The sequence below is a fragment of the Ostrinia furnacalis genome, unplaced genomic scaffold, assembly GCF_004193835.3.
Source record: "Ostrinia furnacalis isolate ACB-3 unplaced genomic scaffold, ASM419383v2 OfSCF7464, whole genome shotgun sequence".
NCBI classification, from domain to species: Eukaryota; Metazoa; Arthropoda; class Insecta; order Lepidoptera; family Crambidae; genus Ostrinia; species Ostrinia furnacalis.
The window spans coordinates 473,258-617,436 of NW_021137703.1; the positions used below are offsets into that span (position 1 = coordinate 473,258).

Here is a 144,179-nt window from a genome sequence, read left to right on the forward strand (position 1 = left end):
AGTTTGTTGAACCTCTTGAATCTTTTTCGAGTAGATTAACTTTAGCTCTAAGAATTTTCCAAGAAAATTTTTCGGGAACGACGAAAACAAGACAATGGCAAATTAATTTGCTGTGAAAATGAAATTGCGTTCTAATAAACAAATAAAAACAATCTTGTGAAAGATAATATGATGTCAAATTAAAACGAAACCTAATACACGAACGAAATTGGAGTTATCGTATAACAGCGAAATGTCACGAATGCTCCAGGCGTTGCTTAGTAAAGTAGGTTGTACTCGTATATTCTTCTCTCTTACTTTCTTTATCATCCTGTTTCTATGATGTTGGTTTTTTTCGGGAAAACATAAATAGTTATTTAATTTTTTAGCGTTAAGAGTCGCATCTCAAACTAATTTGAAAATTATAAATAACTTGAAAAAATCTAACTGCCTAAGGCAAGTAAGAGCTCAGTTGAAAGAGCAGTCGCCCGGCAAGCGGAAGGTCGTGGATTCAATTCCCGCCTTAGGCAGTTACATTTTTTCAAGTTATTTATAATTTTCAAACCATAAATTTACGCATTATAACTTTCAGCAAATTCAGAAAGTCCAATCAATACGAGTAACATCCAATAACCCCATTGTAAAATACAATAGTCCGCCAATATCAGACAGTTTAAAATTAATCTCTCAACAATTTCAAATCTAGATAGGTAACCGGTATTACGAGTCAAACCAACGACAAACAGTAGCGACAGTGATATCGTCAAAAGCTTCACACAAATTCTACGAAAAATAAATACGTTTTATTTCGAACCCTATCACTAAAGTAATACCGCATACTGGCTTAAACCCTGGCCATAAACGCTGTAAACAACCTATTTGCGGATACAAATTGTTTAAATGAAGCAGGGCTATCGCGTTACGATTAAATCTAGTGAACAAATGTTATTTATCCTTTTAGGCAGGGTTACAAAGCAATCTACGTAAAGCTTTTATTTAGCTTAATTAAGCTTATTCGTTAACGTAAATAGGAAGCACTTTAGTGTGGGAAAGCTTATTTATACATTTGCTTCCTCAACTATGATTGTGATCAAAAGATCGTCAAACTTTGGTCGTATTGCTTGTCTGTCAGCATATAACTAAGACTTTTTTTTAGTATTTAATGTTACATTCCATGCCATTGTTGAAGAGATTGTGAGATTACTAAGCTTCTGACAGGGTTTAAAAAAGACGTTTTAAGTTATTGCCCCAAAATGGATACATACTTAGTTATCTTACACTTCTATACTAATATTGTAAAGAAGAAAGATTTGACTGTGTTGAATAGTATCCGAAACAGCTAGACCAATTTGAAAAACTAATTCCCCATTAGAATTCTACATTATTTCTGATGAACATAGGCGGCATAGTGCGCCCGGTTAACTATACTAGAGCTATAAAGCAGTTACCTCCTTTGGGCAACCCTAGTTCAAACATAAACAAAAGCAACGATCCACGTGCTGTTAATTGTTTGTTATCTTTCAGACGCGGTGGTTTCGTTTATGGGCAAGGTTCCGCTTCCTTTGAAATAGGTTTAATACAAACTTTACCTTTCGCCTTTCATGGAAGTGGATAATTTTATCGTTTACCTTTAGGCTTTGATCAAGATTGTGCAAAGATTAAGCGCAAGTTACTCGAAAGCTGGCAACTTCTGGATTTACCAGCTTATTAATTGTCATTTACGCTTTCACATGCATCCATCGCGGTAGACATACGCTGAAAACTGTTTTGTGGCCGAAATTACGTTCACCTACTAGATGTAGTTCGGATTCATCATCATCATTTCAGCCATAGGACGTCCACTGCTGAACATAGGCCTCCGCCAATGCTTTCCATGTTGATCGATTGGTAGCGGTCTGCGTCCAGCGCTTCCCTGCTTGGTAGTTCGGATTGGCTTGCACAAAATATTTTATCTACATTACGAATATGCTTGTCCACCGAGCCCAATTCTTTTGGCATAATCGGTCACAGTTTGCTAATATGTTTCAAAAGCTCACTTTCACACACTAATACATACTGGTATCTTACATTACGCTATTAATAGCATATGCTGTTAAAACCCTTCAGTGACTATTAATGAATGGGCCATTCATAACACAAAGCCGTTAGTACGACAACTTCAATAGATCAATTGTAGCACTGGGATAAGGGTCACGACGAATAAACAACACAATTATGACGGAGATAACCCAATTGGTGTTATCAATGAAGAACTACTTACACCGTTGAAGCATTAATTTATTAAGGTTAACGTTTTGTTTATTGAAATGAATATAAGATTATATCTTCAAACATTCGAGAAGTTGTACTATTTGTAGCTTAGAGCTTACATTCAATCCTAAGAGCTTTTTCATCGTAATGCCGTTTTCAATGTTTTAGCTATTAAAAATGTTTATGGCGAGATTTTCCGACAGGTTTAAAGCCTCTGGTTCAGACATTATTCCCACAGACAGATAAGTTGAAACATAGCGCCCTCAGGGCATCCCTTTGATCGGGAATATTCGTTCCCGTATTCCCGTTGAATGGAAATGACAAATATCTGTTAACATGGTACGTGTCAAACTCAAACTACATCAAGCACAAGATTATTTGATTTGTTGTTCAATACAAAAGCAATAAAATTTAAGAAAACTAACATATTATTTATTATACCTGCAGTGTGCCAGAGTCATAAACGTTTCCTTTAGTAAAAGCAAATCTGATTAATAAAAACATTAAGAAATTGTATGTTATGATCATAATTTGTAATTAACGGAAAGTTAATACAAGAAACAACGCAGTTAACATCAAGTGTAAGTGTTCAATGTTTTATGAAGTAAATTAAGTGCTCTTTTAATTCCTAGAAAGCGAGCTTAAAAGCTAAATGAGAAGCTTATTTAATATTAAAGGTCTAATTAGGAGCGCAGTTTGCGACACGAATGATAAAATTTTAAAGAGCTTTAAGTTTTAACGTTTATTCACGAAAGCTGTCTCATTTTGTGCAAAGTCCGCTTCTAATGAAGCAGTTTCTTAATTACTTTCTATACAATGTATGTAATTATACATTTTCTTTTGATTTTACAGATTTCATGGTACGTTTAGAATGCTAATTGCATTTAAATGTTACACTTAAAGCTTTACATAATTATGCTGGGAATTAAATTATGATCCATGGAAACTTAGCTACATAAAAACAATTAAATATCTTTTATATCGTAAATAATCAACCACAAGGTGAACCGACGACATCATAAAGGTAGCAGGTAATTTGTCAATGAAAACCAATTTCCAACATTATCGCGTATATTCGTGACTCGATCGGTCTAGACTCGTCTGGGCCGATGTAAACTTCCTGAAATCAATCCTATCGACCAACTTTCACTCTGTAAAGCGCGACGTCCGTGACACAGCGTTTTTTGCCTTTTTGTTACAGAAGAAAATGTATAGAAGCAACTGATTTTATTGATTCAAATCAATCAAAAATATAAGTATGCCATGAAAAAATGTGGTTATTTAAATAACTAAATCTTTAACACCACGCTGTAAAAAATGCTTAACTGTAGCAAATGTTTGCACTAATAAGAATATAAGATCAAACGACTCTCTCAACCTTTAAAAAATACAAGAGCAGAATAAAAAGACTTTGTTGCACTGAAAACAATTCCTAATCATAATGTTTTGTAATCGCTTTATTGTGAAAGAGAAATAAATAAACATTATTATGATTGTATTTATCCTTTTTCTTATCGTTTATTGTACTTAGTTATTTCTCCATTATTATTCTAGCCCCTTCTATGCTTCTTCGTTCACAACAATCACAACACAAATATTTCACCGTTCCATTTGAAATGACTATTTTTAGTTTCATTTATATCGTTCATCGATTCAGCCCGACAGAATTGAATCGAAGCAAATTGCAGTTTAATTAAGTTACTGCAAATATTCAGGCCGACAATAACTGGAAATGGGATTAATGAATGAGCGATTCTCCATTTCATATGTGTGTTATTTTTGGAATCTGTGGTTACCGTGGATTACGTTTCATTTCCGTATATCAGTCAAAAGCCACGTGTAATGGATTGAGGAATAAAACCGATTGTTTTATCAACGTATTTAGAACCATTTTGGCGACTTTTAGCTAAGTAAAAAGTGATTTGATAGTCACCATCGGTTATTTTTGGATTCGAGCCACAGGTCATGGTCATGGTCCCCCTCCTGTAGTCTTAATCGTATCAAATCTAAAGTAAAAATATCGCGTTTAAAATCCTATATTCTGACAGACCATTTCAGGTCTAGTCTAGTCTAGTCTAAAATTTATAACTTAAGTGCTTAAATCCAAATAAGTAAATACCGCAACGTTGCGCGTGATGTACGGATTATTGTCACGGACATTTCACTAATATTCCAGAGCTAAACGTTATTCTAGTTCAAGGAATAATTTCGACATGTATAAGGTCCTACTCTGCCCAATATTCTCGACTATTTCGAATCTATCTGTTTTCCTCGCACATACTGAGATGCTGCTATGAGTTACAGCGACAGACAAAGCTAGAATAGAATCCTTGTTCTTTAACACACTTGGATAGTCCACCAGTTGGCTCAGTGCCGAGGTGACACGCGCCGTATAATGCAACTGCATTTTCTCTGCAATTGTCAGGGTCATCCCACTACATAGCTGAATCTTCAGTTCAAGGGGAAAATATCTGCAATGTCAATTAGAAACGGTTCCAATTCATTTTTTACCTTTAATTGGATTAGCGAAAACGAAACGGCTTCGTTTCTGCTACACTGCGTCACTATTCAGCTTTTTAGATCGAATAGAATAAACTACCGATATTTTCTCCCTAAGGGTGGATTCGACTAAACAAGATTAAATATTAATCTCAGATTAAATCGTTAGTTTTGACATATTTCCCATACTAAAACTGTCAATGTGCCAGTTATAACAGGAGTTATTCTCTGATAAAAGTTTGGTCGAATCGGGCCTAAATATTTTAATACTATTCAGTCGACTAAGATTTTGTTTTCTAAATTGTGTTTACAGTTTTACTTCTTTTTCCAGCTATTTTTCTTGGCACTGTTTATGGTGGTGCTAATAAAGTATTCATCCTTTATTCATTCTAACTGGTTTTAGTCATACGATGACACGAATGTCGAGTTGTACATTTTTAAATAGTTACAAATAACACATCCTATACTAATATATTGACGGTTGTGGCGTGTCATTAAAAGTAGCGGAGGTTATAATTTAAAGGGACATAATTATACACTTTCCATGTTGAAATAGAGTGCACCACGTGTAACAATGACACCCATACATTATACCCCACACCACAGCATTCACTGTACAGTCAGCGTCAAGTTCGTAACATCCAAAGTGGCCAAAAAAACACAACCTTATTCAAATTGTAACAAAGACATGTTGCGAACTTTTTGGCAACTTTGGGTGTCAGGAACTACTTGACGCCAACTGTACATGAGTATATTATCTAGTAGGTAGGTATATTACATTTCCCGTACCTAACAGAATGTGAAGCTCTCGCATACTTTGGTGAAACTAAGAGTACAAGTTAGTCCGCGGCAATCGACTTGAGCACTCTTGCGAACCAATAGGCTGAACATTAGCACTAAATTTCTAGAACCCTAAACTTTAACCTTTTTGAGAGCAAAATCTTCAGACACTGTTTATAAACAAATTCCTTAAGTGTAATTGACTCGGATTTTGCACATTATCAGCGCATTTTTTCATTTTTTTTTCTGCGCTGGTTTGTATAGGATTAAAAGTATACTTTATAAAATATCTAAATTTTTCGTACCATAGGCGTCTCTAGCAAAAGACATTTTCGCAAAAAAAGCTTTCATATAACGAAAATTAAACAACAAACTACCTCCTGATAGTTCTCTAACACAAAAGTGCGCTACCAGATTAATATAAGTAAATATTTAGCTGAAACGTGTAAACATACTTGGGTAAAACAGTTTTTATGCCAAGAAGTCCTTCGGGCGGGTCTGAGCCAAAGTACTCTAGTCTAGAACTTTAAAAGTAGCACATTCACTACAAAAGTTTTTCTCGCAACTGCGCCTTTAAAAACACCATCCATTACTTGCACTGAATACAAATGGTCTAAAGGTAGAGCTGAGAAAAACTTGCAGCCTTTCCCACAAAAAAAAAGTTCGTTTAATTCATAAAACTTTCCACTTAAAAGCTTCGGAAACATTTTAATGTTCTTCGAACGAGTGTTTCAATTCATTTAAAGTTAACTCGTTTTATGTGTTTGTTTGAAAATTGTGAAAATGAAAGCTGCTTTAGCTTTGAGTGTACGTTTTTCTGATTTGAAAAAGATTAATACATCTGTATTAATCTTTTTACTTACTTTTTAATTAAAATCTTTTAAAGGATAATTGCTTCAAAACTATGACCTTTTAACAAAAACACTCGTTAATACACTTCAGTAGTTAGTACACTTTTAGAACGTTTTAGGAAAATAAACAGTTTAAACAGCTTTTAGAATTATACATTTAATTAACTTCCATAACATGATTTTCATTAATTATGAAACAAAACACTCATTTCTCATGGAAATGAAAAAGCAGTTGAGCCTTCTTTTAGATTCTTGAGGAAAAATATTCGTTGCTTCAAATGTTACCAAAAACATTTTGCTGATAAGTAGAGTAACACTCCAACCAACAATAAAAATAAATCTAACGAAGAATAAACTGCAATATTCATTAGCCTGATCTCTACCTGTGGTGGTAACTCTATATTAGGTACGTAAGACTGACATCAAGGATTCCGAAGTCAAGATATCACGTTCCGCCACATTCATAAACTGCATTAGTGTTGCTAGGACTTCGATAGATTAATTAACTATCGTTACAAAATCATAAAGTATTAAATAAAGTAAAGCAAAGCAAAGGTAAGGGTCTTTCTGAAATTCGTGGTTCGAACAAATTATTTTCTGACAATAAAGTAACACATTTAAGTAAACTATGAGAGAGGAGACTGCATAGAATGTATGCTGAACATCGACTATTCACAGCACAGTAGACTCCGAGACACATCACTATTGCATATCAAGTTATATTGTACTCTGAGGTTCTAACAGTGTTAATTGATTTTATAATCAGCCATTGTCCCATATTCGCCGTGACATAATGAATACATCTGTATTGTTATGCGTTGCGGTGTGCTTTTGCCAGCGACTAAGTAATATTCAGTACAATTGTCTTGTCTTATGATGATAATGTAAGTAGCATAAAATCACGACCGCTATACGTTCCTATTTCCAAATCCTATGTTTTCCATTAAATTTCCCAAGTCCCTGCGTCAAGCGTAACTTTTTCTAATTGTATTTTTCCATGTTTTCCAAATACCATATTTCCACAAATACGTAAACATTGTACCGACGACAAGTCTCTACTTAAGGTCCTATTTCTAAATTTTGAAGGTTAATATCACGAGTCATTTTCATATCATGGTAAAAATAGCTCAACAAAACACATGACACTTGTCTCTTCCACAAATAGACTACGTTTTTCTGACACATCACAAGTGGGAATACCCATTAGTATGTGTTCGATTCGCGCCTTTCAGTTCGTTCTGCGAGTGACACCCAATATCACCGCTGAATGCTCTGCATATATTGCTCTTTATGCAATTCAAAGTTCTGCAGTGGAAGACTACGTTAAAAATAAAACTAGTTTTGTTATGCAGAATAACGCAGAATATGACCGCAATTGCACATGATGTTCAGTGAGATGCAGTCTAGGATGGTACATACCTGCACAGTAGATGTCTTTTTTTTTTCATCCACAACGAGGAAGCTCTTGGCCAGTATCTCATCTGATGGTAAGTGATGATCAGGCCGAAGATGGAAGCTCGCTTCAGCCGGAATCCTCAACCACGGAGAAACTGGCTATCTTACCTCTAACTGCCGGAACACAACAATGCTGTTAACATTGTTGTTATTTACTCATCTCGATGAGATCTGGTGGATTATAGTGTTCGGAAAAGAATTACAGTCCTTAGTTGTTCGCATTAAAAAAGAGGCGAGTTTACGTAAGCTCTTTTATCTATTATTACTTTCGCTTTAAGTTAATTAGCTATTAGTCATTCCGCAAAGCCGAATAACTTTAATCGTAAAAAGCGATTCACCGAGTTTTTAGGTTAATAAATGTTCCGCCTAATTCAGTTGCTTTGACTTTTCCGTACCAGGGTAGCGGAGGGACAGCGAATTATAACCGGGTTACCGTAATGAATAGGTAAGGAAAACGATAACTCTTGAACTTGAATCAGGGTAACGGGTAGACTTCGTTAACTGGGGGATATCACGCCAATGCGGCAACGGTTGAAAAAAACCGACAAAGTGCGATTCTGACTAGCTCAGACACAATAAAGTGTGCTGCCCCCTAGATAAGTGGTACTCTTGGATCGCTCCGAAAAGCGAATCCCTTCAAGAAGCAAAGTAACTCAACACAAAAAATAACCGCCGGAGCGAAGGCCTTTCAAAATTACATGTCTAGGGGAGCAGGTACCATCGCATCGTACAGTACATTTTAATAATTCTTTTTTTTTAACTAAAGCATAAAACCTGATTCTTTTATGTCCAATCCTTTCCACTAACTCTAAAGCTAAGACGCCAAGAACATTTCACATTCTGTTTACCAGCACAATAACTATGTAAGTTCACCAGACAAGGATCTAGGGAGGAATTAATAACGTCTAAACTGTCCGTTAGAGACAGCATGCAAACTACCGTTTATCCCATTCTGAGTGTAACAACTACCCACACCCTTATTTCTATGAGACTAAGGTTCATATGAATTGTACTGCTGTATACTCGCCCTACTTCGAAAGCAATAGAAATGAAGAGGCTGCGCATTCCCGCTCTATTATTTTTCAAACACCAATATTTACCGAGTCAAGTGTACACGCTCCAGTTCCACTGGATTTGATGAAAATCCAATGTTATCCAACGGAAATTAACTTTGTTTTTCAGTTAAACAACTAGGCAAATAAGATGTTGGTATACAAATTACGTAGCAACAGAGATCTTTAACCAGAGTTTATTTTAATGGACAAATCTAGTTGGCGCATATAGAAGTCTTTTCTTTGGAAATGACTGAAACCTTTGTTTTGTACAATGAAGTCGTGTTAGCAAACCTACGAGTAGCAAGAATACATTTATCTTTGGCCTGGGAACCGACAATAGTTTCAAACACTTCAAATACAGGGTTAATGAAGACATTGGCATTCAATAACCAGTTACAATAAACAGAAAAACATTGTGCACGACAAAAACAGAACTTCAAGGAGTCGGGAACAATTAGGAAACATCACAAATGCAAAGTAAGTCAGGAAAATCGAGCAAAGTAAAAATAAGTAAGGAAAATGAAAACCACTCTTCAACGCCACAGAGCATCGCATTTCTGTAATTAAAGTTAAATTAAAATTAGAATTCTCACAGGTACTGAAAGTTAATATAATTTTCCCACTGGCTTGACGTCCCATCTAAATTTAGAAAATGTCATTAGCGTTGTACATTTAGATTAATGGGTAGAGCAAGCACTTCAGAATACAACAATATTTTCGTTAGCTTGTTAGAATTGGAATTTGAAATAGAAATATTTTGGGAAACTGAAATTAACTCAGATATAGGATTTTGTCGTCAATCTATTTGTCTTTACATAAAAATTCGAGTAGCTGTATTAAGTTAAGATTGGCTTCAGCAGCTTCATGTTATTTTTGCGATACATACACACACAGGTTACGGATTATATTGCATCATTTCTCACTCAGTTACTCCATCTCAAAGATATCCAAGCTATTCTAATTTCTAACTACTACTACAAAGACTAACACAACCTCGGATAGCAGAAAGCTTCGCTTAACAGTCCCCGAAGTAAACTAACTACCAGTACAACAGTGTACAGGAGTAGTTGGTTAGCATAACTCCATATCAATTCCCTAGCCGACCTCACAAACTCGCGTTTACAGCCTTAACTATACGCCACTATTACGTTCTACAACCCCAAATTATGGCTCTATTAAATGCAGTACAAATTAAGTGGTAGTAAAGGTAAAACTAATTCAATGTCACTTTCATGGTCAACATTCCCTGGTACTTAACTACGAGTAATATTATACTGTAGCATACATTCCGTGCAAGAATGCATTACTCATAGAAATACTTAACCAAATTACGTACAAAACTTTTACAAATATAGCTGAAAGTTTTATAGACAAAAACACAAGTGGATTCCGATCGGCTGGCCTTCTTTGGGGGCGCAACCTTGCCGTGGCTGCATTACAGCACGCAAGCAGTCCCTCGCTATGACTTGATAATTACCATAATCCATAATTATAATAATTTCATAGCTTAACCGGAAAGAAACGTGTCAAAGTGTGGCCAGTTCCATCGAGGATCAAGGCTTGGAAAAGAAAAGAAGACACTGTTCACGTCAAATCTACCTTTTCACCGGTGAGCCTCAAGTAATAAAATTACTTTTGTGTCTAGTGTCTCGGCAGTCAACGACTTAAAAGAACCAATATTAGTGAGCATCCCCTTAAAGCTCGATTCACACATATCAGTGAAGTCACAGTTCCGTCACAGTACCGGCACAGTGCGAAATATTCTTTCATACAGTTTCTATCGTCACTGACACTGACACTTGTCAGATGTATGGGATGCGTGCCGGTACTGTGACGGAACTGTAGCTTCACTGATGTGTGTGAATCGAGCTTTATCGATGCCTCTACTACAGTTATTCGAAAGCTTTACTGCGGGCACAAAGCAGCATTATTCAACACCCAAGGTAACATAGAAGCGTGCAACAATCCGTCCAGTGTCAATTCCATGGCCTCCTCAGGGCTGTGCCCTTGCAACACGCTGCATTCCACGCCAGGAAACATGGAACACTACGGCTGGGTTGCACCAACTTACGTCAAAAATCTGTCAAAATCCATACAAAAAGCACCGGTTATCGTCAAAGTTACGGTCAACTTTAACAATAACTATAACAATAACCGGTATTTTTTGTATGGAATTTGATATGTATTGTAAATGATTGCAATGTTAACAGCATTAATGTGTTCCGGCAGTTAGAGGTAAGATAGCCAGTTCCTCCGTGGTTGAGGATTCCGGGTGAAGCTCGCTTCCACCTTCGGCCTGATCGTCACTTACCATCAGGTGAGATACAGGCCAAGAGCTTCCTCGTTGTGGATAAAAAAAAAGATAGATTTTTGACGTTTGTTAAAGTCAAAGTAAGATGGTGCAACTCAGCCTTATTTAGTTGATCCGAGCGTAAAATATACTGCAACCTGCATTGTGCATTCCGAACAAAGGTTACGTGAGCAACGCCAACTAGACTAAATGCAAGTCAGGGTCATGGCCATGGTGAAATATAACGGATCCACTTTCATTTCCATTAAGTTCATCCGGTTACTTTAAAATAGAGCTTTTACTGAAGAATGGGTTAACTTTTATTTAGATACAGTCAACGTCATATAGTTGACAACACAATCTTGGACGTACGTCACGAATTATTTGAAGCTAACTGTACAACATACATACCTATAACACAATAGGTACCTAACTAAGATTAACTACATAAGCATTGTTTTTAAATAACAAAAATAGTTCATATATCAAATTTTACAGTGTATTCTGAGAAAAATCATGCTCTTAAAGATTTCAGAATGTGACTAAGAACAAGCCCACACTAATAAATATTTAAAGAATGCAGCCAAACGAACACCACAGCTCTATTTTAAAACGCATTAGGGCGTGCTTAATTAAATCCACACAATGGATTATTGAATGTTAACGACCTCTAGTCCATTTATAATGTCAATTTCATACATATTTTAGTGGGAAGTTAATCCGTCCTAAAAATAAGCGCTTGCTTTTTCACCTGAACAAACTTTTTAAAGTCATCCTTGTCGATTGAAGGGCATATTCGTGCTCTTAGATTACATCAAAAATCGAGAGATTTATTCGCAAGAATGTCATTCATCATTTATTCGCCACAGACTAAACAAAGTAGACGGGTCGCATACTGTATATTTAAAAAATAAAAAATAATTGAATAAAATTCCTACAATTTGTCGGAAGTCGGCGTTTACTTCGTGCTCGATGCTCATTTGTCACCAGTTCATTTGGCTAATGCAACCATTCCCATCATTGTAAATTCCACTGCTGTAAGTTTTCCTTACTGCATTCTTGGCCTTTCTTTGCATTTGGTTTTTCTTTTCATTTTTTCGAACCCGATTGTTTGGCACGCAAACCTGGGAATCACAATAATGCTATGTCATAGTTAGAGTCAACTTCGACCTGAATGGGCGGGGGAACGCCAAATGCCGACAATTGTACTATGATCTCTGATTAATGACGTAGTAATAAATGTACAGGGTGTTAATTTATTATCTATAGACATAAAACATTAAAACGTGTTATAAACTTCACCCGCTGGACATAAGTGTACTTATATCTGTCATGTTATAATAACTTCAAGTCAGTATGAGACTGAAATATAGAGCAGAGACGGTAAAGCACAATCGTTTAATTTTATTCATTTTGTTCTTCATATAGAACAAGTTAGGAAAAGTTTCATATTTCCACCGAACAGACTTACCTGATACATTTTGAACTTGTAAGATCATAAAAAGTCTCAAAAAAAGATTTGATTTTAAATTCCTGAATCTTTTTCAAATATTCAAATGAATGTGCAATGACTCATCCTGTATAAGTGACTCGTGCACGTTGAATGCCGGCGTACGACACTGAGCGTGCATCTGACATGATATACGGCCTGATACTTCGACATACGTTACAGTCAGCGTCTGTTGGTGATTTATATTGACATTCCCAATTGAAGATCGTGAAGTAACGTAAGTGAATAGTAGGCATGTTTTTTATGTTCGCAATTTGACTATCATCGTTACAATGATTACAAATTACAAAGTTACGGTTAAAGGACTTTTCATTTGCCGATTTATTTTAAAGTTTTTGTAAAAGACTTACATAGTTCAATCAAATCAGAATAGACATTTTAAGTTAAAAAAACATTATCAGAATTAATATTGCCATTAAAACAAAGAGAGACATAAAATTTCCCGAAAATTACAGACTTTTCATACCTAGGTATATTTTTGAGCTCTTATAAAAATATTAACTTGTTCCCATTTTGAGCGAAAAGCGAAAGATTCCCTCGAGCAACAATTTCTTGTCACGTATTCTGACGGGCGCTGCCATAATTCAGAATATTTCAGACATTATAGAAAAATAAATGTATATTTATTTAGGAAAGGCCGGTAAATTCAGTTAGCCCTCTTTTTAAGGGAAAAAAATGTGTACCTATTCAATTTATTTTTATAAGGAGATATTGATTTTCTTAGGAATTTCTAAATTCAATAAACAATTTCAATCTCAATCTTCAATGAACGTGAACATAGTACATAAGTAAACGCCATGGGATCTTATATGTATGAGTATGTATAGTTGTGATAGGTACTATTTTGCAAGAAAAATCTGATGTGCTGTTGAATGGTACATTATGTAAACTATCCCACTATTTACATGGCAAAAGATCACAAACGCAGATTCTTATTTGATTTGCGTAATTACAAGTCTGAATCCACTGGTTTCTAATCTTTGGAGCAAAACCCTAGACTAGATAAAAAATTTGTGATTGATTTGGATGAGCTTTATCAACAACTCGGGCAAGGTGAAGTGATAGGAACAGTCTGTTTTTAATTGGATAGGCTTGCTTTTGATCATAATCACTCTAAAAAGGTATAGATAATGGTATAAGATAGAACGAGCTGGCCGTGAAGCTTCCCGTGCCTTGAAGGCCTTCCGGGGGAACCAATTTATAGCTACTAAAATATTAGAGGTGAATTTTGCAAGATGTAAGGGCATTTTTTAAACTATACATTTTTGTTTGTCAGCGCACGCGTTAAGGTAAACACTTGTCGCCTTTACTTAAAAATCGTGAAATATTTAGGTTGAGTTGCACCAACTTACTTTAACAATAACTGTTACAATAACCAGTGCTATTTATATGGAGTTTGACAAATGTTTGACGTTTGTAAAGTTAAAGTAAGATGGTGCAACCCAGCCTTAAAGAGGGTGAAGTATCCGTTATGAATGAGTCCATTTAAATGAAACGGGTGCTATTGTCGAACAAACTTTGAGAAACAGTGCTCAACTCTAATGTGTTTTCAATGTGCAGACGATCCATTAGCAGATCGTCGAGCCATTCATCGTGCTTCATATCAATGCGTCAATAATTTCATTCATGAACGAATACCGCCGACGTAGAGTGAGATTTGCATATTCATCGATAGTTAACGTTGTTTATTTTATGGCTTACATAATTTTATTGATATTAAAATGTTGCAATCTACATTGTTTATTACTGTAAACATCGTTTAAAAACCGTTTCCAAAAATCCGATCGACAGACTGTGAAATGCCCTCCAATTAAATACAAAGTCAAGAGCGCTTAGCGGTCACCCACTACATGCTAACCACATTTTGAGGATACTTACCTAGTTTACCAAACCATTTTCGCTCTGCTTAAGCTTTGGCATGGCTTATAATACTTATGTTACCATGAATATAACTAACATTATGTGACACATGTAGCTCTACAACTGATATTATAAAGTAGTTAAGCCTGTGAGGTGCTGTGAGTTTGTAGGAAGTAATCTCTAGTACTACTGGACTTATTTTGTGAATTCTTTCGTAGAAAGTCCTGAGTGACATAGGATATAATTATCTTTCTGTAACAGACCGAAATTCACAGTGAAGCAGGAAAACGCTAATTACTTATGTAGGTATAAACACTTCGTCGAATTCGTCTTCACTCCACTACATCACTGGCCATGCCTGGCACATACACACTTCAAATACACTACCTGTATGATTTACCGCACATATCTTAATGGTTTTGGGACATGTTGTACTAACGTGTCACGGTTGGTTCCATAATGTACCGAGATAATGATGCCTATCGGGCATGTCAGATAACACACGATCGACATTAACATTATAGACGGCGAACTGCTTCCAACCTGTTACAAGCACCTACTAATCCATGGTCATTAATTCTTATACGACATAAAAGAATCCTTTTATAATATTTTTAGCAATAAATAAATCTATAAGCAAGAATGGAATTAATGCAGGCCGATACAAAGCGGATTATATGGAAATCATTGGAGGAGACCTTGTTCAGCAGTGGACGTCCTGTGGCTGAAATGATGATGATGAAACCTATAGCTATGTCCTGTACAGCTAAGTGCTACATTGAAACACTTAAAAACTTAATGTCCTTTAAGAAGGAACAGGATACAGCAATGACTCTCATTGACAGAATACAAAACACAGTCTATCCATGATAAGGTTATGAATAGGCCCTTATGATAGGTACTACCAGAAGGAATGTCTAACAATTCACAGATACAGACGTTGTCTGTTCCTTAAGTGACTGATGTCATTATTAGGTATTCATTGAGCATGAATCATTTTCCATTTAAAAACTAGATGGGTCAGAGTTTAAGTGCTCTGATCGCAAGTGTCCGAGGTTAGTTCACAAACATAAAATATTTAATTGATTTACACGATCATGAAAACTCTAAAAAGTACTCGCTTACGATGTTAAGCTGCCTATAGTACACAGTAACTGTTAGACGAGTCCTTCACAAAGGATGCACGAAGATCCTAGGAGAAGGACACACAGAGGATTGCACAATTTTGGCACAGATCAATAAACATAATGCAATAGGTCACAATGAAAATAGAATAGTCTATCTCTTTCTGAATAGGTAGATTCATTAGCCAAATGAAATAATTACAAATAATATTAGTAATGTTCCGGCCACTCAAATTAGTAGTACTTAAATTACCAACGAGTTAATAAGTGGGACAAGGATTTGTAGCTTTACGGTAGGCAACACAAATGTTAATCAATATTGGCAAGTACTCGCTATATTTTAGCATTACAGCCAATCTAAGTAAGTGATTATTAAGACAGAAGCATAAGTTACGAAATTAATCATAAATAGGCCGGTAGATATTGTTGCACAAAACTATAACATAAATAACAAAGAGAGCGGTACATTGTATAATCAATTCAACATTTTCAACTTAGATCGTTGTCTTCGTTTGAGATTCCCTTCCCTTATCGAAGATCCAACTAATCCGTAACGACATATTATTTTACCTTTCCAACAATAATACGACACCAATCCTACGTCCTTTTATTATCCCAAGCTCTTTTTACTATTACAACAGTCAAATAGGTCCCGTCCAGTAACCGGCCTCGTTCCCACGGGCACATAAATTGGCCTATGTAGGGCACGGAGGGCTGCCCGTTGTACTGCACAAAGGAACTGTGTCGTGAGCGGTCTGATACTGTAGCGTTAGTTAAATTAAATCTTATTTGGAGTTATATTTTTAAAATGGGATGTTTCAAACTTCCAACTGTACTTGGGAGTTTGGGTGTACTACATAAAGTACATCTTATAAGGGATGTTTAATGTATAAAGTGCCGTTGTCTATACATCACTTTAATACTTAATATCTAGATCTAGACGCCATCTAGCTCTACACTTATTTGAGGCTATGTAATGGGTGTGTGGTAGAGGTATTGATTTGTTTATTTTCTGCCCCGGGGTTAATACTTGACCATAAACTAAATAAACGATATGAATACAATTTGTCTGCCAACACATGTAGCTTACTCTACCTCCGATTTTTATCAAACATCTTATTTTCCGAATCATAAAAGTCCTTTCACAGAAGGCTAAGTACCTACTTACCTTTACCCTTACAATAGATTCGATTAGAATAAACCTTCTGCCTAAATGCTGAGTATCGCAACAAAGAGTAAGAAAGCACTTGACCATAATAGCAGAATACTGAACAATATTGGACAATATTGGATCCCGATAACCCTGATAGGTATTCAAATTTGCGTAACAGGTTTGCAGAGGTCCACAGATTAAGAAAATATATTGCCAAAAGTTAACCGTGTAGATAGAAATATATTTTTATGGAATCCACACAAAAAGATAAACTCTATAGTCAACGCAATCTTAAACAGCGCTTTCGTTATACCAGTCACAGAAGATATTTGTAAAGATGAACTAACATTGTTTGTGACACATATTTTTGCAAATATTCAACTGTGAGAAAAGTTGTTCAAGCGTTTTATTGCGATACATAGTTTATAAAATTATAATATTACTATGAGGATAATGAAGCTGGTTGCGTAATAGTTTAAGTTTAATTATGTATGCAGCAGTTGTATTTGCAATATTGCGCAATTATTTGTTATCCCAATCGAAAATAAAATAAATAGGTAAAGATGCATAGATGGTACAAATCAACAAAACTGTCGTCCATTTTTTCGCTATCTTTGCAAAAACTTTTCAGAAAATCCCAACTTCCCAATCCCAACTTCCCAACTATATTATAAATGCGAAAGTAACTCTGTCTGTCTGTCTGTCTGTCTGTCTGTCTGTTACGCTTTCCCGCTTAAACCTCGCAACCGATTTTGATGAAATTTGGCATAGAGATAGTTTGAGTCCCGGGAAAGAACATAGGATAGTTTTTATCCCGGTTTTTGAAACAGGGACACGCGCGATAAAGTTTTTCTGTGACAGACAAAATTCCACGCGGGCGAAGCCGCGGGCGGAAAGCTAGTATTTTATAAACGCGTAAGTATGGTATGGAAGTCGTATTTCCAAAAACATTTGTAAAAATGTCTTGGCAAACACCTTGCCTCTGACCAGCAGCATTAGAAAAAAAACATATATGAAACACAGTAACTCATAGCTCTGTTTTCTCGATCCATTTTAATTAACGCACAGGACGAGGCGAGTTTGCGCTAAGCGGATTTATTCCTCGAGCCTGAACTAAGCTCCACTTTAATTTTAAAAGCAGGAAAGGGAAAACGCTGAGACTCTTTTGTGAGAGTACTCTATTTAATAACAACTAGCGATTACATAGCTCCAACGTTAGTAATTAAAATCCAGTATATTGTGGTTTGCTTTGTGACCTAGGCAGAAATTGTCCATATATAGACTTTTTTCACTAAACTACTGCTTTGGTATTCGAACTACCTGAAAATTTCGACAAGGTACTACTGTTAGAACATTGGCACCGAAAAAGGTCTCAAAAACCGGTCCAAGGCTCCTTTGATTTAGCTAGGATTTGCTAGGTTTCCTTTAAAGTCAGTTATCAAATATTGCGCAAATTGTCCTCATTAGAGGAATCACCATATTTTGATTTTGAATTTTACATCAACCAATTCGTCGTCATAACATTCTGCAGGCTTCATATAATCAACTCTACCAAGTGTTTTTAGAATAAAACAGTTACTAAGTTTTTCATCAAATCAAAGTATGCAAATGCCAAATATACAATCAACGTTAGTACGTAACTTTACGTTCAGCATATTACGTACTCACGCGCACAATTGCGGTGCTATTTTAGATGCGCGGGAGGTGAGTCATCCGCTCAATGGCCAGTTTAGGGTCATAGTTGTAGTACATTGACTGGCCATCACACGCATGACTAAGGTATCAGAATTGGACGATCCGTTGGACTGAAATAGTTCCTCAGTTGGGTGGAAAACAATTATTTTGTATATTAGAAATAAATGCCGGTAAGAGCTAAATGTCTAGCTATCCACTCTATGTATTCTACAGTATGATTACCTTAGAGAGGGTCAAATAAGGACTTCATATTAGAATACATAAAGAAATAAATACTAGTACTTACATAATACGGATGCGGTAGCATTAAATTCTCACATCGAGATATCAACATTAGGATTGCAAAAAATACGTAATTAGTTTTAGAGCAAACGAGAACACGCACTTCCCGGATTAATTAACAATCGGATGTAATATATGTAATCAATTGTTTAATAAAATATGATATTAAACTAAATTTTAAACAGAGGCCAAGATTTCCCGATTTAAACCTCTATAAATTCACTACAAAACGTAGTAGGAACACGCAAAGTTCATTAGTAGTTCAATGTTTTCATTAGTATTAAAACTAAAACAAGAATATTTATTAAAGTTAATACTTTACAAGTAATCAATTATTCATAGCAAATATGTGCCTTGTTTGCTTGATGTAAAAAGTAACTTATTACCCAAGGCAATTAAAATTCGGCTTTCGCTTGTGTACATTCGGATTGGTGTACCTACAATCGCAAACTTGGTTTCACCGGAATGCAAATGATGTGATCCCTGCTAATTGGAATTAGCAATCAAAACAAAACACGGGTGGAATGAAAACACAGCAGAGAAAATACACGTAACTGTTCGGCAGAAATAGAAGAAAATGTAAACTTTGAAATGGTACAAAACGGCTAAATTAAGCTACGAAAACCCAGTATGTTATCGCTTACTGTCATAATATTATTATTTCATGAGTGTGTAAGTTTCCGGATAGAAAATCCTGGTTTGCCCCGCCCCGGTGCGGTGCCTTGTCATAATTTTAGTTTTAGGTATGTCAAGGAATTTAGCAAAAAGTTACGACTTACACAGGCCGAAGGTGTTGGAGAAAATTGGAGGTCTTGTTTTCTTTGGAAATGCCTATCCAAATCTGCCAAACACTGGCAATACAAAACTGTATGAGAGAGAATTTTACATTAGGTAGATTTTATGATCTTTGCCCATTATCAAGTTTTCAAGGCACCGGAAAATTAAAAACTTAACATTATTTTTTAACTATTCATAGAGCCAAATGCGTATTTAAAATGTATTTCGTAAACGCGTAGTTAGTAGTCGTGTTCAAATACATACGCCCTTTATGTGCCCTTACGAATTAGCATGAAAATAATATTTTCCACACGAAAAGTATTAGCATAACCTGACAATAGTGTGCCCCGACTCGCTCTAGTAAATTTAAAGGTAATGTCACACTTGTATGCTAAATTATGCGACCCATCAGACCAGGTATTTGGCAATGCTCATGACGCGATGACGTGTCAAAGTGTAAAATGATTTTGTGTATTTATTTCTTGTATATTTAAGACATATTTCAGGTTTGTATTAACGTAATTGTGGGACATATGGCGACTCATTACGCCTGACACTACGATTGTGACCACAAATGTTACAGCCCACATTGTAAAAGAAGACAAGAGAGCCTCATAGTGTAGCTTAACCCTAACTAAACGTTCGACAGATGAAGGTCACTGCACAAAAGATAATACAGCACAGCACTACTACTAAAGTAAATCCATTATAATATCCTCACGTGTTCGCTAGTGCTAAATGGTACTTATTTATCACCATTTTGTAGGTCATTGGTACAAATCATTAACGCTAATTGACCAGTCTTTGTTATTCAACTCTATTATTGATTGTAGTTAGTTTGAGACACGCCTCAAATGCTTTAAACGGACAAATTACTCATTGTCTGGATAATCATTAATAATTTATGCTTCTGTAACTTCATAGAGCAAGTATTACAACATTCATGTTATTGAAAGTTATTTTAATTTAGTAAAAAGGCGTCTGAAAGAACATTTATCACAATCAATCATTGTCAAAACCACGACGCCGTTATTTTTCTAGTCCTTGTTCTAAATAATTCAGCTTTGCAGATCCGAACGATGACAGTTAATTAATTACAACAAGTATGAAAGCTGATTAGAATTTTTCGGCATTTTATTTGACATTTAATTAGCCACAGCCTCCTTTTTCTTTTTTGACTTTTCCATTATCCGATGACTCTCGACTCTCCACGTTTCGTAGGAAAGGACTTGGTTTTTACGGTCGTTAAAGCCCACGCATACCGAGGGTAATGTTTTTCTTATACGAGTACGAGCTTACGAGTATTTGAGTAGCAGTTATACAGGGTGTTAGGTAAATGGGTATATGAGCCGACACTAGCCCATGTTAACATGGTCATATAAATGGTATGGTGAAGTCAGAAATTTGATATCATCATTTTAATTTTATTAATTTTCATACAAAATAATAATGTTCAGCAGTGGACGTCCTGTGGCTGAAATGATGATGATGATGATGATACAAAATAAATTTTATAAAATCCGATTTGTATGAAAATTAAAATAATTAAAATGAAGATATCAATTTTCTGACTTCACCATACCATTTATATGCCCATGTTAACATGGGCTAGTGTCGGCTCATATACCCATTTACCTAACACCCTGTATATAATACGAATAGGTATTTTGTTTTATTGGTTTCTCAGTCTGACTCACAAAGGCAAAAATGATTCGACTTTTCATTTCAGTTTTCCAGAGCTGAATCACCAGTAGTGTTCGTAACTCGTGTCACCGTAACATCAGAAAATGTAAACATGTTGACTAATGACTAATTTCCTTATGTCGTGATCGTGATATCTGCTTCTGTTACCGTGTCATTGGCGGAACAGTGTGTCCACAGTCCACAGTGGTGAAAAAAAAACACAAGTTCATGGCCATCTACAAAAAGAATAAGAAAAAGCACGATTTCCAAGTTTCACACACACCAACCACCAACACCTTATGTTGTTGGAAAAGTGACATAAAAATTACCGAACAAACCCTGTGTGCCTCCAGTGACATGCTTCGTTCCTATAAACACATCCTAAGGCCTCAGCCTCGAACTTAGCGGGCAGCGGGGCGGCGGCGGCGGCGGCGCGGGAGCGGCAGGATCTTATGCATAAAATCAAATAGACCGGTTCTCGAAAACAGCGGCGCGGCAGCGGGCAACGAGCGGGCAGCGGCGAGGGAGCGGGCAACGAGCGGGCAGAGCGCACTCTTTCTTTTGCCCACAATAAATCGAGCGTTAGGAATAAATTTGAATCGAAATAAAATTGTTTTGCGAATTCGTTTGCGAATAAAAACAAATATCTCGACAACACAACCCCGAACACAACACTTCGCCGCTAAAGCGCCGCGCGAGCTGCCCGCTTGTTTCGAGAACGGGTCTGCGTTGCCCGCCCCGCTCCAGCGCCGCCGCCGCTCCCGCCCCGCTGCCCGCTAAGTTCGAGGCTGAGGCCTACATTTCGTTTGCGAATAAAAACAAATATCTCGACAACACAACCCCGAACACAACACTTCGCCGCTAAAGCGCCGCGCGAGCTGCCCGCTTGTTTCGAAAACGGGTCTGCGTTGCCCGCCCCGCTCCAGCACCGCCGCCGCTCCCGCCCCGCTGCCCGCTAAGTTCGAGGCTGAGGCCTAACTCTATTACCACTAACATGCCTTGGCCTCCAGCTATATCTCGAGTTAGTGCCCGTGTTGATGTCTTTGTAACACAATTTCTAGTTGATAATTGAGTTGGAGAGTACTAGGGCTTGCATACCGGAATTCCGGAATTTCGTAACTCCGGAATTTCGGATAGATTTTTTCCGATATTTCAATTCCGGAACTGAAGCCAATATCGTATTCCGATATTAAACATTTTCAAAATATATTATTTTAAGTTTTCATAACGTCTAAGTATCAAAATAGTTCCTTAGGTAAAGAAGTCCTTGAGACATGCATTCGCAACTTTATTACTAATAGTATTAAAGAGGCAATAGAGCGGAATCAAAGCTCCAAAATGTTTGCAAGAGATATTTCTATTGAGCAAAGCCAGCTGAATAAGCTGAAGACGGCGGACGGTAGTGTAACTTCAACATAAGTGGAGGGTTCTGGGTGAGACCGAAAGTTTTTATGGACAGCTAGTCAGTTCTACCTTGGTCACTAAAACCTGCTAAAAGTTCCGCCACAGAACAGATCCAAGAGCTAACTCGACACTATACCGAAAATATCCCAGACATCAGCCTGTACGAGATTAGGATGGTTCTCAAACAGCTAAAAAACAACATTGTTGTGTTCCGACAGTTAGAGGTAAGATAGCCAGTTCCTCCGTGGTTGAGGATTCCGGGTGAAGCTCGCTTCCACCTTCGGCCTGATCGTCACTTACCATCAGGTGAGATACAGGCCAAGAGCTTCCTCGTAGTGAATAAAAAAAAGGACTGGGTGATGATGGAATAACGTAGGAGCTTCTGAACGCGGCGGGTGTAAAACCGATACTAAGTCCTTCAGACATTGTAACTCCGTCTTACTCCAGGGAACAATGCCAGAAAAGGGGATAAAGCCTATTAAGAAATTACAGAGCCATCTGGATTGAATCATGTCTACAAGCCGTTTTCAACAGTCATCACGAATAGTCTCGCGCGTAGGTTGGATGACTTATGATGCCTCTCGAACAAGCCTGTTCTCGGAAAGGTTATAGTCCCATATTATCACACCACATCTATACGCTACGGCAGGTTAGACAGACCGACAGAAGACCGAGGATTATAACTTGCCAATATGCCTGGCATTTTTCGACTATGAGAAGGACTTTGATTCAATCGAGACTTGGGCAGCAGCACTATTATCTCTCCAGCGGTGCCGTATTGACTACCGGTATATTGTGGTGTTAAGTGCTTATACAGAAACCCCATCATGACGGTCCGAGTACAGGAGCAGAGCACGAGGATATTCCTCTGCAGTGAGGTGTAAGGCAGGGAGATGTTATAATACGTCGAATCTAATTAGGCTGGGCAGCGATCGGGAAACTATATAACCTCTTTTTCAACCAAAACACCTCAGTGCCTAAAAAGACGAAAGTCTACAATCAATGTGCCACAAGTGGTGTGGTTACACCAGTAGTCAAGACATACGGTTCGGAAATGTGGCCTGTCACTATTATAGGTCTTATAATAAGCTCAAAGTTGCACAACATGCTATGGAGAGGACTATTTTCGGTTTTCCTTTACGACTTCGAACCAGAAATGATGAAATTCTTTTTTTAACCAATTCCGGAACTAGTTCCGGAATTCCGGAGTTGTGTGCCCAATATCGGAAATCAGTTCCGGAATTGAAAACTATCCGATATTGCAAGCCCTAGAGAGTACCCGGGCGAGCTACTACGCCAATCTATTTACATTAAGTCGAACTAATGTGATTACTGTACAGTCGGCCGTGAGATTATGGTCGTAAGAAGTAAAAGAAGAAAAATACGTGGTTAAGTTCAGTTCAAAAACATAACCCATGTTCTGGCGCAGTCGAGTAAAAACACACAATTCAAAAATATGACTGATTTATTTCAATGAAACTTAAAATCGGTTAATTTCAAATCCTATCGGAATCCGAAATATTTTACAATTACAAACATACGAATGGCTTGTTCTTTTTACATGACTGTATCTTTCCTATCGTATTAATGATACTGATTCATTGTAAAGAAAGAACACCGAACTCTAACATAGCATCTAAGTATGAAGAAAGCCACAGAACTCTCATAATAATAGAATTTAACAAAAAAGCGATAGAATATCTTTTGTAATAAGGATAGAACTCTCTCGATAATCTCAATATTATTCCAGCTAATAAATCAAACTAAGTTATTCCCATCGCGGCGTTGTTTGCCAGATTGCTAATTTCAATCAGGGCCGACTGTACCTACGTTCATTTTGATCCGTTTACATTGGAAGGTAATTTAATATCGCCAAAATTATTTGTTTACGAAATTACGAGTTGTTTGCAACCTCTAGACGATTTGATTTGGACGGGACCTTTCGAAATCTGATTTGTGAGAGATAAAAGGGGAGGATATTGATTTAGAGAGAAAATTCTACTTTATTGGTTTACTTAATTAGCTTTGCCAATGGTTTTGCTGTTTATTTAACAATTTACGAGAAACTTAATGACATATTGCTTTAACTTCCATTCAACCTTTAATGTTAATGGATAACACCAAAGGCACCAAAAAATTTAAACCAGTCTCAGACTTGAACCTACTCTTGAGTTCAGACTTGTATATGAACGTTATTTCATAATACCTATGGGCCTATCTAGATTAAGAAAGTTTTCAAAAAGTGCAGTGATATCAGGTTTTATCTTTCCTATCTACGGATAAGATAAATATCAAAACTTTATCTACGGTTCTACACAGACCTACTTTTCTGTAAACCGAAATAATATTACAGCTCGGTTTTCTTTTCCAAACGTTTTAACGAGGTCGTTTCAGAAAAACAAGAGTGAACAAGCACTTTCTGTTATTTTCGATTTTACAGTTATTTGCGATAAGTTAAATGGACTTGAAACTGTGTCAGACGAGCATCCGTAGGTACTGACGCTACACAGTTACTAAGCGAGCTGAAATACTGAAAATATGATTACAAGGTCTGTTATTCTTGTGAAATAGCGATACAATATTAGAACTACGTTTAGCAGCCAATATATTTTTCAAATAATCTACACAATCTGCTGAGAAGCATAAAGAGTAATCTTTAAAGCCTAAACAATTTTACACAATAACGATAGAAGCGTTAATAAAATACATTTTAGCGTGAGACTGAAAACAATTATGAAGTAGGTATATCGGACACAATAACATGATTTTGCTACTGGCACGGCACTTATTGTCTTAACGATCATCTATATCCGTTAACACACATACTTGTACATAAATAACCACAGAGTAGGACCTCGTCACTTTAAAAGAACAAAAAAAAACTAAACGTTCATTCGATGTGTGTCACAAGTTCAAGGATTCGAATGATTTCCTCGGTGACTGCGGTAAATGACCGGTAAGGAGGTAATATTGTAGGATTTACGTCGGTAAACCGGTAATTTAGATAAGCAGCAAGCTAATAGACCTTTGGTTTTGTAAATGAGAACGCTTTAGATTGGTGGTAAGGAAACCAAAAAGGTTATTTGGGAAGCGTCGAGTCGAGGGTCAATGCCCTAAAGACAGCAAAGCACCAAGCCTAAAATCTGATATCGAAAAACGCTCACGAAAGCACCGTACTTAGGATGCTTCTTGATACTTGACCAAAATATATGGAGACAAGTCAACAATGGNGACGCAATTAAAATTCGGCTTTCGCTTGTGTACATTCGGATCGGTGTACCTACACTCTAACAGTTTCAAACTTGGTTTCACCGGAATGCAAATGATGTGATCCCTGCTAATTGGAATTAGCAATCAAAACAAAACACGGGTGGAATGAAAACACAGCAGAGAAAATACACGTAACTGTTCGGCAGAAATAGAAGAAAATGTAAACTTTGAAATGGTACAAAACGGCTAAATTAAGCTACGAAAACCCAGTATGTTATCGCTTACTGTCATAATATTATTATTTCATGAGTGTGTAAGTTTCCGGATAGAAAATCCAGGTTTGCCCCGGTGCCTTGCCATGATTTTAGTTTTAGGTATGTCAAGGAATTTAGCTAAAAGCTACGACTTATACAGGCCGAAAGTGTTGGAGAAAATTGGAGAGCGGAGTGTTTCATTATTTTACTAATTAGTAGGATAATATTAGTCTTGTTTTCTTTGGAAATGCCTATGCAAATCTGCCAAATACTGGCAATACAAGACTGTATGAGAGATAATTTTACATTAGGTAGATTTTATGATCTTTGCCCCTTATCAAGTTTTCAAGGCACCGGAAAATTAAAAACTTAACATTATTTTTAACTATTGTTAGAGCCAAATGCGTATTTAAAATGTATTTCGTAAACGCGTAGTTGGTAGTCGTGTTCAAATACATACGCCCTTTATGTGCCCTTACGAATTAGCATGAAAATAATATTTTTCCACACGAAAAGTATTAGCATAACCTGACAATAGTGCGCCCCGACTCGCTCTAGTAAATTTAAAGGTAATGTCACACTGTATGCGCAGGTGTATGCTAAATTATGCGACCCATCAGACCAGGTATTTGGCAATGCTGGTGACATAGACATGACTTATTCAGTGTTTTTTGCCTGGGAGATAGACTTTCTGGAATCACAGATTCTTAGTTCGATTCCGAAGTAGAACGCACATAGTGTAAAATTACTGTGTATTTTAATTAACGTAATTGTGCCATTAGTCGTCTTTTCGATTGAGACGTACCCGACGCCTATACAGTGACGACGTATGTTACAGCTTACAGCCCACACTGTAAACGAATTATAAAAAAAAATAAAACCGACTCCAAAAAACCTACACTAAAACGTAGAAAAATAATTACTAATTACCTACTTATTTATTAGGACGAATTATTAATATTTATGTAGGTATACCATGATTGATACTTAATAATTACTAATTACCTACTTATTTATTAAGACGAATTATTCATATTTATGTAGGTATACCATGATTGATACTTCTGGAGTCGGTGCCAAGATTATGAAACATGTAAAGTTTGCCTGCACCGACTCCAAAAGTATCAATCATGGTATACCTACATAAATATTAATAATTCGTCCTAATAAATAAGTAGGTAATTAGTAATTATTTTTCTACGTTTTAGTGTAGGTTTTTTGGAGTCGGTTTTATTTTTTTTTATAAAATTTTACTTATTTCTTGCTTTTTAGTTAACTAATTATTACCTTGATGTTACCACTGAAGGTAGGCAGTACACTAAGACCAAAAAAAATTGGTTCATAATCGGCGGGAGATATTGCGTATAAAAAAGTTCATCCCCAATTTTCTACCCTTTGGGGTGAAATATTTTCTTCAAATTCGCATGAAACGACTCTTTTGATAATACCTATTCAACAAAAAAATAATCGTTCAAATTGGTTTATAATCGGCGGAGATATTGCGTATAAAAAAGTTCATCCCCAATTTTCCACCCTTGGGGGTTGTTTTTTTTATTATTAAATTTAAATGGGACCACCCTTGAGGTATTACCTATACGCTGAAATAAGATTTGTTCAAATCGGTTCATAATTGGCGGAGTTATCGCGTAACAAACATAGAAAAAAAAAAAACATACGGGAAGAATTGAGAACCTCCTCCTTTTTTGAAGTCGGTTGAGAAGAAAAGGAACGAGATGATTTCAGAAATAGATTTCTGTATTGTTCTTGGTTGAGGGCCTCACAATGTAGCTTAACCCTTACTAAACGTTCGACAGATGAAGGCCACTGCACAAAAGATAATACAGCACTACTACTATAAAGTAAATCCATTATAATATCCTCACGTGTTCGCTAGTGCTAAATGGTACTTATTTATCACCAGTTTGTAGGTCATTGGTACAAATCATTAACGCTAATTGACCAGCCTTTGTTATTCAACTCTATTATTGATTGTAGTTAGTTTGTGACACGCCTCAAATGCTTTAAACGAACAAATTACTCATTGTCTGGATAATCATTAATAATTTATGCTTCTGTAACTTCATAGAGCAAGTATTACAACATTCATGTTATTGAAAGTTCTTTTAATTTTGTAAAAAGGCGTCTGAAAGAAAATTTATCACAATCAATCATTGTCAAAACCACGACGCCGTTATTTTTCTAGTCCTTGTTCTAAATAATTCAGCTTTGCAGATCCGAATGATGACAGTTAATTAATTACAACAAGTATGAAAGCTGATTAGAATTTTTCGGCATTTTATTTGACATTTAATTAGGCACAACCTCCTTTTTCTTCTTTGACTTTTCCATTATCCGATGACTTTCGACTCTCCACGTTTCGTAGGAAAGGACTTGGTTTTTACGATCGTTAAAGCCCACGCATACCGAGGGTCATGTTTTTCTTATACGAGTACGAGCTGTATATCTACGAGTATTGAGTAGCAGTTCTATATACAATACGAATAGGTATTTTGTGTTATTAGTTTCTCAGCCTGACTCACAAAGGCAATAATAGTTAGATTTTTCATTTCAGTTTTCCAGTGCTGAATCACCAGCAATGTTCGTAACTCGTGTCACCGTAGCAAATGTAAACATGTTGACTAATTTCCTTGAGTCGTGATATCTGCTTCTGTTACCGTGTCATTGGCGGAACAGTGTGTCCACAGTGGCGAAAAAAAAAACAAAAGTTCATCGCCATCTACAAAAATAATAAGTAAGGTCACGATTTTCAAGTTTGACACACACGAACCACAAAGTTGTTGGAAAAGTGATATAAAAATTACCATACAAAATGCTGTGTCTAGGGTTGCAAGGTCCAAAACCACAAAAGCCGGACTCTGTGCTTCATTTGGCCGGACATTTAACCCTTAAAGCCGGACATGTGTGCAATTAGTGTCACAGCTCACGAAGTGAGTACTATCATCCGGTTGCCCAACATCTTCATATGATGCGTGTGCTTCATATTATTCTGTGGCTTGATTTTCGCCTGGCACGGCAGCCAAATAAAAAAGCCTAACAAAAGCCGGACAAGCCAATATTTGGCCGGACAAGCCAATATTTGGCCGGACAACACCGTAAAAAGCCGGACACCTGGCAACCCTATGTGTGCCTCCAGTGACATGCTTCGTTCCTATAAACACATCCTAACTCTATTACCACTTACATGCCTTGGCCTCCAGCTATATCTCGAGTTAGTGCCCGTGTTGATGTCTTTGTAACACAATTTCTAGTTGATAATTGAGTTGGAGAGTACCCGGGCGAGCTACTGCGCCAATCTATTTACATTAAGTCGAACTAATGTGATTACTGTACAGTCGGCCGTGAGAATATGGTCGTAAGAAGTAAAAGAAGAAAAATACGTGGTTGCTATACAGTTCAAAAACATAACCCATGTTCCGGCGCAGAATCAAAAATATGACTGATTTATTGAAACTTAAAATCGGTTAATTTCAAATCCTCTTGGAATCCGAAGTACCTATTTTACAATTACAAACATACGATTGGCTTGTTCTTTTTACATGACTGTATCTTTCCTATCGTATTGATGATACTGATTCATTGTAAAGAAAGAACACCGAACTCTAACATAGCATCTAAGTATGAAGAAAGCCACAGAACTCTCATAATAATAGAATTTAACAAAAAAGCGATAGAATATCTTTTGTAATAAGGATAGAACTCTCGATAATCTCAATATTATTCCAGCTAATAAATCAAACTAAGTTATTCCCATCGCGGCGTTGTTTGCCAGATTGCTAATTTCTATCAGGGCCGACTGTACCTACGTTCATTTTGATCCGTTTACATTGGAAAGTAATTTAATATCGCCAAAATTATTTGTTTACGAAATTACGAGTTGTTTGCAACCTCTAGACGATTTGATTTGGACGGGACCTTTCGAAATCTGATTTGTGAGAGATAAAAGGGGAGGATATTGATTTAGAGAGAAAATTCTACTTTATTGGTTTACTTAATTAGCTTTGCCAATGGTTTTGCTGTTTATTTAACAATTTACGAGAAACTTAATGACATATTGCTTTAACTTCCATTCAACCTTTAATGTTAATGGATAACACCAAAGGCACCAAAAAATTTGAACCAATCTCTTGAGTTCAGACTTGTACATGAACGTTATTTCATAATACCTATGGGCCTATCTAGATTAAGAAAGTTTTCAAAAAGTGCAGTGATATTACTTTTTATCTTTCCTATCGGATAAGATAAATATCAAAACTTTATCTACAGTTCTACACAGACCTACTTTTCTGTAAACCGAAATAATATTACAGCTCGGTTTTCTTTTCCAAACGTTTTAACGAGGTCGTTTCAGAAAAACAAGAGTGAACAAGCACTTTCTGTTATTTTCGATTTTACAGTTATTTGCGATAAGTTAAATGGACTTGAAACTGTGTCAGACGAGCATCCGTAGGTACTGACGATGCTTACAGTTACTAAGCGAGCTGAAATACTGAAAATATTATTACAAGGTCTGTTATTCTTGTGAAATAGCGATACAATATTAGAACTACGTTTAGCAACCAATATATTTTTCAAAGTCTACACAATTTGCTGAGAAGCATAAGCAATCATTTTTATTTGAAGCCTATAACAATTTTACACAATAACGATAGAAGCGTTAATAAAATACATTTTAGCGTGAGACTGAAAACAATTATGAAGTAGGTATATCGGACACAATAACATGATTTTGCTACTGGCACGGCACTTATTGTCTTAACGATCATCTATATCCGTTAACACACATACTCGTACATAACTAACCATAGAGTACGACCTCGTCACTTTAAACAAAAAAAAAAGAAACGTTCATTCGATGTGTGTCACAAGTTCAAGGATTCGACTGATGTCCTCGACGACTGCGGTAAATGACCGGTAAGGAGGTAATATTGAAGGATTTACGTCGGTAAACCGGTAATTTAGATAAGCGGCAAGCTAATAGACCTTTGGTTTTGTAAATGATAACGCTTTAGATTGGTGGTAAGGAAACTAAAAATGTTATTTGGGGAGCGTCAAGTCGAGGGTCAATGCCCTAAAGACAGCAAAGCACCAACCCTAAAATCTGATATCGAAAAAGGCTCACGAAAGCATCGTACTTAGGATGCTTCTTGATACTTGACCAAAATATATGGAGACAAGTCAACAATTATTAATTTAATTACAAAAATTAAGAACCAAATTATTGCACAACGATATCAAATTGTAGCAATTCCAGGATGAAGATTACGATATAATCTCGAGTAGGTGTGTCAACAATCGAAATTTTCAGGTCTGAGTGACGGAATTTTGGTAATTTGATTGATAAATTGTATGAAGTTAATAAAGACTTTAGTATAAAGGTGTTAATCTTACAAGCCTACCAGAAGTGACTCAGTTCGCAAATAAAGGACAAATGAAATGAAACTGAAAATACGTTATCGCCTATTTATTTAAGCAGTACTTATCTTCGGTTTGCATGAGCGGCTAAATATTTACATATTAATGAAACCTGCATTAGTTATCGTGTTTTACTTAATATTAATTTATACGTTGACTTGCCGATCGACGTACTTCGGAATTTGTGAGTGTAATATTTTACCATATGTTTCTCAATATGGAAATCAAGAATATGCAAGAGTTCATAATTAACAATCATCTTACACCAATACATAAAGCTTTATGTTAGGTATGAGCAGCGACATCTAATCTAAATGAAATTATTTGACTGACATAAGATAACTGAGAAAATGGAAATAACCAAACTAATTTTTATGGACTAAAAAGACGATACTAATTGGGTATTTGACACCATTTCCCAATAATTCTAAAGCACAACTTTTTTAAAAAGACACTTCTTTCTGGTCTTAAAAACTTAATTAATTTTTAATTACCTGTAAATTACGATTTTTGGTTGCATTATAATTGAAAAAAGTATTTTCATTGAGTTGATAAAATTGTGACGTCACATGCTAGTATTGCCGTACAAAATCTATGGGCGAGTGTCGTTTTGACAGTTTTAAAAAGTACATCAATTGATTGGTGGTGTCAAATACCCTATTGCTTCTGTTGATCTAGATTCAAATTAAAGTACCTAGGTACGATAGATCTAAATTGAAATGAACTTTTTGAGAACATTGTTCCCATTTCCAAAACCTCGATGTTTATTTCACGTGCTTCAACAAAACAGTAACTATAATGCCATTATTGTCATTATCAACGTAAATTGTACGATCATTATCAAAAGAAACGTCATTAAATATGAATATAGTGTGAACTCGAGTATCATGATTAAGCAAGGGTATTTTTTTATCTAATTAGCAAGCTGGGGGCAATCATTTGTTGCTGTAGGAATATTAATCCGTCTTGTAAGGTGTAGACCAGTGTACCAGTAAATTCTATAGCCAAAACACAATAATAACAGGAGTTAATATTTTATTTCAAATAATACGATATCTTCCATCTGCCTATGATAAATGAGGGCACGAATCCTACTCGCGTATTTCTGCCAACCTTAAGGAAATCAAATACAATGTTTATTGGGGCACAAATGGACTCTAATACGGAACTCGACGACCAACGTCCATTACCGGTAAAAGCTTATTGATTTTGCGAGCGTGCCTAACCAGCCTGGTCACTCGGAAAGGGTAGGAAACATGCGACACCGACAGCGGATATTAAAACGACGTTTCAATCTACCCTACTTCATGTAATCGCTTCCGAAATTTGAGTTACGGTCATTGGGGAATGCCAGAAATCCAGAGCATGATTTATTAAAGCTCATAAAGTACCGATGAAAAAGCGCAATTACAGCAATACGAAAAGGTAAAATTTTATTTATCCAGTAAATCTCTGATGCCGTGAATAATTTTCGGAACTTTGTAAAGGGTCGTGTAAATAACTTCTGATGGAGTAAACGTAAACAATAAACACTAAAAAGCATGCTTTGTGGATTAAGTACACAATGATGCTCTAACACATTACTAGCCTTCAGACCACCGTCAGCTATTATCAAGTCACCTAACCATTAGGTAAATGGTCGGCCAACCGGCCCTCAACCCGCAATAGTTTTTCAGCCACTGAAACCTCAGCCATCCAATTCTGTGCTGTAAGCCCTTGTGATACGAGTGCTTTGTTTACGAAACTTGTTACAAGCAGTGGTTAGGGCAAACATAGCCGGTCGCCGACCCCGTGAATGCGAAAGTGAAATCCGTCACTTGTTGCGACGATACGATACTGAACGGAAACGCGGCTCGACTTTGAATTAGGCTTTCCGAATAGGGTCGTAATTCGTATGCCGTCAATGGCCGGCTGTTTACTTAATTAGGAATTTCATTGACCATGCTCTACGTTTATAGCTTCACTAGAACTTATAGCTGCTTGTATACTTTGTATTTGCTAATCCTTCGCGGAACTACTATATTTAGCTTCAAATTTGTAGGCGTCGCCGAGGGCAGTATTTTGGGTCCATGTTTGAATATTCAGCGTCTTCGAGTAATTACCTGAAACAAAAGAATAGATAATGAAAATCAAAACTCTAGACAGCGTGTCGGTGTTTTTACAGTAAATAAGAGTAATATTTATTCAGTGTAGAACTCTTTGTGAAGGCAGATAACAAGGACACATAACATTCCAAGTAGCAACGTAAAACAAAACACAGGTAATGTTAAATGTGTTATTTAATATCATAAAGTAATAGGGGCGAAGCTATGGCCATGTGTGTATCACGTGTCGCGTAGAACTCGCACATTACTCCAATTCGCGGGGTTCTAATTGTTTCGCATTAAAACGTAATTAAGCTGCGGCTGAAACAACACGTCACATATTAATGTTATGTGCAGAAGTGTCACTCGACACGATCCGCAGTTGGTGTCGTGTGTCTTTGCTGGTGATTTGTATTTGTAACATAATCTGCTGTCTTGAGAACATACGGTGAGAATAAAATACAATTTTGTTTAGGTACCAGACCTAAAGGAACTTTGAATGTCTTCACCTATGTATGAACTTTTAATCTACAATATTCAGTTGTTTCACATACCTATAGGGCGGAATTGGGCTTAGTTAAGAACGACGATCATTTACCAACTCTCCGTTTATACAAATCATATAAAGGGATTAAAATTCTATAAATATTTTTATCAACCCTGCTTCGGACTTCCTTAGCGCCCTCGTCACGTATCCCTTTCACTTCCCGCTGGCTCGCTACATCCATCCATCATGGCTTCTAAGCACCTTGCATCCCTCGTCATAAGTCATATCATACGACATCAACACTTGACGACTTGGGTTGATAGCTTTTGAACATCTCCAGGAGTTAAAAAGTATAATAAATAACCCAATAACAGTGTCATCAACTTTTAGAGCCCATGGGATTAGATGGTAATCTCTTTTTTATTGTTATTGGCGCCATTTATTACGTTGACTAGTGTGACACTGGTCAAATTAAGATGATTATCATCTGACATAATCTAGTAGTGTATTGTGCTGATAATGTACTCATTATCTTGGTAATTTAGTCAACTTTATCTTCCAAATTATTTTCTGAAATTCCCGCGAAAATTAATTCAATGTCTTAACAGCTTATAAATGTTTCATAAAGTTACCGAAATTAACTGATGTCCATAATGAGAATATTCTTCCTAATAAACAGCATACTTAGGGTAATTTATTAAGATTTAAAACAAAACTTCAACGGTTGTCTCGTCTGCGTTAATTAGGTGTACTTGGGTCTTTTTATGCGTCTGGAGCCGCATGGTGTATAATTAATGATTACTTTAATATGGAAACACGGTGTTACGTGTCGTTACGGAATAAAAAGTAGAAACGTCGCGAAAGAAACGTACAGGCTTCATGCGTATGTTTAACGATCATGACATGTTCTGATAGTTGATTAATTGGTTTTCCTCACGGTCTATAAATCTTGTAAGGCTAATAAAATAGACGTTTACAAAGATTTACACAGGGTGTCCCAAAATAGTGTCAAGCCAAAGACCAGAGCCTCTGCTCTGGGATGATCTACCTCTAGAGCATCACTAGGAACCTGTATGTGAGAAGAGGCGTGGTTATAGATGGGAGACTTGCCTTTATTAGATTTGGCTTGGACTATGTATGTTAGCTGCAGCAGAAGTAACGAAAGGTGGGAATAGTCCTGCAGGCATATAATGAATTAATTGATTTTAATAATTAAACTAACCAAATCATGGTTCAAGATTACAGAAGTCAACGACTGGGTTTTTCCTGTAGCGAAACCTCTGTGGAAAAGTATTTTCGTTTATTACTTTAATTTAAAGCAATAAAGATATTTCTTTGTCTTTATTCTGACATGATGGGTTGAATTTAAGACAGCTAAATGATTCGAGACTAATTTACTTGCATATCAGTCAAGTCATCTAATAGACAATCTATTCATCTTACTCCATTAACATCTTGAGAAAAAGTTAATTCAACGTTTTTCGAGTACGGTCGTTAAATACTTCCGGGGTGTAATGACTGACGAGTTAATTACGTCCATTAATTATTGACGTGACGGGACACGAACGGACAACGGCATATCAAGCCTAACACTAAGATATCGTAAGTAGACAGCAACAGGTGCTATTTTCCAACAAAAAAATGATCTGTATCTACAATTATAGGTTCTGTTCCAGCAATCGATATTGAGTATGATGTAGATTTTAACGAGGATCTATAGAGTTGTTTCTGTCAAGTACGGTTAGATAGATTCTTCGTCATCTCGAATCTATTAAAGGCCTAGTATTTGCAGAATAAGTAATGCTATGCCAAATAATTTTAATTTAATAGAAAGTGCGAGTTCAAAGAATTCCGAAAGTAGTTTAGAGAATGAATAATTCAGTTACTGTAGCTAAATAAAGTTTGAGTATTTGTAAATTTCAAATAATTACAAGTTGTCACAACATTTCTAAATATAACAAAGAACTTGTAGATGATGAAATTTTAATGATCCTGTTCTTAATTCATTTCTCATAATATTTTGAATCCTACTCGTTTAAAATATTTTCAATAGAGTGTATTCGGTAGATATCTCGGTGGTCCTTTCTATTTGTGTTCCTGGGGGGCCAGATTAGCTATCTCTCGCATTGTTGGCCTAATGGGCCCGATACGGATGGCCGACCTCTGTTATCGCGAGCCTCTTAGAGTAAACTATCAGCTTGTATGTTACCGAGTGGAGTGGCGTAGCAAGAACATTTTGCAGTTTTAGTAGAAATTTTGTAGTTTTTAGTAAAAAATTACATGCATGTTTTCGGGTTAGATCATCATAAAATATTGTAAACGACATGTAGAGATAAGAAGACTTTTGGAGTTTGAGTGATCATACAAAATATTCAAATCTTACAAAAGCAAACGCGTACACACAATAAACTAGATTCTAGTAACCAGAATCACAATAACTAACAAGGCTGACTGTGTGACATGTCGATTTATAAAGCAGAGTGAGGTTACAAATTGATCTGTCTCTAATGCACTGGAGAAACCCCGATCGATATGCAATTACCGATGTGCACGGCACCACAAGGGTGGACAACATAATGGCTGTCATTACACTATAGGTATACATACTTGGATCTTAAAGGGGGTTTGGCAGCTAGATTTTTTACCGTCATCAACCCTTTTTCTCACTAAATTACTATCGTATTTTTGATTGATTCTCGACCCTTTTCACTCAGTCAAAACAGAAGAACGAAGTGTAGAATGGATCCGATAACCAAAAAAGATAAATGGTAGCGCAGTATAAGCTTTTGACCAGATAAAAAGGCTGCTTGGAGATTGTACTCTTTGGCGCTCCTTGGTAAAGTGCTTACGTCTAGACTTCAGCAGGAGAGTGGCATAGGTTGAAATGAAGATGACAGTGTTGAAGAAGAATAACCACCACCAGCTACTAGATCAAAAAATAACTTAAGATGCATAATACAAACCGAGCAAAACATCCATCTTGTAAGTACCTAATCACTATAAGATCTTAATAGTTCTAGATCACGAGCGCTACATCAAACGCTGCCGGAAGAACCGCGATTGCGATCGCTATCAACAAACCAATTCCAAGCACTGTCTATCAAACCTGAATTCGACACCGCAACATTAAAATCAAACTAAACCGTGATCTAACCATTGACTATATCCGACGATAAAAACAAACTGATCTCAGATCGCGTTTACCAATTACCTGCATGCATTCGCAACGATAACGATCCAAAAACAAATATCGCTACAGCGAGTCACGCAACGGGCCACGCATAGTTTGCTCACGTGCCTCTGAATGGCCGGCTAATTGAATCAGCGGAGCTATGCGGGGGATATATGGAGGTAAAGCACGAGAACCTACGGTTTTACTAATAGGTGGACCGACGATCTGGTAAAGGTCGCGGCAAGAGCCTGGATGCGCGCAGCGCAGGACTGTTCATTGTGGAAAACCTTGGGGGAGGCCTTTGTCCAGCAGTGGAAGTCATTTGGCTGAAATGAACGAACTAATAGGTCAGCCGACCACTGATGTGTATCAGGTCCCAGACTCCCAGACAATATCAGACGCCCAGTAAATGACGAGAGGAACCCAAAGTTAATGATTTATGAAAATCACTCTTTTTCTCCTTTGGTAAACACCAAATTATAAACATTTGTGTTATGTAGGTAGGGTTTCTGCTCGAGCTTTCTCGAACTCGAGAAAACTCGAGAAATTTGACTTCATTCGAGACGAGAAAAAAATTACCGGAGCTCGAGAATTCTCGAGTTTCGATTTTGAAGCTTTAATATTCTTGAAAGCCTATTTTCTTAGACAAAAGTAAGTTTTTTTATTATTTAATAGGTTAACATACTTGCAAATAAAATCAGTTAAAAAAGGAAAGACTGGGCTAGTCTAAAAGCAATGAATCTCAATCGAAACTAATAATGTTCACCTACGAGTATGCTATATTTATTAGGTTTGTTTAACTGACTGATTTAAAGATTGAAAAATATGTTAACTGTCTGTTAGGTTAGGTACTCGTAAATACGTTTATTCAAGTCGTTATCTCTAAGGAATTAAAAAAAATATTAAAAATATTTTTTTTGTTTATAAATGTATTATCGTAATTTTGCTATTAATTTGGACTCGTGTTCTTTGGAAAACAAGTGATTCAATTGTAGCTCCACATTTTTATTGTTATTTATCCTTAAATTACACGCGGTTTTATGACTTTTGTTCCTTTCAATAATTACTAAGTAATGATTATTAGTTAATATTAATTATGAAAGAAAATTTTATTTTTTCTTTCTTTCCTTACCCAAATAAGTGGTACTAAATTGTAATATTGATTGTTGTGCAACAAAAGTAGGTATATTAGATTAAAAAAACCTGTTTTTTATTCAATTTCAGCCGATTTCAACAGTTTTAATAAAAAGACTCGAGACCCGAGAAAACTCGAGACTTTGGCCTCGAGAATTCCCGAAACTCGAGAAAAAAAATAGGTCGAGAAATCAGAAACCCTATATGTAGGTTACATTGCGTTTCAACTCTTTACACACTACGTCATAGTTGCTTTCACGTTTTTATACATACTTTTAGTTCTCCAGAAATCCAATCCAATCTAGTCGCAGAGAGCAGGATTTGCTAGAAGGCTTGACATAGTACGAGAATATTTGGATTGGACTAACCTTTGATTGGTAGGCTAAAACGAACTTGGATAACCATTGGTTGTACAGACACTCCTGAATGAATTTGGATAGTAAAAAGAATGGATCTGCAAAAAAGCACTCCGCTGAGCCCTCTTCCAAATACCTTTGTCAGTGACAGCCATAATTTTCCAGACAGGCTTTTCTATAATGCTTATCGTAATCTCTCTCAATGGCTTTTACAGGTATAATTTCTGAATCCTTTTGTGGTTAAACGCCAACCCTCATCCCAAACAATTTAAAGGGTTGCTGAAAAATCCACTTGACAGTGAGTAAAGTACAAACCTATAGTATCTACTTATACTAAATGTATACCCGAACCATTCCACGTAATTATTATTACAATGTGGGCGTTTTAGTAACCTCCATCAGAAGTAATGAATTTGATACTATAAATAGCCATTTGTTAGTTTATTTCAAAATTGTGAACTATTTCAAACGTGCTAACTAATGGATTAACGGTTATAGTAATTGTTTATTACCCAAAATTACCTAAAGAACATCAATGTTCGTTAAAGTTGTCTTGAAACATAGTAGAATTATCTTTAAAAAAAATTTACGGTAAAACTTTTCCGAACCTTTAATAGAATAAAAATCTTAAATCAACATTGACAGCTTATAACACCAACAAATTGCTAAAACTAACCAAACGTAACGACCGTAGAAATTAAACAATTAGTAGAGAACACGCGAACATAAACCGTAGAAGTTATCGAATAAATTGTTGATCGCTACTTGACCCGGGCACGGCGCCAACAAGCAATTACGAACTACTAGAAGCAAACTTCAAACTATCTCGAAGATTATCGCTATGTCCGTATTAGTACATTCTCTAGTGCTACTCATACAATTTATAGCCATCTGCGATATAATGACCCACTTAGAACACGTGCTAAAGAAGTATTAAATACCATTGACTTAAAAGAAAACGATATCAAAAGGAACTAAAACAAATGAACACCTAAAAGTAAGACATTTATGATCAATAAATTAATATGAGAGACGTACTGTTGTAGAGTTGTAGTTAATGTTATCCCAAAAAAGAATTCCACTCAAAGAGAAATGAATCAGAAGTATCAGATCAGAACATTCAGAACTGAACACAATTTATCAGCGCGCGAAGAAAGGAACACGAATAATTTAACCTGTCCTTATGGTAATCCAATAAAAACCGTTCCACTACTAATGGTTGATTGAATAACAAGTCGTTTGCTTAATTACGTAAAAACCTGTACGACAGCTGGACAAATGAATACAATAAATTTTATGGTAATCCGGTGAGAGTTTACGTAACGCATATATTTTAGAATTTTATTAAAGAAAAAATTTGATTGGCACTAAAAGTTCTATAAAGTAAATACATTCGTTGCTTTAAACCGCGCAGTTAGAAAATTATTTGAAAATACATAATTCCAAGCAGCTGGGTAGGTTGGCGTCTAAACGTTGTTAATTAATTTGTTATGAATACAAAACACAGCAGAAGTAGAAAATTATGGCAAACCCTAATTTAAGTTAAGATAGCATTACAACTCTAGCATAGATAGCGATAAATCTAAAGTCAATAAAAAACAACTGTATCTTTATTTTCTCACGATGATAGATAAGGCTTGAAAAACAAATACAGTCAATGAACATTTAATCATACTAAACATTCGAGTCATAATGTAAATAGACTTCAATAGTTATACTTTTTGATCACCATTGTCAACCAATGTCGGCTCGGAATACAATCCTACGAGTATTACGGTTTTATCATCCGCCTAACATTACACTAATGTAAATCAATAAAGATATCGAATTAATAATTCACGACTAGCTAACAATGTGAAATGATCATCTAGAATAGCTAATGAATCGGGTACTACAGAACATGGTTTTCTTTATAGACACTTGGCATGCCTACGTTTATTTACAAAGGCTTTTAAATAATGGCTAGGAAACCAGCACCCACTGTTAAGATTTGAATATGCAAATATCTCGAGATTTGGATGACAGTAGATTAGTTGCCTAATTAGTTCCTCTCTATTGTTTGACTGTGCGACCTCAGCACAGACATTGTCAAACAATGCCAAGACAAGGTGCTAGCGGTCGCCCGAATCAATGCACAGTGTTTTAGAATCCCTCAAAATCGGACATGATTAAGTTAATGCCATGAGTCGATAGCGTCTTATGTCTCAGTCACAAGAGTGAAACTCACGTGTGCTCATTTTACTTGGTTTTTGAGAAAAAAGTTGTGAAAGTTGGCCGTTTTTAAAATTCCTAAAAATGAAAAAAAAAATTTTTTTTAACAATTAAGAGGGTTTGTAAACTTGTGATAAAGCTGATTCGATTGATCATTAAAAGACGCATGTGTATTGTACTTTATTTCATTTCTACAAGTCAAGTAGTTCCAGAGATTTTAATTATTTTTCATTATTTAGACTTTATTTTTTTTCTTCCATCCTAAATGGAATCCGCAATTTTATTTCATACTGAACAATACCTTGGTATAGTCTCTATGTAGAAATATTTTTATCTTTTGTGGATCGTGTCTTGTACCAGAGATATATGAATTTTTATTTTTTTTTTATTTTCGCCTGTACAATTTTTTATAGCAATGTTTCATCTACGCAATGAAATACAGTGTGAGTCACGTTAAAGTGTACATATGAAAATAGATGAAACTAGACCTATTTTTATCGACAAAAAAGAGGTCAAAAATTTTTTGAGATTTTTTTTTAATTTTTTATAGAATATTTTTTCTTCCAATTACTTATTGTAAAGAAAACATAATAACTTTAAAACTAAGCGGTATATCCTGATAAAATAAAAACAGTAATAATGCTAAATAACAGGCGATACTAAAAAAATAAATAAAATACACAAAAAATGCCAACAAATAATAAAAAATGATACTTTTTGAAAAAAATCTGCTTAAAAATTCGTGTTTTTTTGGTTATTTGATAAATTTCTCCAAAAAATGCCCCTATAACAGGTGGTTTTTATTACTTTGTATTANAAAAACAACTGTATCTTTATTTTCTCACGATGATAGATAAGGCTTGAAAAACAAATACAGTCAATGAACATTTAATCATGACAAACATTCGAGTCATAATAATGTAAATAGACTTCAATAGTTATACTTTTTGACCGCCATAGTCAACCAATGTCGGCTTGGAATACAATCCTACGAGTATTACGGTTTTGATTGACGTGCAGAGATTTTATCGTCCGCCAAACATTATAGTAATGAAAATCAATAAAGATATCAAATGAATAATTCACAATTAGAAAACAATGAGTGATGATCATCTAAAATAGCTAATGAAACGGGGGCTACAAAAAATGGTTTTCTTTATAGAGACTGGGGTTGCCTGCCACATGCTTACGTTTATTTACAAAGGTTTTTTAAATAATGGCTCTAAAATAATAATAGGAAACCAGCACCCACTGTAAAGATTTGAATATGCAAATATGTTGAGATGTGGATGACAGTAGATTAGTTGCCTAATTAGTTCCTCTCTATTGTTTGACTGTGCGACCTCAGCACAGACATTGTCAAACAATGCTAAGACAAGGAGCTAGCGGTCGCCCGAATGACCTGATCCAGTAGCTCCTGACTGCTGCACAATGGTGAAAGTGGCTCTAGCCAAGTCATAGCAATCACGTTGCACTAGACCTAATGAACGTCCAATGAGAACAAACTGTACTGACGATGAATATAGCACGATGACAATATGAATCGTTAAAGACATGAATCGTTGAAATAAGGAACTACGACAAAATTGAATGGAATAGAACACAGTTCATGTTCGGCCCCAGCCAGCAGCCATGGGTCATTTCAAATAGTTAACTATCGAGTCCTCTTCGTTGGCTGAGAAGTTTACAATTTATAAATGTAGGTCATGTAGAAAGAAAGCTCTACAGGATAGTATTCCGTCATTCATTGCGTGTTATCGTGAACATACTATGCTACAGTGCTTTCTCATACAGCTGAACGTTTACACAAATTAACCTCATAATTTACAAAATTGCCTAGCTGTACTTATAGCGACTTTAAAACAGCATTTCTAAACAAGATCCAAAGAATCTGGTCACCGTGTCAAACCCATTTATGCAGCACCATTAAAATATGAATCGCCAGCGATTAGCGCAACTTTTCACGTTTAACAATTTAAATACTGTATCTAATTTCGTCGTTCTATATGCGACAAGCAGAGATAAAGACACCACGGAAAAGATTTCTAAAAACATTTGTTGATGAATTGGAGATATTGTAATTTTTTCCCAAAACAAATTCTCCACATTTATCTCACCTCTGACTTCACTGGAAACATTTGTTGTGAATGACATGAGATACAGATGATTGATGGAGGCAAGAAATAGCAAGAAATTATGTCACTGATACAAATCCGTTTGTAAATGATAAATTGATTTATTTTATAACAAAAGTAAAAGACAATTTCATAATATTTACAATTGCGTTTGTTTTCATAACAAACCAGACCACAACTGATATGAAAACGAACCGTAAGAAATCAGCATCAAAACAAAAGCGACATCAAAGTCTCTCGCAGCAAATGGTCGGCATAAACAAGGCATTAACTCGCAAATTACATTTCCCGATCGCAAATCACTGTCATTTCCGATTCTGTCCGGTGCAAACGCAAAGCTCGTTGGTGCAAAAGTGAAGTCATGGGTAAAGTGAGCAAACATCAACAATCTCTTCGATTTCTTTAGCTTAATTCTAGAGAATAGTTGTCCCGTTGAATAATTTAAAACTGTTTCACGATTTGAACTAAAATATTCGGCGTTCTTAAATTTCAGAACTTTCATCTTAAAAATAGGTACAACTATTTTACAAAACGCTTCAGCACATTTTTAATATTTCAACACAATAATTTCAATTAGGTAATCAACAAACCCTCTTCCTAAAAGCACTAAAGAATATTGCACTGACTTCGACAGTTTTATTCAATTATTTTCATTCCCCGGACATTTCTATTAAGTTCTGCTGAATTAAATTTCTTTAATGAAACTGCCAAGTCAGTGCTTATAAGAACTGGACTTTACGCTCATAAAAGTTACCTAAGTTACTTTAACTCTAACTTAAAGAATAGGTTATTGCACTCTTTCAAGTTTCTGGGAAATCGTTCACGTTTGAAGTTGGGGAGTTTAATATTCAACTGGAGTTGGACGGGTCATGGGCTTGAATTATAGAATCGGAGTCGTAACTTCGAACTTGGGTAAAGTGAGAAAAAGGTTACTGTTTTATTTTAAAGACACTTTAGTTCACATTCTCGTACTCATTAGGAGTTGATTCAGCATGTTAATGCCTATTGCGTCGGCGCAATTGCCCAGTCTATCTACAGTCAACTTTCAGTCCAGACTGTCTTACAAAACGACGAGTGCTGCCCTGCAAACCATGACAAAGAGTGTCACGTTTACTGCTAGTATTTCAATATTTTCAATGCTCATTGAATACGAAGACTTCTGTAATAATATTTTGCACCAAGGTCATGACTTTTCTCTTGATGACGTCATCGTGCTCCCCTCGCTGCAGCCAAACAAAGAAACAAGCGTCGCACCGGGAGGGTCCCCCTTATTGGTAGGTTTTATTGCTTTTCATAAACCTCGCTTGCTTATCTTAATCCAAGAGTAGGGGATTTTATGTCCAGGAATATACATGTACCCAACCCATGCATGATGACGTCATCGACGTATACAGATACTCGAAGTGTACCGGTTTGCGCTTACACCGAAGAAAAGGTTTTTGAGAACTGAACATTAACGTTCATTTTTAAAACTATAACGAGACCGTTATCTGGTAAAATTGACACAATTATTTATTATACTTTAGTTCCACTTGGCTAATCAGCATCATACGAGGGNCGAATTGAGAACCTCCTCCTTTTTTGAAGTCGGTTGAAAATACAACTATTTTCCAAAACGCTTCAGCACATTTTTAATATTACAACACAATAATTCCAATTATGTAATCAACAAACCCTCTTCCTAAAGGCACTAAAGAATATTGCACTGACTTCGACAGTTTTATTCAATTATTTTCATTCCCCGGACATTTCTATTAAGTTCTGCTGAATTAAATTTCTTTAATGAAACTGCCAAGTCAGTGCTTATAAGAACTGGACTTTACGCTCATAAAACGTTACCTAAGTTCACTTTAACTCTAACTTAAAGAATAGGTTATTGCACTCTTTCAAGTTTCTGGGAAACCGTTCACGTTTGAAGTTGGGGAGTTTAATATTCAACTGGAGTTGGACGGGTCATGGGCATGAATTATAGAGTCCGAGTCGTAACTTCGAACTTGGGCAAAGTGAGAAAAAGGTTACTGTTTTTTTTTAAAGACACTTTAGTTCACATTCTCATACTCATTAGGAGTTGATTCAGCATGTTAATGCCTATTGCGTTGGCGCAATAGCCCAGTCTATCTACAGTCAACTTTCAGTCAAGACTGTCTTACAAAACGACGAGTGCTGCCCTGCAAACCATGACAAAGAGTGTCACGTTTACTGCTAGTATTTCAATATTTTCAATGCTCATTGAATACGAAGACTTCTGTAATAATATTTTGCACCAAGGTCATGACTTTTCTCTTGATGACGTCATCGTGCTCCCCCCGCTGCAGCCAAACAAAGAAACAAGCGTCGCACCGGGAGGGTCCCCCTTATTGGTAGGTTTTATTGCTTTTCATAAACTTCGCTTACTTGTCTTAATTCATGGGTAGGGGATTTTATGTCCAGGAATATACATGTACCCAATCCATGCATGATGACGTCATCGACGTATACTCGAAGTGTATATTGCACCGAAGAAATGGTTTTTGAGAACTGAACATTATGTAGTTCATTCTTAAAACTATAACGAGACCGTTATCTGGTAAAATCTTACCAGATATAGCACTAAAGTTCTTGTACCTTTTATTCCAGATTACAAACTTCTTCGTTTTGCAAACTGCCTGAAATTGTAGTTGCAGATAATTGATTGCTATTCCACATAGCCAGGGGAAGGGTAATCGGCGCGGTTTACCGTCGTGAGGAGAAAGTGTCGCAACCGCTGCTACACTTTACGTTCCGGTGAAACTCAGGATGCGGCCGAACTCGAGCGGAATAAAGAGTTTTTAATTTATCGTCTGTTATTTCCAGCCTGTGTCTGGGTACTGGGTCGCGTTTCGGATTATACCAGCTGCAGATGCACAGACGATTAATACGTGTTATCCCTCCGTTCGTTAGTTTTAGCGAAATGACGCCCACAGCTAGACAAAGGCCTTCCCCAAGGATTTCTACAATTATCCCTTAAAAAAATACACTAAGAAAGTGTCGCAATCGCTGCTACACTTTACGTTCCGGTGAAACTCAGGATGCGGCTGAGCTCGAGCGGAATAAAGAGTTTTTAATTTATCGTCTGTTATTTCCAGCCTGTGTCTGGGTACTGGGTCGCGTTTCGGATTATACCAGCTGTAGATGTACAGACGATTAATACGTGTTATCCCTCCGTTCGTTAGTTTCAGCGAAATGACGCCCACTGCTGGACAAAGGCCTCCCCAAGGATTTCCACAATTATCCATTAAAAATATATTAAGAAAGTGTCGCAACCGCTGCTACACTTTACGTTCCAGTGAAACTCAGGATGCGGCTGAACTTGAGCGGAATAAAAAGTTTTTAATTTATCGTTTGTTATTGTGCTGGATTCATGCTGCTACCAACCGGACAATCCGGAGACTGGAAAACATTGGGCTTATGTCCTGCAGCTGAAATGATGATGATGGTGATGTTATTATTGCCGCTGATTCAAGCGGGTCGCATACCGGACTATACTACTAGCTACAGATGCACAGATGATAAATATCATCCCTTAAATTCAACCCCAAGTTTATTTAATTCAACTTTCCAGGGTTAGGATGGACGTTGTTGAGTCAGTGAGTTTTTATGACAAATTGAGTAGCAATAACGGTATAGTATACGAACGGTTAACTACTAGAGTTCAGTAAGTTTTTTCGCACATCTATACGGTTAATAGTCTTGGTTCCACAGACTAGAGAAAAAAGAAGAGACAAATAGTCTGATGCCAGGGTTCTTACAGCGTTTCAATCAACGTACATTCGTAGGTAGACTACTTTTAAGCAATAATATTAACTTTAAACATAATGGTGTTATTAGTCGATACCATGCATTCAGATTGTTTACATATGACGTATACTATAACAACATAACAGGAAAGCCTGTTCCGGCTGAAACAACAATGCCATGTTTACAATAACCATGTTTGTGTAGTCTGCAACATGTTAAGTTTAAAATAACATTGCTCATTTAAACTGTTTCATTGATTTTCGGCCAATATCTTTGTATAATATTTTCGACTGGAAATAGGCATTTTTTTGTATTTTCGGCCAAATCAGAGTTTATTAATTAATTGTTCCAAGCTTATCACAACTTTTCTGAACGTATGCCATAAAGCTTAATATCTTAGTATAGGTGTACCAGAATCTCATGGCAAACAAAAATATTGGAAAAGTGTGTTTTTCATATGGCCATTGTCTATGGCTTTATTGTCACCTGTCAAAGTAAATCAAGAGATCTGTCAGCCGCTGCAGAAATTTTGTAATCTCTTCATGCCTATTTGTTATTTTTGTGAAAAAGACGAAAAAACTCAAGCAAGTCATATTGTTTTCAAAGTGTATTGTAAAATAAGGCATAATTCAAAGTCCATCTTTGATTTTAAAGCGCGTCGTTGAGTTGACAGTAAGTTGGAGTGAAATGTTTTGATACTTACCTACGAGTACATTTAGTTTATTACCTAACTGCGTCAGAAGGAGGGTTATGTTTATTTTTATATTATTATTATCTAATAGCTGCTTTATCGGGGTTTTCAGGTGTAATTCATGCATTGGTGCAGAGGAATGGTGAAAATGTTATGACCATGTAAAGAAAATTGAAAAAGATTTCATCAAGCAAGTTTGAGTAATTGAAATGCTGAAAAAGCGATTTATAGTATTAATACCTCTTTAACTTGATCATCTATTTGAAGAACAAGAAATGCAAGTGGAGTTCTTAAAATCCTTTTCTAGTTCTGAATGAACTGATAAGTTATAAGTATGATAGGACTTAATAAAATTGTTTACAGTAATATACGGTTTACTTATTTTTCAAGACATGTTCCTATGTTAAAGACCCGATGTATAACAACATTCTTCATACACATACCTAAAATGTATAGGTAGGTATTCGTACTTCATGTTCATTAATATTAGTCATAAATAAAAATTAAACAGTATCAAGATCGTTTAACCCAATTTCCCCAGTATTGCACTCAACAAAGTTTATTTTCCCCATTTGCCATGAGATTCTGGTACACCTATATCAAGTGACATAGGGTTAATCATCAATCAAACGTAATAGTACGGGCGGGGATCCGCTCGTACTATTACGTTTGATTGATGATTAATAAATTACAATGTTGATAAGATAGATCATTAAGTATTCAACATTTACCTACCCACATACAAATTGCTTGTTGAGTCAAATATTGGAGATAATGGATTAGTAATGTAACATGTAGATGCCGCCATTTACATTCTTGCCTTGTGTCCTAATGGGACCCAGGCTCAAATGTATGTGCCCTTTATCATATAAATTTCGGATAGAACCTGAACTTAAATAGCATCTTATGTAGTTGGTCATAGGTGTAATTTTGCAACAAGTGTTTTTGGCTGTACATGCAAATTTTACACATCTGCTTAAAATTAAGCTAGAGGTAATATTTTAGTCATCTAAAGTCTAAACCGTCGTTTGTTATGTACTTACACCATAACATAGAAAACGTAATATTGTAAGGAACAACTACGGAACCCTACACTACTCGTACCAACATCACACGCACTTGGACTAATCACTCAACGTTGCATATTCAAGAAGTTAATAATTCCCTTCGTTGAGGATTTTGTACCAAAGACAAGTGTGACAGTAGATAATCGAAATTAATTAGCTAAGATTTTTAAGAATAACAGTAAATGTTTTTTATCGTATCTTCACAGACAAGTTCATAATAATTATTTTTACAATTACGCCTCTATCTTACTGAATTACCGATAGCGCAATCACAAAAATTCTTAATTAAAACTATTTTTCTGCTCGTGAATCGCATAATTCGCATTTATAGACTTATTATGTAAACAAAGCACTTGAAAGTGCGTCGACCCGTAAACAATTATGCAGCCTTGCGGTCCGCGCTGATTGGATTGACCTCCGCCAGTTAATTACCTTTAATTAGCGGTTCATACGTAATCTATCGGTTATGTTACTGTTCAATTAAGCTGTGCGTGAAATATTAATCTTAAAAAGGTCGTTGTTAAAGTTATTTAACTTAACAATCGTATTTCTTTTTGTGTCAAGAAATACAACCAATGGATACAGTCTGCTACGAAACGTGAAAGAGAGAGATCCAATAATACGAAGCTTAGAAGCTATGTTTTGTTGATCCCCTTGAGTTGATGGACTATTGAGTTGATGATGAGCTCAGAACTTTCGAAGTTCAATAAACACTGTGAGCACATTATTAGGTACTTTAAACAAAATCGCAAAAGTGCCGAAGACAAAACAAAAAAACAATGCTCACAATTGTCCATTATATTTATAAGATAACTAGAACATACAACATGTAAAAACATACGAAGCTAGACATCGTCATCTATGTAGTTTTTTAATACGTCATCGGTCACACCTACTTTACAATAAAATCATTTTGCTATATCGACTTTAAATGAGAAAAAAAAAATCAATCCATAATTTTATAAATACTCAGGTACAACTTTATTCCACAACTTGAAAAAAAAAGTTAAACAGTTATTACCTACAATCATGAGCAATTACTCTACTAATGCGAACTGATAGTGATCGGTCTAATAATACCTTTACCAGTAGTATTCTATTTAACAGCTAGTACTAGAATTACTATTAAAATATTCCATTAAATTGTAGGTTAATAATCCAAACGTGTTTAACCTTTTTATGTGGGGTCACTTTGACAGACTAGCTTTTGCCCGCGGCTTCAGTCGCGTGATTTTAAATTTTCACAGGAAGAGCCGCTATCAAAAAACAAGAACGACTACGTAGAGAACGTAAACATGGGTTGACTAGTCTAGCATTTACTCTAGTATTTTATTTTGGTGAACATTTTCAATATTTTCTCTTTGAATTGATCATGGTCTATCACATTCTATGTTTCAAATATCAAATCAGGATTACTTTATTACTTTAACAATGTTATAAAAAATCTGCATCAGACACAGCCTGTACATTTGCCGATTTTTACTTCAAGTAATTACTGAACATCATCATCAAAGCATAGTCACTGTCTAGCCAAGTGTACTACTCGTACACACAGCTAATTGCCAACGCACTATAAGAGTCGTTAATTACAAGGAAGCGTCATTCGGAGAAACCATTGATATATATGAATGGGCGAGGCGAACCAATGATGGGGAAAATGAGACCATTAGCAAACGCTCGGAATTACTTTAAATACCAGAAAAAATGTGGAGCTACGCCTAAATTGCCTTTTAAAGATAATCTTCAACATAATAACAATTGTTACAGCTGGCTTCGTGTGAGAAATGGTATTGATTGGAGAAAAAATGTGACTAATTGTGGAAGAATTGTTTTGATAATACATATTTTGAGCCTGTGATATTATATCTTCTTTTCTTTGGCGGGATAAACTTTTGCAACAAGCAGGCTGTAAAGCATTCCCTTTTCATGTTTTAGGGACTCAAATCTTGAAGATATAATTGACACCAATAATGCTTGCCATAAGATACACATGAGAGGACCAGAGCTTAAAAATGTACCATCTAGAATACCATTAAGAACATAAATCTTATCGTCAATATCATTAATCTAGAGTAGCTTATGATCAGAAATGTATTATTACAATACATTTTGTTATGACGTCATCATTAAATGTTCCAATAATAGGCACAAATCACCGCAAAACCATCTCGCCACCTCCTCAAACTGGTAAGCGCCACGGTGAAAGTTCGCGAATCTGCGCACGAGTCGATGACATACGCTAACTAACGTCTCTATCTTGTGGTTCGTTATGTAAATTTGACTTTGAGAAAGTTGTCGGTTCATCGGTTATGGATATGATGACGTAATCATCGTATAATAGGAAATTTAATTAAGTGTAATGCAATGAAGCGACTATTAAAGGAGAGTTGAGGTAACGCCATTCAGCAGAAATGGCAATTGTACACTTTTTATACAAGGTGTCCCAGAATGGGTGAATCAAACTGCTAGGGGAGGTAGCTGTACTAATATACTATCCCTAAAAAATATGAAAAAAAAATTTTTTTTAAGAAAGTGCTCTAAACTCGAAATCTAGTCATTATTTTCAAGTTTGTTTACAGATAAACGAAGCGATCATGTACAATTAATATTAGTAAGAAAAAAGTACAAATAACCTCCAAACGCAGCAATTATAGCCAGATACTTAGGCAAAGCTGAATAGTACATTAGTAGAGCTACCTCCCCTAGCAGTTTGATTCACCCATTCTGGGATACCCTGTATGAATCGAGAGTTTTGATGGTGTTAAGTTACACCGTCAGCCTTTAAATACTTTATTAGTTATAACTTCGTTATTTCTTTCATCATTTCCACCTCACTAAGCACTGGCGATTTTGTTTGTTCATTCACAAAGTCATTCATCTACAAATCTTTATTTGTAGAACAATATTTATTCGCTGTATTTTGTAAGCATTAACAGGCTTCCACGCTGTAGGTAGACGTAGCTTCGACCATCAATAATCCGATTCTGAAGTTTCCACGAAAGTTCCAAGGTGTTACCAGCGGCGTATTACATTACAGAATACTTAGCAAAGTAACAGTTTGTGCAAACAAATTTCAACATTATGTTCCTTTGTGAGCCCCATTTATGCGAGTAGTTAGAGACTATTTTCCTGCGCACGCAATTTTTTCCATAATGTGCACTTAAATCCAGCTTACCCGCTTCTAAGTCTGAACTGTCATCATTTAGAAACGCGCAATTCCCAAGATCTAGGCAATGGACTGAGATAGTCGCCGAGCTTTCTCCTTCATTCGGAGCAATAAAGTTTTACGCTGTATTCTTGCAGTTTCAGCGCCATTAGGCACTTAAGATCTATCTAGATCAGCGGTTCCCAAACTTATTTTGTCTACTGCCCACTTTGAGAATAAATTCTTTTTAGCGCCCCCATTTGTAGTCGAGTGGCGAGTGCTCAGTCGGGGTCTAAGAGTCCTCCTAGTAAATTACGCCTCCCAAGCCTCTACACAACGTCTCGATTTTTTTTCTGGGTCTCTTACCGCCCCCCTTTAAGCCTGCAGCGCCCACAAGGGGGCGTTATCGCCCACTTTGGGAAAGACTGATCTAGATCTATATTAATGCCTAGAGTTCGCATTTAGAATAGTGGTTATATCGCGAGTTATAAATCCAATAAAAGTATGTATTTATTTTGTGTTTTAGATTGTCGTATGATATTACATTTCGATTAGCGACATAACTTGTTATATTTTTTATCAAAATCGGCATTTTTCTTCTCTATTTCTTTTTAGTTTTTGCCTATCGCATACAATCAAATATGTATTCAATAAATTGACATAATAATCGGTTTTAGAAATTACTATCGAAAGTCTTTATGTGTCACAACATTCAAGACTGATAGAGGAACAAAAATCTGAATCATACGGTACAAAGGAATGTCACAATCAAAGTTAACAGTATAAAATACTCCTGAGACAATACTACATGTTACATACAACAATGTCTGACAAGAGCAAGGACAAACAATAATCATTCTTATTGTTAGTAATAAAACGTGTGTTTTATAACGTAATAATTATGTTACAGATGTCATACAGTGGTCTGTTTACAAAGGGTATTGAATACAACATCGATATTTATAATATTATGGTGCAGGCAGAGAAGACAACGTCTAAGAAAATAAGTTGTGCACTTTGTATTATAAATGAAGCTTTTTCCGGGATCAATCTTCAAGGATCAGTTAAACTATTGGAGTGACAAATAACACTTAGGCTGAGTTGCACCACCTGACTTTGACCGTAACTATAACGATAACCGGTGCTTTCTGTATGGAGTTTGACAGATTTTTGACGTTTGTCAAAGTTAAAGTAAGATGGTGCAACCCAGCCTTAGAGTTAGGTATGTGGTATCTTGCTGTTCACTGTGCGAATAACTTTGTATCTATCAACAAAGTAAATATGAATACGAAGCAAAAAAAAAACAATAAAACAGTAGGTAATAATACAGTTTCCTTACAATAACAGGAAACACTATGATTTGTTGTATAATGCGACAACAACGATTTGCATTGTTATTTATAAATTATTACTCATACATTATATCATTCAAATGAACAAGCACATTAAAATTCCTTACAAGATAATAAGCAATTTAAATCCGATTTCGTCGAATTTACATGGATCGAGTTTAATAAATTTTTATTGTGTGGAATGTTTATGACTAGAGGTCACGATCTTGGTGTCAATCTGTCTGTATCTTTATGAATCACCGTTTAGGTGTCTGAAATGACCCAATAATAAGACCGATTGATAGCATCAAAGTTCACTTCTTCAGAAAATCTGATTGATTTAGGCCTACTATTTAACATATAAAAATCATTGATTTTCATTTGCAAGTTTCAATCGTACCTACGAATTAAATCCAATCCAAAACTCTTATCAATAGAGCAAGTTTCAATTAACACATATTATACCTATTGGTTCGAGGAAAAGTATAAAACAGTCATATTCAAAGAATTGTATGGAGCTGTGATTGCAATCATCATTAAATAATCATGAAACTCGTAATAATATAACAATTACTAGTATAGGTAAATAATGTTTTATGCAATAAGGACTAATGGACCGATAAATTCAATTACCATTACTTACACATCAGATAACTATTTTATATAATGTGTTTTTTTATAATAAGGTGGTACAAAGTAATACAACAAACCTTTGTATTAGAGACGCCATTACAGCTGATTTATGTGGTAATTAGGTTTTAATTAAGCTACTTGAAAAGCAAAAAGTTCTAAATTGTGAGATCGGGCGTTGGAATGAAATTAAATGGGAGCTCTAAGATATTTCAATCCTGAGAAGGCTATTAAGGTTTGTTATAAAATGGCGCTCAAAACTCGTTTTAAGCCGATGATTGGTGGGATTTATGTCCAAATCAATCAGAGGCCTGAATCTATTCTTAAGTGTAGATTTATAATACGGGCTTAGTAATAATCACAAACATAATACGGATTCATTCAATAAAAACAAAAAGTAGAGTTCTCACAACGGTGAGTAGATAACTTATGCCCGTTTTCACCATCAATCCCTAATTTTAAAGCGACCTTTATGAAATATTAGGTAATACCTAACAGGAATTTCGTTTTCACCAACTAGTCCAATCAACGAGGAGATTCGTTGTATGGAGACATCCGAATAATTCGTCCGTCAATGAAACTTGGCACATGGTGAAAGTAGGTAATATAGATCAGAGATATGCAAAAATCCAACAAAATTTTTTTTGGGAAGTTATGTTTTTTGACCTAAACATGAAAATCGTTAATAAATCTCTGTGTAAAAATTCTCAGCCTGAAATTCTTTCTGTATACGTACCTATGTACTANAAAAGGAGAACAACCACTTTCTATGAAGCGTTGGGCCCAGTACTAAGTTATTTGTACAGCTACAAATTTTTTGGTCCCAAAATGGTTGTTCTCCTTTGAACATTGAAAATTTCGCGCCTACCTCAACGCATACACCTTTCATCCTTTTAAAATGGCACGGAATAATTCTGTCTACATTTCCAAGTAACATCTGCCGATCTATGTTTTTCTTAAAATATATGGGTAAAATGTTTTGGCTAACATGGCATCCCTAAATTCACTCACACAATAGACAAACGCCAAAATTTTGCGTCACAGTTTTGTTGTAGCGCGAGTTCCGTCCGCCTTTTTTTATAGGTCCATGTTNAACAAAAGTGTCCCTACTTAGGTTTACTATAGCATGGTGAAAACGAACTTAGGTTAGTGGGCAGTTTAGGCGATCGTTTAACCAAAGTGATGTTTAGTTAGCAAACGCTTAAGGGATTGATGGTGAAAACGGGCATTAGAGTCATAACTATAAACCCCGGGTATTACTGCTTGTGTCATCACACCAACGTTTGTCCTTAACGGGAATCAAACCAGCACCATCAATGGCAGTTCTAAACTACCAAGCTACGGTACGGTCATCCACGACAATCATAATACCCGACGCTGTAACATCACTTTATTTTAATATAAGATGATACAATCGGGAAATAATTGTACAGAATAAAACATCCATTTACACATTTACATTACAACAATTAACACGATTCGACATTCAAACGAAACTGTTGCCAAAACCGCTGCACTCAATGTAAACAGTTAGTCATTGTTTGAAACAAAAAACGGTAGGATTACACCACAGCTTCGGATGCGTCACGGTTAGGGCTGCCACCCTTGGGTTGTGCTGGAAGGCATAACAAGCCACGAGAGAGAAAGATTGTAAATTACTGTGAAACAAATTAGCCGTGTGGATGTCATAAAAAAATCAAGCCTTCCCAAAGCTAGCGTGGGAAGACTAGACCAAATCCTCCATTCGCCTCTCTAGTAAATTAGAGATCTTGCATGATTTTCTCTGGAGACCAAAAGTCCTAATGATGAAACTATACAGCGATGACAGTTATTCGTTAAATATTGCAATAAAAATATTGTTATAAAAACAAGATTGATTTATTAGCCGATTGAAGTTGTAGCAATACAGGCGAGTTGATTTCTTATAAATCATGTAATTTTTTTCAGCGATGAAGACGTGAAAACGTAACAAAACGAACACTTTCGCTTTCACTATACTCTAATAAGTACATTATGGACTTGTTTCATTCTGTTCTGGTAAATTGTGGTAGCCCTAGTCACGTTCAAAACAGTCACAAATAATAACCGGGGTTGTGACATCCACAAATTGCAGGCACGACAATGCATCGTGACCGTACCCACCCAGATTGTGAAAAACTACAAAGGGACGCTGGTACTTGCTTGTAAATACTTCCGCAATTATATGTAGTATTTTGTTGCCAACTACATTTTGAATGAACCTGCTTTAACAATGTGAGCTATCAAATTGGCACCTCAATTATGTAATTCATGTTGAATGAAATAAAGGTAAGACATTTTTTTGTCTGTTCAGTGGAGTACTTTTGGAAATGAGTATGTATTTGGAAGGCTAAGGGACGTCAAAGCTTTAGCCACGACTTCTCGTGCGTGGATTTCATCCCGAGATCAAAGACATCTTATTTTATACATTCATACAGTTAATACTCGTAGCTATCCCGAAAAATTGGATCCCACATTTTTGTACAGGACGAAGCTGCGTATCTTTTCCCAGACCCAATTAATCTAAACCTAGAATCTAGTCTTGTTTTCAATCTATTTTCAATTGATTTCAATTTACCGAATGTTCCATTATTATAGTTTGAGATACAATAAATCATCGGTTTCATTCCATCAACCAATATCGGAAATGGCTATCGGTAGGTGCAATCAAACAACAATTTATACGGAACGACAACATCCAGTTGGGAACACGAGATCAATCATTGGAATGCCGAACCCAAAAGCAACAAGCAATTGGTACAGGTTTACTTTGATCGATTTCAGAATCGATAGATGAACTGATTGCGTTTAATCTTGCGCGTTGAAATATAGAACTGCCCACGCTGACCCGATAATAAACCAGAATACTACGAGTATTTTAGATATTGACCTAGACATTGCGTGCGGTTTCAGACCACCTGCTCTTGTCAATCAACATTTCACAACTAAGAAAGCTGGTCTGAAAGCAATCCTAACCCAGTCCGTCCGACTAGAGTTAATGGCATTCCCATAAAATCACTAAACTTTAACTAAAACGTCAAACGATTCACTTGGAAAACTACTGAAATACATAACCTTGAAACTGTTGTGAATCCTTTACAATAGATGTCATCAACTGAATCAATTAGAATACATATCCCAAAGATTTCCTAATGCGGAACAAGCTGCGCAAAAATGTGAGTGACAAACAAATTGTAGAGTCGGTTCAGTTGTTGTCGTTAGTTATTTCAAACTTCAAAATTATACATCATCCATTACAAATGATTTAGACAGTGTAATTACACCACCCTAGAAATTAGCAATCAGTCATTTTCGACGTACAAAGCAAGGAAGTCTCATTTTACTTAAGTGCCGTCTTAATCACAACTTACGGACGGAGATTAATTTCATCTGTCAGTGGTTGTAAACAGTTTGGCTGGTGAAGCGTGAGGGTCACTGACCGCCACAAAAAGTGGTTCAAATCAAAAACTATTGCTGTAACGGTACAGAACTGTAGAGTAGAGACACGATGCGTACGCGAATTGCCAACGTTTACCACTCTAATTGCGTCTGCCGAGTGGTTTTCTATTTTACAATTATCGTATCCAATTATTATAATGAGTATCTTGCTTCGGTCTTGGATTCTTGTTCTGCGTAACTTAGGTGCGTGTGCGCAACTCGCATCAATATGAACCGAGGATCATTTGATGGACAGCATTCGATCATTGTACAAACAGTTCATCAAGCTATACACGTTGGGATCTTATGTAGTTGGAATACGGACGATTTTGCAACAGAAATGTAAAGTCTGATGTGCTGTCGCCTATACCTACATATCACTTGAACAATATACATGTATTTTCCAGTGTGCAATTATATTGTGCATTATTGAGAACAAAGGATAATTAAAAATAAATTAAATACATGTTGGTAGGTATGGTGAATTGGTGACTAAGTTTTGTTTTGAAAGCGGTTGTTAGTGTTACACACGAGAGGAACACGATTCATCATTTTGAAGATTCTTCTGGAAACAAATTACATCAAATCGAAAACAAGAAATCAATTTCGAAACTTATTTGGTACCAAATTCCCTCTGAGCAAATCGGAGGATATTGGTCTAAAAAGACATTTGTATAAACCAACCACCTTATTCATAAATTGTATCGTTTCTTTTCACCTTAGTCAAATTAACGTTTGACAGAAAGTGACAGCATTTATTTACTACTGATCCAGTACTATGTTATTAATATTCACTCACATTATGTAACTCGATTTTGACGAATGACAAGATAACGAATGAATAAGTCCGTATGTATTTAACCAATACAGAAGCCCCGTAACAAGATTACACTATTGACACTAGTTGAATGGTTTGTTATCCATTTACGTAACATATGTTTTGATGACTATTTTAACAACCTTGATGTTATCTGGCTTTAATGGTATAATAATAATCCATATATTTTTCCTGACAGATAAAGGAATAAACCATCACATTTTCATGTAACATTTAGATCAAAGCAGTCTGTGTAATTTCAATTTCATATCACGATCACATACCACGCTGTGATGGTTTTTTATTAAAGTCTCAACAGAATAATTAGTAAAGTCCTCTTCAATAATCTTTTATTCATCAATGCACTCTATTTCTGATGCCTTTTTGGGCAGGCTTATTTGTTTAAACTAACCTAAAGTATAACAATTACTACCTATTTTCGAATATTTTACTACGTATTTCCTCTTTTGGCAAAGTAACGTAATGTTAAAATTAATTATACGGACAGATTTGCATAAAACTCTACATTAACTAGCATAATTATTACGTGTCTACAGCTTACTGCATTTAAGCAACCATCGTTATTATTCATACAAGAATTCAGTATGCATTAAGCCCGTCAACAATGTGAAGCACCATAAATGAGCGAAGGAATTCTATGCCGAGAACAGAACAATGGTTCTTTCTACAAACATTGTTCGGCAGCGCAACGCATCTGGATAAACATCTGGAATGCATTAGCGGTGCATTCCTTAACTTATTTTAAAATCAATGCTGTTCTTAATGATGATGGCTGTCGTACATGATAAACAATGAGTAATTGTGGACCTAGTTGTGTACCCTGCGTAACGCCAGTCAAAACATGTGCACTGCAGAGTTATTTATAAGGAAACACCNTAAACACCATATTTTTTGTATTCTAACAGATTAATTTTCATAATAAATAAGACTGGAGGATTTCAAAGACGAATTTCATTAAAAACACCGTGAACGTAACAAATTGTCAAAAGCTAAATCGAACAAAGGAAGGAAACATGAGTAAATATGTAGCATCGAAATACAAGTCTCGAATATTATTTCTGGTTCAGAGAAAAGCCGTTAAAAGAGAATATTAGCATCGCCAGTTGACAAACAACAAGCGTGATGACGACGTCTTTCGGAATTCCGTAGGTAACGAACTGACGAATGACAGGCGCGACAAGTAAGGACGCATGACAATAATATAATTTGTAACTTTTAGACGGGCTCCATGGATTAGAATTATTGAACCTCTGGCATTTAAACTCAGATATTGTTTCTATTATGCCATGTTCTGTCTGTTATCATTTATAGCTGTTCCATGAATCTCCATTCTCTAACGGCCTCAAACTTTATGTGTACTATGTGATTGGGAGAGACCTTCTGGAATTTAATGGGCGTACGAACAAGTTTTTATGGATGTTTCGTGCGTGACAGATTAAATGCCTTCGTATAACATTGTTTGAAGAATAAAAAATCTATGGGTTTTGGAAACATTAGAATAAACATGAAAGTTATTGTTACTGAGACAAGAGAAAACCTTGAGCAGAAAACTACTGTGTTTAACCTTCAGAGTTACATAATTTAAGCATCGTAGTTTAAAATCACGTTAATTCATTCACATACAAATGCACTCATGTAGTTATAACTTACCTAGCTCATTATATAAACGCGATAGCTTGCATAACCATCGAGAGTTTTACAATTTTGGATCGGAAACATCATTGGTAGTTATTTAAGTAGTAAGGCAGCCCGACATGATGACTAATGTTATGATAAATAGTCATAATTAGATTATTATCAACTATTTACTGTTCATTGAACTAAGTCTGATAGTGAAACCAATAATTGATGTCATTGCACCGAATATGCGAAACTTTTTAGATAACAATGAACGACGATAACATATCAGTACAGCACTAAAGCAACCTTGCCCAGACTGATTCCCAGCCGTGACCTCGATGCCTTCAAATTTGTTGAGTTGTGTATAATGCGCACTCAAGTGATCTTACGCTCATATACTCATACATTCAACAGCACATGAACCTATACATTTTTTTTGCAAAATCGCTTCTACCACAACGACATACGATCGCACAGTGTTTAGCTTGATGTACCGTCGTCGGTAGTCTGTAGTCTGTACCTTCTGCACGAAGCGTAGCCAAATGTCGGACAGTTTCATAACAATATTGTTGAAGTTGCCTATAATACTAAACAATGTTCAGGTTTAAGCTTGGGTTAGTTTTAATTCACAAACTGCAAAAATGCTTGTTACCGGCAATATTATGGAAGATAATAAGAGCAAGCTCTATTAATAATGTTTGGTATATGTATTTATTTAAGTTCAAACTTAAGTTTATTTTTGGTATAAATAATCTATCGCTGAGAGAGACCTCATCATGATCATTGTAATATTCTCGTCTCAAATCGCTGGAACAATTTTTTCAGCATAACTTTCTATACAAATGTACTATGTGTGTAAACTAAACATAGACATGGACTTTTAGAGACTATTAGGCCTAAGATGCGCGCCGCGATAAGCGGTTATCACGCCATTTTGTCGATTTTGCCCATACATTTTGACGTCGATAAAAGTTATCACGGCGCGCGTCTTAGGCCTATATGAATATTCTAATGATTATCCAATATAATAAACCAACCGGTACTCGTACGTGGTTTCTTGAAGGCATTCATTATGAGCAAGGAGTATGAATGAGCTATTTCTAGCGGACCGTTCACCGACATCCAGCCAATTGATACTTGGTGTTTTGTTTCCGAGGACCGCAATGACTCAACCATCGCTCGGACGTGTGTCACCCTCGGCTGTGACCTTGTGGTCACCCTCCTGAGTCGCATCAATTTACTAGTGGACGAAGGTACAAGCGTATGGAAAGATACTTCAGTCTCGCTGATTATTATTGATGACCTTTTATGTCCCTTGGAAATTTTATAACGAGGCCTTTGGATTTGGTCACGCTATGACAAAACACTTAAACTGGGGTACTCACAGCGGACATGTTTATTTGATGTCCCTTCCCCACAGGATGTACAGCTCTCAGGATATACTTTGCTACTCGGGTCAAATCACCGTCGACCTCGTACTCGTCACTTTATTTTTAAAGGATTTAGGAAGGTACGAGAACTTTAATAGAGCTGTTTTTCTGATGTATCTGTCCTTTCAATACAATTCAAAATTTGCTTTGGGTTTTCATCATCATCATAAAGATTGTTCCCTTCTGCTCACTTTGTTTTAAGCAATACTTATTCTATAGTCTGCTTTTTAGGAGGGATGATATTGAAATTGCCCAAATTATTAGCCTTGCACTATCCACAAAGTTATGTAAGATAGCCCGTCGGCGAAACAGATTATTTAGAAAATACATCTAACGATCGCTAGCAGTATGTTTCTTGTGCCGCAACACGCTTTGTGATACCAGCTTGCAGCACTAGCGCATTTGAGTTGCATTGCACGATTGCACCGATGCAGAATACTCATAATACATCTTACGTCTTCAAATTCCATGTGCTTTAACCTTAAAAGATCTTAAACTCTGCGATAACAAGTTGCGTATCTAAAACTGTAAGCAATTAACAAAGAGCACGTGTAATTAACAACACAATCGTATGAATATTTTAAATTCATTTATTATGGAGATGCACGTGTACGGTGCTGTTGTTGTATTTGAAAACTTCAGCTAGAGTCGTAAAATCATGTTGGGAGAAAAATATTTTCTATTGGAAGTGATCCTGGTGAGATTTTATCAATAGATCTGAGACTTACGTTACCGATTTAAGTATCCAACTAATCCTCCAAAAGATTAATTAGAGCGTGTAACTAATCGAGCCAACTAAAGTTTGTAAGAAGATATTACCGAATCAAAACCTATCTATTCCTTCGCACCTTATCTTAGGCTCGGTTTCTGAATCGAGAATTTTGGGATTAGCAAACTCATAAATGAACTTTTCACATTAAATTCATCCATGCATGCTCAAGCTAGACTTATGCCTGTATTCTCTCGTTTCAGAATGCCTCCAACGCCAGGTGAGGTCTCATAAGAGCCCATCAAATTCACGTTGGCGTTACACACGCGTTACATGCATTTGCATAACCGGTGTTTGGTGGCGTGACTCACCAGCGCAGGAGCGCGCTTTTCCGTCTTTTTAAACCCTTTTTTGGTTAAGAGGAAGATCCTTGAGGCAAGATAACGAAACTGGTACACAAACACGATTTCGTTTGTTTCAGACGCAAATAGGCAAATGTATAGCAAAACTGGAATACGAGAATGAAACGAGTCCTCAGAGAACAGCGATACTCAAAGGATTTAGCTCTCCTATCACTTGTCGTTAAGATAATAAGGACATTATAATGATCTGCTTTCAGTCGAATTCAAATTACATTATTTATGGTATACTCGTATTCGTATCATTAGGACTCTCCCTTCTTTTTCAGGTTTTATACATGGAGAAGGCACCTTATATCAGAGTATGATCATGAGTAGACAAAAATAATCGTCCCTAGTATCGAATAACGCAAGATATAGATCTTTATCTTTACCCTAGTTCAGTGAATATTTCGAAAATGTTAATCTAAATACCATCGAGCTCATCCAGGCTTCTTTTATGAGATGTGCTGTAATGATCCAGTTCGTCGCGACCGCAATTGTGATGCCATTGTTGTCTATTGCAGTAAATTAACGTGGGAATATACCGGCAGATTAAACAAATAAAGCTGAAAGCATTTCAACATACATTTCAACTTCTAACTCCACTCTATTGCTCGAACACTGACCGTATAGAATAGGGGAGAGTTCGGTATATTGTACCGCCGGGTAAATTGTACCACCCTCATATTTCGTAAAGTATTTATTGAATCTCTGTAATGGCAACACTCAGCGATACATAACTAAATTCCTTTAATATCGGCCATATGGTTTTTGCCGTGACAATTAACACGTGTGTTTTATTTTGAAAATATTTTTTTCATTGTTTTCAAGTAACTTTTGAGAATGCATGTTTAGCTTGTAATTTTCTTAAATTTAATCACACAGTGTTTCTANAAGAGTTAGGTCAAAGAAAAACTAAGCTCATAAGACCGAAGAAACGGCACTTGACTCAAACAAAAAGGTTCAAACTCTAATTGGTCTAAATATTGAAGCTCAATCAATATGATTGACTGAGATATATGCTTGAATCAAACATTGCTCAAGTTTTTGTTTGGTAGAGGAAACACTTAAAATTAAATTACGAAGTTCTGATTCCTTTATTTATTTTCAATAACAATGTACCTAAATCAAACAAATGTAAAGCTTGTTTGATCTGTTGCTGGTAGTAGATGGTCTAATATCTGAAGATATTTTTTGCCGTTTACGTTCAATTATCCCAATTAAACTACCAGTTCAGGCATTACGACGTTTTTGTTGGTGCGATTTTGTTCCCCAGTCGATGAAGCACCTAATGTCGTGTCCTGAGTGCCCAAGCAACTGCTCTCAGGAGGATTTGATGAGTGCTACTGACAACGCCACTCTTGTGGCGGAGTTTTGGGCTGACGCTGTGTAGGTTTGTTGTCGACACGAAAAGAAGAAGAAGGCATTACGACGAGGTTTATTTGCCAAATGATTCGATCTTGAATGGACATTCCTTAATCGCCATTCGGTCTTAACAAGCCTTTATATCACCTCCACTTTAGCTCGTAAAATCAATTAAAACGTTTAGCTCATTACAATGCGTCACTGGACCTTGCACTATACATTGTTCAGGTGCGTTCAACCCTTGTAGATTTAAATCTAATTTAACATTGAACTTACATACCGGTTAAAGACAAGCCGAAGAAAACCTACGCAGTTGATTGGGGACTAAAGGCCATACATGTCTTATCAACTTGCGCGAAATTTCGTATGTTTTGTTCCAATTTGTTATTCCAATCGTTGAATGTATTACAATGACAGTCCTCCAACATACAAGCTCTTTTTCGTTCAAGATTTACTACCCCATTTGTCTACGTTCAACCGAAACCGACCGACCGACGTCATTTCATTTGAATTGGTAACATTCCCTCGTCGAATACTTTTAAATCTAATTTGAGAGAACCGCGGAACTCGCTGTCGGAGACAATAAAACTTATTTCAATTGAATAATTCCGCGGCCTTGCGTTAAAACGTTATCAAAGCGCGACAATTTGTGGAATCAGGCGCATCCTGACTGACACCCACATGCCAATCATTTGATTCATTCCTATCGGCACAGTGGTCGGTACGAGGGAGGTAAAGTAGACTCATTTGGAGCGGATCACGCGTAGAAGTAGGTACCTATTTACAGTCTCGCAACATGGATGGGTCAAGCGATGCCCAGGCACAGGCATTGGCGTATCTAGGGTTCTTTTTCAGGGGGGGCCTGGAACCTGATATGCCATTAGGGGGGTGCGATTAGTATCATAGTTCATGAGTTAGTCCTGACTGACTGAAGACAAAGGCGCAGTTACAGAAGCTTGCACCGGGCTTATAAAACGCACCAACGCGTGCAGATTGCCATCGCCGGCCAATGACAAGTCGCGCGACCTATGACAGTCCGCGCGACCTGTCATTGGCATTGGCCTATGATCGCCCCATGCGTGATCGCGCCAGCGATGGCGATCTGCACGTCTTGGTGTGGTTGAAGCTTAAGAGTTTCACTGGATAAATGTCATATAAAAAGCATTAACGTTTACACGATCGAGCGTGACCGAATCTTGTACTTAAGAACAATGTTTATCATAATAAGTCTAAGTCGACCTCGACCACGACTTTCGACTCACAGACAGGCAGTCAACGCTCAGCACATTCCTGCCGCCTAGAGCGGCGACGCGTGACATGCGTAGTGTTAATACATTTTGTTAAGTCCACAATTCCACATGCCATTTAACTTTTGTTATTACAGAGCAAGTTTTGAGGCTGAGAGCTTCTACTGCTTATCTAAGCCTGAACTTGGTACATGACACTGAATCTAATATTCTTAACATTACGGCTAAGTTTTTCTTCCCACCTTGTAGTCAAATGTTTTTGTTCTAAGTCATGGTTCTCAAAACAAAGTCGTGGCCAAAATAAAAGAATAAGTTTTTGTTGGAGAAATAATAATATGTTAGCAAAATAGTCTCCACTACAATAAACTCTTCCAGGTTCTGTATCTGGCCATCTATTTCTTATTATCAATAAAGAATTCAAATGTTAAGAATAAAAGAACATCATAAATTATCTAAGGAATTACACAACATTATTGTCAAAAAATATTTATACATAGCGTAGGAAAAAATATTTATTTGCCTGTCTGAGACTGAGTAAGAATTGAAAAAGCACATTTATAACAATTATAACGGCTGTAAAAAACATACAGTAACTTATCTACATTGCTTGGTTTTATTATTCTATTCTTAGAATGAAGATAAACTTTGAACTAAATCAATGTGGGCAAGCCGCACTGAAAGATTAAATACAGACTAATGAGATACTTACTTCCTCCTAGTAATAATTTATGAAGTCAATAAACAAATTGAACTCGCTGATAACACCTAAAATTGAGATAAAATTAAATATTGACAGATATTCCTAATTTGTAGTAGGTAAGTAACTAGCCTAACTGTAAGTTAATTGCAAAACTAATGAAAACAAAAATAACATTCTGAATATGTTAGAGACAATACATTTTAATGATCTGAATTATCTAAGCGTATTAATTTTTATAAAATTATGGGAAACATTATAGTTTGATAGTATAGAATAGATACCAAGTGAAAGTTTTAAAGTCTATAAAATATGAACTTGAACCTAAGTGATCATTAGCTTCAATTTTGAAACGAGTCCCTAAAATTGATAATAAACAAGGCATATTTCCATGAATTCCAATAAGAGAATAAGTAACAAAGGAATTTCAAATAATTTGGATGTTGATGCTATGATGATACATTGGAATTCATATTTAATAAACCGCAATAACTACTGGTTGACTAATTGCGGTTGGATTTGTTCATACTAACAATGTAGCACAACCACGATAAGGCGCCGGGCGACTGATTATCTCTCAATAAACGCTTCAAACAATGTTATTTAACATTATTAGCGTAAACAAATGAGTACAATCACTCTGCCTATCCGCCTGCGCCAATCATGAACACAAACACTCCGTATTCACAAAACCAAGCACCTATTGCCTGCATCATCAAATTCTAACAGAAACATCACACTTCACCGCGTTTTAAACACTAAACTTACCTGGGAATGCAATTGGATGGCGTCCTGTCCACTTCCCAGGCTGCAAAAAGTTTCATGGGAACAGGTTTTGATGCATTAGTCATCTTCTCTGATTTATTCTTCTCGGTCATTGTTGATCAGCACCGATTGACCACCAAACACAAGGTATTTTCACAGCACTACACAATTGTTGGACACAACTGGCATTGTTATTCAAGCACTGAACACAGAACGCAGTTCATTCTCATTAAACCAGTACGAACGCGAAACTGAGCTCGGGGAAAAAACAACAATACTCAATATGGGTATTTCATAGCACGATTGAGGCATTAGAGGCATCGGCTCGCGAGCACAACGACCGACCCAAGGCGTTCGATACATTTGACAGTCAGCTGCCCAGTGTTGCCACAATTATGTATAAAATCTCCATGATTTATTTCCCTACTTTTAAAAAATATAATCCTATTTTAATATTTTTCCTCAGCTAATTTTCTTGTAAATAATATTAGCTATGTATCGCTGTTGTTTTCTTTAAATAAATAATTTAAAATGTGAATCAAGGTCTATGTTTTATTCCAAAACCTTTGAATTTTGTAACAAAATAAAAAATATAATAAAGAAGGCAACCCGTTTATTCCAACGTTGCTTTTTTTAGCACTTGCCATCATAATATATTTTTGTCTCAAAGCGCTGTGATGAGGCCTTAAAGATACTTTATGATTCTGAAACATGGCCTCCCATTACGGGCCTTATACTTATACATAGAAGTTCAAAAGATAAACTTCATCAAAATAAGAGTGTGATATACAGTAAATTTACATACTGTCATGTATGGCATGCCACCTGCCACGATTTTAACCGTTTTTAGACAATTTCAAGAAATTTTAATATTAGCTAGCAGTGCTGAAAATGGAAACGTAACCACCACTGAACACTGTATTGAAACGACAGTAGAAGTAGGATAAAATAAACAGTAAGGATAAATAAAATAATATCACTTAAGACACTGTTGGGTAATATATGACGTAAATCCTTTTAAACACTAACCCCCTTACTAATAAAACTTACACGCTCGTTGAACAGTGTTTTAAAGTGACGTTTAGTATGGAAATGTCATTTTAAAACAGTGTTCAACAACTGTGTAACTTTTTATTAGTAAGGGGGTAACTCTCGTTGAACAGTGTTTTAAAGTGACGTTTAGTATGGAAATGTCATTTTAAAACAGTGTTCAACGAGTGTTTAACTTTTTATTAGTAAGGGGGTAAATATTCAAAACATAAAAACAATGCAAAAAAAAACAACCAATTCAGCTTTGTTGTAAACTAGTAATACATTTCCAAATTGAATTATTAATATTACCCTTATTTTGCGGAACTTTAAATTACATTGCAACACCAAACCCTGTATTGTCATTCGAACTTGACGTTTCAGATATACGTTCAGAAATTGACACATAAACTTCTTTTAATATTTTTTTTGTTCAAAAACCTTAACAAAAAAGGAAAAAAAGGATTTTTATTTATTTTTATGTAGTTCAGATAGAGAAACAAGGTAATATTACTATGTGAAACATAGACAGTTTATCTGCAGCAGGTTTCTCTTTCCCAATCTGCCTGCACAGGGTGTCCAACAAAGGCCCTGAATGGACATTCTATGATCTAGCCGTTTAGCCCCAGTATTAGGGATGTTTCCTGGGTAAAAAAGCAAGAGTTTTAATTAGTCCGTCAGTTAGCTTATCAAAAAATACTCGACACCTATTTTTCACTTTTTAAAACTAATGAAAATATAAAGAGATAAAGCGTGCCAAAGTTCTAAAGAAAAGGCCCGTGAAGTCAGTGAGTGCGTAAAAGTGCTGCACTTTGTGACGTCGCGCGGAACTTCAACGCACTATAACTTTGTAATTGTTTGTTTGATTGACAATTAAAAATATACGTGTCCAATATTTTCTTTAATTAAATTTTTTTTAGGAAACTAGCCTGTTTGTTCTTAAAAAATACTCTAGTTTTGTGCAGAGGCGAGGCCTCCTCGATTGCACTTATTACGAATTACGATCCTATTCTATCCTACCTACGGCAAAGGAAACTATGATGTCACTGGTGTTGGTTAGGTCTAGGAAAGAATGGTTTAAAATTAAATTATACTTTGAAACATAATAAATTTTATTTAGCCAATAGTGTAAATTGATAACCAAAATAACATAAGTAACACCATAAAATATAATATCACAATACAAAATGTAGTAAATAAAACAAAATAATATCATCTTCTTTTGTATAAATAGGTATCTAAAGATACAATAATATGTTTAACACGGTTACAGAATGGCACAAAAATTACTGTAAAATTGAGTAAAAGAGTACAATCAGCTTCAAAATAGTCTTCTGTATGTGAATTCGTTAAAAAATGCGTAGATACTAAATTGGATGATGCGGTATTTTTCATCTGTTTTAAAGCAATTGAATAATTGATGCTGATTGTATCTTCACTTAAAACGACCCACACTAAAATATTATAGGCTACATGAATGAAATCTTTCCTCTAGGACTATACTAAGAACATCATACTATTAGTTGAGTACATTTCTATAAAAATGCTAAAAATTGGATAATCTCCAGACAATGTTTTATTTGGGGACCTAATATTTGCAATTTTTTCGCGCCAATGGGGAATTTCGAAATAACATCGAATTTTGTTTAATCCAAAAAAATCCAGAGGATCGTGCTATTTGTAAAATTTGTATACCTATCCTATAGCACTACCATAAATATTTAATATTCGAGTTTTTTTACCGTCCACGCAATGTTGTTTTATTGCCACTTACTTGTTGAAGGAATTCTATAGGTACTCAATTACTTAGGTATAAGAATATTCTAACGTTTATGGCTTCCTAATTTTACTTGATTATTAAGTGTTTATGTAGTACTTAACTGGATTACGTAGATACTTAACTAGTACTAGTGGATACTTTATACAGGGTGTAAGGAACAGGCCAGGCAAGTTTGTTAAGAATATACGACGGTACATTAACACTGTTGTAATAGATGCTAATTTGAAACAAATGATGTCTATTTAGTCTTTGCCTGTACCTAACACCCAATGATTAAAATATGATTACCGAGTAAAAAGGTAGATATGCTTATTGTTGTAACTTACTTATGTGCGCATTATGAGTATTTCACAATGAGATGTAGGTACGTAAAAACCACACTTAAGTCAGGATTTGTATACACAATACAAACATTATTGTTACAAAAAATATGGCTATTTGTGCTCAAAATTCTCAAACTTTTGACTGCAGAGTGTATCAAACGGATGTTTTTTAATATTTTAGAACCTGGCTAAACTATAATATCAACTAGGTATATTTCAGTCACTAAGCCGAAACATTGTACGAGTAAAATGGTGAAGTCGACTTCACAGAATGACCCATGATGGGCTACATTTTCATCTTAACTATTGCTAACGCCGACGGATTTTATTGAAACTAATCTTTTGTTTGTAGAACTAGAAATGACCAAAATTCTATTTTGGCACACATAAATTGCTGTTAGTCAGAAATTTTAGACCTAAGTTTCAAAAATATCCGTCAGGTGTGTAGGTAGTACTAGTACATAAGTGGGGCGATTCTGAGATGTTCCAAGTAATCAACAAAACAATCTCCTAGTGGGAATGCAAAAAGTTATTAACGTACGTACGTAGACTACGTAGCGTAGGTAAAAAGTACTATCCAGAGTTCACCAAAGTTTTAGTTTTAAAGCAATGAAAATCTCAGAAACGCCCTTAAATCTATGGAATGTTTATCGATACTCATCAGCTTCATCACCAGACGACCAGTAGTCTTCTTGTCCCACACTCGCCAATATTCGCATTTGGGCGAGGGCGGGGGCGTCATCTCATTTGGCGGCTTCGGGCGGGCAGTCGGGCTGGGCGTTGGGGTGGGCCGCGCGGAAGGCCGGGTGATTCTCGAGCTCGCGGTCGATGCGGAGGATGATCGGGAACGCTCGGAGGTCCACGTGGAATCTGCGATAGAGTAGCCAGTTTTAGTGCTTGGCCACTGTCGACAGGCGCGGGCGTAGCGCGTTGTGCTCAAACATGAAACCTTGGCGGCGATTCCATGCTCTGTGGTGTCCATAGTGGTGCCCGCGCGCGTTTCCTATCGCGCGCCAGCATAGAGGAATATTCCTCTATGCGCGCCAGGTTGGCGCCATTTACATTTGTGGACATTTTAGATGCCTAGTGTTGTCATACAGAAAAAAAAACTTACACTAAGTACTTTTTTAATCTAGCAAACCTGTACGATCAAAAAGGAAAAACTTTAAAATTTATTATCATGATTTTAAGCGGGTGTTTTATTTTATTTTAAGGATAGCAACTAATTGCAACAATTGCATTGAAAATTGTGTGAAAAAAATATTGAAATAGCAATCAGTGGTCAATACTCAATAGTTTAACCACTACATGAAAAAAATAATGTAGTTATTAATACAATTCTTACCGTCTAGCATTGAAAATTTGCGGTATCAGGCAGCAGTCAGCCAGAGTGATCTCGTCTCCAACACAATACTTCCCAGCGGAAGCTTGCAGCAATTTCTCAACTGCACGGAACCCACGTACGATCCAATGCTGGGCCCACTCCTTCTTCTTGTCCTCTCCGACATGGATTAACACGATGAGATTCTGGAGAGGCTGGATGCCCGAGGATATCACCTGGAAAAGATACAGGTCAAAATATTAGACTTCTTACTGTGATAGTTTATATGTATAGTAGAGAAAAATATAAATTAAGGCAAAGTGCTTAATACTGACCTCACATATTTCACGCACTTTGGCGCGTTTGTAGCAGTCTTCTGGCATGAGTGGTCTCTGAGGTCTAGTCTCTTCTAAGTAATGCAGGATACTCAGTGATTCTACCAATGTATGCCCATCTGTAACCAAACATTTGATATCTTTGTTACAACCACCCTAAGAAAAGCAGTACTTTGGAAGCATTTGAAAGAAATTTTATTTATTTATTTATTTTATTTATTTATTATTCATTATTGAGCAATTACATATTTGATCCAAATAGCGTCCTAAATCCTTTTTAGGTTTGTCTAGACACTATTGTTCTCTATATTGTTGTTGTTGTAAATTGTCACATGTGTGATGGACTTTCACTAAGGACATGACCTTCCGTAATTAAAAAAGCGTCTAAAGCGAACGTCACACAATTAACGTTGGTAAGCGGACCAGAAATCTTGGTATTAACAACAAACTCCTAAAAACATATTCTAAATAAACAAGGGACATCAATTACCTATGCACAACGAAGGGACTTGCTCCATAGGGTTGACGTCCCGGTACTCATTGCAGTGTTGCTCTCCGCCTCCCTTGATCAAGCTCACTGCCTTTATGTCATATGGTATCTCCTTCAAATTGAGTGCGATGCGCACCCGCCACGAACATGAGCTGCGCCAGTAAGAATATAGCACTGGCTGGAAATAAAAAATAAATTTTATAATTTATAATTCTTAAAAAAAAATTCCTGTCAATTTAAAAGTAACTTTTTTAACTTCAGAGATAAAATTATTTTTAGCCAGTACCTGCAACTGGTATGTACGAGTACCGGTTAGTAACAGTTAACTAGTATCTGTTTGTTTAAGTTATTAGTCGCTGTGCAAATAAATTGTCGGTTTCATTAACTTACCAACTCTTCAATTTTCTCACCACTGGTAGACATAATTGAAATTTTAAATTGGACAATGTTACACTGTATCCAGCGGTTGCTTTGAAAGTTAAAGTAGAACTAGTAGAACAGGAATCAGGATGCCAGCTTAGATTAATAAAATTTATTAATCTAAGGATGCCAGTTCATAACAAGTTCATTCAATAAAATCAAGTATGTAAATTAAGGTCTATCTAAACAAGATGTCAGACCGGTTACCGGCATCTCACGTACCTTAGCCATGGGGGAGCCGTCTCCGTTTGAGTAGAACGCAATTTTGGCGGTTTTTCTGCCTTTTTATACAAAATAAAAGCAACAATTTGTTGCTTTGAAGAGGATTAAAGATTTTAAACTCCTTTATCAATGAAATAGCAATTTTCACTTCGCATCGCAATCAATAAAATTTGCGTTTTGTTGTACTGCATGATATGCGTTTCGTTGATAATAAATTATTGTTTTTTGATGTAAGATTATTTTAATAACGTGATTTTTAATTAATGTAAAATAGCAAAACAGTATGCCTTAGTTAACTCAAGTTACTGGCACAAAATATAATCAAAATAAAAATTATACATGATTTAAAATCAGAGAGCAGAAGCTCTCTGTTTAAAATCCAACCTTCTTCTAACATTTCCAGATTTTTTTCTACGCAAATGTCAAATGCACTGATATGTCAAAAATGTCAATCAAATGCGGTGGTGTTTATTTTTAGAGGTTATGTTTTGCTACTATTCAAGACGTAGCTGCGTAGATAATTGCTTAATTTTTCTTAAAATTTGATAAAAATTGTATCAAAAAGTTGCTATTCATTGTACTCTTGCAAAGGTCAAGGTCTTTGCGGGCAGCTATTCCAGTAATGGGTAAAAACAAGAAAGGCGCCAAAGGTGGTGGGCCCAAGCAGAACGTTTTTAAAGTGGCAGGAGCTAAAAGTTTAAAGAAGACAAAAGCGAAAGCTGTTAACTTAGGCTTGAAGGATGTAAGTTCATCATCTCATTATTCTTCCTACACATCTCATCACACCACCAGAGAAGTAAAAGAAGAAATGTCTATACCTATCTCTACAAATTGATTATAATGTGCCTGCTTTTGTATTTTAGACTTTCATACTGATAACGTTTTGTATTATCATAAAAAAATTGACCAAATCCAGACTGATCTTTAGAATTTTTTATTAGCATGAATGAGCAGAGATTGTTATTACCAAATTGTTCTATTAATTATTTTTAATTTGTTCCAGATCAAACAAAAAGTAGTTGATATGGATAAAGAGTTTGTTGAAATTAACAAGAACCCAACACCTAATAAAAAAGCTAAGCCCGAGGTGAAGTTACCAGAGAAGAAACAAGAAAAAAAAGTCACTAAAGAGGAGGTTGCTAACGCTGCAGAAGAAATTGTTAAAATGGATTTATGATAAGTAACAATTTTATTTTAAACTACTTTTAAGTTAGATTATTTATTGTTGAAGTTATTTATGGACAAAATTTTATTGAACTACAACTTCAAAACTACCTCATAAGATCAAACTAAACTTCTGAGTTTTTACTCTCAAAATAAAATGGAAATAAAACAAATCATGTTAATATGTCTTTTATTGTTAAAATTTAACAAAATATATTATTAAACACTTAACACTAGACATTTAATTTTTTAGTTTATAATTTACTTCGTTAAACGGTGGTAGTGAGTTGTCACATGAAGGGAAAGGATTTAAATACATTTTCTCTACACTTTCAATTTCGCATAATTTGATTACGCAAAAGAAAGATTCTATAGACAAAAATGCATAAATGCTCGTAGTTATGCTGCGGTAATAAAATAACAACAAAAATTAAACTCCCTAAAATGGTAAAACTAAAAAACTTAACATTTGTACCCAAGATGCAGAACGCAGCTATATGCTAGAGCATTAACCGACTATTACGTCATTCATGTCTATTCTACTAATAACTCACGAATGACGCCTAGCCTATTTAATAATTTACAAGTATGAAAATGCACATCTAGAATTAATTGATAAAGAGTTTGTTGATTTATTCTTCGTCGGTCACATCTGGTTCTGCTCTTTCGTCCTCGCTGACTTCTGCTGCCTCGGCCTCGGGCTCTGCGGGAGCCTCGGGCGCCTCTTCGGGTGACTGGGGCTCTTCTACGATAGGTTCTGGCTCCTCAGCTGGCGTTTCACTGGAGAGAAAACAAGTCGGTATTAATTTCAGAAAATGTAAAATTTTAAATATAATAATATGTTACTATAATAATAAGTTTTACAGAATAATTTCCTTAGGTTTTCTTCAGGAGGATACTCAGAGAAGGAGTAAAGAATTTCGATATATGTAACTATCTTTCTGAATCTTTGAGTTGTTTGTATTATTATTTTTTTTTGTTTGTATTATGTTTTAATTTTATTGACTAGCTTGAGTATTAGCAGTTCTTTCTGATCACCTGGCGTCTTCAAAAACGTTGTCGGCGGCCGATTCGCTCCTCGACAGCTCCTCTAAGCGAGCAGCAGCCAGTTCGGATTCTTGTCTGGCGATCTCCGCTAATTCAGCAGCCTGTGAATTATTTTGACATTTATACTCTGCAGCAAAGACGAGACAAATTAGTGGTGATAGGAACAGCCACGACAGAAAGAAAAAGAAAGGCAAAAAGAATATTAACAGGTACCTGTCTGGCAAGTTCTGCCTCACGCTCTTCCTGAGCTTGTTTCTCCAGTTCTTCTAACCTCGCGAGTTCCTCTTGCCTCCTCTGTTCCGCCTGCCTCTCTTCTTCAGCGAGCCTGGCCTCTTCTGCCAATCTGGCTTCCTCTGCCAGCTTGGCCTCCTCCGCTAGCCTGGCTTCTTCAGCCAAACGAGCCTCTTCTGCTAGCCTCGCTTCCTCGGCCTTCTTGGCCTCTTCGGCAAGGCGTGCCTCTTCTGCCAACTTGGCTTCCTCTGCTAGGCGAGCCTCTTCGGCTTTCTTCGCCTCAGCTGCTAAGCGGGCCTCTTCTTCGGCTTTCCTGGCTTCCTCTTCGGCCTTACGCTTAGCCTCCTCAGCCTTGCGAGCTTCTTCCTCGGCTTTCTTCTTTTCAGCTGCTTCGCGTTCTGCCTAGAAAGATAATTTCCAGTTTGATGTTTCGTATAACATTCCCTAATATTAGTGAAAGTTTTGATTTTATCTTCTTCAGCAAGACGTGATAATTACCTGTGCTTTGCGTTCTGCTTCGCGCTTAGCTTCTTCCTTCAAGGCCCTGGAAATTAAATGATTACATTAGTAGAAGTTCTTGTTTAATCCGTGGTAACCCTACTAATAGGTGGTTGTATAACTCTGAAACCAGCTGTAAGTTGGGAAAATTCATTCATCATTTTCTTTTTACAATGATTCTAGGATTGAGGGTTATTTTAAGCCTATTGTCTGCTTACTTTTCTTCAGCGGCGCGCGCTTCCTCTTGCCTCTTCCTCTTGATCTCGGCCAGGTCGGCGGCGGGTGCCAGTACCGGCTCGGCCGTGGTGGCGCGGAAGCGAGCCTCGCGGTCGGCCTTCGCCGCCTTCAGCTCCAGCGCCGGGTCCTCCATTATCTGCGGCGCCTGGAACTTGCGGCTCGGCCTCCACGGCAGCAGTTTCACTGCACCGGGGCCCATGTTACCCACCAAACAAACGACCATTGCCCAAACGATTGGCCCACACAGTCCCAATTGCCAATCATTCCAACCAATGGCCAATACTGACAGAAGCTCCACAGCAGCGCGCGATTGACACGTCATCGTAACGCTTTCATCACCAAGCAGTTAGACCCCAGCCCTTGAAGCCTGATGGCAAAGCTAAACCGATGGACGTTTCGCTATGGTGTTGAAGATTTGTGCTGCTCGATCATGCTGTGATGCGAATGGGTGTTGTTCCATCGTGTATTAATGTAGAGTGATAAAACATCAAAGCATTTCCATTTAACTGTCGTATGAATACAATACGATTAATAAATATATTTATACTTGTATCATCCTTAAGATAATGCTGATATTATCTTCATTTAATTGTGTAGAAAATAGGTATACTTAGGTAATCGTGTATTTGTGTGTTATGGGAGTTAATTAAATATCTTTTTAGTCATAAAAGCGAAGCGTTATCGTAAGCGTATGGATATTCAAAGCGTGATATAGGACCAACTATCATGCAAATTAAAACAACTAACAGTTTGGTATAAATCGTTTAATGTTAAATAAAATCAGTTCTGTTAAGTGAAAACGAGACGTCTCGGTCACCGACAAATTTCGCGCGCAACATCGCGCTATCACAGCGATGACTAGAAAATAATAATTATATTAAATCGTTCGTTGAAAGTCGTTGTAAAAAATGGATAACAAAATATGATAGTCTTGACAATAAGAATATAAAAATATATATGATCTTGGTTAGTCGGAGCGTTATACCGAGATCAGAGAGCGCGAAGGGCGAACGCGGCGCGGGCGCAGGAGAGCCGGCGCCCGCGCCGCGCCGCAGCCCAGCGGGGGCCTACGCGCACTGCGCCGCCGTCGGCTGTTCCGGCGCGCTGCCCGCTGCAAGAGACACCACACACAGTGTTAGACACGGACTTTATACGCCATTTTAAATTTGCTTTATACTCCAGCATCACCGGAGTCAATGAGCCATCGTTTAATCTCGTTTTACTTCTCCTTTTAACAGAATTAAGCGAAGGTTTGTAAGCGGGCGCTAGCGGTGCGACTGTGACGAGGTACCTGTGGCGCTCTCGACGGCCAGGCCGGCGGCCGCGAGTCTGTTCTTCGCATAGAACGAGAGCAGGTTTACGTCGTCCCTGATGCTCATTTCCTTGTAGAGAGGCAATCGATTGGAGAAGGCCTTTTTACCGGAGTAGTGCACGCACGCGAGGTGACCGCGTCCTGGCGAAAACACCTCAATGTTACCACGGGGTCACGCTACAACAACTCGACAGTTAGTCGGAAGGGCAAAGAACGTCACAATTAAGGAAGGTGGAAGTCGAGTTAATTTGTAAGTACCTTCCGGCCAGTGGAACACTTCAGTCGGGGTCGTGTCGTGTCTGAGTCGGATATGTTCGATACATACCGGTGAACTTCTTGGCGGGCTCACTGTAGAAAGAGATGTTGTGGATGTTGTCGGAGACGCTGCGCAGAGGCAGCAGCAGCTTGGCGATGTACGCGTCATTGCTGAAGCGGTACGGATATGCCACCGGGTCCGAGTGATAGTAGCTTCTAAAATACAAAAGATTTTTTCATGCGTCAAGTATTTTCTACGCAAAGATCATATTAAACGAGCATGTAATAACGGAAGTTATCGCGTTCTCTTAATTAGCTTCATAAACACCAAAAACCAAGGTTGCAAATGAAAATATACCGTAAAACATTTTATTAGAACACCAGACAGCAAACATCAGCTGGCATTTAACCAGTCTATTATTAAATGCGTGATCGGTACGGGTACGCTACGTCGTCACACACAAAACGCGCGAGAACGATATTTGGCTGGGAAATCAACTTCAACACCCACGTTGAAAATATCCTAGCCAAAGGAATGTCCTTTAATTACTCTAGAAAGTTCTGTTTGCCCAAGACGGAAGGAGGAGGAACAGTTTTTGTTCCTCAGTTAGTGGGCGTCTGGTCTCTGCCAAATGATGTAAGATGAATGTGATGTAGACCGTACAATGTCGTCAATGTCAGTGCCAGTAACCGTGATAGATGTATCAATGGGCTATTTTCGTGCTGTTACATCAAGCCGAGAAAAACTTGACCTAGGCCTAACGACAGGTGTGTCAATGAGCGAGACCTATCCAATCCACGCACAGCAGATCAATTTTATCGGATAAGTGGTAACGTTTTGGGCGTTTAGACAAAGGTCCCGTACAGGTTGGTTACAAAACAAATGCGGATATTAACAAAACACATTCAGAAAATTACAGCCAGACCGCATTTTACAACTATTTATCGACAAGAAGCAGGAGCAATGCTGGAAGAAATCAATAAGGACTGCACTGAATGTATCAAAGAAGAAGAAAGAAGTTGGGCTAGTCCCGGAATCGCAACGTATCATGTAATTTTTAGCGTGAACTGGTGTAATATAAAAAGGAGAAAACGTTATACTTACGAGTATATTGTATCGAGGGGAGCTAGGGTCTTGGCGCGGGGCACGACGGAACGAGCGCGCGACAGGAGGGCGGCGGTGTCTGCGCGGATGCGACGGCTTTCATCTTCGAAGGCCTAGAAATCACGAGAAATCATCTTTTAGGTGGAAGTAACTTTAAAATGATCTCTACAGATGTAGAGTAGAGAGAGGGCTTTCATAACCTCCCCATGACTACGCATCGATCTTAAACCCAGATCCAACATGAAATAGATGGAAACCAGTAGAACCTATGATTCATTCTTCAGACGTAATCACAGAACTCCATTTAATGCTATGCGGCATTCTCTGCCAACATTTAAAATTATGACCAGTGCTATTGACCATTGATTTTATTGTTTCAACTAAACATTTGGCAGAATGTTGAGTGCAAAGATGTTACCCTAGTGTTTTCAAATCTGAACTGAAATGTCCCAATTAACTGCCTTATATCATACTTTGAAGCTATAGCAGATGGAACAATTTAACATTCCCCAATAAGTATCTGTCTACAGAAGATAGAACAGATGTTACCTTAGTGGTCTCAGATCTGAAGAAGTCGTCGACGGCAGACACGGCCAGGTGGGGGCGTCGGCGGTACGCGATGCGGTCCAGCTCACGGAGCACTACGGACGGGCGCACGCGCACTCGCACGATGTGATGGGGAGCCTCCGGGTATGTGACGAGTCGAGTGACTGTGCGAGTCGCTGGCCGGTATACCAGCTCGTCCTGGAATGCCATTTGATGGGGTTAGGTGGAGTAAGTGGAAAGTTGGAGCGAAGCGGCAGAAGCGTGACGACTATCTTGAGTGGTATTGGTACCTTCTTGGCAGAACATCTTAAATGGAAACAAGACAGAATCTGGATAAAAATATCGTTACTAAGCAACTCTGCTCATAAACTACCAGATTCAGAAAATGTATAGAAAACTTATTATGTTCTTAACATCCATCATAATAGTTCTTTCTTTAACATTGATTCAATTTATCATCATCTGTTTAGTTAGATTATTTGATTCAGTTTTAGGAAATATAAAATCACATGCTGCGAAAATAACCTGTCTTCTTGTCGCCTCAAGAAAGAAGTTGCGAAAAGCATTGAGCCATGCCAATAAAGCGATAAAAACTGAGTTTTAAAAGAATATACTTAAAAATAAAACATCATGCTGCTCTTCGAAATGAATCAGATATTTTTTTGAGCTGAAAAGAGTATAAATAAGCATCATGTCATGTCATGAAATGTGTTGTGGATAGTGAAAAGATAAACATGCTGAAATGATAATGTTTAATTTACGCATTCGGTACGCTTGAGTCTTGAATCCTTCTGGAAAAGTTCGGGCAAGTTGTTTGTTAAATGCCACGATGATCGTAACGTTATTTCTGAACCTGTGGGACCTTATTGCGCATATCAATGGCGGTGTGAATCATCGGGAGTGTGGAGTAAAATTAGACTGGCCGGCGGACGCGAAATGCTGTAATCGCTAAATGATTACGTTCGGAATTCTCTTATTGCCAAACAATTCGCGTTCATAACATTAAACTTTCACTGGGATGGATATTTATCTGCGCATCGATGAATTTGATTAGTTCCGCTATTCCCTAATGAATGTTCAGAATGTGAAGTCTGTTTATTTACGCTAGTCAGCTACCAGAAACCTATGAAATACTAGCTAAACTCGTTGAACATGTATCAAGCCGTTGCCAGACATAATTGTCGTTCGGAGTAATTAGAAAAGCTCAAGCAATTCTTGGCAGAGTTTTACTAACATCTGCCATATCAAATTTCTGATTCCATTCACGCCATATTTTCGTAATTTGCTTTCCATTGCGCAGTTGCCTAATGTTCAGTTCGGCGATAATAAACTCAACGTTCCATGGAAACTGCTTCACACAAATTATCATCCACGAAAATAGACGTAGGCATAGTGTTTTCACTAAATGGTAGGGGCGTTGCTACTGAAGTGGCCTTAGGGCCGTTGCCAAAATTCCCACTTACCTTGATCTGGTTCCAGTCCTGCCTTTGTTTTCTCATGGGATCTATCTAACTAAACGTCCGGCCGGTCAATGTTTTTGATAAATAGCTTTCATGGTTTTAAAGTGGGAAGATGAATTGGAAACATTAATGGATGGGATATTTTTAATCTCTCGGCTATTGGTCTGAAGTTCTTATCCAACTAAAATTTCATCAATATCGAGTGAGAAATAAATTGAGCGCCTTATCAAAGCATTTTTCCTATGTTACCTACGTACTGCGTGCGTTCCTAAATCTGATTTGGTGTTTCACCTACCTACCTAAGTAATGTAATTTTCCTTAAGGATAAGTATTTATATTTTTGGCAAGATTAAACATTCAAGAGATGTCCAAATGTGACCTGAATGACATCTTTGCCGAAAGAAATATATTTTCAAATAAACGAAGTGCAACAAAAATGTGCGTCAATTTTCTCTGAGACATTTTTAAATGAAACGGAGATGCATTTACGACGGAAAGTTTTTAAATTCTTTGAACATTAGATAATTTATGTTAATCCAACATCAAAAGAATAGTCGCATAATCATGAAGTTTTCAAAATACTTAAAAAAGAAGAAGAAGAAAGTGAGTTATCAACAGTTACTACTTAAGTACTTACATAAAACTGACTGCTTTTGAAGTCTCGTTAAAAAGAGCCCCTAAATCCCCTGATTAAATCCATTGATCAAATAAACAAGTTTTCCTTAATTCAACAACTTTTGTAACCCAGCCCAGGCCCTCAACCGATCCTAACTTTAATTCGATTTTGCCTTCGACGAAACGTTAATTATATCTAATTGAATCTGTTTGTTAATGGATTGTAATTATGTTTATGCCTAAAAATAATAAGTCAACATCATCATTATCACTTCATCAGTAGGCCTAAGATGCGCGCCGTGATAAGCGGTTATCACGCCATTTTATCGATTTTGCCCATACATTTTGACGTCGATAAAAGTTATCACGGTGCGCATCTTAGGCACACAGGTCTCCACTTGAGAAGCACGCCTCTAAGCCACTAACCCTATGTTTGCCTTTTGGTAAATATGAAATGAAAGTGTATGAAATAAACATAACTCTTGCTCTTAATAATTTGCCAACATCAAAGACAATCAATTTGTCAGGTTCATCGTAGACGTAGCATTTCAATTAGGTTTGGCACAACTTCGAGGTTTCCTCAGGTGTTACGGTGTTAGCGGGAATTGTCCCTCCTGTAAAAAATTCGTGTGAATGAATTAATTTGCTGCTGAAATAATTTATTTTAATGATCATTTATTTATTTTGAATAATGCATTAAAATATTTTATCGTTTATTATCAAAATGTTGACCACATCGCAGCTAAAGTCTCAACGCCCTAGTTTTCTGCGCTGTTGATATCAAGAATCGAGATTTTATGCTATAAGTAGTCTTGGATCAGAGTTAAGTGCTTGAGTCTTCCTTCCTTCAGCTCCTGACTTGAGTAACCTACCTATTCTCTCTCCTTAGATTGTGATCATTTCAGGTGTGTGTCTACCGATTAAGGGTGGATTCGACCAAACAAGAGTAAATAATAATCTCAGAATAAATTGTCAATTTTGACATATTTCCCATACGGAAACTGTCAATTAGTTATTCGCGGATAAAAGTTTTGTCGAATCGGGCCTAAATTATGGTGTCGACTCCAAAACTGAAGTTTGTTATCTTGTGCAGATATGAGGTGAAATGTGTTAAACACCATTCCGCTGTGATGTGGGTGGCTGCTACGGTGCACGTAAGCAGATTATCACTCCGTGGTGTATTTACAGCGTGGATAATTTAATTTACATGGCGAACTTCCTTTACAATTTTCCGCCAACTTGACGGACGAATTCACCGCAGAAATGCGCAAACTTTCCAGTTAAATTATATGATAATTTCTGATAGAGCGTTACGCGTAATCTCATGGTCATCAACATTCTATAATGGGTAATATTCTGCCTGTAAAATTGTATATTATTATGTTTGAAGTTGTTGTAACTAAGTCGTTTTGAACATTCTCAATTAATACCAAATGGGAGACGTAAGACTAAGTAGGTATTTGCTTTATTATACTTTTCTTCTTTATCACTGTTGTGGAGTCATGATCAGAACCCAGGCATTCCTGCCTGATTCGCACAAAAGCTAAAAATGGTCTTAAAATTCAGTAGTTATCTCGGCGTTGTTCCGAATTCCCTAACTTTCCCAAATACCTACCTGCTCTAATGTATCAAATTTTTTGTTGCGCATTTCCGAGGTGATTCGTTCCGAAAGTGGCTATACTTACCTCCCATAATCTGGGCACGTACGAGACGTAGGGCAGGTGATAGTACGGCATGAGCGAGCTCAGGTAGTAGAGCGACGACAGCGGCTGCGGCCGACAATAGAAACAGGCAGTTCTTTATACTCCATTCGATTTTAGGTTACGGACAATTTTATGCCTTTACATTTCTTCAATTTAAGTAGAAGGATGTGTTTTGTTGATCAAAGGTATCTCTCTCAACGAATTGGTAAAACCTTTCAGCGATTCAGATCACGCTTCCGAGTTACAAAAAAAATCTAAGTAGGTACTACCTAAACAATAAATTGAACTAAGGTAGAGTTAGATTTCAAAGAAATTCAATAAAGTATTGAGTTCTGGATGGTGATCTGAAACATCTCATAAGTTTTCCCGTCTACCTATGTTGAGGCTGTGCTACTGATTGCCCACATTTATATTGCTACACTTCATCATGCAACAGATAGATTTTCTGTCAGATTTTGTACCTACTTTGTAATGCATTGCCTTAGTAAACAAATTGGATTAATTGTCAGCTTTGATTCCCATTACTGTTTAATTCTGGCATAATTAAAACTTAGTAGTTTATAGTTTTCATTTGAGTTTCCCGACTCTGTGAAAAACTTAGACATTAGCACGATTGAATCACTCATACCATAGTGGTAATAATACTGTGCCAATCGCTTTTCTATTGCTGCAATGTCTATCTCTATCATCAACTAACCCTGAAAAAACAACGGACCCCGATGAAGTCATAGTGAGAGCGGGATAAACACCCGGTTGCTATTTTCGTGATTTGTTTATTTTTGTTGAGTTACTGCTCTTGTAAGTCGTGTACTCACTGAAATTATGAGTACCTACTTGCTGTAAAGTGCAGCAATAACAATAATTTAATTTGTTTGAATTTAATTATAAAATAGAATAGAAAACAGTAAAAAACTGACATAGAGGTCACAAACATGTTAGTAAACAAGATCGAGTCCATCATCGATCTGTGATCAGAACAGGGGTAAGACGTAAGACACAAAGGAAAATAGAGAATATTAGAAAACGCAAGCTTTATTAAAAATTCAGTCTAAATCACATTTTAATAAATACAAAAATTATAAACTAAAAAGAACATCAAAAAGCTCGTAACGAATCGAGATTCACGTCCACTTCTCATTCAAAGTAGAGCGATCGATAGCGAATACTGATTAGGTAGTTACAAATGGGGGCTGCAGGACGCGTGGGGAGTTAGGGAGCGAGGGAGGAGGGGTCGGGACGGAGCCGGGGCGCTACACGCGGTAAGAGTAGTGGCGGTAGGTGGTGCCGTAGGGCAGGCGGCCGCTGCTCGTGGACGAGTAGGAGTAGCCGCCGGGGCCGCCCAGGCTGCTGGAGCGCTCGCTGGAGTACGAGTAGCCGCCGGGCCCGCTGCCGGTGCGCCGCTCCACCGTGTTGCTGTACGAGCTGCGCGACGGCAGCCCCGCGCCCGAGCGCTCCGACGTGCTCGAGTACGAGTACGAGTACTGCTCCTCCGCGCGGCGCGGCAGCGGCTCGCGGTCCACCACCACGTAGTGCCGCGGCGTCTGCAACAACCGCGCCCTTAGCGACCACCGACCTTCCCTCACTCTCCCTCGCACCAACCCGACCGACTAGCTAACTAGCGAAAGCGACACACGAAAGAGACGACCTGGACCGATCAGTAGGTCGCGTAGTTGCTGTAAAAGACGTGCCGGCGCGAGGAGTGCTCCGGGCGGCCGTGCGCCTGCGCCAGCACCACGTCCATGTGGTCGCGCGGCGTCCCCAGCGGGTCGGCGGCGTAGGAGCGCTCGCGCTGCCCGATGGAGGCCAGCACCCGCTCGCGCGTGCGCTCCCGCGGCGACACGTAGGGCGCGAGCGGCGCCAGCTTCGACTCCGGCTTCGGCGGGATGTTCTGCTTAGTGACCGGCTCCAGCACGCTCGCGCGCGTGCCGGGCTTGCTGCGGCGCCCGAACGCCGTCACCGGATCCGGCACGAGGCTCGGCCGCGGCACGAACGGCACCTTCTCCCAGTCGCCGGGCCGCTGCAAGCGGAGAAGTCGCCGTTAGTCGGGCGAGCGCGACTCCAGCCGCGGCTATATTTGGCGCGCTCGGTAGCTCCGCTTTCATACTCCGTTTCTCGATGCGAAATGACCCACTTGCGGAACGCTACCACGACTGAGGATGAGTCGCCAAAACGGGCAGAAGTCCGTTTCGGGAAGACTTAAAAAACTTATGAAAGCAATGATGTTTACAAGCGGGATTTAAAAGTCAAGTTGTTGACACTTGAGAAGACAACGAGTGGAGATAGCACATTCATACCGCTCCGGGGTTTGGCACTGAACGAGCACTGTAAGGTCACTACGTAATGTGCGAACGACGGCTGTCGAAGGACGCGAGCGAGGGTCGAGCTGGTGCGAGGGGCGTCCGGCTCCCGGGGGGAGGAGCGAGCTCAGAGGGTTAGAGGGCGGCGGCGGGACTCACCGTCACGCTGTAACTGGTCCGCGTGTAGGGGCGGCGGGTCGTGTAGAAGTCACTCTCGTACACCATGGCTGCAACTTTGTTTTACTTTCGTTCGACTGAAACTCGCGACGGTCAGATCTCGACTGCGTGAAGGCGCGCTCGGAGCCGCGTCGCCGGCGACCTTATTTTTAGATCACTGTCATTGCAATTTTCACGTCACTCCCTCTCATCTTTTACATTTACATAGAATTATAAAATGCGTTGTACGATGTGTCTGAAGTGGGTTAAGGATAATCATACTGAAAAAAATCAGTGCAAGCATAATAAAATATCAAGGGACTGTTTAAAATAACTGAGCCGTGGAATTTGTCCCACCTTGCTCGTTGACTCATTCCGTTATTGTAAGATAGGTAATATAAATAATTCGTAACCCTCGAGCGTCATAGAAGACTTTCGTGGGTTGAAATTAATGTGGGAGTTGCATTGCTTTTGTTTGTTTTTGTTCTGCTATGTGGAGTGGTCGGAAATCATTTTGAATCAGCAGGAAAATGAAATGATGAACCATCGATTAGGTGAGGAGAAAATACAATATTTGACTTTTACTTATTGTAGTTAGGTAGGTAATCAAATCAAATCAAATTTCTTTATTTGCGTAATTCCAATATAGGTACTTGTAGTTACGCTGCCGAAGTGAAGTAGGGTTCCCAAGTCCCAACCCAAAGGCTACCAAATAGACCATATTAATTTATCAAAGAGAGGCTTTCAAAGTTCTACTTATTTTAAAAATTGAAAGTGGTTGAAGATGATACGGCACGGAACCCTTGCTGTGTAGTTCAACTCCCTCTTGGCAGATTGTTTTTTCGTTTATTGTCGTCACACAATATCAGTCACGTCTGTGACACAAACAAATCCACCAAAGGAAAGAAAAGCTAGCTAGCGCGGTTTGCTGGGGAAATAACAGCATTGGTGACAAAAGTCAGTGTTTCTTTCGCCATTAATTTATTTTCGGCAACAAACTGATGTGTATCTTGTGGTAGGGCAAGATAAGAACGTGTACAAGTAAAAAATAGGTAGGTACTTACCGATTCTTGAAGTTCCTTCAGTTTCAGGTGAGAACTTTCTTTTGCATTTCCCAAAATCCAGTAAACATTTTCATTCAGGTTCAGCTGTAGAATCCTGTAAATCACTTGTTGTGTAGTGTGTACCTACTAAGCTGTCAAGTATTTATTTAAGTGAAGTCCTTCAGTGTGCACGTATTTGCTATGCTATTTATTTTATAAAATGTGATTTCCTAATGTTTTATTTTATATTTTTCGATTGTTTCACTTATTGTGTAATTTACAAGTACGTAAATAACTCGCTGCTATTACGGCGCGCGCGCACTGGTGACTTCACCGTGACAGGCATCTCTCTTTTCCTCTTTATAAAGGCGTAAGAAATAGTTAAAACTTATACTATCACGGATAATAGGTACTGTCACGGTCACGGCGACAAGTCTTCCCCGTGCACGCGCGCCTTTAGTTTATTTAGTTTGTCATCTGCCATTCAGCGAGGGGAATAGACGGTGCTTTGTGTGGGTGTGAGGTATCAATGATATAAATTGTTTTTCAAAATTGAACACTGAATGAGGATGGAACGAAAGGGAGTGGGGACATAGGTATCCGGTGGCAAAATTGAATAATTCCTCAGTAGGTAATGTTTTCCCTAAAGGTAACATCAGCAAACGGTTGTAATTATACGTTTCTCGTACTGTAGACATCGCTAGAGCATTAATTTATGAAATGTCTATTTACATTCGGAAATGGTTCGGACGTCAATGGCGTAATGAGTATATGAGCGAAAAACATCCTGTTGAAGCTATCTACCAATAGTGTGGAGTGGAGTATATAATAGCATGGTAACCAATGTTCCTTTTCATTTTTCAATTAAACGATTAGTTACGTTTAATGTTGATAAGCTGATTAACTTGGGTTCTACCGTAACGGAATAGTAGCTAATTAATAAATACAACAATCAAAAGTTATAGTAAACTTAAACTATTTATTTTCCTTTTACAAAATGACCTTTTTAATTACGAATTTACAATAATTTCTCTTCATCTGAATGTATATTGTGCTGACTCCGATCACAGAGGTGGACCGTCAGGTCGGCTCGTATAAAAACTTTTGGACCCAGAAATAAACATAATACAGTAAACGCTATATAAACGGTAAATCAAACATCTTTTCCCAGACCCACTGCTTTATTGACTTACCAGTGTTTCCATACAAAATCATAACAAGGTCAAACAAAACAACATGTGCCGAACTTAATAATTATAAATATGTCAAACTTACTGGCGCGTCTTTTGAGTAGTCCTGGGATATCTCAGTCTGCCAGCGCAGGGCGCCAATAAATATCAACGTATGTACACGAGGCCACTCGCGACACTACTCCCCTTATATATTTATAACTTTTTTAAAAATTTATAATTTATTTCGTTATGTCCTATCTATGTAGGTCGACTAACAACGCCGGGGAGTCGTGTGACGTCACCAGCGCGAGTCGCGGGCGCACGTGCCCGCGCACCACTCCTGCGCAACAATGCCGGCACTCTGCCGTCTTCGATGTAGCTTGGAGATATGTACGGTCTAACAATTTGGGTACACGCTTGACAATATTACCAGAAGTCTTTGAAAACAATGAGGAGATCTACAGTTGTTAATGTTTTTACATACACGGAAAAGAAAAGTCTAGTCAGGACGACCTCCCCCGCGCCCCTAAAAGAACTAACTCGCGGGAGAGGCCGCGAGGTTCGATGTATCAGCATAATATTGTCAAACTATACAATTTACAAATTGATTCCACGGATCGTGACTGAGAATTCCATTATTATGAGACTCAAATAGCTTTAACAAATTTCGAAAATACATGGTCATCGTGAAATGGCAGGAATTGATTCCGTAATATTACAGAGGTACCACTGTTTTCATGACAAATCTAGTTACTAAGTGACACATATTATTGCTCCGTACAGTCTTATAATGCAGTAACAATTATTTGTAACTACCCACTTGGTCTCCGAAATATACGTTCTAGGAACATAACTGCGTATTAGTTACGCATGGTTTCCATAATACATATTTTGATATCTAAAATCTATCGGGAACTAAAATACATATTAAGGAGCGATCCTGTGTTTGAGTCTCATGATAATTATGGGTTCCGAATATAATTTTGTGTGTGTGTTGTGTGCGCGATCGAGTGCAGTAGGCGGTGTCGACTACGATAAATGAGAGTTGGGAGATTGTAAGCTATAACAGCACTTTAGCCACAACCCAAAATTATCGCAGTCGCGTCTACTCGAAATGTGCGAATCCCGAGCGATTCTATGCGATTTGCAAGACGAACGGGCAGTCGTGCACTCGTCTTGCAAATGTGCTAAAGAAAAGCAATCATCATTCGAAAAGATAAGACATAGGAAGACCAACCATTAGAGTGCTCACAAAAATCGAGAGTCGACTCCTGTTTCCATAAAACCCATCAAATAGCTTTTCAGTTAGCAATCAAATTTCATGCAGCTCTGTTTGCATAATCAAATATTTAACAACCAAACGCAGTGGCTATCACAAAATTCAATACTCAATTAACTGATAAGGCACTTAATATTTTTTTAGAACTAGGAATGCAATTCTGCCGGTTAAATTTCCTAAATCCTCTCAATCGAATAACTAAGTAAGGAAAACCTCGCGATTCGCACATTCGAGCAATACAGGGTGGACACAAACGATTTACAACCGTAATGTACTGTCAACAACAACTTTGACTAGAACACCAACATTGATACTTTGCCGTTTATAAAACTAACATCTTGACCTTATGTATTAGGGTAGCAAGTTGTTTCAATGCTGGTCCTGTAGTAAAACTTGATTGTCATAGTAAAAAAAACATTACTTTTACGCGACTTCTTAACACTCAGTTCTTAGTAGCAGAATAGGCGTAACTGGCTGATCACAATACATCGGAAAGTGTAGCTCTGCTATACACTCCGCTAACTAACAGTAGCAATCAACATTATGCCTTTTTTCTACAAACAAAGCTCAGTGTTTAGAAATCAGGCAAAACACTAAGTTGTCTCCACCCTGTATGAGTGAATATGAAATTGTATATTTCCTTGGAAGTACGTAATCGGCTACTGTTAACAAGCTCCAGAAAGAAATCAGCTGCTCCATAATTCAACATCAACATTTATTGTAAATTTTAGATGGAGTAGGTACACTTTTTCATTTGAGTTTTCAAAAAACAAGTTATACAGGACCACCAATTGTGCAAGGAACTCAATATCTTGTATAAAAATGTTCCTTGTTCAACCAGTCACCCTGTATGATAAAAGCAGGACTGTCAAGAAAAATTAGAATTTAAAAAAATCGGGCATTTCCATCTATTTTTAATGAACTGTATACTAAAATGCACCATATAAAAACTGTAACTGTATAACAATAATAAATATTTAACTTGACTGGGAGCGTTTTCGAGTCGGAGCGAAGTCACATTTTCTACAGGGGGTCTACACCGTATTTTCGACTCCATCCGTCTCCTGTCGAAACGAAGGCACGAGTGAAAGGGGTAGAGGGGCGTAAAATACGGAGTAACAAGGCGGGAGCAGTGTTTCAGACTATTCTGGACTATTCACTCATTCACGACCAAAATTAATATCCCGTCTGTCTTCGAAAAGTCAAATATCTATCTCTAGTACAGTCAATTGGATAGAGGTAGGTATTAACATGGCCATACTGCGTCAGGGTTGAATAGATCAGAAAATACGGAAACTGGGAGGGGCTAGCCCTGCTACTCCGTATCTTAGTCGTTATCTGCCCTTGTCATTCGTACTGACATTTCGACTGGAGCGAGCGAGATAGATAGAGCCGAAAAGTAGTAGGTTTTTGAGACGGGTTTTTGTGTCACGATTATAAATCACATGTGTATTTTTACGGAGCCTTTTTGAAGAACGTTTCAAACGAATGCATACGCAATCCATGCGAGCACGTTGACCATAGATCACGTATGCACTCTTACGAAGCCTTTTTGAAAATAGCTCCATAAAAATACCCACATAACCTATACGAAAGTGTCGACCATAGATTACATGCGTATTTTTATGAAGCTTTTCAAAAGATGGTTTCACAGGAATACATAAGTCATCTTGATTATGGATTACGTATGCACTCTTATGAAGCCTTTCTAAAGAACGCTCCATATGAATACCCACGTGATCTATACCAATACGCTGACCATAGATTACTTGTGTATTTTTATGAAGAGTTTTTAAAGATTGCTCCATAAGAACACCCACGCGATTTTCGCGCCAAAAACCCCCGTCAACACCGATCACGTGATCTATACGAACGAGTTGACCATAGATTCCGTATGCACTCTTACAAAGCCTTTTTGAAAAACGCTCCATAACAATACCCATGCGATTAAAACCCCCGTCTACACCGATCACGTACGTCCAAGGAAGCGTGCAACGTCAGTCAGGCCCGGCCGGCGCGGACGCGTGGCGCGTAGGGCTGCAGCTACTGCGACGGGTACTGTGCGGAGGGCATAGCGGACGCGTACATGACGGGCGGAGCGCCGCCCCACGCTGCGCCGCCGCCCGCGCCAGCGCCGCCCGGCATGCTCATGCGGTAACCGGCTGCAACAAGAGATTTTATTCAAAGTCAAAGTTAAAATTTCTTTATTTGTTTAGACCAGTGTTTTTCAACCTGTGGGTCGCGACCTCCTGGGGGGTCGCGAAGACTCTATAGGGGGTCGTGAGAAGTCGTAAAATGTACCTCAGTAAAAAAAATTCTTATAAAGACAGATTAATCTGAAATCTAATTATGCAAAAATGATATGGATTGAAGTATTCGGTTCTACAAAAATCTTTGCAACATTTTAAAATGCATGAAAAAAAAGCGAACGGTCGGGGGGTCGCCAAAATTTTTTTCTAACTAGGGGGGTCGTGTCATGAAAAAGGTTGAAAAACACTGGTTTATACTAATAAATAGTTCTTAAAAATCGTCATTTTGCTCTTAAGGAGCCTCTACATGTCTCATAATCTTTTTACCCTACCAGCGCTTCGAGACCAACATTTGGCAAGTGCTGAGAAGAAGCGCCGCAACTAACTCAGTCACCACTGTCTGCCGGTTAATATAAATAAATAGAAATAGTAGTAACACCTCCCGCGACCTTCACCAGTTTGTGGAAATCCTTGGGGGAGGCCTTTGTCCACCAGTGGACGTCTTTCGGCTGAAACGAAACAGCCCCTAAGGCTGGTTTTAGAATCGCGCCGACCGTACGCTGATCGTCGGCGCTGACAGATCATTATGTATGCAATTAGGGTTTTCGCGATTGAAAAATCCGCCAGATGGCAATACGTAGACGGGAAGCCAAATGCTGCATGATTGGTTATTTTTGACATGACATTGACAGATGTCACAATCCACCAATCATGCAGCATTTGGACCATGATGATTGGTTATTTTTGACATGACATTGACAGATATGTCACAATCCACCAATCATGCAGCATTTGGACCTCCCATCTACGTATTGCCATCTGGCGCGGATTTTTCAATCGCGAAAACCCTCATTATTGTGAAGAAAACACTAAATTTTACAGTTAGCGTAGGCGCACACTAGCTAGGCGACACGCGACAGTGACAGACGATGTGACTAGACGGGACGACAGTCTCATATATTTTGTTTAAAGCTTCGCACATTTGGCATCAGAGTCGCGGAGTCTCGACGACAAGCTAAGCTGTCCCTGTGGCGTGTCATCTGGTGTGCTCCTACACTTAAGGTTAAATAACGGCTATCACAGCATTCAGTAACACACGTCTTTTTAGGTCAGTCAGGTGAACTACTCAGGAGTTGGTGAATAATGAATTTGGCGTAAGATAATGTGCATACGCATTATTTTAAAAACTCAACAAACTTAACTACTCTAGCATGAATCTACACCAAAGAAAAAATAATAAAAAAATAAATTGGTACACGACACCTACAAAATGTCGTCACGGTGATAATTCTACCGTTATTGGCAGATAATACGAATAAGGGGAAAATTGTATTACCACTGAACCAAAACTAGAGCTAGACAAAAAAACTTCAGCCACCAGCCTGTTTCAACATCATCTTGAGCCTATACACCAGCTGCTACTAGAAACAGGCTAAATTGTTATTTTAGAAAAGCCTAATTCACTCGACCTTTATTTTGCACATGCATTCACTTACTACAAAAAAGCCAAGTACAACAAACCATTACTAGCGTACCCTGATAACAGTAGAAAACGAGGTTACAGATAGCTGTGATAAGGAAATACTGTGAAATAAAGGCTTGCAGTAGGCTCCTACTCCGTCAACTACTATTTCATAGCAAGTGTGATTTATGCCCGTTTTCACCATCAATCCCTAATTTTTAAGTGACCCCTTTAAAAACAAAATTCCTGTTGTGTGTTACCATAGGGGTCACTTAAAAATTAGGGATAGATGATAAAAACGGGCATGAAAGGTTTAGGAAGGAAGGTCCCATTTTTATGTTGTACCGACCCCTATTATCACAACAGATTCCATTCCTATCATATTCATCTAAAATTCTAGGTCAGGAATTTATTATCTACAATTAAGTTGCTATGACATGTCAGATTGATATGGACTTTATTATTCTCAAATCACCTGTTACGGTAAATTAAACTGTATCCACCTGTCGCAAGGTCGAGATCAATGGTGAACGAGCTGTGCCCAAACACATTATGGCGTAACAGTCTGCCCCGCGATGGAGAAAGTGACACACTTAAAGCCGTCAAAAATTACACGAATATTTTTCCTGACGAGTTGTCTCTTAACTTGTTTTGGAGGAAAACCTATGTTAAGTTTGATGAACTTCTGGATGCCTGTTGCATGTACGTACAGTATACATGTTTCAAATCTTAATGTCTGTTAAACTACTCATAACTTTATTATGTGTGTCATTGTCTAATGCATAAGGTATTTTATCTAAATGTTAATATCCATTGTAATTTATTAAAATGGGGTAATAAGGTCTACAAATTGACGGATTGTAGCTGGATAATCGCGATACTGACATGTTATTCGGTCCAATGTTAATGAGTTTGTTTATAACTTTTGGCAAAGGACTTAGTCCTAGGCTAAGTGCATAAATCACTTATGGCTAAAATTAATCGTCTATCTTTCCAAGATTAATCCTACAAGATAAAGGATGTTAGCGCTGCGTAATATATTTTATTCCAGTTCCTATCTCAAACTAGAGTGATTCGTGGATAGATAAAAATAACGATAAATCTGCTAGATTGAGAGATTGGTTGGGTTCTCACCTGCTGCGGCAGCTTGAGGGTTGCTATAGGCGGCTGCATACTGCTGATAGTACCCTGGGGCCATGTAGCCTTGTATCGCGGGGTAGCCCTGCAAAGACACACAAACGTTACGATATTATGGGCTCTAATATTATAAAATTATAACAATAGGGTTCCATAACCATTGCAAAATCTGAGAATGTGACGCGTCACAGATGAAGCGTTTCTTTCGAAAATTTCTCAATTTAAATCCCTGTAACTTTATCAAACTGTTCACGTGACTTTGGCAATATCATGGTTCCCAAAACCAAGTCATTGCCAAAAATAAAAAAAAGAACAGGGGTGCGCATACGCATGTCGGGAAAAAATCTAACATCCGTTAAATTCCGTTACAATCGTCTTGTGTTACTGAAGAGATATGTCTTAAGGGCACTGCACAAAATTAGCTGACGTTTTGAAACGTGTGCGAAACGTGCAAAAGTCTCGCTAATGTTATTGTCCTAATAAAAAGAGCAGTTTAGGCTTTAATCTGATCTGCTCTTCAGACTATTCTGAAAAAGTCGAACTAGATAATAAAGGGCCAATTTTTCTGTAACCAAATAACTTTTATCATTCGTACTGGTCCATTGAAAACAAGTTTTATTGCAATTAAAATAAAATATTGACCCACAGTGAGTAGGGTAGGGATGATCTCAGCTGAGTGGACACCATTTAGGTTAGGCTATCAAATGAACGTTATTTCACTTTGTATTGAAAGACTAAGTTATTGGTGTTGTCACATGCCATAATTTGTTTAAAAGAAACTTTTTTGATTACAATTCAAATGGAAAATCTGCCTCAATATTGAATATTCATTAATTCTGTTAACTCACAAAAATATAACAATACCACAGCAATGAGAAAATTAAAGTTGTTTAACACTTTAACCTTCCACTATTATGATAATTACCTATATGACAATACAAGGCTCATGCTACTATAACACTCATAATAATGAACTCTGTTAAATAGAAATAATGAAATTAAATTAGAAAATAATTTAAACATTTGTCAAACATAAATAAAACATTAAGTAACAAGTGTTAGTGTCTGTAAACATTATCCAGAAACATTGCAATATGTAGACAAAACAATGACGAACAATACTATTACATAGTAGTTAGTTGATTGCTGATTAAGTTTTGTTTGTTAATGTACGATTGTCAATTTCATCACGTGCTTCTTAGCGTATTTATTTCTGAATTTTAAGAGTTAAACTGTATTGTTATGCCCACTCACGCGCCAATACGTATGCGTAAGAGTAGAGTTGATTGACGCACAAAGAGACGAATTGCTACATGCACCACAGTGTATAAAAGATGTAAAATTATTCGTTATTATTTAAGAAATCTGCCATTCTGTGCGGTGGATTTCTGGCATTCCTACTGGCAACTTTCTACCGTCTTAATTCAGAATGAAATAGAAACTGAGCGGTAATCAGCCGCGACCGGCGGCCATTCATTGTTCTCAATGACGTCACGGCAATAGTGCCATCATGCATTTGTAAACACGACTTATCAATTTATTTGTTTTAACGACACACGAATTCCTGTTAAATAAATTCATCATAGCCTATTTTGCATTAGAGAAGCTTAATTATTGACTATAAATTGAATTACATATTGTAGGTAACATTTTATATCAAATGTGGTTGAATTGCATTGTCACTTTAAGGATGAAAATGACAATTATAATTATTTATATTGTTTCCTTTATCCCCACCACAATATGTTAAGGATAAATTTTTTTTATCATAATGAGCTAATAATAATAAATAAAGCACATTAGATTCAGCTGTTTGCACCTACTGATAAGATAAGCAATGGGTTGTTAGCGAGCTACTAACAAATTAAAATACGAGTAACCTTTACATCAATAGATAATAGCAAAAAAGACGTCTTATTTCCTTAGCTATGTTTTTTAAATTGATTGGCATGTAACAACAGCTGATTACATGTATACCTATTATTGGTAATTTATCTGTCTTCCTCTCACGTTTAAAATTGATGTCTGTGCAATAATACTCACATAATAATGATAATAACATTGTATTTGTAAATTAATATAACATAACTAAAAAAAACTACTCTCGTATTTTCCCAGTAATATTCATGTTTTAAAACAACCTTTATGAATAGCGTATAGGCATGCAGTTCTAGTGAATGTTTACCTATTTTAAGTATCAAAGATTGGTCATAATATTTACCTGGGCATACCAATACCCCATGCCTTGCTGGTATGGATATGGATACTGTGTTTGTGCTCCAATAGTTGTCGGTGCAGGTGGCGCACTGTTCGTACTCTGTAATAATAAATAATTAAAAGTTTATCAATTGGAACAGTTTAAAAACTTATGATTACTATGCAAGCATAATAAATGCAAATTATAAGATAATTTTGCAAAGACATTAAATTACGTCAACTATAATTATGAAGTGCTAAGTATCTTGCTGTTTGAGGATTGGAAATATTTGATCCCTGTTTTATTGCAAAATGGTACTGTTTTATTTTTTATTGTAAACATAAAACAGTCCTATTGTTATTAATTGTTTTAAATATTTGGAATCCAAATTACACCTTCATGGTTAACTTTAAAGTACACTACATAATGTCAATAAATCATTATATGCCTAAATTCCAAATTCATGAAAATACTTTAAATAAAATAAAAACAAACGTTGCAATCGCATCAATTTTATAAACTAATGAAATCGGTTAGCATACTTACTACTTCAAGGTTCTTGTTAGTAAACATAAACCTGTAATTTTCTCATGTCAACATAAAATAAATCGTACCTGAAAACAAAATTGTTATCAAAATACCCACCTGATTATCACCGCCACCATTCTCTTTCCCCCAGAAGCACTTCACTGTGTGTCCGCTAATTTCTGTATTATGAGTGGCTTCGATTGCATGCGCAGCGGCCTCTTTTGTTGTAAACCTAATAAACGCGTAGCCTTTATCCCTGAACACCCTGATATCTTGTATCTGACCAAACTGAGAGAATGTGTTCTGCATTAATTCCTCTGTTATTACGTTACTAGTGAATCCTCCACAGTAGACAGTCGTGTTCGTTGGTGAACTCTGGTTATACACTTCATCAAAAGTTGGCTGTTTGGCTCGCTTGCTGCTGGGCGCACCTTCGTTAGGTCTGTTGGTAGGCGGTTTGCGAGTCGACCAATTCGTGCGTATGGAGCGCGAACCCAACCATTGACCGTTCATGGCCTGAATAGCCGCCTCAGCGTCGGCCTTTTTCACGAATGATACAAAAGCATACCCCTTAGATTTGAGCGTTTGTGGGTCGCGAACTATCCGGCAGTTTGATATCTCACCAAATGGAGCGAAAGCCTCTCGCAGAATGTGAGTCTCAATTTCTGGTGACAAATCCCCAACGAATATGTGGTGATGATTGCTAGTGTCCGTCTTCGGCTGATTGCCAGGACTCGTAGCCCAGTTAACCTTCATTTCCTTGTCGAGAAACACTCGCTTGTTCATGGCGGCCAGGGCCGTAGCCGCCGCCGAGTGATTTGTGAACTCGAGAAACGCATATGGATCATTACCAGGCTCACGGATTATCTTACAGCCTTTTACCTCGCCAATTTGTCCAAATAACGCGCATAGGAATTCTTCTGTCACACTCGCGTCTAAATTACCGACGTAGAGAGTTTTCGGGTGGCTTTCGTCGCCCATATTAGCTTACAGAGTAATCTAGCGATTACTTAATTACGACTATGAACACTAATATCGTAAATATACGCTAACCGACGTGTTATTTCATCACATTAAACATTGGATGACGGATAAAAGAATGAAAAATGTCGCAAACAGCGCCTAGAACTTCTCGAAAGACGTTGCTGTTGACTCGTGAAACGTTCACTTTTCGGAAACAAACGCATCTATAGACAAATTTCCGGTGGAATGTATTTAAAAAATTGGCGGGAGAAATTTTATGAATGTAATATTTTTTTAAATTAATTACTTTTCATTGATAAGATCATCACAAACCATGATTTACAAAAATATTAGCAATAAATCAAGATTTTATGCTAGAAAACTGAAGTAGAAAAAAATATTTTTCCGAGATATAGACAATACGGATGAATTCCATAGAGAGAAATGTAAACTTTTCCGGAAACGAGTGTCAGCAAGATGTCTATGACTCATCATAAAGTATGCGTTTTCTATGTTTTGACAAGTAGCTAATTCCATGAATGCTATTGGCTCAATTAACTATTGACCAATCATGGTTCGTTTCGTTTATAATAAAATCGCCAATGAGAACAATCAAAGACAAGGAATAAAAAATGTTTGTAATTATATTTCTAAAATTAAAAAAATAATTAATATAATTTAATAAATCTAAAAAAATGTATACTGAAAGTTTAGTAAATTTCTTTAAAATATTTTTTTTAACCACGCAATTAATTTATTATCTGAGCTGAGTAAATGATATTTTAAAAAAGTTTTTTTTTTGACATTTTGACAGTTTGTGTCGTTCGAGTCGTTCGAGTTGGGTCGACGATTATTTACGATTTATAGTTAAAACTTTAATTAAAGTATGGCTTATTTGAATAGATAATTGGGCTTAAACTTCGTCGGCCCTTTCTATTCCATATAGTCACCTATTTCCTATCTAAATACCGCGAAGGTTAGGTTAGGAACCGCCTGGTAATAAGTACACGTATGCAGTGTTTCTGTTTGTGATTTAGTCCAGTTTGGCTTGAAATGACGTGAATCTTCTTCCGAAATAAAATAAGGTCAAGATGCTTCCCCTAACACAGAAAGATACTCGAGTTCCGCGGGGCACTTTGGGCGGAATAAGAGAGAAAATTCAAAACTGGCTCAGGTTGATATATTCTGATAAGAATTCAAGGAATTTATTTATGTTTCTTCTATTGAATTTATCATTTGCATTTGTTGAGCTGTTCTACGGTGTTTGGACCAATAGCTTGGGTATGTATTTTTTTATTTTGACAGTAAAGTTATTGTTAAGAATATCAGCTGATTGTCAAGTGAAGGTTGTAATAAAAAAAAATGTACTGTTACCTTTAATTACTTCACCAGTGATTTACTGTAGTATAGTGTTGGTGTGTTATTCTGCATTTATAAAAAATACTAGCTTTCCGCCCGCAGCTTCGCCCGCGTGGAATTTTGTCTATCACAGAAAAACTTTATCGCGCGCGTCCCTGTTTCAAAAACCGGGATAAAAACTATCCTATGTTCTTTCCCGGGACTCAAACTATCTCTATGCCAAATTTCATCAAAATCGGTTGCGAGGTTTAAGCGGGAAAGCGTAACAGACAGACAGACAGACAGAGTTACTTTCGCATTTATAATATTAGTTGGGATTAGTTGGGATGGAGCTTGAATTCTTTGTACATTTTATCATAGATACTCTCTATTTATTGCTACATCAAACTATAAATGACCACCCAACTAAAATACCAAATGAAACTCATACTTCAGGTTTTAGAAAATGTTTAGTCTGTTATATTACTAAGTATTTTAATTGTTTTCCTTTAACAAAATGATTAATTTCTTTCCCTTTTAATTCAGGCCTGATCTCGGATGCATTCCATATGTTCTTTGACTGCACTGGCCTGGTGGCCGGGCTGGCAGCGTCTCTGGTCTCAAAATGGCGGGCAAACGAAAGGTTTTCCTACGGCTATGCAAGGGCTGAAGTCTTAGCCGGATTCGTAAACGGATTGTTCCTGTTATTCATTGCATTTTTCATCATGAGTGAAGCTGTGGAAAGAGCAATAGAACCCCCTGAGGTAACATTTTATTACATTACTTCTAAATTCAATATTGAACTTCTTTTTTTAAACCTAAGTTTAGTAATAATTGAAGCAGATTCCATTTCTGGGATGCAGATTAAAAATGTCCACACCCAGTTTGTCTTGTTCCTGGGAAACTGTGTTTTTATAGCTCTCATGTTAATACATTTATGCTAGTTTCATTATGATCTTTCCAGTCATTTATTTATTATAATTTTCACATATTAACCCACATATTATGCTGAATAAAGTGTTCTTATTCTTACATAAAATATTGCACATTGGTTGATGTGTAATTTCAAACATTTACTTGAATGAAAATTTGTAATGTGTACATAAATGCAACTAATACTGATAACATGTCTTATCTAATTAAACCTAACAGGCATATAGCTTTGAGACATGCATCAGATTAGCATCATGTTGATATGGACATAGTTTGTAAAACAATACTTATCTTATACTGATAAAGCACATAATAATTCTGAAGTCTGCCAGTCATCTTTGGTTTCATGATAAACTACTATTTGCTTGCGTTTGAGAATTGAACCTTAAACCATGGACAAGTCTTCTACGTGAATAACAATTTATTTATTTACGCACGTAAACTACCACGGCATTTACTTGACAATTTAATACATACTTAGGGCTTCTACTAAAACTTGCGCGGGCGCCGTACGTCCAACAAGGGTATGTGAACGCGTCGCGGCGGTCAAAGCAAATTTTAGTAGAGGCCCTTATTTGGTGTTATAATTTCAGTTCAGAGATAAGGAATATAAAATTATTCAAAAATCGCATACGCAAATCTGTGCATACGCATTTCAAATTATATTACCTAGATTACGAAACATAACTTTCAACTCTTAATGGGGTGATTAGGAATTTCAACATTATGGCGTCTATAACAATGTTGAAACTTCATTGCACAAATGCTAGTTCGGTTGGCACGTATTTCGTTTTTCCAATTTATATGGCGCCTTTGTTAACAAAATAAGCGTCAAGTTGCGACACAGTATTGATTTTGAGATAGTAGTTTCATTGATGACCAATCCTAGTCTCGATGAGGAAAAGTTACTTTATAAAATGTGTTTAAGTATTTTTTTAAAGAGCTATCATCTTCATCGATGATGATTCAGACTTTTTTTTTCTTCTCGGCCGTTTGGTGTAGTGGTTCAGAACGGACTACTATGCCGAGAGGTCCCGAGTTCGATTCCCGGCCGGGCAGAAATTGAAATGATGAATTTTAATTTCTGTGACTGGTCTGAGTGTGACTATGTATAATATGTATGTATTTAAAAAAAAAGTATATAAGTAGTATATCCGTTAAGCTAGCACCCATAACACAAGCATTAAGTTGCTTATTTTGGGGCTAGCTGGCGCTGTGTGAAATTGCCCAAAGATTTATTTATTTATTTTTTAGGTAATAGTTAAGAACACTTTATCATGTTACTGAGCCTATAATGTGATACGATTTTAATGTTTTTATTAGCCTATTGCAATAAAACTTTACAAGCATATTAATTTCCAATTCCAGGTAAAACACGAGCGTCTGCTCCTCGTGTCGATCCTCGGCTTCCTCGTGAACATGGTGGGCATATACGCGTTCCACCACGGCCACGGGCATGGCCACGGCCACTCGCACGGCGGCGACCACGGCCACTCGCACAACAACCACGGCCACGGCCACTCGCACGACGACCCCGAGGCGCCCACCGGGGCCGGCTCCGCTATCATGCGGGGAGTCTTCCTACACGTGCTCGCAGATACGCTCGGCTCAGTCGGCGTCATCATATCCGCGATCCTCATGCGAATGTTCGGCTGGATGCGAGCGGACCCCATCTGCTCGATGGCCATCGCTTTGCTCATCGCCGCGAGTGTGATACCTCTAGTGCGGGACTCCGCGGGAGTTTTAATGCAGCGGACTCCAAGCTCGATAGAGCGGTTATTGCCCAATTTGTACACACGAGTAGTGGGGCTAGCGGGCGTGCACGCGGTGCAAGAACCGCACTTCTGGACCCTGTGTAGTGACGTTCACGTCGGTGCTCTGAAATTAGAAGTGGCTCGGGAGGTCGACCCGAGGTACGTGACCGAGCAAGCCGCGCGGATATTCCGCGAGGCCGGAGTGAAACACCTCACCGTCCAACTGGACTACTCGCCCCTTTGATCCTAAGCTTAAATCACAAATGTACAGTTCCACAGAGTGGATGAGGTTTTTATTGTATATAGAGAATGTGATCTACTGCAACTATCCGTGCGTTGTGCGATAGCAAATTATTACAATTAATTTTTATTATATATTTATTCATAGTGTTGTGATATAGGAAAAATCTTATGTTTTTTTACCTTTTAGCCTAGGCGCAGACCATCAACTTTTAGTTGGCGGATAGTTGTACCCGATTTTAATTTGTATGAAGAATCGGCCGATACCAAATCGGTGTAATGTGCGCACTTCCATACATGCCCATACTGATTAACTGCCCGACTAAACTATCGGCCAACTAAAAGTCGGTGGTCTGCGCCTAGGCTTAATCGCCTCCGATAATTTTGAGTCAAGTGTATTTTTGGCGATGTTTGGTGTATTTTAATACAAACGAAATATTTTTGTTTTAATAAATAGGATAGCAGTCAAATATCGCCTCATTTTAAATAATTCTACTTTATATGTATTAAAACCTATCTAAACTTTTTAATTTAAGTAATGTTACGTTTTATAGTTCTTTTATCTTTTATGAATAGTATAATATTCCTTATATTTTTACTTCAAGAATTTATTTTATCTAGAGTAGCTGCTTTGTATTAATGAAATTGGTTTTAAAATGCATTTCTGTTGATACACATTCCAGTATTCCTTTTATAGTAGTGTTGAAAGTTGTCATCGAATCGAATGTCCTATTATTACTTGAATTGTAACATCTAACATTAAAATGAACATGTAAATGAGTGTATAAAGTCCGTAATTTGAGAGATTATTATAATTTGACAGTAGTAAAAGAAGCTATAACATGCTTACAAAGGTCTTAACCTTTTCAACGCCAATAACGGATACATCCGTACATCAGGTTGACCGCCAACGACGGATTAATCCGCCTTAAAAATGATGTCAGTAAAAATGATGTGAGTAATAAGTAAAGTGAATACTAGTGATTATATTGATATCGTAATTTATCAAGCGTGGCGTCTGAGTGATGGCTTTTGTATTTGACGTGGCGCTGAAAAGGTTAAGAGCTGCAGAACTCTGAATTAAAATTGAGAAACAAATAAAATCCTTCTTAGGAGCGAAGAGAGTTGAAGTCATACTTATTATGTTGATGAGACAAACATTAATGCCTGAACCGTAATTTCAAATGGGATCTGTTCATCACTTTCACTCATATCAAGATGTTCTCATGAGTGACAGCGACAAATAGACCCTAAATTATGGAAACTGCTTGATAAGTTTTGTTGAAATGAGTTGAACGTCAAATTCTTTCTTCACTCTATTTCTTGTATTGAGGGTTTTCGCGAATGACAAATCCGCCAGATGGCAATACGTAGACGCGAGGTCCAAATGCTGCATGATTGGTTATTTTTGACATGACATTGACAGATATGTCAAAATCCACCAATCACGCAGCAGTAGACCCCACATCCACGTCCCGCCATCTGGCGGATCTTTCATACGAGAAAACCCTCATTGAAGTATGCCCTCCCTAACTGGCATTTTCGCTATTGTAATTAGTAATTTTAGATCCTTATCCTTAGACCTACTTGAGTGATTTTGAATCACCAACAAATTATAATAAAAAACAAATTGTATTTCGTGTAATATAGCTTATCTAAATCCAAGTTTTTATAGTGTAAAGATCTCGGAATCGCGAAAGTTTTAGTTTATATTTCTATGGGTTGATATACCCCTTCCCTTTAAGTCTTGGCAACCATAACACCTTGCGATTAATCACTTGCAATACCATTGCTCGGCAGATTCNGCAGATTCGAGGTTTTATTATTATGCATCAATTATGTTTCGGCATTTTTTATCTTATTCGCCCACCGAAGCGAAGATATATCCCCTATTATTTGTCAATGTGCATCTACCGTAACAAATAGAAAATGTTTAGTTATAAATAAATAATGCCATTATTCCTTAACAAGTGAATGTGTCAGTGAACGGGTTAATTAATTAATCTTTCATAGACAATGCCTTAGCGACACACTGTTCAGCGGCAGTTGTCAGCGAATATACATTAAAATAAAAAGTTTTATACGAACTTATTAAATTTTATTATTTTAAGTTATTAAACACGTTCGGTGACACTTTCACATAATAAAATATTAAGGAATTCGCATTTATAATATTAGTAGGACTATGTCTTACATAATATTGTTCTTTTAAAGTACATTTTATTGGATAGCCAAAGCAATGTACGCAAAAGAAACTTAAGGTCACACGATTTTATTGTAAACAAGTATTCTACTTTTTGGCCCTTGGAGGCGATAGTAAAATTTAATTTAATTGTTCGAACCCCGAAAATAAAATATCTATTTAATTTTATTTTTTATTTGTTTTGTTCTGAATGGGACCATAAAATCCCTATAGAGATCGTTTCATCCACGAAGACGCGTCCTACGAATTTTTGGTCGATGGAAGCGCGGGGTGCGGGGAATTTGATCCGAGCAATCCGAGCGTCCATTATTGTAGTGTGCGTGTGCACTCATGGATAATAATAACGGTACCGATGATAAACACTCAAACATTAGCGGAAGAATGGTGGGGCGCGTTTTCGTGGATGAAACGATCTATATCAACATTACCACAGTCTAGCTTTTATTTCAAGAAAACGTATTATTAACGTATTTAATGCAACATGTAGTTGGTAGGAGATTCTCATTTCACTTCAGCATAAGGCTGCAGCTATTCCACCAAGGATGTGCAAACGCAGATTCCAACGTAGTTTATGAAGAATCGACACGGACGACAGCTGATGCATCAAACTAAGACCTACCCTACACAAGACCAATAGTCGCCATCTTGAAATTTAGGCCCGATTTACACCAAAGAGAGGAAGCTGAACCAGAGTAAATACAAACGAGTAGGTCATCTTCATAGAAATGCACGGGCGCGGTTTGTATGTGAGCACGCCAACACGTATGCGGCGCGCACGCACACACTGACAAAATTTAGCGGGGAGCCATTCGTGGTTGCGCCGCATTTTGTCAGTGAGTGCGTGCGCGCCGCATACGTATATTGGCGCGCTCACATACAAACCGCGCTCGGTACGTTTCTATGAAGATGACTCATTTGTATTTACTCTGGCTGAACGGCTAGGTGATTATCTTCTCTTCGATTTAGTGGAAACTGAGCCTTATCATAATCTTCATAGGGCCGAAATTGTGAACTCTAATGAAACAACTAAATAATATTTTAAACATTTTTTACATCCTCAAACAGAACTCATATACAACAAAATTAAATAAGAAATCTTTAATTTATTCAAAATTTATTCTTTTATAATAAAATATAAAGAAAACGAAGATCTATAAACGCAAATAGAGTCACATATGATTTTGTGCTAAGTAGATGTACTTATTTAATTTTAACAGTAAATAATGAAAATGTACAATATATTTTATGTGAAAGGATTAAAATACTGTTTCAATGTGATGATTTAACTGAAGATATGACTAAAACCCTTGTATGAGAGCATAATTTCAAGTGCATTTAATAAATCTCTATTTATACAGGTGATCATTTGATCGTATTGCGTCACATGTAACTCTACCAGCGGTTCACACTAGTCTTATTCTGCTATTCAATAAGTTTTTTAGCCTTGAAGTACCGGCGAAGGTAGAGTACTTGCCACGTGGCCAGTCCAAGGAGACAGACCATTGAGAATATGCTGAAGAATAAGACACGGTTGTTGGTGGACTCTGAAAGAGAATGACAAAAGATACTGTTAATTAGACGTTTTTGTCTGCACTTTGGTAAGCAGATTGTTGTAACCATTTGCAGAAATAAAGTATGAGCAGGGATATTCTTAGATAAACGCGTAGGGCTTATGAAACCTAGTAAACATTACACTGCGAAAATCGCTCATTCGTCCATTTGCGACGACAGTGTGACATCTTCAATTAGATTAACATAGAAGATGTCACATTGTCGTCGCAAATGGACATAATTCGTGTCATACAAGAATAGCTCAGAACAAATTTTTGAGGTGCATACGAATCTGTGCTATTTTAAATGCGATATGAGATCAGAATACTTATAAAAGAAAAAATTTTTTTTGCAGTGACTTGAGTAAATGCAGCAAAAAAAAAGTTATCATATTAATCTGAATTTACCATTTGTGTCTCTCATTTCCTCTTCCGCTTTCCTCATCAGAGTGAAGTCCTGCACAATGGCTTCTGACAGGTCTTCCAGTCTTTTCAACTCAAGCTCCATGGGTTTCAACTTCGCTGCTTCCGCAATCTGTATGAAGCAAATAATTGTTAAGAGCGTTTACGTCTAGCGTGGCATGTCAAGTTTAGGTAATTTCGATGCTATTTTTATTCACACTAAAATAATTATGACTGTGTGCGTGTTCTCACGCTCTATAGTCAAACCAAAATACTTTGATCCACCATCGTAAAAGTGTGCCAGGCTGTCAAGTGACAGTCCAAAGAAACTATAAAATCTTCAAATCTTCCAACACCGACTCTATAATTATAAATAATGGTATACATTAGTCCTAATCAATAATGAATACGTAAATTCTTTATCAAATAGTAAATTATCAAAGGTTTTTAACTATTTTGAGAATATTTTATACAGCCTATGTTTAGCAGAAAAAAAAAACAAACTTTTCCTGTTTACTATTCTTTTTTTATCCGGAAAATGCATAACAATGCATAAATTTATTCATCAAATTTTGTTATTATTAAGACATTTTTTATGATAAAGGTACAAACGCAACGATAAGAACGGATTTTTTATTTTTAAATAGCTTAATTTTAACACTATCAAGAACTATGCTACATGGTTCCATCAAGACTAACCTGATTTCCACTAAGAAAACAATCTTTGGTTCTGTTTAGTTATAAAAATTTTGTAACAATTTTTGCTAAATGGAACCAACCAACATTGGTTCTAGTTTGCATAATTAGTTTAAATAAGTGCTTAGGGACCATGCTGTATAGTTCTTTATAGTTTTTAAAAGTTGGCCAAAGCGGGTTGGTTCCGCAAGTGACAGTGCTGTATCTCTGTTGTTAGTCGTTAAAAATGTACCATAATTTTTTTGAAGATAGAATGCGTTATTTGAGCGCCATCTATGTACTTAACTCAATTTCACTCAAAGTGTGGGTTGGTTCCTGTTTGCATAAATGGGTCCAAATTTACCTGTGAAATGAATATTTTGCAGGATTATTCCTTTGGTGTACATCACAATCAAGGACGGAACAGGTCACCATTATATTAGAAAACAAATTTTCCAAAAATAAACAGGATTTTACGATATTTTTATAAAAAACTATGAATTGAAATTTTCTTTGTGCCTCTTAGTGTCACTGTCTGTCAAATATTTTGCAAAAATGGTTCTATTGACGCACAGTGGATCTAAATGGCATTAAAGTGGACATAGGGATTTTTTCCGGAAAATAGAATTTTAAAAATTGCCAATCGATAGTCCTTTGCTCACTCATTACGACATGTCATATCACATTTTTCTCTAAACCTGATAGTTTTGCTTAAAAAAAATAAATTGTGGTTTTTTTGTATGAAACGAGATATAAAGTACTAATTTTCTCCGAAGACCTGCTAGATCGTGACTTGAAACAACCTAGGTCGGTATAACTGTATTATTTGCTAATATTCTAAGCTATTTCCAGCTGCTCCAAACCGCAACTTAGCCTGTTAAACGATTCCGAAAAAAAATTAAAATTGACTCTTCTTGTAATTGTATTTTAGTTCTTTTTTTTTAGAAAAAGCGTCGATTACGGTACTAGAAAGTGATTTTATCCTTAGGTGACATTGTCATCTATTCTCAGAATCTGTTAAACCCTTTCTTTCCTATCAGCACATGACTTTAAAACAACAATGAAGTTACACATACCTCGTAATTAACGTGTTTTGCGAATAAGCAGATAATGGTCAGCTGGGGTGGGGGTAAAAAACAGATAAGGATTGTTTATTTGTTTTAAATTTAGTTTGGGCTGTGTAACGTCATCAATAACATTCAACTTTAAATGCGGTTTTAACATGTAATTGCAATGGAAACTATTGTGAATAATATAGATTTGTTCGTAGTCTTAAGAAATACGTTAAAACCTTTGATAGACAGTGAAGAACTTTATAATCACCTTTTGCAGAAAATGGTACATTTGACAGAAGAAAACAGTGTTAAGTTAAAAAAAGTTTTGCCGGAATTTTTGTACTAATCTTAATGGACGATGGACAAACTGTCATCTATCTCTTCCCTAATTTTTAAGAGGAAACAGTGATTGGCTTGAATCTCCAATAGGCTAGTTTCCTTTTTGTTCCGTAAATTTTAATATAAAAATATATTGGACATGTATATTTTTAATTGTCAATCAAACAAATAATTACAAAGTTATAGTGCGTTGAAGTTTCGCGCGACGTCACAAAGTGCGGCACTTTTACGCACTCACTGTTGTCACGGGCCTTTTCTTTAGAAATTTCGCACGCTTTATCTCTTTACATTTTCATTAGTTTTAAAAAGTGAAAAATACGTTTCGAGTAGTTTTTGATTAGCTTACTGACGGACTAATTAAAACTCTTGCTTTTTTACCCAGAAAACATCCCTATTAACTGGGTCTGGCAACTAGTTTTTGATGAAGACAAAATTGAGGAAAATGTTGGTTCAAAAACTGAACCTAGTGAAAAAACAACGTCAAATATAGACGCAATTAAAGACAACATGCCACCTTCTGCACTACATGCTTCAACTAGGGTGGGTGCACCAGTCCCACACCAGGAACCATTAGTACACCATTCTTTTCACATCAAAATATTAACAATCTGTCGAATTTCCCGCCACTTTTGTTACGTTTGGTAGCACTGCCGTACTTCTACCAATAATAAGTCATAAATAAAAGCGACAAACACGACTTGGTACGATCTGGTCAACCTTAGGCACATTGCGACTTTCCACATTGATTGTTAAATAAAAATAAACCTTACAGCTATTAAGAAAATTGGAATAAGCTACTTGATTCTATGATAGACAAGGAGTAGTTAATTCTTTTTTTTTGCAATTATTGTTGTAATAATTGAGTCACAATATCAAAATTACTTTTAAAATGTCGCTTATTCGGTTTGTTACTGGTTCAGGATGGGTGAAACTTCCTTTATCCCGAGGAAACCGTTACATATATTAACTCCGAAACAGAAAAAAAGACGTGTGGCGCGTCTAAGTGAGTATTATTCTCCTGAAGAAATAAACGCAGCTACTATACATACATACATTAAAAAGGTCTGAGGGCCTAGTGTGAGTTTACATCAAATGCGCTAACTAGTGAGCGTGTCAAAAAATTACATTAAATGTATGACGGATTGTACAGCGCCCCTAGCGGGAAACGTTCAAAAACTAAAATTTTCATACATTGTGAGCGCGTAGTAGTCGAAGCATGTAGTGTAGTATAATTTTCAGCAAAAGGTGATTATAAAGTTCCTCACTGTATCAAAGGTTTTAACGTATTTCTTAAGACTACGAACAAATCTATATTATTCACAATAGTTTCCATTGTAATTACATGTTAAAACCGCATTTAAAGTTGAATGTTAATGATGACGTTACACAGCCCAAACTAAATTTAAAACAAATAAACAATCCTTATCTGTTTTTTACCCCCACCCCAGCTGACCATTATCTGCTTATTCGCAAAACACGTTAATTACGAGGTATGTGTAACTTCATTGTTGTTTTAAAGTCATGTGCTGATAGGAAAGAAAGGGTTTAACAGATTCTGAGAATAGATAACAATGTCACCTAACGATAAAATCACTTTCTAGTACCGTAATCGACGCTTTTTCTAAAAAAAAAGAACTAAAATATAATTACAAGAAGAGTCAATATTAATTTTTTTTCGGAATCGTTTAACAGGCTAAGTTGCGGTTTGGAGCAGCTGGAAATAGCTTAGAATATTAGCAAATAATACAGTTATACCGACCTAAGTTGTTTCAAGTCACGATCTAGCAGGTCTTCGGAGAAAATTAGTACTTTATATCTCGTTTCATACAAAAAAACCACAATTTATTTTTTTTAAGCAAAACTATCAGGTTTAGAGAAAAATGTGATATGACATGTCGTGATGAGTGAGCAAAGGACTATCGATTGGCAATTTTTAAAATTAGATTTTCCGGAAAAAATCCCTATGTCCACTTTAATGCCATTTCGATCCACCGTGTGACGTGACGATGACAGCATCACACATCTCTTTTTATCACACAGGGTTGCAGCACTTGCAGCATAAAGTTAATAAATATTCCTTCGGAATAGAGCCACAAAGAATGAGCGAGCGAGATGTCACTATCTGCAACCCTGTGTGATAAAAAGAGATGTGTGATGCTGTCATCGTCACGTCAATAGAACCATTTTTGCAAAAGATTTGACAGACAGTGCCACTAAGAGGCACAAAGAAAATTTCAATTCATAGTTTTTTATAAAAATATCGTAAAATCCTGTTTATTTTTGGTAAATTTGTTTTCTAATATAATGGTGACCTGTTCCGTCCTTGATTGTGATGTACACCAAAGGAATAATCCTGCAAAAAATTAATTTCACAGGTAAATTTATTGAAATCGACACCTCCAAACTTTAGCTTTATTTTTGTGAATGCGCTTAGAATTTTAAGCACTAAGTGTGATAATTATGTTCTTTAAACATTAATTTAAGTTGTAAGCAAAGATTTCATGCTCATAATCCAGAATTTATGAATATTTTGTGTAAAGAAATAATTTTCATTTTACACTAGGGTTGTACCACAATCGATAAAGATATTTTCTGCGCTGTTTATCACAGTCACTGCTGATTATGTAGGTACATAAATGGCGTTTGTATATGAATATAGAAAAGTATTATTNATATTATTTGTCATTTACTCACTTATACAACGGAAAGTTTCTAATTACAAATGACGTAAGTGGTACTTACTGGCTTTTACGTTGGATTAATATGTTTGTTTAAATTATTAACTGCCACATAAGTAATTGTACACGGGAACAAAGTTCAGCTACTACTGACCGTAGCTCTCACGCTAGGCCCATAGTCCTACTTGACGAGGCTTAACAGCGTCCCGCCTCGTTTCCCACATAGTTGCATATTGGAGGCACTTCAATACCTTAAGATTCTTCCTTATCTAAGGGGTCTTTTGACTGAATAATACCTGTAGAACCGGTAAATTTTCTTTGTCAATAGTGCCGGCCAGGTTTGACAGCATGGCATCGAGTCCGAAGATCCACATGGGTCTTTTTTGAGTTCGATCTTGTGGAACATTAAATACGACTGGGTACTAAATGGAACCCTTTTCAAGGGCATGGACATTTCAAGGTATCATCTTTCATGCAGATAGTTTCATAATTACAAGAATATCTTAATAACTTTCAGAGCCTCCCTTCCAACAGCGAGGCGGCTTGCCTGGGCGCCACAGACGGCATTATGGTCGCCCCAGGCCAGGGACCACATATATTTAAAGGCATCCCTGACACCATCACCCGACGCCCGCATCACTGTCAAAGCTAAGGCCCAGATCAAATATCTAAGAAAAAGGTCCTGTTAATCACCAGTGGCGCCAAGTACTGAGCGCAAATACGGTGACCTTAATTGTATATAACCAGTGGCAGCTCGTACTTTTTCCAATCCGTCGCCGTGCGTATGGAAGACAGCTTGCTTTTTCGTGGCTGCTTCCCTAATTTGGAACTCTATGTCGGAAAGCTATGGAGAAAGGCCGGGAGTTCTATACTGGCACCCTGAAAAGCATGATTCTATCCCATCTAAGGCATCACCCTCGTAGGGAAGGGTAACGCTACCCATCTTCTAAGACCTTAAAAGGTCCAGAAAGTCTACAGGGCTACATCGTCGGCTTTAACGCAGCGTGAAGAACGAGGTGAGGACAGAGAGGCCATTTGACGTGAGACTCGCTAGACTGTGCTGTAGTCTAGTAGTTGATAAACCACCTCGCCGTGGCTAAGTTGGGCCACCGAACTTTATTCGCACTTGTGCTGAAGTTTAAGGTTGCTCGAGCGATCGCACCATGACTGGGCACTTATCCTTCGAGCCCTACCTGTATTGCGGTGGCTAGGAACATACGACACACCATATTCTTACGGGATAGCATAGTCTATAGCTATTTGGACGGTAGCAAAACCTGGGTGGTTATGAATCACCTCTATCTGAGATGACAAGGTGCCGCAAGAAACTGCGGTACGATAGCGCGACTACGAACCAAGTGCGGGTGCATTTGAATTCGCTCCAGGGAAGGTGACAGTATAATTGCCTCCTATCTTCCTTCCTCGGTAATGGCCAGCGTAATAGGGGCGTGAGGCTGCACGGTAGGCATTGTATAGATAGGCCACCACCACCATCTGCTGACGGTGAGTGTGTGTATGGGAAAGCTGTGTACTTCCAGTTGCTCTCGTCCCAACTGTCGCCGTGTAGGCGGGCGAGGTCTTTGTCCGGAATATCATAGTTAGGGTATTTTTAGTGGGTATACCTCATCCTTCTGGCGGGTATGTATGTATGTATGTATGTATGCAATATCATGTAATAGTAGCTTCTAAATGCAGTTAATTGAAGCTTTTGTTTGAAAGTGTTACCTGCTTACATTTATTTCTTATTGCCTTATTATGCTTAGTAAATAAATAAAATACATTTTATGATTTTTTACTTGTATCTTGTATTATAAAGTAGCATAGGAGAAGAACTTGGTTGCGTTGAGTCTAATAAATGATCCTAGATACTTCAGTCGTGTTGTATATCATATTTTATATTGTTTTGACTTCACTTTAATCTCCACCAAATATTGCTAAAATACAATTTCTCAGCGTAAAACATCGTTATTGGCACTAATTTATAGACATAAAACAAACTTTTCCAAAGTAAAACATTTGTAGTGGCAGTTACGGCTAGAAGATACTTTAATTTTCCGACGTAAAAATAGGTAAGTGCCACCTACTTATAATAGTAACTTTAATTTTCCCTAGTAAAACAACGCAACTGTCTTATGCCTACAGTTAATTGATTAATTTGTCGTTGGTATAATGTTGAGTGAAATAAATTAAGTCAGAAACCATAATAATACCTATTTCCTTCATAAATTACGTATAAATTTACTCGATCTGCGCGAATGAAAATGGCAGTTGCGGGGCTGGGCGCGCGGAGTAAGGCGTGCGGTCCAACGTAAAATTTCTTAACTCCCACTAATGCAATTTTACTGCGGAAATCGTTCTAATTTTGTAGTTGCGGGATTTGTTTTTTGGCGTTTTAAGGTTCAATTTGAATAAAAACTGTATGTTTTTTTAACTGAGCCGTAACTGTTGGGTGCTCTGAAGGTTTTGCAAACAAAAACGGCAAATCACGGAACTGGTAGATACTGAATTGTACGTAGGGACCGTCGAAGTAACTTTGACCCGTTATAATTCTTAAGCTACTGGTTCAAATTGAATGAAATTTTAAATATACCGTGTTTTTACAATGCCTGCATAGCTAATGAAAATTCAGCCTTCTAGTTTTATCCACAACGAAGTTACAGGCGGTCGAAAATGGCCTGAATTGCTTCGAGAAAAGGATGGTACGGCCGTGCCGCTTTTTTGCTCGACTTGGTGGGGGCACTGCCGTGCCCCCAGATTAAAATAATACTATTTCTGGCAATAAATATTTTCATTTTCATTTTCTTCTGTGATGTTTCGTTGGTTAGTAATGTCAATTTATTACCTTGTCTGGTTGTTTTCATTGTTTTGATAAAAAATGTTTAACTATAAGTTATAATTAAACTANAAATAACGACTTCCGGTCAAAAATTTGGATGACGCCTCCTGCAAAAGGGTCGTACAAATGACATTTGACCATTTTCATCTCGATCACCTGGCAACACTGGCAGCTACGGGGAAAAGCATTTTTTTCGACATGGGTGTCTTTAAAGTTAAGGACGGACAGAAGGAGATATGGCAGAAAAAATCCAAAAATGGGGTTTGGTCGGATAAACGACCCAAATTATGGGAAAAATCCGAAAATTCAGAAAATCAAGATGGCGACCGAGTGAGCGGCCATTTTGTAAAAAGTTTCAGATTTCTAATTTTTCAAATGCATTTTTTGGGCAGTTGGCAACATTTGGGAAAGTCGAGTTGTATAGAGCGATTACGTAGTTTGCTGAGGAGTATCATTTGGAAAAACAACATTTTCCAGTGTTGCCATACTTATTGCATTTTTCGCTTAATCTAGACCATTTTCCGCGCCGAAACCCATTTTTACTTTTTTTCTAACTTAAACCAACCCCGTGAAACAATTCCTTAAAACCACCCAAGTCCCAAAATGTTGTGGCCCCGTGCCCGTAACTGCCAGTGTTGCCAGGTAATCGAGATAAAAATAGTCAAATGTCATTAGTTTGACCTATTTGCAGGAGGCGTCATCCAAATTTTGGACCAAAAGTCGTTTTTTCCATTTTTTACATGTTTTGACCAAATCTTTCAAAGTATAATATTAATGTATGTATGTTTATGAAGGTAATGTAAATTGTAAATGCTATAATTTAATAAACAAACATCTTACTGATTTTTTATCGCATCTCTTTGCTATCTTGTTGTCGGAAATTTAATATAAAAATTCAATATTGGCGGACTAAAAAGTGCATCGGTCACTTCTCGTAGGTACGTACTTGCTGACTGTAGTTTGCCCTAAATGTTTTGCCATTCCAACTAGTCTTTGGTACGATCCAGTGGCGTAAAAAGACAATGCACAAAGAACCTGTGTAAACGAAATTAGAAATAGTAAATTCATCAGTAACTCATTAATCTATATTTTGAGAATGTTTGCTTATCTCACCTTAAGTTCCAAGCTAATTCGTTTGGTTGACTTCAAAGAAGTATGTCGACGTAATTTATCGCATAAGAATATAAAAGCTTCTTTACTAAGACGAAACCTATTCTTAAATTCGGTTTCGTTTAGATCTAATAAATTATTTTTTTTTCTCTGCTTACATCTACGACTTATTTCTCTGTAACAGGGCATTAAAATAAAAATGAAATCATTTATCTGAAAAATAAGCTTTTTTTTAATAGAAAAACTTATCACGTACTTACCTACCTAGTTTCTCTTTGTTCATTGTTACCTCCCTCAATCTCAAGTAATCTTGTTGCAAGATAATAATACAATGCACTACGTTCAACTCTACGCGCTCCTTGCATTTTACGTAAATTTATGTATTAAAAGTAAAACCCACTGAAATGTATTTATAAAACACTTTTTACTTCCGACGCAAGTTTTAACACTGAAAAATTTACCGTGACAAAACATTCGTAAGATTACGTTAGCCAGCTATCGCCCCTTACTATTCTATACGTCAAAAAAAGGTTCGTGATCGCAAAGTTAGTATAAACATCATACGATACATTTACCGTACGATTACGTTACTATGCAATAGGCATTTGTGCTGCCAAATTTAGTTTGTTTTACGTCCGATAGAGGCGCTCTCAGATTCTCATACAAATTATTTACGTTAACGATACTATTACCTTTACGCAAGTTATTCGTGCAAACCAGATCAAACAGTTAATGTTAATTTTGCTAGGTAAACTAGGTAGATAATAATTAAGTATTATAATATGCAGATAAGGATGTGTGCTATGACAATTTTGAACGAGTACCTACTTAGGTAGGTATAGGTACATAACATTGTTTACTTACTTCTCTTTTTAAATGTAATGAAAAGAAAAAAATCACTAAGCAGGTACCTACATATTTTAAGGACCTATTTTAATAATATTATCTCTGCTTACTTACAATTCAATTACCTATGATTAAGCAAAATTATCAGCAATTTTTGATCTATTTCTTTGCAGTAGTAATTCCCTTATAAGAGCAGATTTTTCTCGTTCCAGCACAGAAATTCTCTCATTTTTTCTATTGACTTCCTGTAATGAAAAAACAGATATTAAATGTACCTAAGTACGGTCAAATTGAACTTGATTAAGTTAGTAGTTTCCTACAGATTGCTATTCAAGAATGCATGCACGATTAGTTTGAAACACGAGGAGTTACTATAGACTAGTATTAATAATACTATAATGTATTTATCGGTGCTATAGCCCTAGTAAGAAAATGAGTATATTGCTATTATAGGTAAAAGTAACCACTCACTATCACGAAAATGCTGTAACTCTAGTCCGATAATGTTTTAAATTGCGCCAATAGCCGAACGGTAAAGGTTGGGACTGGCCGACTCGTGCGTGATCCGAGGAACGCGGGTTCGATCCCAGCCGCCCCTAGACTATTGCGGTGAACCCATTCGAAACACAAGCATTTTGGCTTTCGTAGAAGATTTTAAACTTTCGCTTTCCATTTTAATTAAAATAGACAGAGTTACTTATTATTACCTAATACTTCTTATGACTTGATGTTTCATTCTTCTGCAGAATAAACGGCTCGCGGAGTCAGTCGTCCGATCGGACGGAATAATTACTTACTTACTAATAAAAAAATAAATAAAAAATGACGGGTTGACGAGACCCGTGGTTTGGTTTGATTAGTTAGGTAGTTAACGGGATCATTAGTACAAATTGCTAAAAAACATGTACTAAAAAATAATAGTTTGCACCTTTGTTAGATTATTATAAAACAAAGAATAAAAAGTTACTAAAATAGGCTTAATTTAAATTAAATTAAAACAAACCTCGGCTAGCATTCGATTTTGAGACCTTAGAACTGCAGCGTTATTAGGCGTTGCTGTGGTCGTTGTAAGTGTCATAGTGGGCAGAGCGAGGTTCATGTGGAGGGAAAGTTGACCGTGTCGCCAGCCAGCGGCTAGGGCTCCGAGCTGTCGATTCAACTCTAGCACACGAGCTCGCAATAATTCCAACCTCTCTTGATGTGCTTCACTCCACGGCTCCTTTAAATAAACAGAAAAGTTTATAAATAGTACAATAACTACTTAATTAAATCATTTAAATAAACTTTTTTTGATTCTTCTTGTATTTAAGGTAAGTACTTAGGTAGGTCAGGTAAAAGATAAAATTAAATAGATTTAATAATTTGTTCGGTTCGGTTAAATATTTTTTTTGCACTCAAAAGTGGTTTTGACTAACGCCCTTGGTCAAAACTAGAGATGAAACGGATATCCGGTAACTATCCGGTAGGCCGGATATCCGGCCGGATACCGGATAGTAACTCACTATCCGGCCGGATACCGGATATTAAAAAACTATGACAATTTCCTATAATAAAATGAAATACATTAATCTTTGAGGTAAATATCAATAAAATGGCTTATAATCATGACGGCTTTCATTTATAGTCCAAAAAGTTACAAAAAAAGCCATATTAAGGCCTTTCATTTCTTTTTCTGGGCTATTACATAATGACTACTATAATGACGAATACATAAATAGAAAATATCTCTTAATGTCGAAATATTGCCAAATAGGCGATCTTTTTTTTTCACTGATGGTCTGATAACATGATGCAGTTCAGTCAGATTCAGATTACGCAGCAAGTAAAATAATTTAATTTTCGCTATTCAATCACACACTCACGATGGCAACCGAAATCGCCCGAATTGATCTGCCCCCTAGACAAGTGGCAAAATCTAACATTCTATTCGGACGGATTCGATTTTCGACTGGTCTAGTCTACTAGACCCACTGATCGCGTTCGAAGCATCTGCTGTGCGGCGTTAAACTCGTCACGACATGCAACGAGACAATGCCAAGGCCAACTATCCGGCCGCCGGGTATCCGGCTATCCGGCCTAGCAGCTCGCCGGATATCCGGTATCCGGCCAAACAACTATCCGTTTCATCTCTAGTCAAAACCACTTTTGACTGGATAAATCAGTCAAGAGTGATTTAATTGATCAAGGACATCAGTCAAAAAAACACTTTTGACTGATTTTTTCAGTCTTGACAGAAATTATGAGTTTTGACTGTAACCATACTGTAACAATAAACAAACAAATATTTGTGTATTTTACTGCGACTAAAAGATCATGATCGTTATTATTGTGACATTCTAAGTACTTACCTAAGTGTTAAGGGAACAATATCGTATTTAGAGTAAATTATAACTACGTTACTATTAACCACGGTATAACGTTTGTTTTCAAAATGGCGTATAAAGTTTCGCCATTTGACAAGAAATCTACGAGTAGCTAATTAGACGAGTTCGTCCGTTCGTTTCAGCCAAATGCGTCCACTGCTGGACAAAGGCCACTCAAGGATTTCCACAACACCTGGTCCTGCGCTTCCCACATCCAGGTACCAACTTCCTACGACCTTCACCGATTAGATCGTCAGTCCACCTAGTGGGAGGCATGCCCATTATTTTGCACATTACTCTTCCAGCCCGTGAGTGATGGCCGCCATTCGAAAACTTTTCTCGACGAGCTATGCCCCGCCCTGCCTTGAGACCTGTACTATTACTTATTCTGTGCTTGAGTTTAGCAATTCTGCGGGATTTGCCGGTTGTTTCTTTGGTTTTGGTACCAACTAAGTACCTACTTACCTATCATAAAAAATACATATAATCCGTAAGCAGGCGTTAGTAATAAAAAAAATTGAAAGATTACCACATACGCGCCCATTCGCCCAGCATAGCGCATCTTCTCTTGTACTTCAGTAAGTTGCTTTAAATACCATTCTCGTGCTTCCTCTACTGCTGTTAAGCCTTGTAACAGGACATCTTTTTCTTGTTCGATTTGTTTCATACGTTTTAATAAGTTATAATCCACACCGTTATGCAGTGTATGTCTACGAGGTTCTCGTCGGCGAGGTGTTTTCCTAACATGTGTCTGTGTCTCGTTTGCCGAACGACCATCACCAAGGCCCCTACTTTGTTCTTCAACAGATCTAGATATTGCTTCGAAATCTAATTTATTATCATTCACTTCTTCACTATCAAAATGCAATTCTTCTTCTGATTTGTAGCTTGGTCTCGAAGATTCTTTTCTATCGCTAACATTCTTTTCCAATCTTGGTGGTTTTGGTGGGCCATAAGCTCTTTGCTGATCATGCTTGGATAGTGCACTCGTTGCGCTATGCCGCAGTTCTTGAATGGGTTGTTCCTTTCGCGATATTAACTGAGGCATACTTAGAGTCCTATGTTGTGTAATATTTTCCGATTTTTTCAATAAATTCCAATGAATTTCAACGTTCTGTGGTTCATTAGCATCCAATAATGGAGCGGATGGTGGGCGATGTGTTTGCGCACTCATTTGTGAGTGTAATACCGCGTTTTCCACATCGCTATTAAGTCGTTCGACTTTGCTAGAAGCACATTCCACTTGGTTGCGGAGAAGACAAATCTTGAGCCCTGTGCAAAATCTTTCGAAACTTAACAACCCATCATGGGACGCAACTTTTTGCAAGCTCTCTATAACACCTCTCGGTAAACCTTTTGTACGATCATCGCGCCATCGGTTCTCAATATCTGTCAATTTTACATAGCCGGTGTGTTTATCGTCCATAATATCAAACAATGTTCGCATCGCGGCTACAAATTGCTTGGGCAAAGATTCCATGTTTATTGATGACGCCTGTGTTGTCATATTTTCTCGTCACTTCTCCACAAAAAGCAGCAGTTGTCCATGATATTGCTTAAGATATCAGCACCTATAACACTTAAACCCGAACATTTACTTTGCAAGATGCTGCTACAGCCTACAGCTGAGAGATGTTGTTCACTTTATCACTAACCACTAAATAAGTACTCTCATAAAAACACTATTATCACTATTATCAAACTTTTTTTAAATAAATTTAAAACACACACAACATGCAATTGACATCAAATAAATTTAATTGAGCGCGCAAGTATTGTGCTTGCGCATACAATAAACTTTAACAGTGTTTGTTGTGTTGTGTGTGACAACTTCCACATGAGGACAAAAATCTGACCGTTTGGTAAACGGTACGTGTTGGTGGGCGAGCTAACCGGCTAGTGGGAGGGAATCTGCGATAAATAAAATGACCCATAAGTGTGAGCGGGAGAACCGGTCAAACCGCATTTCGGCGTGCGGCAGGTAGCTTGGCAAAGCCCTCGTCGCGCTTGCCGAGGCCGCATATCACGTAGACTGGCAGTGCGAAATTATAATTTTACACGATTTGTATATTAATTTCCTAATTTTAACTTAGACGCTTGCTAAGGATCCTCGAACGTTATTATCACGGAGTAATCCAAGTTACAGTAGTGAACGAGACCTACAAAAACAATACCTACTGGAAACGGCGGCAATTATGTAATATGCTTCACAAGTACTGTGGCCAGTAATCTATTAAATTATTGTCCTGTAATACTAAACCTACCTACGCTATGTCCTTCCGAAAAAAAATGTGTTTACTGATTATTAAGTGTTTATTTTACTTAATATTATAAGAAAAAGAAATAGTTGTTTATGTAGATAGTAGATACAATAAGTCGGCCCTTTAGTGTACCTAGTGGTTGGTACGGACTACTATGCCGAGGTCGCGGGTTCGATTCACGCACTCTTACCTACAAGACCGACTGATTTAGCAAGCTGAATTGGTTGCTTAAATGCTGATAAAGACGAAACAATAAATTATTAACAGTAAGACCGCTTCACGAACATTTACTGTGTTTTAGTCATTTTAGTTTCAAAAACAAGGTGTTTGGACTTATGCATATTTTTTTAAGTGTGAATAATACAAATAATGAACCAAATAGACTAAATATTTACAAATAAAAAATGCATATTATATAATATCTTGTTTCGTCTTTGACTTTGTTAGCGCGTTTTACCCATAAAGTTAATATTCCGAAGGAATATTAACTTTATGGTTTTACCGTGATACATTCTGTGGTACGGGCTTGTGCAAACATCTTCGACGCACTGCAATACCGAGGCAGACCCAAGCCCAACAGCTGTAATCTAATAACCCAGAATAACATAATTAGGCTATAATAAACGATCTATGGCAATCTAAATTTCACGCAGGTGAAGCCGCGGGCAAAAGTTAGTTCACAATAAACAGAAATTTTTAAAACTAACGGAAAATTAACTCTTAACAAAAAAAAATAAACTTATTACTACTCAAAAATAAAAAGTGTGTCCGTGAGGCAAAGAGGCGAGGATGGTGGCTGCATTTCCTTGCTGGATAGCAATACTAAGCCTTTGTGCAAGGAAAGAGCCAGCATTTAAATTTTCCGAAATTTTAATTTAGGGGAAATGGTCCGAAACAGTAATTTAGCATTCGGCGGTCCCCAGGGTCTGAAGGTCTCGACACCAAAAGGCGCAAATATGTAATCATTAGAAAGTGACTCATATTTGCGCTGTTTGGCTAATTCAGCCGACTCCGCTGCAGCCTCAGCTTAAGCAACTGATTCCCTAAGGTGGGAAGGGGCTAATGTATCGATGTTACGTCCCAAACTAAAGCCCGTCCCCGTTCCCAGGGAACCAGAGTGAGACCGTCAGGTCTCTTGCCATCATCATGGACCAATCCACGTGGTTCTAACGTGGAAGGAACGTTGATGCTGGCAAGGGCTCTCCTGGTGGCGTCGTTGAGAGCAGCATGTCGGGCAAGACGACCAGCACTTTGCTGGCAACAGAGACCGTGGTGACCGAATTGGTCCACCTCTTTGCCACAGGGGCACGTATGGGGTACACAGATTGGTGCTCCGAGGCGTAAGCCCACCCACACACACCAGGAAAGAATCGTTGTCGAAAAAGGTGCCGAGATTTTTGGAGGGAAATGCATTCAGCCAGTGACCGGAGACAAGAAACTGCTAGGATCCTAGCTTTGTTAGTGTTACTGATAGAATTTTGAAAAACATGCTTAAAAGTCTCTTTCGCTAGTGGAGCGTCCCAGAGTTTTTGATGATGACATTCCATTGTGACGTCCTCACTAGGACAGAGACTTTTCCAAGATTCTTCCGCCTTAGGTACAGATTTCATCTAAAAAAGTGCTGTTAAAAAATGTTTTTACGAGGGGAAGAGTACTGCAAGCGGACGAAAGAAAGGCAAGAGCAACACTAGAAATTTTGCGTATGCCGATACCACCAAGCCCTCAGATCATAAAAAGGAATTTTATTGTTCTATGATCTGAGACCAAGCCGAATAGGGAGTGTGGCTTGTAACCAGGAATTGCAAATTTAGAATTTTTTCAAGGGAAGATCTAAGGGTCGAATCTATCACATCCAAATAGTTATTATTTTTCCAAACTGGACTTGCATGTCTATAGGCAATATTTCAAAATAGTGAAAGCAATGAGAATGGTGATGAGAATGTAGACAGCAGCAATCACAATGTATAGTAGGGAATTTAGTGCAAGAACCCCTCCACTTTGGTATAGAAGGCTCATTTTTGCAACAGTGGTTCTTTGGGTGCTCCTGAGTAGATTTCCGTCGCGTCGGTAGACATCGGGAGCCCCCCCGGTGGTAGCAGGGGGAGGGGGGCAAGTTTCCTTCTGCCTTTGTTCACTTTAAAGCCCATATCTTCAAAACTATGGGTATTAGGGCAAGTGTGGTATCATTTTTGGATAATTAAAGGATGGCAAATTTATTTCTAGAATAAACTTTTTGCCTTTTCATACAAAAAAATAGAAATATTGAGCAAAATTCACAAAATCCAAAATGTATTTTTTTAAATAAACGTCGTTTACTATTAAACCACTGGATATATTCTAATAAAAAAAATATGTCCTGAAAGCTACATTTATCAGAATTATAAATATATCCCGTAGTATGGTTTTTTTTTTTCGCAAAAAGTAGGTGAAAAAAAAATTTTTCTTCAGGACGCAGCGCGCGAATTTTACTGCGTATCGGGAAAAAAAATTATCCATGAATTCATACTATGTATTTGGTTCATAAGCAAGTACGGATCATTATTTTAGAATTTATTTAGATTTTTTTTTTCCGGACGGACTATGCTGATAGCCGTGAGCGGCTTTTTCAGCTTCACCGGACAATAGGTGAGCGCAGATGGCTCTCAACCTCAAAATTTAAGCAACGAGCCTAAGAGAGTTGCTGGCTCATCAATATACCATGATTTGTATTTTTTCTTCAATTAATTTTGAACTCTATGTGTGACACTTAAGGTTGAAAATAGCTTAAATACATTTTAATATTGAAAATATCATAAGTGGAAAGCACTAAATAAAGAACTTGAATTTGTCTAAACGTCTAATGATTATTATTATTTTAACTAACACTTATTTCTACATACTATTACTAGTGATTGATTTAACGGAAAGGTAAGTGTGATGAAAGTGAGGATTGATAATCATAATACGGGAGATATGGCTGTGACCATTTTAGCAATTTTTAGTTGTTTTTTCAGACAGCACCAGCTTCTGCACTACTTCTTGCACTTACATCTCACCTTAGATTAATAAAACCTAAGCATCTCACCATTTCCAGTCAACATTCGGCAGCTACGTGCAAATCGGTCCATCTAGGCTCCATGTTGTTATCGACTCTGGTCCACCCCCAACCAGTCGAGTAAAGAGAAGACTGAGTCTGTTGCTTGCATCCTATACATACGCGAACCCCTTGATATACTGCTAGTAGCCAATGCTGATACAAAGCTGTCTGGGTTTCTTATGTAGGACCATACCTAAGCGTAGTTCACAGCGACCCATTAGGATTTTTATGCTCCCTTTTTTATTCCCTATCATCCAAAAAAATCCTATCTTATCCTAAAAATCCTATCCTAGTTAAGTGAATTAAGCGTCTGAGTGAAAACCACCTAATAGTCTTCTGATGCAGGATATGTTGAACCAAGTAGACTAGACCCATCCTTACAGTAGGTATTAAGTGTTTCATGGACCCCACATGTATTCCACATGCTCGAGAGCTGTCTTCTGTTGTCAGGCCCATTTTGTGGGACATGTGGTTCGTTCCATAATGCCCAGTTTGCGTACCCGTAATTGCTTGGGCTTACCTTTTATTTCCGCTTAATGAGTTTTCTCCATGACCCTCTATTTCCCTTTAGGAATGATTTGGTGAGGCTCATATCGTTGAAGCTTTTCCATTCAGCCCTGTGCTTCTTGCATAATATATGGCCATATTATGCTTTTAGATAAAGGTACCTATCAGTTCTGACCCAATAGGTATCGTCTCTGACCCTTGTCTCGCTAGACTGTCGGCTCTTTCATTGCATTCGATCCCTGTATGCCCAGGTATCCCACATCAGGGAAACTTTGACATGCCTTCCGAGTTTGTTCGTCCATTCGTTCGCTTTGTTTGAGTGCTGCCTGGCTGTGGCTCAGGATGTAAATATTGCGTTTTTTACACCCGTTATTTAATGCACACATAATAATAGCATAGAATTCAGCTTCAAACACTGTAGCAAACCTCCTTAAGCGTTCACTGTGTTCGAAGTGTTTACAGTAGACGCCCGCTCCCGTTCCCAAGGCCATCTTGGAGCTGTCAGTAAACCAGATTAAATCAAATCAAATCATTTATTGCATTACATGTGTGGTTTGAGAGTTGGTAAATGATTAGGCTGTTCTGTTGGGATTGTGGTCCTCTTTTCTAGTCGTCCCTTGTTCAAGATCTATCCACTGTTTTTTTTCCCACTTATCTTATTTATCCACTGGTTTTGTTTTAGATCAAGTACCTACTACTATTACTACAAGCTTGACTATGAACGAGAGCTGTAAGTGCCCACCAACCTAGGCAGTTTTCATCATACGAGTATGTAGGTATGAATTGTTATTTTATTTCTATTTTTAACGATATACATTTTATTGCATGTTCAATGAAATGGGTGCCAACCATGTGCCAACCCATGCTACGCCGCCACTGCCCCTCCCTAAGATGTTTTTATAGTATATGTCATTGCCCCCTCCCCCTTGTTTAATATTTATTACGTAAGAATCTAAAGGAAAAAATAATAGGTACACGTTTGACGATCAATTCCGTCATCCTCGAAGGAAAAACGCCTACGACATGGCACAGAAGTGTGGTGGTACTCTTCTTCAAAAAAGGTGACAAAACCTTGTTGAAGAATTATAGACCCATCTCACTTCTGAGCCATGTCTACAAGCTGTTTTCGAGAGTCATTACGAATCGTCTCGCTCGCAGGCTCGACGACTTCCAGCCTCCCGAACAAGCCGGTTTCCGAAAAGGCTTTAGTACCATAGACCACATACATACGCTAAGGCAGATTATACAGAAGACCGAGGAGTATAATCAACCACTTTGCCTGGCGTTCGTGGATTATGAAAAAGCCTTCGATTCGGTCGAGACCTGGGCAGTGCTACAGTCTCTCCAAAGGTGCCAAATTGACTATCGATATATCGAAGTGTTGAGGGGTTTGTACAAAAACGCCACAATGTCGGTCCGCCTCCAGGATCGGGACTCGAAACCTATCCAGTTGCAGCGAGGGGTAAGACAGGGAGACGTCATATCTCCAAAACTGTTTACCACCGCCCTGGAAGATGTCTTCAAGCTTCTGGACTGGAACGGATTTGGCATAAATATCAACGGCGAGTACATCACCCACCTTCGATTCGCGGACGATATCGTAGTCATGGCTGAGACCTTGGAGGATCTAGGCACAATGCTCGATGGCCTCAGTAGAGCCTCTCAACAAGTGGGCCTCAGAATGAACATGGACAAGACAAAAATCATGTCTAATGTCCGTGTTGCACCCACTCCTCTGAAGGTTGGAGATACAGCAAGTTGCTCGTCAAAGCGTGCCATTCCGATATGTCCAAATGGACATACATGGTCGAGTGATGTTCATGTAATCCGATTACAACAATCGGTTACGATAATTTTACGAGAACAGTAGTACGAACACGGTAGAAAGAAGAAATTATTTACGGATTGAGAATTGTAATTAACAGCACAAGTAACAAATAAATCAAGAAGTTAGGTCAGTGATCGCAGCACAGATATGGATTAGAGTAGATACAGCAAGTTGATCGTCAAAGCGTGCCATTCCGATATGTCCAAATGGACATACATGGTCGAGTGATGTTCATGTAATCCGATTACAACAATCGGTTACGATGATTTTACGAGGACAGTAGTACGAACACGGTAGAAAGAATAAATTATTTACGGGTTGAGAATTGTAATTAACAGCACAAGTAACAAATAATTAATTAGAATAAAGTAGCAGTAGAAGAAGTATAAAGTAGCATAGTTTTTAATACATATCCTGCGATGTACTCTTAAGAGTTAAAACCATGGTCCCTGTATGTGGTGCACTCATACCGATCCCAAGGAACCGTACTTACTCACAACAATAAGACACACACTGATGCATGTATTCATGCACTTGACAAATGTATGTCTTGAAACGCTGGTAGGGTAACAAAAATAACGAGATTTGACGATTTGTAAGAATTAATTTATTTTAAAAAGGTAAATAAAGATGTTTTTGCTTTTGTATTTTAACAAATTATCAGTTTTATCGGAATTAATTAATTTTCGAATCGAGTCACACGATATCATCCGATGACTTTGCAAATGCAGTACGATGATACGATTACTTTTACGTTGCGGCAATCACTAAAATTCGCTAAAATGACACTAATGACGTTTAAAAAGTGGCACGCTCGGCTTCATACAATTTTTGACACTTGCTGCATCTATCCATATCTGTGGATCGCAGTATAAGTCTATGTATACGACGGCACTGGATTTTGTCGTTTAGAAATATCTTCAAAACTAGGTACTATGAAAGAAAACGTATTGGCAAAACTACGCATTTTTACATTTATTAAATATAAAAAGCTTGAGTTAGTCTTTATTTTATGAAACTAGGTCAGGTACTAGAATATTTAAAAGTATGATTTATGATTAGGTAAGTAGGTATGAATTACTAGTAGTACTATTTAACGTAATGGAATAACGATCATTACTTTCTTAAACATCAGGCACAACAAAAATATTATTTGCAAATTAATAAGAAAATTAATAATGTAGAACAAAGAGCATAAATGATGTAGAATAACGTCTACCGCTACAAAATTATTTCAATCCACAGTCAGACTAGCTATAAATTTAACAAAATATCAGTTTTATCGGAATTAATTAATTTTCGATTCGAGTCACACGATATCTTTCGATGACTTTTCGAATGCAGTACGATGATACGATTACTTTTACGTTGCGGCAATCACTAAAATTCGCTAAAATGACACTAATGACGTTTAAAAAGTGGCACGCTCGGCTTCATACAATTTTTGACACATGCTGCATCTATCCATATCTGTGGTAACGATCAAAGCTTCCTGTCAGAGACTTGAAGTGCACCTGAGTGCATATTCGTGTTATGTTCACAATGCAGTGGTTTATTATTCCACCATTAAAAAAAATATAAATTCGATTATAGGTACACAAAACTACTAAAAATGATTACAATACGACTTTCCCGCCAAGAAGTCTCAGAATTCTCCAGTCAGACTACTTAACTAGCGCTTTCCGCTCGCAGCTTCGCCCTCGTGGAATTTTTCTGTCACAGACCGGATAGGTCCATGCAAACCGGGATAAAAACTATCCTATGTCCGTTCTCGGGACTCAAACTATCTCTATGCAAAATTTCATCAAAATCGGTTCGGTGGTTTAGGCGTGAAAGCAAAACAGACAGAGTTACTTTCGCATTAATAATACTTATTAGTAGGTATTAGTAAAGATTTTTTATTTATTTTATTATCTCCTACTCCTCATAAAGAAGCTCAATGTTGCACAGCGTGCTATGGAAAGGGCTATGCTCGGTGTTTCTTTACGAGATCCAAAACAAGATCAATACAGAAATGAGGAGATCCGTAAACGAACTAAAGTCACTGTCACAGCCCGACAGATTAGCAAGCTGAAGTGGCAATGGGCAGGGCACATAGTGCGCAAAACTGACGGGCGATGGGGCAGCACGGTTCTGGAGTGGAGGTCACGTACTAAGCTCTAGCATGAACAACTTTCGTCTTCGAATCGGTTGCGTATTCGACAAATTCAATACTCAAACTTCGAATTAAACGATAATGTGACAATTTTGATTCTCAAAATAAGTTTCGTGCAATCATTTCTCATGTACTACCACAGATAATTATAATACTAAAGCCTGGTTCGTGAGCACGTAGAATTTTGTCCAATGACCCCTAGCTACTAGAGGTGGGCGCCACGCCGGCGCGCCGCCGCCGCCGCGAATTTTTTCACGCCGCCGCCGCCGACGACCAGCTGTCGGCGCGCCGATACTGATACTGTACAAACTATTTGCAATTTATTCCTCTCCTATACTGTACTAATTTGTGTTTCAAACGCAGAAGAACTATTTTTTTATTGAGTTGAGCGGCTATTCTAGTTCAATAAAGTCCTAGTATAACTGCGACCGGTACCGATCTATTGTGATCGCCGCTATTTTCCTTACAGTTCGCCTTCGAGTCCTGCATCCATTAGGAATTGCAGTATCTTTTGGGGGGCGATATGTTTTACATCTTGTTGGCTTAGGATGTGTTTGCCCAGGTGTAAGCTCCGCTTGCGCATCAAAGGTCCGCAGTCCGTGAGAATGTGTAGTGGCGTTTCATCTGCCTCTTGGCACATCCTGCACGTTCTTGATTCGGACAGTTCCATAGTGGACAAGTGCTTGTTTAAGCTGCAGTGTCCAGTGAAGGCTCGAACTAAGATGCGCATTTTGATCCTACTCAGTCCTATGATCTGCTTAGAGCATTTTCGGTCATAGGCTTTTATAAGAGCTTTGGAATGAGTTAATCCTGGCGTGTCTGACCATGCCTTAAAGGATTTGTTTAAATAGATGTTCTCCAGGGTTATTCGAGCGAGACTTTAATTTGGAAATGCCACAAAAGGGTTCTGGACCATATTGTGTTCCCTCCGCTCCCGCTCTGGCCAGTTTCACGATTCCCGCGTGACCTGGAACCCATCTCTGCGTTAATCTGTTACATTTTCCTAGGGTATTCAGTCGACTCATGCAGTTTTCTACCAACTTTGAAGTGATTAAGATGGAGTTTACGGCCATCAGCGCAGCCTGACTGTCTGAGTTAATGTAAATTATGTGGTTGGCATAATTTTTTCGCAGGTTAGCTTCCGCACATTCAATAATGGCGTAGACTTCTGCCTGAAAATTAGAGGTAAATTTACCCAGGCTTTGAGATAACCTAAGCTTCGGCTGCTCTCCATACACTCTCCCACACTATTGGACTATAATTTAAGAAAATCACTCACACAGAGACAGGCAAATATGTCTCGGAATGCAAATGGGAACCACAACCTCTGGAAGGCAACAAATAATAATAATAATAATAAAATCATTTATTTGCAAGAACATGGTTACATTGGTGTTAATTTAGTTAATTCCAGCATATTCTGTCGCATGCGACGTGCAAAAGTTTTTGTTCTTAAAGTTATGTTAATTGTTATTGCTACATTTGGTCTTAGATTTTACATATTTTACAACACAAAATACTTATTTTACTCATAGTACCTTTACTCAAAGTACCTCCCTCAAAGTGTTCTCCGCTTATTAGGTCTGGTAATACATGAGTGGCGAGTGCGAACTGACAAGAAAAATCTCAGACTTTTGCTACATGACAAGCCGGTTTATTTAAACCCATTGACACGGATAATCCCTTACTACCCTTTACCTTAATAACATTCCCATTGTGATTTGAGAGGGCTGATTTTGCATCTTTTCGTATGCTACTTCTGGACATTTTTTTACTTGACTATCTGAGGAGTTGTCCGCCATGTTTCCGCTTACCCTCCTCAAGTTCAAAGTAGAAGATTGATTCCTACTACGCTAATTGAGGACGAAAGACGCAGGAGGACAAAGTGACTGACATAGCCCACAGAATCGCTAAAATCAAGTGGCAGTGGGCGGGGCACATATCTCGTAGAGCTGATGGCTGCTGGGGCAGTAAAGTTTTTGAGTGGCGACCACAAGCAGGAAGACGTAGCATGTGGTTCATCATAAAGGACTACTCTATGAAATTAAAAAGTACCTTCTAGCACACTTCTACTACCTGCTGATGGATTCTTATCTCAGTGACAGACAGTTTTAAATCAAACTCGGTGACAAAATCTTCTCTTTTTAGCTGCAGAGCTGGAGTACCCCAGAAATCTGTACTTGGTCCGATACTCTATAACATCTACTAGTAAAGTAGCCCAGACACCAGAAAGCTGCGGCATTCCTCAAATGTAACTGTGATCTTTAACTGACTAGACTGTTGCAAAGTCAGCTGCTTGGCTGACCAAGTGGCGCACCGGACCATACCGGACCGTAGGATGACATGGAAAGACCATAAATATAAATAAAACAGAACTGAATATAATGTTCTACCGACAGCCAGCTAATCCAACATTAACTATGTGCCTCCAAAGAGCTCAAAAATACATGTTAAAGGTACTTTTATCGGCACATTGTCACGCTCGCCGTTAGGAAGTACACGAGAACCTGATCTCAGCCAAACCCGCTATCCAAATATTAAAGTACCTATCTATGATCAAGAGAGCTAATTTACTAGGGTAAACCATTGCTCTAGTGGCTCAAACCCCAAGTGACCCCAACCAACTGCAAATCACCTGATTAGTCTTGACGACAGATACTAAAAAAACCGGATTTAAAAAAAATACCTAATGAACAAAGGTCAAACAAGGTCACGCCGCCGACGCCGCCGCCGCCGAGGTCAAAAAGTCGGCGCGCCGCCGCCGGCCAATTTTATATCGGCGCCCACAGCGTTCGGGAAGCTTCGCCATATACTCACGTCCGAAATACCGCAGTGTCTTAAGTCGAAAGTATTTGACCAATGCGTGTTGCCAGTGATGGTATACGGATCTGAGACGTGGTCGCTTACTATGGGCCTCATAAGAAGGCTCAAGGTCACCCAAAGGGCGATGGAGCGGGCTATGCTCGGAGTTTCCCTGCGTGATCGAATCAGAAATGAGGAGATCCGCAGGAGAACCAAAGTAACCGACATAGCTCGCAGAATTGCTAAAATCAAGTGGCAGTGGGCGGGGCACATAGCTCGTAGAGACGATGGCCGTTGGGGCAGGAAAGTTCTCGAGTGGCGACCACGGGCTGGAAGACGTAGCGTGGGCAGGCCTCCTACTAGGTGGACCGACGATCTGGTAAAGGTCGCGGGAAGAGCCTGGATGCGGGCAGCGCAGGACCGTTCATTGTGGAAAACCTTGGGGGAGGCCTTTGTCCAGCAGTGGACGTCATTTGGCTGAAAAGAAGAAAGAAGAAGACACGTTTGACGACTATTAATGTGTAATAATGGAGGATTATTAACAAGTGTTCGTAAACATGAATGAGTGTGGGCAAATGAAACAGTGCCCCGATTGCGCTAAATATTTTCAACTACAACGTGACTAAAGCCTGGTCCGTGAGCACGTAGAATCCCGTCCAATGACCCCAAGCTACCCATCCCTATCGCTCGCACACTCACTGCTGGCGCCCGTCGCACAGTCGCGACAGCAACATAATTACGCGCGAGCGATAGGGATGGGTAGCTTGGGGTCATTGGACGGGATTCTACGTGCTCACGGACCAGGCTTTAGACCAGGGTTTCCCAATTTTATTTTGCCAAGGAACCCTAATTGATTATACTTTTCCTAGCGGAACCCCCGTACTACTCCGCCCGCACGCCCTGGCCCACTATGGAGCGAAANCCCTCAAAGTGTTCTCCGCTTATTAGGTCTGGTAATACATGAGTGGCGAGTGCGAACTGACAAGAAAAATCTCAGACTTTTGCTACATGACAAGCCGGTTTATTTAAACCCATTGACACGGATAATCCCTTACTACCCTTTACCTTAATAACATTCCCATTGTGATTTGAGAGGGCTGATTTTGCATCTTTTCGTATGCTACTTCTGGACATTTTTTTACTTGACTATCTGAGGAGTTGTCCGCCATGTTTCCGCTTACCCTCCTCAAGTTCAAAGTAGAAGATTGATTCCTACTACGCTAATTGAGGACGAAAGACGCAGGAGGACAAAGTGACTGACATAGCCCACAGAATCGCTAAAATCAAGTGGCAGTGGGCGGGGCACATATCTCGTAGAGCTGATGGCTGCTGGGGCAGTAAAGTTTTTGAGTGGCGACCACAAGCAGGAAGACGTAGCATGTGGTTCATCATAAAGGACTACTCTATGAAATTAAAAAGTACCTTCTAGCACACTTCTACTACCTGCTGATGGATTCTTATCTCAGTGACAGACAGTTTTAAATCAAACTCGGTGACAAAATCTTCTCTTTTTAGCTGCAGAGCTGGAGTACCCCAGAAATCTGTACTTGGTCCGATACTCTATAACATCTACTAGTAAAGTAGCCCAGACACCAGAAAGCTGCGGCATTCCTCAAATGTAACTGTGATCTTTAACTGACTAGACTGTTGCAAAGTCAGCTGCTTGGCTGACCAAGTGGCGCACCGGACCATACCGGACCGTAGGATGACATGGAAAGACCATAAATATAAATAAAACAGAACTGAATATAATGTTCTACCGACAGCCAGCTAATCCAACATTAACTATGTGCCTCCAAAGAGCTCAAAAATACATGTTAAAGGTACTTTTATCGGCACATTGTCACGCTCGCCGTTAGGAAGTACACGAGAACCTGATCTCAGCCAAACCCGCTATCCAAATATTAAAGTACCTATCTATGATCAAGAGAGCTAATTTACTAGGGTAAACCATTGCTCTAGTGGCTCAAACCCCAAGTGACCCCAACCAACTGCAAATCACCTGATTAGTCTTGACGACAGATACTAAAAAAACCGGATTTAAAAAAAATACCTAATGAACAAAGGTCAAACAAGGTCACGCCGCCGACGCCGCCGCCGCCGAGGTCAAAAAGTCGGCGCGCCGCCGCCGGCCAATTTTATATCGGCGCCCACCTCTACTAGCTACCCATCCTTATCGCTCGCGCGTAATTATGTTGCTCTCGCGCTCGCACACTCACTGCGAGCGCGCGTCGCACAGTCGCGACAGCAATATAATTACGCGCGAGCGATAAGGATGGGTAGCTTGGGGTCATTGGACAAAATTCTACGTGCTTACGGACCAGGCTTTAGTACTCATACTAAGTTCACTTTACGACACGTTCACAAAGGCGCTGTTGTAGTTTTCGCACTAAACCTTTTGATGACGATTCGAATACGCAAACGATTCAAACTCGGAAAGTTTTTCGTGCTAGCCGTACGGAAAACGCAGCGTGGGATGTCCACCAACAAGGTGGACCGACGACCTGATAAAGGTAGCAGGAAGGCGCTGGATGCAGGCCGCTACCAACCGTGCGATGTTGAAGTCTTTGGGGGAGGCCTATGTTCAGCCAGCAGTGGACGTCCTGTGGCTGAAATCATCAGATCATCATCATCAGATGATGATGAAAGGAATGAACCTTTACTATTTCTAGTAGGTAATATCAGGTAAATTTACTGTCTCATTTGTACAGTAGGTAATATAAGNTATACGCCAGCATTTTGAAAAGCATTGCGCTTTACGGGGCTCTCATATGGGTTGACATTCTCGACAGAAGTCGAGAGGCCCGTTCGAGAAGAGAGGTGGTCCGCCGCGTGGCTCGGAGGACGAGGCGCACGATACCCTCGCAGTGTGTGCGGCGTGGGCTCGAGGCGCTGGGCCGGGACCTCGTGCTGGCTAGCATAGTCAAAGCAATGCTGGACAGTAATGAGGCCTGGGCGGCAATAGCCTCCTTCTGCAAAAACGTCATGTTGCAAAATGAGTCCTCGGAGCGAGAGCACGAGGACGAACCAAACGCGCCCTCACTCCGTCGGCGGCGGGGGGGTCAGAGGAGGGGACAATATGATCGCTTCCTGATTCCCCTCCACGATGATGGTCAGCGGCTGATAGTGTGGGGGTGCCCCCGCCTGCATTGCACACACCATCTCTTCCGTCAGACGGGAACAGCTGCGTGATCCCAGCTGTTCTAAGCGCCCTGAGCTTCTCTTCTCGGAAGCTCTGAGCGCCCGATTTGCCGCCCCCCTGGGCGTGCCGCCCGCGTGCGGTGCACGCATTGCACGCCCGCTTGCGGCGGCCCTGCCCGTCGCACAGTCGCGACAGCAACATAATTACGCGCGAGCGATAGGGATGGGTAGCTTGGGGTCATTGGACGGGATTCTACGTGCTCACGGACCAGGCTTTAGACCAGGGTTTCCCAATTTTATTTTGCCAAGGAACCCTAATTGATTATACTTTTCCTAGCGGAACCCCCGTACTACTCCGCCCGCACGCCCTGCCCCTCCCTTGTGCGTAAACAAGTCGGTGCGAGCGAACAACGTCGGTCACGAAACGTGGGATAATATTTTTTACGGAACCCTTGCGGCCTTTCCACGGAACCCCAGGGTTCCGCGGACCACCATTCGGGAACCGCTGCTTGAGACGACGAACGAAAATCACAAATTCGTATCGCGGTGTCGCTTTGACAGCTAGATAAAACGAAAACAAAACGTAACTGCATCTTTGTGTAAAAGCTGAAAGAAAGAAGAAAGTTACTTTTCCTCAAACTCGAGTCAAACGCCTTCACTAACATTTGCTGTGTTTTAGTGAAAAAACAAGGTGTTCGGACTTTTATTGGAAAGTATTAAATCCGTTGTTTCGTCTTTGTTTGCGCATTTGCGCGTGAACTTTACCGACCGCGATACCGAATTTGCACCTCAGCTGGAATGAAAAACGGAGCGCAACTGGAGAAGAAGCACCAATGAATTGGAGACGTTAAAAATTAGCGCAATCGAGGCCCTGGGCAGTATGATTCTTCGGATTCTCTCAAGTAGTCCATATGTATGAAGTCCCATCCCACTTGTCCCATTTTGTAACTCGTCTCACTTGACTTGAAATTTGAAAATGGCACAAATCAAGTTGGCCTCCACATGTATTGCCAACATCAAAAAAGAAGAAGAAGAAGTATCTTTGGTTCCAACTGACACTGTTGACATGTGACACAATGTGACATAAATTAAAAAAATTGTCTGTGATTAATCACTCACACGGACGAAAAATTCTGATTGGAAAGTTGAGCGAGAAATTAAATATTAATTTGTTGTTATTTGAAAATGAGTGAAATAGATGCACATAGTAAATTGCCAGAAGCAAATGAAGCCAATGGTAATGTAAATCGTGACAAGACACGACATGGTTGGGTGAAATTTGACGAGGAAACGGGGCAAACAAGCAATCCCCTAGGAGGTGAAACACAAGTTGATGTAGAAGAAACCGATGTCGCAGCTACCACTTCCACTAAATGTGCTACCCAACCTCCAGCAGTCTTGACCACAGAGACTGTGCACGTAAACTTAGAACGTGGAGACAGAAACACGGAAACTGCAACGCAGGGTACTTTGTCGAAAAACGTAGAGTTCGTTAACATACGTCATGGTTTTAGTAAGTATTAAATTATTTTCATCGTGATATACCTACTTATCACAAATTTACAAAAAATACTCTAAGACAAATACTATTACATTGTCTTTTGTTGATTGATGGTTTTCATATCATTATAGCCAATGGTGACATAATAGTAACACTTTTACCTGTTAACTCAAAATGGCCCTGGATAACTGCTGCCCATTTCCGTCCTGAGTTGGTACCTGAAGAATTGATGGCTCAAGGGCTCACTGTAAGTTTTATTTTTCTTTACCTAATATAATCCTGTGTTTGGTTGATGTAAGTATTATAAGCATATCTTTTATTTCAGCTAACCGTAGAAGAATATGTCCATGCTATGGAGTTACTAGTGAATGATGCCCGTTTTACCCTATACAATATATGCTACAAGCGAGTCCTTATGTGTTGGATCAGCCTTGCATTTCTTGTACTCTTAGCTCTATTGTTCTCAGGTCTAACAGGTTTAACTTTATTTTCCCTTGGAGTATTATGGTTAATACTTAATGCAGCTGCCATATTTTTATGTATGTGGATCAAGTTACGACTTTCAAAGGGCCTAGAACAATGTTTATCAAGTGTTAATAAGTTGCTCAACAAACACAAACTTATTCTTACTTTGGATGATAGAGGTAAAATATCATGTCACAAAGTTAATCTTTGCTTTATATATTTTGATTCTGGGCCTTGTATTGCTCATATACAGCAATTTATTGAGAGTGAAGAGGGTAAGACTATAATGCAAGGCTGGGAGCAAAGGCTTGATGTTTCTGCTAATGATATAGTTATACAAGGAAGTCAATCCACAAGGCTATCAAGAAGACAGGTATGTATTCACACAAAATTTAATTTACCTTTTTATAGGTTTCTTTGTTAAGTTTCACCAAAACTTACTTATTAAGTTATTGATGATACACAAAAGTTTTCTCATTCATTATTTTATTTTAATAATTTAGTCTTAAGTAGGCATTATTGAATTAAATCTGTCGGTATACTAGGACTCCATTGAAATAGAACTGCCGCTTAACTCAATAAAAATGATAGAAAATAATATGTTTGCCATATCCTTTACATTCTCATGCTAATATCTACTGACACAAATAATGTACATTTTCATAAAACCTAACCATTGGAACACTAATCTATTGACACAATATAAATATGTCATGGTTTTCTTGGGAATTAAATTCATCACAATCATTATTATCATAATACCACATTATACTTACCTTAAACCGATGCTTGACACACAACTNTAGGGTTTCTGATTTCTCGACCTATTTTTTTTCTCGAGTTTCGGGAATTCTCGAGGCGAAAGTCTCGAGTTTTCTCGGGTCTCGAGTCTTTCAATTAAAACTGTTGAAATCGGTTGAAATTTAATAAAAACATAGGTTTTTTAATCTAATATACCTACTTTAATGCACAACAATCAATATTAGAATTTAGTACCACTTATTTTGGTAAGGAAACAAACAAAAAATGAAATCTTCTTTCATAATTAATATTAACTAATAATCATAACTTAGTTATTAACTAAAGGAACAAAAGTCATAAAGTCGCGTGTACTGTAAGGATAAATAACAATAAAAAATCTGGAGCTACAATTGAATCACTTGTTTTCCAAAGGACACAAGTCCAAATAGCAAAATTACGATAAATAGTTTTTTTTTACAAATAAAAAAACACTTTTTAATAATTTTTTAAATTTCATTAGGATAACGACTTGAATAAACTTTACGAGGAGGCACGAGTACCTAACCTAACAGACAGTTAACAAATTTTTCGGTCTTTAAATCAGTCAGAGTTAAACATACATAATAAATAGGTATAGCATACTCGTAGGTAAACATTATTATTTAGTTTCGATTGAGATCATTCATCAGTTAAAAAAGGAAGACTAGGCCAGTCTAAAAGCAACGTTAACCTATTAAATAATTAAAAACTTACTTTTGTCTAAGAAAACAGGCTTTCAAGAGTATTAAAGCTTCAAAATCGAAACTCGAGAATTCTCGAGCTCCGGTAATTTTTTTCTCGTCTCGAATGAAGCCAAATTTCTCGAGTTTTCTCGAGTTCGAGAAGGCTCGAGCAGAAACCCTACCTTAAACCGATGCTTGACACACAACTGGCATGAGTCAGGGAGTCATGAGAGTGTCATAATGTTTTGATATTGTCAGACGCAATGTGCTGACGTTCAAATAGTATGGAATAGCTGTAATTTTGCCAGTTGTGTGCCAGAAGTGTTAAACTAGGTGACTGGATTTGTTTGTATGCATGATTTTATGTGTAATTCCACTTCTGTGACTGGGAATAAAAAAATTAACACAAAAACGTTAGGTACTTTGGCAAAAATAAAATTCACCTTTAAGTGTTTAAGTAAATAAATACAGGGTGTTTGGCAGAAGGTTAGACAAACTTCGTGGGTGTATAGGTAAGGTTATTTTAAGAATACGAGTTCGCCCATTTGACCCTAAGTAAGCTACTTTTTTTTAATTGATATTTTTGTTTTTATTAAATTTTTCTGTTGACTTGAAAACTGTTTCAATTTTTTTTCTCGCGTGTTTTCAACCGCTTTTTTTATTTGATATTAATATCGAATATATCTTTAATCAAATAAAATAAATTTAAGGTCCAGATGATGATTGGATTATTTTTGTATTATTATTCCATTTTCTTCCTTAAACTTTGAATTTTTGTCAAATTTCAGTATCTAATTACTACATGTGATGTATCATTAGAAAGAAGAGAAGCTAGAGATGTTTTTAAGATCTTTGGCAATCCATTATCAACTTTTTTTTTTTTTAATCGAATTCTATGTTGAATTTTTTATAGTGGTTTTTACTTTTGTTAAACTTTGGCGGCTCGTAACTAGCTATCCAATCATTATCTGGGTCTGAAATTTATTTCATTTGATTTAAGACATATTCGATATTAATACAAATAAAAAAAGCGGTTGAAAACACGCGAGAAAAAAAATTGAAGCAGTTTTTAGGTCAAATTTCGGAAAAAAATAAATTAAAACAAAAATATCAATAAAAAAAGTAGCTCACTCAGGGTGAAATGGGCGAACTTTTATTCTTAAAATGACCTTACCTAAACACCTACGAAGCTTGTCTAACCTTCCGCCAAACACCCTGTAAGTATATTATAAAAAATCTAGTTATTTTGGGTAAATAAAATAATGAATAAATAAATATCTTTGGACATTTTAAACTGCGCCTTTAGTCCCAAACATACTTAAATATTTTTTTAAATACGTACATATTATTTAGATAGATATTTGTACTGTGCGGGGATCGAACCCGCGACCTCGCTATTATTGTAGTCCGTTACGAACCACAACACCAAACGGACGGCCGTTTAATTAATTTCATGTATGTTTAAAGGAAATTAGAAGATTTGAAACTAAGTTCATTAATTTGATTAATTTCATTAATACCCTATGATTTCATAAGGTATCAGATATAGGGTATTTTATTTTATACTCATAATATAGGGTGACTGCAAACCGCCATAGCAAATTCCCATGCAAGAGGAGGTAGTTGTTTGCAAACTATTAGACCTTACCTAGCTAAACAGTAGTAGTTTAGGAGATACATAAGTAATGTATTTTTTTCATGGCATGAGAATTTGCTATGGCGCATGGCGCGATGGCGGTTCAAGTCACCCTGTGTAATTACGCGAGTTCTGTGTAAATTCTGTTTCTTTTGAATCATTTTGGAGCAACAATTTTATTTTTACTATTAATGCACCAAGTAATTTATAGGTTTTAGTAAAAAATATGGAAATGGCAAATTATGTAGAGAGAGAGAGAGAGGAGTGGAGGCAGACGCACGTCACGACAAATATGTATTTGCTTATTATATCTGCTCTCTACTTCTATCTCTAACTTTACAAAAAGAAACTGAAAAATTCATTTATTTATGCAAGTAGGCTTTTAAGAAGCACTTTTACACGTCCCAGTATTAACCCTACCACTGCTTCAGGACAATAAATGGGCCAGTGCTATGAAGAAGCACAGCGCAAGAATCTCGTCAGCCTCTTTTTTTTCTAGAAAAATAATAATATATTTTATTGCTTGCATTGCATGATAAATATTTAATCTTAACTAACCCTTATTTAAGGAAATAACGGTGTGAGTAGTTTTAGTGGGTAAGCGAGGCATATGAATGTGCAGGGTATGGCAGAGCAAGTGTACCTCCGGTACCTGCAGCGGTGGGGCAAAGACTACTTGCGGCGCCGCCTCGACTGGACGCTAGACGAGGAGGGCGGCAACCCCGCGGCGCCGCGCCACCTAACACAGGCGCTCTGCCCTTGTCAGTACATTGAGGAGATATTACGGAACAAAGAGCCGAAAGACACCCGCGCCTGTTGCCCGCTCTGCAACGACTGGCTCAGGCGGCGCGGTCTCGACTGACCAAACCGACCCAAAGTTTGGCAAGTCTCAATCTTTTTTCTTACATAAACTAAACGTATCATAACTACTTTCGTAACCTAATCTTTCTTTCCGCAGGAACGGGGTGAGCTTCTATATTTTCGGTACATCGGTCGATGGGGTGCGTACGCCGTCAAAAACAGGTTGAATCTCAGCAGCACTGTTCCAGGGCGTCACGGCGAAAAGTACGTATGTCCGTGCCAATTTATAGAAGAACATCTGCAAACTAAACCACCAGCCGGTATTGCAAAATTCTTTTCTCTCCCCAATCAAAGTATTCAGTTGTATTAAAGTTGTGAAGATATTTTACATATACATATTATGTATTATAATAAAACAATTTTGTATATCCGTCCAATATTTAGTATTTTAGAGATTTTTAAAAAAATATTTTAAATTACACAGGCCTGCAAAATGAGGGTCATAACTTCCTCTCTGGAATTTGATAGCTGATTCTAAGGTATTTTGGTGCGCTGATTACGAATATGTACTTAGTTTTTCTCCATCACCTCCAGATTTTTCAAAAAAGGTACAGATAGAAAAAAGGTAAAATATCACAAGTTTTCACATAAAAAAAATATATTTAAAGAAGTAAATTACTTTTAACTTAAATAACTACTAAAATATAATAACAACTTATTACTGGTCTAAATTACATATAAATTTTATTTGTGGAACCTGGTCCTTTTTTCCTGGAAGCTTCGGTTGTCCGATTTTCGCTTAAATTTCCGGTTTGGATCGTCGCGCTTCAATAACCAACAATAGTCCGCCATAATGCTAGTATTCTATCTTCCTTGATACCGGACTTCAAGCTCTTTCAAATCTTGGTGAAATCTTTCGCCATGTCTTCGTTAACTGACTGACTGACTTCTGGGAAGTAATCAATGTGCGAATTAAGAAAATTAAGTTTAATGCTCATATTACAACCCATTACACCAAAATTTGTAATCATTTTGGCCTCTATTTCTTTATAGTCGGAGTATAGACATATCCATAGCATAGGCGAAACGATTTTGAAGCAATTTTTTTGTCCTTTTGACCACCTTGCGAAGTTCTAATTAACAAGTCGTACAAGTTTTATGAGGAGTCCAAGTTTTGTCTTGATTACAATGTATCCATAATTACTTTTGTAAATATTATATTTTTCACGAAGTCTGTAATGCTGTTTCGTTGTTTTATCACCATAAATTTCCCGCAAATATTACAAAAACTATTCGGAGAATTTAAACAACTTCGCGATGATATTTTAAAGTTTATATCCAGTTCAACTGTTAATTTTCCAAATCAGTGCGGGTACTTATACAAAAACCCTTTAGTTTATCTTTATTACACCCTTTTCTAATAATATTTACAACAATTAGGTAATATTACCTAATCATTATGTATGCATGAGCTCTTTACTAAATTAAGCCAAAATACCCCTTTTTCGACATGTTTAATGCGAATTACTTATACTCATATGTAGTAATTAACAAATTACTGATTTGCATGTATTTCTATGTCCCCTTACATTAATTAAATGCAATAAAAATTAAGCTGAAGTAATTTAATGACGTTTTATAAATTTTAAAATGTAGGTGCTCCGACATTTTATAGCAAAATCTTAAATATTCAATATCGAAAAATCCTGACGTGATGGATTTTTTTTATTATTTTTCTCGTAATCAGCACATCAGAAACTCTAGAAAACGTTACTCAGATTTCAAAGAGGAAAACCATTGCAGACCTGTGTTATCAAACTGAAGTAACTAGCTGAAATTAAACTATTTTCAGCCAGTCAAAGTATTCAGTAGTTGTTAGCTGTTAAGAATATTTACCAGTTACATTTGTACATAGTATGTATAAAACGAATTGTATATTCCGTCCATAAAAACTTACATTATGAATGAATTTAGAATAAGACTATAAAATTTCCATTATAAGAATTCAACTATGAATGTAAGTATTGATTTAACATATATTTATTTTAACATATTTATTATGAAACCGCTGTTTAAAATGTCGCAATTAGTCTACCCTATAGATTTTAGTAATATTGCATTAAATACGGACGTACGATTAACGACGTTGACACGAAACCTGCTTAGCCTTAGTATTGCAATATAATCTATTTTTGTTGAGGTACAATCGTGTCATCACTGTGACAGATCAGTCTCAGTTTTATACAATGTATACAGGTGGTCCTTAAGTTAGCGTCTTAGGCCCAGCTACCTCCGGTGTCATGGATTACACTGACACCGGAGGTAGCTGGGCCTAAGACGCATCGTACACAAGACTAATGTCTTGATTTTCTCGTAAGCTGACGTCGGTGACCGACATGTCTGCGGTGCGTACGAACATACACCAGTAACTACTATGTAACTAACGACAGCGTTGCTTCATTGAACTAATTAATATTCAACGCGCCGCCAACGTCGGTCACTCACGACGTCAGCCTAAATGGAAATCAAGCCTAATATTTACGTAGTAACTATTAGGTAATCTGTGCTGTGCTGAGAAAACTTTGATATTTTGAAATTTTAGCGATTTTTTAAAATGGACTTAAAGATTTGTTCAATGCTTTTTAGGCCCTCTGCTACTTTTGTGACATCGTGTATAGTTTAGTTGCAAAATTACTAAAATCTATTGGCGCGGACTAATACTTAAATTGTGTTGAAAATAAAAATAAATTATATCCCGTCGAAACGCCAGTGCTAGCAAAGTGCGAAGTTCTCATTCAATTATTTATCAATTATGGCAATTACTATTATGTACTGACTGATATTCCTTACTAAATTATTTTTTTACTGAATTGATTTGTAAGAGAAGACAGAAGGCATGACGCCATTGTTAGAGAATCACACAATATTTCCTTAATAATTGTATGTAACTAGACTACCTATTAGGAAATTAATTGGAAATATAAACTCTACCTAATTAATTATCCTTTGGAAGCACTTGCTGACTTCGATGTACACAATATAGCTAACGTGCGTACCTACATGTCATGTGTGAAATATTTGCTCATAATTTTACATGGGTGTAGTAAAATTAACCGTGTACTTACTTAGTACTTAAAAGACTTTTAAAAAAACAAAGATTTTATTTATTGCATGTTTTGAGAGTTATTAATTATTGCAATAGTAGATATAATAGATTAAAACTTATAAGTAGTTTCATATTTATATGATGAAAGTGGCCATATTTATGGTATTATTATGACTAGACTTAATTAATGTTTATTGAAATTTTTTATATTAATTTATTTTCTGTACAAGCATACCTACATATTATTATTTGATTTAAGAACATATTTTATGGTTGGTACATAATAATATAACGAAATTCTGTCAAACAATTGAAGTAGGTTTATTTTCACTTGGCATTTACAATGTTTTATTTCTACTAATATTTAAGTCTGTATATTTTATGAATTCAACACTTTTAATATGCTATTAAATAGATGCTAGCGTAGTGGCACCAATGATCGACACTTTAAGGAGATATTGGGCTTCTTATTAAGATTAAAGGTCATTTAGTCATCTTTAAACCAAAAGTAACGATTGAGAATGATAAGGTATATTCTTGAGATAAGAATAGGATGTATTATTTTTATTAACTATACACGGACTAGAAAAAAATCCCAAAAAATGAAAAAGCATATAAATCTCCAATCATCGACACCGAATCTCCAGTAGTCAACACCCAGTCATCGACAGCTGCCACTTACCGACACCCAGTTATCGACGATCTCCTTTTTTGGCAAGTACTCGACCAGGTTTAGGACGGAAGCTCTGCCAGTCCTGGCTGGTACAGAAGCGTGCGGCTATGTACTTCGCATCAAGGGAAAATATACCTAACCTCCGATTTCTTAAATAGCCGCGATCGTTCTAAAATAAGCCGATTATTTGATTCCCGAGAAGTCGTTGAAGAGGAATAACTATATTCGGTTGTCAAATGAAAAATGTTCCAAAAAATTACTATCGACACGTGTCGATTATTGGAAAAGTCAGTTTGTGAAAACCAGTGATCGACACCAACATTTTACTAATATCAAAATAACATTTTAAATTCGTTATAACAAAAATGGATTCTATAGTTCTTAAAGTAACCCGTGAAAAAGATAAAATTCAAATAAGTTACAATACAGTAGTGTAATTAACATAAAATGTATCACTTCCTTAAGGATTTTACTAAGAAATGTTGTTATTTTCACCGGTACTCCAGCCGCAATCAGTTGTTATACTGCCATTTTCAAAATAAATTGGCGGATTTTGCTTAAATGTCAATGGGAGGCAGTCAAAAGTGTGCTTTCTATGGTACAGTGTTAAAATATTAAGAAATCGATTTTATACTCTTATTTTATTGAATCAAAAAATAAAGTGTCGGTCATTGGTTCTTGTCGGTCATTGGTGCCACTACGTTATCATATTATTATTATATCACCAAATTTTTTTTATTGGCAAAGTGAAATTAAACCTATTCGATCTCTTGATAGATACACAATACTTTGTAAGGAAATGTATAATTAGGATAAGACATCATTAATGAATCATTTTATGAAATCCTTTTACGTTCATCTTATTCTCAATTATGTATACAGCTATTATTTAAGTACTAATAATGAAACTCTTTATATGTTTTTACAACTCTGGGAAAAGGTAGATACCTCAACTTGTTTCAAGCAAACTTTATATGTTCTACATGCTATGTACGTTCGCAATTATATCAGAAAGTATATGAGGAAAATTGGTGAAGTACATTTTACAGATTTTTAAATATTTTAGAGAAATATAATCTGGCTGTAAGCAAGAAAGCTAAACTCACTCAGTTTTTTACACCCTGTACCTACGTTAGTTTATATGCAGTTGTATCTGTCTATGGCCTTAAGACGGCCATACTAATAAAGGGAATCCGAATATTAATGTCTGTACAATACAAAACATGCAATGAAATGAATTAGCTCGAAAAAATGTGCCTTGTGAATTTTAGATCTTCTAGAGATATTACACTTTCACACTTACTTTAATATTATTGAAAGTAATCCAGTATTTATAGTTGGTATCATTATGCAAGGAAATAATTTCCATATAGTATCTACTTGAAATTGCTTTTTTTAACATTCATAGGCAGAAAACGCACTCATTTTATTATCATGAAACATTAAATTGTATGTGTATTGTGTACACACGGACACACTATTAACTATCCATTTCCGTTTTTGCTCTCGCTCTCATCAAATGGTGATTCTTTGCGATAGAACGAGACGACATGACAGGCAATGGATAGTTAACACTGTTGCCGATGGTACATATT

At 37.4% G+C, this 144,179-nt stretch overlaps 8 protein-coding genes across 13 annotated transcripts; 2 read left to right on the forward strand and 6 right to left on the reverse strand.

Annotated features, from left to right (window-relative positions):
• Window positions 1-68,528: 68,528 nt before the first annotated feature.
• Window positions 68,529-72,362, reverse strand: GSTz1 (glutathione S-transferase zeta 1). Of its 2 annotated transcripts, none has more exons than XM_028321045.1 (5): window positions 72,192-72,362; window positions 71,550-71,727; window positions 71,060-71,178; window positions 70,749-70,960; window positions 68,529-70,273 (listed from the first exon to the last, which is right to left on the reverse strand). In XM_028321045.1, exons 1-5 carry the CDS (start codon window positions 72,198-72,200, stop codon window positions 70,147-70,149), a joined length of 645 nt encoding a protein of 214 aa, XP_028176846.1. In that variant the 5' UTR covers window positions 72,201-72,362; the 3' UTR covers window positions 68,529-70,146. The 2 variants fall into 2 exon arrangements, with proteins under 2 accessions (XP_028176846.1, XP_028176845.1); XM_028321044.1 differs by lacking the exon at window positions 72,192-72,362 and adding an exon at window positions 71,940-72,057.
• A 1,263-nt stretch (window positions 72,363-73,625) lies between these two features.
• Window positions 73,626-85,013, reverse strand: LOC114364721 (uncharacterized protein CG45076-like). 3 transcript variants are annotated; one of them, XM_028320990.1, is made up of 11 exons: window positions 84,821-85,010; window positions 82,347-82,430; window positions 78,590-78,784; window positions 78,041-78,153; window positions 77,006-77,151; window positions 76,660-76,821; window positions 75,350-75,551; window positions 75,132-75,177; window positions 74,616-75,035; window positions 74,394-74,503; window positions 73,626-74,135 (listed from the first exon to the last, which is right to left on the reverse strand). In XM_028320990.1, the coding sequence occupies exons 1-11, from the start codon at window positions 84,884-84,886 to the stop codon at window positions 73,988-73,990; spliced, it is 1,692 nt and encodes a 563-aa protein (XP_028176791.1). In that variant the 5' UTR covers window positions 84,887-85,010; the 3' UTR covers window positions 73,626-73,987. The 3 variants fall into 3 exon arrangements, with proteins under 3 accessions (XP_028176791.1, XP_028176794.1, XP_028176793.1); XM_028320993.1 differs by lacking the exon at window positions 76,660-76,821 and having other exon boundaries at window positions 84,821-85,013; XM_028320992.1 differs by lacking the exon at window positions 82,347-82,430 and having other exon boundaries at window positions 84,821-85,006.
• A 5,031-nt stretch (window positions 85,014-90,044) lies between these two features.
• Rox8 (TIA1 cytotoxic granule associated RNA binding protein Rox8) lies at window positions 90,045-97,065 on the reverse strand. Its single transcript, XM_028320994.1, has 4 exons — window positions 96,002-97,065; window positions 95,381-95,476; window positions 93,157-93,244; window positions 90,045-90,473 (listed from the first exon to the last, which is right to left on the reverse strand). The coding sequence occupies exons 1-4, from the start codon at window positions 96,863-96,865 to the stop codon at window positions 90,355-90,357; spliced, it is 1,167 nt and encodes a 388-aa protein (XP_028176795.1). The 5' UTR covers window positions 96,866-97,065; the 3' UTR covers window positions 90,045-90,354.
• Window positions 97,066-97,674: 609 nt separating this feature from the next.
• ZnT86D (solute carrier family 30 member 7) lies at window positions 97,675-103,483 on the forward strand. The gene is made up of 3 exons (XM_028321009.1): window positions 97,675-98,128; window positions 98,732-98,949; window positions 100,487-103,483. The coding sequence occupies exons 1-3, from the start codon at window positions 97,939-97,941 to the stop codon at window positions 101,114-101,116; spliced, it is 1,038 nt and encodes a 345-aa protein (XP_028176810.1). The 5' UTR covers window positions 97,675-97,938; the 3' UTR covers window positions 101,117-103,483.
• A 934-nt stretch (window positions 103,484-104,417) lies between these two features.
• bai (Transmembrane emp24 domain-containing protein bai) lies at window positions 104,418-110,388 on the reverse strand. Its single transcript, XM_028321018.1, has 3 exons — window positions 110,311-110,388; window positions 105,274-105,415; window positions 104,418-104,859 (listed from the first exon to the last, which is right to left on the reverse strand). Exons 1-3 carry the CDS (start codon window positions 110,386-110,388, stop codon window positions 104,738-104,740), a joined length of 342 nt encoding a protein of 113 aa, XP_028176819.1. The 3' UTR covers window positions 104,418-104,737.
• Window positions 110,389-113,622: 3,234 nt separating this feature from the next.
• On the reverse strand, window positions 113,623-114,346 carry LOC114364726 (uncharacterized). The gene is made up of 3 exons (XM_028321000.1): window positions 114,225-114,346; window positions 113,964-114,135; window positions 113,623-113,885 (listed from the first exon to the last, which is right to left on the reverse strand). Exons 1-3 carry the CDS (start codon window positions 114,323-114,325, stop codon window positions 113,760-113,762), a joined length of 399 nt encoding a protein of 132 aa, XP_028176801.1. The 5' UTR covers window positions 114,326-114,346; the 3' UTR covers window positions 113,623-113,759.
• Window positions 114,347-114,849: 503 nt separating this feature from the next.
• Window positions 114,850-119,067, reverse strand: LOC114364725 (suppressor APC domain-containing protein 2). Of its 2 annotated transcripts, XM_028320999.1 has the most exons (4): window positions 119,026-119,042; window positions 117,699-118,748; window positions 115,810-116,025; window positions 114,850-115,051 (listed from the first exon to the last, which is right to left on the reverse strand). In XM_028320999.1, the coding sequence occupies exons 2-4, from the start codon at window positions 118,674-118,676 to the stop codon at window positions 114,938-114,940; spliced, it is 1,308 nt and encodes a 435-aa protein (XP_028176800.1). In that variant the 5' UTR covers window positions 118,677-118,748; window positions 119,026-119,042; the 3' UTR covers window positions 114,850-114,937. The 2 variants fall into 2 exon arrangements, with proteins under 2 accessions (XP_028176800.1, XP_028176798.1); XM_028320997.1 differs by having other exon boundaries at window positions 117,699-119,067.
• A 14,950-nt stretch (window positions 119,068-134,017) lies between these two features.
• On the forward strand, window positions 134,018-139,278 carry LOC114364735 (uncharacterized). Of its 2 annotated transcripts, XM_028321013.1 has the most exons (5): window positions 134,019-134,452; window positions 134,572-134,687; window positions 134,766-135,278; window positions 138,627-138,886; window positions 138,963-139,278. In XM_028321013.1, the coding sequence occupies exons 1-4, from the start codon at window positions 134,125-134,127 to the stop codon at window positions 138,864-138,866; spliced, it is 1,197 nt and encodes a 398-aa protein (XP_028176814.1). In that variant the 5' UTR covers window positions 134,019-134,124; the 3' UTR covers window positions 138,867-138,886; window positions 138,963-139,278. The 2 variants fall into 2 exon arrangements, with proteins under 2 accessions (XP_028176815.1, XP_028176814.1); XM_028321014.1 differs by lacking the exon at window positions 138,627-138,886 and having other exon boundaries at window positions 134,018-134,452.
• Window positions 139,279-144,179: the final 4,901 nt, after the last annotated feature.

Coding starts and splice junctions, on each gene's coding strand:
- LOC114364726 (XM_028321000.1), bottom strand. CDS start 114,325: ATGCAAGGAGCGCGTAGAGTTGAACGTAGTGCATTGTATTATTATCTT. Junction 114,136..114,224: donor AATGAACAAAGAGAAACTAG/GTAGGTAAGTAC, acceptor GCCCTGTTACAG/AGAAATAAGTCGTAGATGTA. Junction 113,886..113,963: donor GAATTAGCTTGGAACTTAAG/GTGAGATAAGCA, acceptor TCGTTTACACAG/GTTCTTTGTGCATTGTCTTT.
- ZnT86D (XM_028321009.1), top strand. CDS start 97,939: ATGCTTCCCCTAACACAGAAAGATACTCGAGTTCCGCGGGGCACTTTG. Junction 98,129..98,731: donor TGTTTGGACCAATAGCTTGG/GTATGTATTTTT, acceptor CTTTTAATTCAG/GCCTGATCTCGGATGCATTC. Junction 98,950..100,486: donor GAGCAATAGAACCCCCTGAG/GTAACATTTTAT, acceptor TTCCAATTCCAG/GTAAAACACGAGCGTCTGCT.
- Rox8 (XM_028320994.1), bottom strand. CDS start 96,865: ATGGGCGACGAAAGCCACCCGAAAACTCTCTACGTCGGTAATTTAGAC. Junction 95,477..96,001: donor ATGGTGGCGGTGATAATCAG/GTGGGTATTTTG, acceptor TTATTATTACAG/AGTACGAACAGTGCGCCACC. Junction 90,474..93,156: donor CCCTCAAGCTGCCGCAGCAG/GTGAGAACCCAA, acceptor CTCTTGTTGCAG/CCGGTTACCGCATGAGCATG.
- bai (XM_028321018.1), bottom strand. CDS start 110,388: ATGTGGATCTTCGGACTCGATGCCATGCTGTCAAACCTGGCCGGCACT. Junction 105,416..110,310: donor AAAATTTACCGGTTCTACAG/GTATTATTCAGT, acceptor CTCTTAACAATT/ATTTGCTTCATACAGATTGC. Junction 104,860..105,273: donor GGAAATGAGAGACACAAATG/GTAAATTCAGAT, acceptor ATTCTCTTTCAG/AGTCCACCAACAACCGTGTC.
- LOC114364721 (XM_028320990.1), bottom strand. CDS start 84,886: ATGGTGTACGAGAGTGACTTCTACACGACCCGCCGCCCCTACACGCGG. Junction 78,785..82,346: donor ACGTGCCCAGATTATGGGAG/GTAAGTATAGCC, acceptor ATGGCATTCCAG/GACGAGCTGGTATACCGGCC. Junction 76,822..77,005: donor GCCCGCCAAGAAGTTCACCG/GTATGTATCGAA, acceptor TGTTTTCGCCAG/GACGCGGTCACCTCGCGTGC.
- GSTz1 (XM_028321044.1), bottom strand. CDS start 71,972: ATGTCTACCAGTGGTGAGAAAATTGAAGAGTTG. Junction 70,961..71,059: donor AAGTGCGTGAAATATGTGAG/GTCAGTATTAAG, acceptor TATCTTTTCCAG/GTGATATCCTCGGGCATCCA. Junction 70,274..70,748: donor CAAATTTTCAATGCTAGACG/GTAAGAATTGTA, acceptor ACTCTATCGCAG/ATTCCACGTGGACCTCCGAG.
- LOC114364725 (XM_028320997.1), bottom strand. CDS start 118,676: ATGACAACACAGGCGTCATCAATAAACATGGAATCTTTGCCCAAGCAA. Junction 116,026..117,698: donor GGCGAATGGGCGCGTATGTG/GTAATCTTTCAA, acceptor GTTTATTTAAAG/GAGCCGTGGAGTGAAGCACA. Junction 115,052..115,809: donor AAAATCGAATGCTAGCCGAG/GTTTGTTTTAAT, acceptor TTTTCATTACAG/GAAGTCAATAGAAAAAATGA.
- LOC114364735 (XM_028321013.1), top strand. CDS start 134,125: ATGAGTGAAATAGATGCACATAGTAAATTGCCAGAAGCAAATGAAGCC. Junction 134,688..134,765: donor TGATGGCTCAAGGGCTCACT/GTAAGTTTTATT, acceptor CTTTTATTTCAG/CTAACCGTAGAAGAATATGT. Junction 135,279..138,626: donor CAAGGCTATCAAGAAGACAG/GTATGTATTCAC, acceptor ATGAATGTGCAG/GGTATGGCAGAGCAAGTGTA.